We start from the raw sequence: 133,069 nt of genomic DNA on the forward strand, positions 1-133,069 counted from the left end.
GAGCTTAGCACGGACAGATAAAGACCAATAAATGGAATTTATTGGATGTAAAAGTAACATCTGGTTGACAATGCATATAATCAAAACCCCAACACAATGGGTTCTTATTATGGGGTCCCAATGTCTCTTATTTTCTCTTATATTTGTATATATTTCTCTTGTTTGCTATTTATTACTGCTGTCTACTATTTATATTTTATTCTAGCACAGCTGGTGTCGAGCACCCACAATTTGTTGTACGTGTACAACGACAATAAAGGGCTATTCTATTCTATTCTACTTATGCCAGTGTGCCATGTGACACACTCACATTATTGGGTACACTTGTTCGGCTGCTTGTTAATGCAAAAATCTAGTCAGCCAATCACACCGCAGCAAGTCAGTGCATTCAGGCATGTAAACACAGTCAAGATGATCTGCTGAAGTTCACATCGACCATCAGAATGAAGAAGAAGAGTGATTTAAGTGACTTTGAGTATTTCAGAGACTGCTGATGTACTGGGTCTTCTCCCACACAGCTATCTCTGGTGTTTACAGAGAATAGCAGTTCTCTAGGTGAAAATGCCCTGTTGATGTAAGAGGAGAATAGATTTGAGCTGATAGAAAGGCAACAGGAACTTAAATAACCACTTGTTGCAACCAAGGTATGCAGAAGAGCATCTCTGAAAGCACAACCTGTCAGACCTTGAAGGAGATGTGCTACAGCAGCAGAAGACCGGGTGTTATTCCTGTCCCCCATGAACAGAAAGTGAAGCTGCTGTTCACTCGGCATCACCTGCTGTCAGGTCGTCTAATTTCTTGGCATACTTTGGGCCCATTAGTACCAGCTGAGCATCATTTAAACACCACAGCCTGCCTGAGCATTGTTGCTGACCATGTCCAAACCTTTGTGACCACAGTGTACTCATCTTCTGATCGCTGATTCCAGCAGGAATCGTGTCACAAGGCTCAAATCATCTCACCAGATCACAGTTCAGTGGACCACCTTTGGAAATTGGTGAAGTGGGAGATTCACATCATGGATGTGCAGCTGACACATCTGCAGTAACTGTGAGATGCTATCGTGTCAACATGGCTCAAACTCTCTGAGCACTTATTTGAATCTGTGCCATAAAGAATTAAGGCAGCTCTGAAGGAACCTGCGTGACAGTAGTAGCTCATCCAGTTTGGCTCATTTACCTATAATTATTTCCAAATAATTTTTAGTAGAAGAGCATTCTGATTCTTCCAAGCAGCACCCTCACCTAAGCCACGCTGAAGTATTTTTTAGCAGTAGCCTGCTGTGTGCTAAATATTAGAAAGTATGACTTCACAGTTCACGTGTCACAGACATGAGCCTCACCTAAGCTTCTCTCTCTTTGTTCCCTGCTGCAAGATTTCTTTTTGATGCGATGACAAAACAGCAGCTGGGTGTGAGTTTGACATCACTTTTACACCAACAAAAAGCAATTTTAACCTCACTGCTTGTCTACCATTTAGACACCTAATCACCGGGAAACTGCTCAGTGGGTCGGCCCAGGGACTTTACAAATTCTGACAAATAAATAAAAGGAACAACAAATCACCTGAGAGATGACGTGAGGAACCAGTCGCTCTGCATAACAATGAAAAATTAGGCTGTTTGTTGACTGTAAAAAGGCAACTCCCCTACAGCAACTCGTACCGTCGATCAAGCGAGCGAGCAGAGGTGCCGCAACCAGAACAGAACAATGTTACTCCTACAGCGTAATTTAGAAGGAAAGTCAGACTAAAGAGCTTTCGCTACATGTCGTCCTACCTAATCAGCATTGAAGGGCCACACTTGAAGGTGAAGTGAAAAGCTGGCCGTCATCTCAAGAGGGGAGGCACAATTACTATTAGAAATTCATATGGCTGCGCTCTGAGGGTGTCTCACCTGCACGGAGCAGGTCAATCGCTGTGTGTGAGTGAGTGTGAATGTTAAATTGTTGGTTTCAAAGTTGATGAAACTTGGATCTAAAGCTGACGTTCGTCAGACCACCAGTCGTCGATAAGCACGGTGGAAGGGGGCTGCACTGAAATGCATTCAAACATAACGTGGCAGCACGTCTCATCTGTTCAATCTGGTTTCTAATAAAGTGTCAGAACTGTTAGGTGATGCGTCAGTTCTACCTTCAGGCGGGACTGTTGTATTTACCTGAAATATTAACACAGTAAGATGCTGTGAGGACCTGCGTGCCAGGCAAACTAACTGGAAGCATGGAAATAGAAAAAAAAATACTGAACAGGATACACGTGGAAGAATCCAGATTTCAGCTGTGAACTGGCGACTGAGCGAGGAGCATCTTTTCAGGGTTTTTTTTATCATTATACACGAAGGAAAAACCCCAAAAATGCATGGGTGGATGAGGAATTTCTGTACCGTGTAGCTGCTTTGCACTTCTGCCTCTCCCTCTCTCTGGCTCTGGGTAAACAATAAACACCAGGCTGCTCAGCACCTGTAATCCTTCGACGACTCAATCAACATTTGTAAAGCTGGTCACATGGGGCTCGCGTCCAAAACTGACTCAGCCGGCTGTCTCTGAGCTCCAGCATCAACATCTCGGTGCCCGTACAGTCATGGCAGTTCACTGCTGCCACTCCGTTCACGGTTCACCGATCAAACCAAGGGCCACGCTTCCCGCCTGACAAGAGAGCCAGTGCTCAGATCCAGTAATCCTCTCTGCCCAACCCGCCCTCCGGAAAAACACGCAGCATCACAGCGGCGCAACAACAACGCACACCCCTCCAAGGCCTTGCTGCTTATGCACTCCGAGCTACATCTGTCTACAAAGCTGCCTCCTTCATCCAGTGTCAGTGAAGCTCCCTCAGGATTTGGCGCCTGCGCCTGGATCTTTGCCTGTTTTTCTTTCTTTTTCTTTTTTGTCTGCCACGCCTTAACCCCTCTCCTGCTCGCTGTCATCATAACAGAAAATCAGAGTGTTGAAATGGAAAACGAAGTTTTGATTGAAATACTGTGGGCAGGAATTTGGACACCGCGGAGCCTGAACAGCATATGTTAATAAGTGAGCAGAATACAGCCGGTACATTGTTGAAGCTGTTGTGTTTTGCGAGGGAGGGACACGCCAGCTGTCACACCTCCTCCAAGTCACGCTTCGGCAAAGACGTGCATCATAATCAGATAGTTACATCAGACTCCTGTGAGCCGGCGAGCGCAAATTAGTTCAAAGATTTGGGAGCGTAAACTGGCCTCACCCGTTGCTAAAAACCAATCCGGCCAAGAATCTAATCCGCGATGCCACCAGGAGACAAATCCTAGAGCTGCTCCGTTGGCAGGAGCTGGACGCAGTGACAGAACAAAGAATTTTGCACATATTCTGTTTCAAAACTGTCGAGGAAGACACGAACGCACTTTCCCCTGATCTAACGGTGCGCTCTGTTGCTAATGAAAGCCATGCAAATTCTCCTTTAAAGGCTGATTTTACTTGCACCCTTTGTCACCGTGCCTCTCAGACACCTCGTTCCATTGTCTTTTTGCGCCCCTCCAACTTTTAAATATGCCTTTCATCAGTCGAACTCCTGAGCAGCTGCCAGGAGCACGAGCTCAGCAATAAAATCGGCTCCAGTTTCCTCCACTCTGTTGCTTTATGCAGACACTATTGTCTAGACCTGTTTTCCCTCGTGAAGCAGCACAACTCCTCGTTTTGATGGGCTTATTGAAGCCAGTGCCTCGTTATCCCTTATCTCAACACCGAGCTCCCTCACAAAGCACCACGAGAAAGAACAAGTGACAAAAACACAAAAAAACCACACACATGCAATTTGTCCTTTTTTTTCCTTTTGCACTATAAATGTTTTTTTTCTTCTGTTTCTTGTGATTGCTCACTCTTACTGAAAATAACAAACATGGCCACAGAAAGTGACTTATCCTTTAAAACAGGAGATAAGTGCATATAACCGGCCTTTTGTTAAGCAATGTGCATGAGTAGAATTGAAGATCTATTTAAACTGCATGAAAAATGTGCCGTGTTTTATTATCAGACCATTTTTTTTAAAACTATACGGAAAAATAAATTTAGTTTGACCCGATCAAACCATGAAGGAAATCCTTCATATTTCACAAAGCAGCCATTAAGCCATTATTTCCACATCCTCTCGTAGTTTACATAACCTGAAATTATCATGAACGAGGGCAGTTTCTAAGAAGGTTAAATAAGGGTTGAGTTAATCGCAACTGCCAGATATCAGCAGTCACAGTGGTGGCAGCGTTTCAGATGTTACAGTACATGTGAAAGTTCATTAAGTTGATTAAAGTAGTAAAAGCTGTGAAATGTGAGAAAAACAAGGCAATATGATAATCAGTTTAAGTCAATTTTCAGTCAGAAATGCCACCCATTTGCAGCCTCTGAAACAGAAAGAATCTGCATTTGCATGGCTGTTAAATGTCATTTTAAATTGCAGGTCGTTTATATTTGTGTGTTTTTTATAGAGGTGTCACCTTACACTCCGCTGAGCTGCTGCGATAGAGATTTTATTCACCATTTTCTGATTGCCTGGCTTATCAAAGATTTAATTTGAGGTGAAGTTATAAGCGATGCCCATGGACACATACGCACAGCCCCAATTACTTAAATCACTGGCCTACCTTGAACATTGCCAGCCCGGATCTCCTCTCTACTCTTCAGAACTGGCATGATGGAGTGATCTGGGATTCGACTCCTCCTCTCATAGCCTCGGATGAAGGGATGGTGGACAGACGAAGGCACGCGCAGAGGGCTGAAAAGTGAGGTCTAGCAGGCTGAGGGATGAGCAGAGTTGTGCTTGATGGGTGGAGAGGGGTGACGCTTGGGCTGTTATCAGTGTGAGGGGGTAGTGGTGGTGGTGGTGGTGGGGGGAGCAGTAAGGTTTAAAAAACCAAGAACAAAAAGTCTAATCTGCAAAGAACCAGATCCAAACTGGCTGAAAAATGCTTTTCACTGAGAGTTTTAGAGGAATTTAAAAACGGATCATCAACTCAAAATGTCAGCACTCGTATGGGGAAGAAAAGCCGAATGACGGCGAACGGAGAGTGTCGAACGGGCGGACTTTCATTCGTCTTTTTCCATCTGATTGTCTTTCCTCTTCCTCCAAAGCTGGTGATGCAGGTCTCCTTCCACAAGTCTGCAAGTGTGTGAATACTGTTGCCGTGGAGATGAGGAGATGAGCAGCAGTGTGTGTATATGTGCGCGTACTCTTCGTCTTTTTCTTCTTCTCCTGCTTCCCTCTATTCCTTCTTCTGTCGCTCTGTGCCTTTGCTTAATTTAGCCAGTCATGATCCTCGGCTTGCCGGCCCGCTCCTCGTCTGAAAGAGACAAGGAAAGAGTCAGATGGCCGAGTAAGGCTGCGGATGAAGTGTTGTTGGTGAAGGCTGAAAGCCACTGTGTACACAAGTCAATTGCCTCTGAGGTCAAGGCTTAACTCAGTCAAGTCGCTGTGTCTACATGCCCCTTTCACTACAATCTGAATGTGCTGAATGTTGTTACATTGTTGTTGTTTTTTATTCACAGGAGATACTTTTGGTAGTTTTTTTTCTTCTCAGGCCTTTATAAGGTCTGCCTGTACTCAATAAACACGCTGGCTTTATGGCTCGTTATTAAATTAATTAATCAATGCAACATGTTGATTTCTTTAGGTACGATTTTTTGGAAAGATACGCTCAAAAAATTAACTTTCTTCCACCAGAATATATACCAACACAGAGCACGCTAGGAGATTATATATCCACATCCTGGTTATCATCTGTTACTGTTTCAGATTGCAATTGTTTATTTTTGATCATTTCAGAATTGCAGCCCTCACGTGCACTGTTGTCTACTTAACTGATTTACTTAAAGGTTTAAATGTGGAGTGTTTTACCTCTAGCAGCAATGGATTTGGAGCTAAGTCGCTAATTTTTCACATGTCACATGATGCACATTACACCTGTGGGGATAGGCATGAAGAAGACGGCTTAAAAAGGGTGTAGAAAATGCTGAATTTAAAATATTCAAAAACAGGAGTTGGCCAGTAGAGTGTGACCGAAATCCTCAAAACTCTAATATTTTATAGCTATAGATATTTATTCCACTACGTGCTCAGGTCAGCGCACAAAACAATTGGCTGTTGTAAAGAATTCAATGGGCTTCTGGGGGTTTAATGGGGTGGGAGCAGGAAAGTACTTTTGGCTTTAAGCTTAGGGTCCCTTAAAAAGTCTCTGGTGTGATGCCCTCCATGGTTAAAAGTGTCATTATTGATTTTTGATCAATTTATTGTTTTTCAAATGTGCAGAATCCTTAAATCTACTTTGTTTCTATCCTCTAAGTTCAGTATGCCTGTTGAATTGTTTTGAAAAATAGACCTCAGACATGCAGTATGAAAAATGTTTAAAACTTTTTATGTTGACTGTCACGTCTATTTTATTCATAGCACATTTAAACAACAGAAGCTGACCTAAAGTGCTTTAGAGACAGGGACATTTACATTCAAGGTATCCAAAAAAAAAACCAAAAAACAACCCCATTTTCAAAATACATGAAAATCTGAAAGGTGTGTTTTTAATTGTGATGTAATTTGGCACATGAACAGCTGATCAGAGGAATCATCCAGCCTGCTTCAGGAAATAAATAAATCCAAACTTTCCTACTCTCAATGATCTAAACCAGTCATAGAGCAGGGATAAAAAGCCTGCAGCTCACCCCTACTTTGTCTTTCCCATGAGTCTGAAGACATACGTCTGCAAACATTACTGAAAGATGATATCCTTTCAGGGATGACAGCTTAATTTCTCAACATCATCAGGGTCATTTAAGTTAAAAAAAAGTGTAATCTGATTGTTTGGGCTCTCTCCTCATGCCATGCAGCTCTCTGTCTCTCTCTCTGTATTACCTCCCTGTCGTTTGCATCAACGGTGAAAATAAAATTAGGGCTAAAGTTTTTTTTGAACCAGTGAGCTCTGTCTTTCTGCTTGTCCTGTCCTCCATTCAGTAAACAGCGACATTGTCCTGCAGATTATAAGCTTCAGATATTGCATGCCTTTACCTTTATCTATTTTGTTGATTTTGCTATTGTTTCTATGCATAAAAATATAAAAATTAAAAATAAAAAGCAGGATTGGCTTTGAGGTATCTAGGACAATGCTCTTTGGGCAAACTACTAGAGGCGTAACTTATTCTGCAAGTGGACTAAGAGTAGTGGCACAGAGGGGCCAAACTTTGAAAGAAAGGCCAAAGTGGCAGAGATACAATCAAGAACAAAATCAGGGAGAGAGACACAGAAGGTGGAGATTAAAGAGTCGAAGTGACAGGCTTTGTATTGAGGTTCAGCTAAATTTGGGCGCAGCATTGTGACTCAGGTTGTGGATTTTAATTCGACCCTAAATCATCGTCAGCTGATCTTTTGGACTCCTACGTGGTGTCTTAAAGGGGAGAAGAAGGTACAAGTAAAAAACAAGTGGACATCATCATCAGACAGCAGGTTGAAAAACACAGTGTATATGCAGGACTTCTAACTGGTGCAGCAGAAGTTGGATGCAGCCATGCAGATGCATTATTTAGCTTTCCGTGCTTGCTTTTTAAAACAGCAGGAACGGATAAAGCCTAGGCTGTTAGAGACATGAAACATTTATGGGAGGAAATTAACAGCACCTGTCGTTGGACATTATAGGACACTGTGCATTATTCTACGAAAGAACAAGCAGAGCAACTTATTATTATTTACACACTACAGGAACATTTTCCTTAATAAGTACAAATAACTGTGAAAGTAAGTTATTTTTTACAAGGAAGTGCTTAAGAAGTGTTAGAAATCATAGTTAAATGTTCACTGTGAGTTTTTTTTTATACAGAACTACGTAAACTTAATGTTGGCATTAATTGTACATTCATATATTAAATGAATGTTACATTTGGTTTGTAAGCTGAATTAAATGGTTTTTCCTCATTCTGGGTCGGACATTGCATAAATTTTTTTTATAAGATTCACCGGCCACCACTGACAAACTTCAAAAAACTGATTACGTTTTAACTGACTGCAATTCAAAACTGTAAAATGTTTTTTGTGTACCGTGTAAAAACCCCACTAAGGACCAGAGTTGTTGCAGCTGATCAGTTTCGTGCTCTGTAATGGCTCGGTCACATTAGATGACCACCAGCTTGTGACCTGGAAAAATCAGCGGTTCCCTGTTGCAACCAAAGGCAAGGTCACCCAAACATCGAGCACGCATCATCTGGGCGACCACTTTAGATTGAAAGGTGACTGCGGAGGCAACCTGTCTCCAAAGATTCGCAGCCCACCACAGTTTGCGGAGGAATTTTTAAATTTCTGTTTCATCTCTCTGAGGTTAGAGCTCAACTCTGAATGTAAGTAGTTAATGTGCATTACTGTGCATGCAGATAGCTGCACATTTGGGATTCATCACAGTCAACTGATCACAAACATGTTGCACATAATTCCCAATTTGACCTCACTGATTCACAAACTAATAGCAGATTAACTCCGTCTTGATGCATCGAGGACAGTAACTGGTCCCCATCTATGCATAACCATTACAAAGGCAAGAAACCTGCAAGTTCATGGTCACGGTCTCCAATCACTAAGTTCCCTTGTGGTGGTATAAAATGATATAATGATTCATCAGTATTAAAAATACCTAAGCTGTAGCCTGACTAATGTATGCTCTATCTAGTTTTTCCTCCTTTAACAGATCTTTACTGGCACACGCTCACAAGATAGGATATGCCTATTTCTGGCATCACGTGCGTATTTATTGCATCTTGAAGTAGATGCAGGATATGTAGGTACACAGAGTTTAGCCCTTAGGAAAACTGTCAGAGGATATGTGCATGTGTAGAATTTTAATCCTGTCTGGCAGTGAAATGAATTATTCATTCAACAAATTTTATTTACAAAAATCCATCTTTCTCTCTGACTCCTAATTATCTCTGACTCTCATAGTGGCATTAATATGATTCTGATGGCTTGACTCCTAGAACAATGCGGTATATCCTTACATAAACCTTTTGCATTAAACAACTGGACAAGGCTTATTTGTTTATTCATTTAGTATCCTCGCTATGAACCAACAGCTACTCAAAATATTGAATTATGCAATCCCAGAAAGCCATTTTATGGATGTAAATGTGAATGCTTTTATGGTTATGTATACATAACTCAATATTATTCAAAATGAACAGCCTCTAACTGATTACTTGTTTTATGGCATGTGAAATTAGTTTTTTTAAATGGTTATTTTGTGTTTTTCATGTATACGGTAAAGATCTCTACGATATTAAGACAGCATTAACGGACCAAAGTATTGAACCACACATCTGAATTCAGGTGTTTTCAGCCCTGTTGCCACTGATGTTTACATCAAGCACCTGGCCAGCCTGCCTGTACAAACATATGTGAAAGAAGTGGCCATTTTAAAAGAGCTCTCTGAGGTTGAGCGTGGTACTGTGATAGCATGGAAACTTTGGAACGAGTCAGTTTGTAAAATTTCAGCCCTCCTAGATATCCCACGATCAGCTGTTAGATATATTGTTGCAAAGGTGAAGCCTTTAGGACTTAGACCATGCCAGGTTACAGAGCAGGATCGCTGAGTGCGTAAAAGTCGCCAACACTCATTAACATCAGCACAAAAACTGTGCGCTGGGAGCTTCATGGCTTTGGCTTCTATGACCAAGTAGCTGGTGTAATGTGTGGCCCAGTACTTTGGTCTATAAAGAGAAAGTCCAACATCATGTATAAAGACTGCCTAAAAATCCAGAAAGCCACCACGAGACTCATGTTCTATTTTACAGCTGCTTATGAGAAATGCCTAGAAACTGTTTTCATACTGACACGAAACAGATTAAATTAATAGGAGATAATTAAAAGGTAATAAGTGTGACTCTTATTACTTAGTTATTCTGTTATCCTGTAGTTATTCTTACCTACAGACTCAGTTCACGTTTGCTCTCTTTTGTCTAATGGTGCATTTTAATCATTTTTAGGATATTTATTCTGTTTTTAGTTTTTAACAGCTAACTGGCATCAAGAATATAAACACATTACTTGAGTACTGGCAAACTCTCACTTTGTATTGATTTTAAAATCTCACTGATCATACATCTTTCATCTGAAGCACATTAAGGGCTTATTAACCTGTTACGTGGGGCAGGGCGATCTGCTGGTTATCCCAAAGTTTCTGCTAGTAGACAAAGGTCAGCAGGTGTTTGCTGTCAGAGCTCCCAAACTGTGGCACAGTCTGACCTTTGAGATCAGAAAGGGAACTTCTTTACTGTCTTTTAAATCTCTTTTTAAAACATTTTTATGGAAAAGCTTTCATGGATGTTTAAAAGGTAGCAATGTGCTTTTATTTTTCATTATTTGCCTTTCTTTTTTTTCCTAGCATTTTTTTAGAGCTTATAAATTTCTTCATGTGAAGCAATTCTTAACTTAGTTAAATATTAGTATTATTTACCTAACTATTTTAATTTGAAATGGGACTTTATAGCCTAATTCCCAGCATACAGTCTTTTGCATCGCCTTTAGTGTGCACTGTACTCAATAAAGTCCTGCTGAAGAGTCAATTAGAGCAAAGTTGGTGTATGAGTGATATTAGGTCTGTGATTTATTCACTGTCAATGATCTGTCGCAGACCCACTGGGGAGGAAACAAGAAGAAGAAATGTAACACAGGAGGAGGATGACATCAGTTTGGCACTGGCTAACACACCTCCAGCAGCTCAGGCGCACAATAAGGAATGAGAGAATAGACATGAACAGATGTAAATCCATGCACCCGCACGCTGCACTGGACTAACTGAGTGAGTCACCTGATATGAGCTTCATTCTGCGCGTTAGAAATAGTGCGTGAGTGAGGGATATTTTGTGCTCTGAAATGCAGCTGAACGTGTGAGAGTGTGAAATTCTTGGAGATGTAATCTCAATTTTATACAAATTTATAGATTTTTTTTTTTTTAAGTGGATAAACAACCAATTAGTCACAGAGCGACGACGAAAGGTGAAACTGTGCAAGCAACTCTGGTGGAAAATACAAAAACAGCCATCACCTGCAGATGAAACTTCATGCAGAATACATTTCCACCAGCTTCATGCAGACTTCCAAATGTACACAAACGCATGCACACTCTTGCTCCGTCAGCTGTGCTCTTGCACACGTATTCAGGGTACACACCTTCTTTTCATGCATGTGCATACGCTCACTTGCAAAGAAGTGAGTGCTTTATTAATTCACTACTCACCTAATTAACTCTTTTCTGTAACACATAATTTATAGACTGTAGTGGAGATGTTTTACAGAGGAGCAGAGTTGAGACACTAAAGCAAAGACAGAGCAAAACGAGCGGTCCTTCATATTCCTTCATGACGACATCCCACTCTCAGAACAATGAAGAAAGAGGGATTCATTAAGCCTCTTTATCAGTCCATAAGAAGGGGGTGGGCGGTGAGACTAAAGTAGCTGGTGTGGGCCTATGCTAGTAGGCAAAATTTTTCACCTTACGGCTGAGTGCACAGGCAATTTTCAGTTAAATGTCCATGTGTATATGGGCTAATTGAGAATAGGCTAGCAGCGGTAACGCTTTAAAGCAGCTCTCCCAAAAAAGGTGTGGCGGTGAGAAGTAGAGACGTAGCATCAAACAAAACACAGAGGGAAAGGAGAAAAATGTGACAGAGGAAAAGAGGAAGGTAGTGATGAAATGGCGCGTGAAGTTCTACCTATTTTTATCTGTCTATCAGTCTGTCTCTATCTAAAAACCTGCTGTCTATTACACCTTAAATCCACAGCGAGGAATTACCCGCTCAATCCACTGATCAACATCCAGCTAATGGTAACCGGTCTCTGTTGGCCGAAAGGGAGTGAGAATGACAAAAAATGAATAAAAGAAAATGGAGAGATTTGGGTGAAAGAAGGAGGAAAAACTGAAAACATGCTGAAGAGGGAAGGTTGTGTGTCTGTGTGCGTCGGTGTGTATTGGTGTGTGTGTGTGTGTGTGTGGGATGGGAAGGGGCAGGGAGGCAGTTAAAGTACTAATGGCTGCTGATGGACTGGCAGAATCAAAATAAGCACAAAATCAAGCATGAAATGGGATACACTATTAATGACTTGAGATGGCCATTAGCGCCAAACTTTGAATGCAGCTCAGCAGATCATGTGAAAAGAATTCCTTTTAGGACAAATATCCCAAACTTTGCCAAAATTCGGCTGTCAAAGTCAATAAAATTACACCGGTGAGACTGCAAACTCATTTTTTTCCATTTCAAATGCGTTACAAAACAAATAAATATATATAAAGATTTTTTTTATTAAATCGTAACATGTGTACAGATAAAAAAAAAAGATCTCTCAAAGACAACAATTAAAAATGGGCGCACTTGGCCATGATGATGAGGACAGATGAGGAGAAGGATGCGAGACCAGACCGATATCGACTCACTGAACGCTCATCCTTTAGGCATAGTTTAGTGTGCGAGTGCATGTGTGTGTTAATGTGTGTTTTATGTATACGTAAAGCACACACAAATACACACAGACAGACAGATAGACAGACACTAAACAATATTGAACCTACCTAGAGTAACAATTAAGAATCCCGCAAGAGTGTGATGCAAAAGAAATGGGTGTGGAGGGGACCAAAAGAGAAGGAAAAGGGGGGGAAAAATAGTCATTCATGAGGAGTTTTTTAGTTGTCTTTGAAAAAAAAATCATCCAAGATCATTAATCATCAGACTTTAGACACAGAAAGAGGCGTAGGATGGGGTATGATGACCTGATGAGCAGCATTTTGATGTGAAATGCAAAGGAGGGACTGACAGGAATGATATGGTTTGGTGAAAAGAGAAGAAGGAAGAGTGAAGAGGGAGAAAGAAAGGGCAAAAAAATTGGAAAAACAAAACTCCCTTCTTTCTCCTCTATCTCACTCATAGATATAAGAAATTGTACACCAGGTAGATGGAGAAATAGATGAGGAGGCAAATGACGGAGAGAGAGACTATATGAAAAGATGAAGCACCTCCCAGCACTGCGATGAGGAATAAGAAAAATATAAAACGAAAGAAAAAATTGAATACTCCAAAGCCTTCCGTTTTTGCTCTGTTTAGTGAGGCGAGGAGGGGGCTTTCAGTTATATCCCCCCCTCTCTCTCTCTCTCTGCAACTGGTCAGTCTTCTTTTATCTTCTGTCCTCCTCAAAGCAAGACGCTACCTTCCCTTCGGATGAGCGGTAACCCTTTGCCAACACAGCTGTTGGACATGGCACTCAGGCTGGCTGCATGGTTGGGTGCTGCTACGCAGAGATACAGAGTGTGGAGCCGAAACACACCTCTGGCTGGCGTAGAGCGGCGAGCGCAACTCAAACTGCGCTCGCTCTCCTCCCCCTCCTTCCAAGAGAGCGAGAGAGAGCAGGAAAGAGAGAGAGCGCTGTGGAGGTGGGTCTCTCTGTAGGATTGTGAATTAGAGATATGCTACAGTGAAGCCAGGCTGCTGCAACAATTGTCAAGAAAATTGTTTCCAATGCAGAAAGCAATGGCTCCCTCTGTTGTTGCTCTGTTTTAATTGGAGTTTAGACTCGGCAGCGTCTGAGGGAGACAGCAGAAGGGGCTTAAAGAACAGTGCCACACTGCGAAACGATACCCCATTACAAGTAAAACACCTGCATTTCAAAGTACACTAGGACTGCTAATGATGCTTTTTACAAAAAAGTACAAATCTAAAGTTCTGAAAAGCCGAAAGTCACAACTTAAAGCTCTATTTTGGCACTAAGACTAGTTGACTGTTATTTAAAATATAAAATAATTAAAAATAGCAAGCATATATTCTGTTAAGTACTTATTAAACTCTTTACTCTTGTAAAAGTAAAAATGTGCAAGCTCTGAAATGTACTCAAAGTAAGAAAGTAAAAGTAACACTTTGGAGGATGTTTCTACTAGCTATTTCTGTGCAAAGATAACTGCTGTATTAATGTAAAAATATTAGTAAATTGGAATAAAGACTTTGTTTCAGTCTAAATTTCAATAATAAAAAATTTACTCAGCTAGAGCATGAGCAGAGAAAAAGAAGGAAATTTTGAATGTGTATAAAGTCAAGAGTTAAAGTGGGATGGGGGGGGCTGAAATTAGTTTTAAGGGCTCAGTGTGGGGAAAAGAAGCACAACTCACAATAATTTCTAATGACAGCTCCGGTTGATTTTCTTAATGTTCAGACTGTGATAAGCTGACCTCTTGCTCTTTACAGATTTATACACCTGAATCAATCAGATGTCAGCAGATGTTTCATCAGTTGTCCTGGCTGATTTCCGTCCTCTGCACTAATACTAACTAGACAGCCACTGTGCACCAGTCCCACACTTGTTCTTTACTTTAAATCCATCACAGTACAGCAATCTAACCTGTTAATCCTGCACTAACCTGCAGAGGATTTCCATGCTTTTCATGATTTCCATCCTTAAATAACACAGTTAGTCAACCTCAGCTTGTTTAGCAGTTTCACAGTATGAAAACAGATAATTTCACATGTACAGACCAAAATATCTGATTTAAAAAAACATGAAGACTCACATGTAAACTTTAAATTTCCAGTTTATCAAATCCCACTGAGCAGTCCTTACTTTTAAATCTAACCTCTCGTCTTCCTCTCCCGTCCTGTCTTATCTTTCACCAGCTCTGAGTGAAGTTGGCTCTTTCTTTTCTCTCCCTGTGAAATACAGCAGCTGCACGTTTAGCTAGCAACAAACTGCAGACAGTTTGTGTGTTTGTTGATGTTTGTTGAGCTGAAAAAAACGTAGCATTTGAAATTGCCTGCCACTTTAAAAATGTCGCTCCAAACAACTCTGACAGGCAAAAAAAAAACAAAAAAAAAACTTGCTCCCTTCATGCTCGCTACTTTTTATAGGGCTAGCTACATGCTGAAGTACCGCCACCAAAACTTATGGATACCTGCAGTTCTTGTGATCGTGGTGTTGTGAAAATAAAAGAAAAAACACTTTTACCCTGACTGTGGCACACGATTGTGCCTCTTTGACCTCTGTTTATGCAACATCCTCTGGTGATTAATACACAAGAACAGGACTGACTTTCATGTGTTACTGTTCAGGCTCAACTCGGTTTGATGTTTGAAGGCCTGCATAGACGTTAAACAATAACTCCCTTGGTTAGACCAAAAGTGTCCAACCTGTTTTCAAAATGTAAGAAGTGGAAAGTACATGTTTTTTTTAAGTAGTAGTGAGTAAAGTAGTGATTTTAGTAGTGTAGTGAGTTTCACTTATCTTGGCCTTCCTCTTTGAGATGTAATATGGTATAATTACCCCATATCATGTGCTTCAGCTTCTGCTTGAAGTGTTATCTCAGTTGACATCTCCATCAGTGATTGATAAATTCCCTCAAGAATCCATGTTTTCAAATTTCATTTCATATATTCAAGTTTCAATCCATATATTCAGACTTTGATTGTAATATATATATAATATTTTCCATAATATGTATATATATTCTCTTCTCGCTTCTGTGGGCACTCTTTATCCTTCAAGCTCGTGTCCTCTACCAGAGGCCTGGGAGCTTGAGGGTCCTGCTGGTCCTCCTGGTCTGGACAGAGATCTCATATGTTGTTCCAGGGATCTGCTGGAGTCACTTGCCTAACTTGGGGGTCATTGCACCGAGTGCTCCGATTACCACTGAGACCAATATAACCTTCACCCTCCACATCTTCTCGAGCTCTCCTCTGAGCCCTTGGTACTTCTCCAGCTTCTCGTGTTCCTTCTTCCTGATGTTGCTATCACTACATCTATCACTACAGCCATCTTCCTCTGCTTGTTCACCACTACCATGTCCGGCTGGTTAGCCATCACCATTTGTACACTGTTAAATAAAAGGCACTTACACAGAAAGAGCATAGAAAAAAATGCTTGTATGAATGGGTGAATGAGGAAAGTTGTATAAAAAGGGCTTTGAGTGCTCAGTTAAAGTAGAAAAGCACTATATACTATACTATATACTATATAATAAGAACCAGTTCATTTACCATTTGTCAATTTAATTGACATTGTATAAGATAAAGGTCTAATCATCTCTTACTTTACTCAGATTGCACAGAGTGTATATTTGTTAATAATTTGAATTATTTTGGATAAGGATAAGTGTAAGATAATGGGTAATTTCAGTTTTTACTTTATAATTTTGTTTAGCGTAATATTTACAGTTAAACTGTATTTTCTTTCCTTATTTAATTCTTACGTACTGTTCCTTTAATACATGATAACTGGGCACGGGGGGAGCGTTCACGACGGAGAGTGTGGAGTAACGGGGCTCTAACTAGCTGTGGAGTCAAACAGTTTTCTTACCGTGTTTGCAGTGTAACTGAACATTCAAACGGATTACTGTGTTTCAAGACTGTGGAAATAAATGTTTGCCTGTTTGTTTTTCAACCACAAGCGGACTTTGTGGATTATGTTCAACTGCACAAGGACACGCTGCGACGTCCCCCGACTACCAGCTAGTGCTTCCGCGGTAATATTCGTAAGAAAACTGACTCCTCGCGGCCGCAGTCTTTGGATTGGAAATTTAACTGCAACACTTAATGATTTGGAGTTACTCCAGGGGTTTGAGGTTGAGCGATCTTTCAAGCCAGCACATTTTGGAGGCACTTCATTTGCTCAGCTTCATCATTTCTGTGATGCTAGTGAGGAGGCTTATGGTACTGTAACCTATCTAGTACAGAAAAGCTGGAATGGTCAAGTCCATTGTTCCTTTGTTATGGGGAAGGCAAGAGTTGCACCACTCAAACACACCACCATTCCACGTCTGGAATTAACAGCAGCAACTATGGCAGGACGAATGGACAGGATGTTAAGGAAAGAGCTACAAATACAGCTCGCAGAGTCGGTGTTTTGGACTGATAGTACAGCGGTGCTAAAGTACATAAACAACGAGACAACAAGGTTCCGCACCTTTGTCGCCAACCGAGTCTCTCAAATCCTAAAAGTGTCCGTGGTTTCTCAATGGCGACATATCAACTCACATCTCAATCCGGCTGATTGTGTCTCAAGAGGACAGGACGTAGGCCTTTTCCTACAGAACCATGTCTGGATTTCTGGACCGGACTTTCTCACGGCACCAAACAACAGTTGGCCAAAGAATCTTGATCATCTAGAAGCTCTTAACCCAGCAGACCCGGAGACATCGTTTTGCTCGTGGACGAAACTGCACCAAGAAACTCTTGGCTCATTGGTAGAGTCACTCAAGCCATGCCAGATGAACATGGACTTGTTCGCAGGGTTCGTGTGAAGACCAAGACCAGTGAACTGGATAGACCGATCACTAAGGTCTGTCTGCTCCTAGAAGCAGTATGAGTCAGTGGTAAAGACTGCACTCCAACGGTATGTCATGTACTGGTGACCTCTGACATCAGAAGAAAGAAGAAATTATGTTGTAAGGACTGAATGCCTATGCTGTTGAACTTGATCATTGTGCCAAATTGTTAATAATTGTTTATAAGTTCATAGAACAATTAGGGGCCGGGAATGTATAAGATAAAGGTCTAATCATCTCTTACTTTACTCAGATTGCACAGAGTGTATATTTGTTAATAATTTGAATTATTTTGGATAAGGATAAGTGTAAGATAATGGGTAATTTCAGTTTTTACTTTATAATTTTGTTTAGCGTAATATTTACAGTTAAACTGTATTTTCTTTCCTTATTTAATTTTTACGTACTGTTCCTTTAATACATGATAACTGGGCACGGGGGGAGCGTTCACGACGGCGAGTGTGGAGTAACGGGGCTCTAACTAGCTGTGGAGTCAAACAGTTTTCTTACCGTGTTTGCAGTGTAACTGAACATTCAAACGGATTACTGTGTTTCAAGACTGTGGAAATAAATGTTTGCCTGTTTGTTTTTCAACTACAAGCGGACTTTGTGGATTATGTTCAACTGCACAAGGACACGCGTACGGCCCGACTACCAGCTAGTGCTTCCGCGGTAATAGACATAAAGTAACAGCTCACTGGATATTCTCTGTTAACACTATGACCAGTGATGGGAATAACGGCGTTACTAACGGCGTTACTATTTTCAGTAACGAGTAATCTAACTAATTACTATTCCTATCGTTACAACGCCGGTATAGTTACTAAGAAGAAAATGCGGTCCGTTACTATTTTTCAACAAACAGACGGTTGAAGCTGTGTTCAGCTTACCGCATCTTATATCAGTTGCACGGAAGTAGCTGACTAGTAAGTAATCCGGACGCTACAGCTTTAAGCAGCTGCGTGCGCTCCCGCGGACGGTAATCACGATCACTGTCTAGCACAACACCTGGAGCTAAGGGGGCAAAACAATCGCATGAGTGCTGCTGTTTGACCGAGGAAGAATAAAGTAGTCGTGGTAAGCCAATCACATGACCACTTAAAGACGAAGCAACAAGGTGATATATACCAGTTTTAAAATTGTGTTGATAGGCCACGTAAAACCAGAGTCATGATAAACAATATATACGCGGCGTTTTTTCCTCAATAGTTTCGTCACGTTTACTGTCTAAGGACAGCGCTAGCGAGCACTCTCTGCTTATGACCAAAAAAACCCCAAAAAACCCCAAAAAACGGGAAGTTTTAGGAGTGACGGTGAGAGAGAGAGAGAGAGAGTAAGACAGCAGAAAAAGAGGGAGAGCGAATTTTGAAATGTGAGAGATTTGTGACGTTTAGCGTGTTTGGGGTGTGTAGTTAATGTGTTGTCTTGTGTAGTTAGTGTGTAGTGTTGTGGATAGTTTTGTGTTGTGTGTCAGAACAATGAGGCGACTGCTGTCTCCAGGTAGAAAAAGGAGTGATACACCTGCTGCTGTCAGACCTGCAGGTATCAGGCTGTGATGTTCTTCTTTATAGTGGACAGAAATTATTTTTTTGGAGTGGCACAAATAATTTGTGTGGCATCTTATTGAATGCAGAACAGCCGATTGTTCTGTAAATAGTTTGAAATGGTTGTTTAAAAAATCAAGGTAAAAGGTAAATGGATGCAAATAACTTTGTTGTTTGCAAAACTTGTGCATAGGATTTTAAAATTGACAATTTATATTTGCATTTAAAGTTATGAAATATGTTTCATTAAACATGTTTGTGGTTGTTATGGTAAAAAATATAACTTTTTCTACGCTGATTTTATGTTTTTTGTCTGATTTTAGATCAATTGTGTTAATACAGTATGTCAAAATGAAAACATGACTGTAAATTCAGACACATGAGGTTGTGCTGAAAAGGATGATACCAAACAAGACAAATAAATAGTTTTTAAAGGTAAAATGTGGAGGGAAAATCAAAAGTAGTAAAAAATGGCCAATTATACCCTGGACCCCAGAGGGTTAAACGTTTTTTTTAAAGTAACGCAATAGTTACTTTTCAAGTAATTAATTACTTTTCGAATATTGTAACTCAGTTACTAACTCAGTTACTTTTTTGAAGAAGTAACTAGTAACTATAATTAATTACTTTTTCAAAGTAACTTGCCCAACACTGACTATGACAATAGAGATTAAACAATAGAGATGATTTCTGAAATACTCAGACCAAGCTGTCTGCCACCAGCAACCATTCCACAATCAAAGTTACCTAAATTACCTTTCCTACTTATTCTAATGCTCGGTTTGAACTTCAGCAGGCCGTCTTGACCCTGTCTACATGCTTAAACCACTAAGTTGCTGTCATCTGATTGCATTAAGCAGTCGAACGGGTGTACCTAATGAAGTGAAAGGTAAGTGTATATTTGACAGTGTGTTCTGTGTTCCTGTGCTTATACATTCACCCCCATAAAAGCTCAGTAAAGGCCCAAATAAAATGTTATTGGAAAATTCTTTGGCTTACACACAGTAGGCTGCAGCTTTTTTTTTTTAAATTCTTTCAATTCTTTTTTCGTCTACTGTATTTGATGTGTGTTTACTTTTTATATTACAGCTTAATTATTTACATAAAAATATCCCACACAATCAGCCTGTGAAATAGAATTTACACATATCAGTATATAAAGAAGTTAAATTTTGCTTGAAGTCTTTATATACGTTCAGCTTATTGTACTAAATATAAGTGGTAGAACTGGGAATTTTGAGTATTAGTTACGTATATGTTAGGATTTTAATACTATTGCAGTGTGAAACTAAGTTTTTGTGAAAATATAACTAAATATAACTTACATAGGTTTGTTGTTATGACTTTTTCTTAAATTCATTTACCAAAATACTCTTTCCACCGCTGACTTGTGTTAATTCAATAGACAAACAGGTATGAATCTGTACCTTCTCCTTGGTGCAGAAAGTGTGTTATTTACAGTTTCATTCAGTGGGAAATATTATGTGAGAGACCTCTAGTGGTAGTTTGTATAGGTGTATGTATTATTCGCCTGACAACACAGAAAATGGAGCTTTCTAACATGTGGTTTTAATTCAAAACAAGCATTTTTTTTTTAACTTTATTTTATTTTTTTATTTTTTGTGCCTGAACCAAATATGTAATAAAATTGAACGGAAAGGCATCTCGCTCATGTGGCGTGTTGCCACAGAAACCTGCCAGCTTGTGAATGAAGCTGCCAACAGGTAACATTTATGGGAATGTGTGCTTGAAAAAGGGTATCCAACAACTCCTGTAGTTCATTTTAATGCATTAGAGTTCCTAGAGAAATCAAAGAGCATGATTCTGACGTTGCCTCCTCACTTGTCCATGTGGGTGTGGGTCAAAGACTGTATTTAAATGATGGATGAAGCCACACTGATATCGCCCATTTGTGTTGTGCTAAACATTTTGAATCCTTAACATTAGTGCCAACAAGTTCATTTTTTCTTCCATAGCCAGGCTCAGTAGCCCGACATTGAACCATCAGAGCCCCCACTCTTGATTGCCATACAACAAACATTGTACTCAACCCCTACAGCACCTCCTTCAGGAGGTGGGCCCACGTCATCTCTTTGGTCTCCATCGGCCCAGCCACCAGGCATGTTCCCTCAACCTCTCTCCCCAGGCTTTCTTCCAGGGTGCAACCCTGGTAACGATATCCCAGGCAGGGTGGAAGGGTCCCTTGATATCTTCTCTCTCAGAGGGATTAACAGTTCCAGGAATGTCCTAGTGTGACCCCTTGGGGCAGATAAAGAAAAGAAATTCTTGGATTGGCTGTAATTCACTGCAGGCTTTATTATTTGTCAAATAATTAGGTAAAAACTCCAGTTCGGTCGAGTTTGGGGAGGCCTAACAGATGGCAGTCAGGCTATAGCTATGTCAACTTTCTGGGAATTCTGCAAAGAGAAACTCCTCCACAGAGATGTGAAAGACTTATTGGCAGTTATTGCAAAATCTTGATTTCAGTTCTTGTTGCTGAATGTGGCACAACTAGTTATTATGTTTAGGGGGCTTTTTTTTTTATCACATAAGACCAGGTAGGTTTGCATAACTTTTTTCCTTTGATAAATGAAGTAATAATTTAAAAATTGTATCTTGAATTTACTTAAGTTATCTTTGTGTAATATTTAAATATGAAACATGTAAGTGTGACAAATATCCAAAAAAGAAAAAAAGAAAGAAAGACTTTTCCACACCACTGTATGTAGCATGACTAATAGTGCAATAAACTGGACAACCAAATTGTTCCTTCATGGTACAATGACCAGTTGGAGTAATTTGTTTTTAATAAAACCAGTGAGTCCTTCTCTTCTTTCACTGACTTGCAGTTTTTCTTCTGTCTGTCTAAAGCATCTGAAACTTCATAATGGCAGTGACAGGATCCACAATATTTTCCATGTATCTGTCAGACATAAAATTCCACTAAAGAAATCTTTTAGCATTGTGTCGTGCATTAAAATGGGAGATTAGACCACCAGTCTCTTGATTTTCCTTCTCTCTTTTGCGTGTTCTTCTCATCTGTTGTTGGTGTGGACTGTGTGGATTTGCTATTTAGCTGTAGCATATTTAAATAAAATACACAATATAACAAAAAAATGATCCTATTGTGACAGGAGAGCAGCCCATGATGCACAAAACAAAGAATAATACAGTTTGGTGAGTTACCAGTTGTTAGAATTGTAGCCATAACAGCAATAGCTGTATTAGCGGTACTTGATTTTGAAGGCTCCAGGGCTCCCCTCTGTGGCAACTGAAAGTACTGCAGGTCAGCAACGCACAATGGCCACAAACTTGACTTTTCGTTTCATATCATTACTTATTGCAGCTAGGGTTAAATAATATCACAGCAAAACCTGTCAACAGCAATGATAACCACAAACATCAGTGTGGAGATTGCAGCATTAATGTGCAGTTCTTACGTTCATGTTAACAGTAGCTCAAATGCTTAATTTAGAAAAAAAGAGTGAGCTGAATAAAAGCAAAATAATTCAAGAATCCGGGAAGATCCACCTTTAAGTCTCCGTGTCTTCTCTTTTTGTCATTACAGAGCTGTTGAATCAAAGAAGCTTACATGTAAGATCATTTTCTTTTAGGCCAGTTTAACTCTTTCACATTTTTGGCATCATTTTACTTGTGCAAGGTTGTTTTTTTTCTGTCAATGGAAACTTAAAGTTTCTTAAAGTTTCCATTAGGCATCTTCTTACTCTAGTGCCACTGATGCATGCGCTTACCTCCTGTTTTCTCTGCACTGTGGATTATGCTTTAATGCTTTTATCCTCTCCCTCCCTGCACTTTTCTGCAGTTATCAGTGGCGCCAGCAATGTGTGGTCCAGAGTTGTGGTGGTTACTGGATCTGCTCAGTGTTTATTGTCTGTTGTTTTTACAGTGCTCAGTTTTCTTCACTCTGCAGTCTGTTGAGGTAGAATGCTGCCAGAGGTTTTTTTTTTTTTTTTCTTTTTGCTAAGTGCTTCCTAAATGGGAAATGTTGGGTTGTCTATGTCAAACTGTAAGGTCTCTGTTGAAGTCAAATATGGCACTTCAGAATGTTTTTAACCCAAACTGACCAGATGTTATTTAGCTCAAGGAGAATATAAACTGAATTTCACTTCAGTGCTTAATGTCATGTGTTCATCTTTTAAATTCTCACTAGAAAGGCATAAACGAAACATACAAAGCAGCTCAGCTACTGAGAGCCTTGGTCTGACTATGGTCACATTAAAGCAGCGGTCCCAAACCTTTTTTGCTCCACGGACCGGTTTATGTCCGACAATATTTTCACGCACCGGCTTTTACGGTGTCGATAAATACAACAAAATAAAACCAGTACCGGTACCAAAAAAGAAAATTTATTCTAGCGCTGTCAGTGTTAATCTCGTTAAAATGATGTTAACGCCATAACCACATTAACACGGCAAATCTCCGTTAGCGATTTAGCGCGGATCGCCCCGTGTGTGGGGCTGCACGGTGCTAACGCATTGACGCCATGCAGCCACACGCACGGGGCGATCCGCGCTAACGGAGATAGAATAGAAGAATAGAATAGAATAGAATAATCCTTTAATTGTCCCACAAGGGGAAATTTGGATGTAACAGCAGCAAGAAAGACACATATACAAACAAACAGTACACAAGACACAGAACAGAAACATACACAATTTTTACATATTTACATCAAGGACAATGGTTACCAAAAACAGAGTACTGCACCGTTTTAAATAAAATAAAATAAAATACAGATAAGAGGCAAACCCTGGCTGTAGTGTGAATCGGTTGATAAAATAGTGCAAGTTACAGCGCTGATGTAAACCTCTATGTTTGTTTGGAGCAGTTTTGATTGTACAGCCTAACAGCTGCAGAGAGGAAGGACCTGCGGAAACGCTTCTTCATGCATGTAGGATGCAGGAGTCTGTCACTGAAGGAGCTCTGCAGTTCAGCAACATTTACATGCATGGGGTGGAAAACTGTCCATCAGAGATGTTATTTTGGCCAGAGTCCTTCTGTCTCCCACCACCTGCACTGGGTCCAGGGTGCATCCCAGAACAGAGCTGGCCTTCCTAATGAGTTTATCCAATGTAGTGGGATTTCTCTTTAACCCTAGAACACTATCGCTATAAATAGTAACACAATCACTAATGCCAGGTGATTTTTACCCGATATAATATAACCAATAAAAAGTAATCAAATATATCAAAATATGACAACACATGACAAATTAGAGTGGTCGTCTTTTACTTTCAACTGTGCCATGTCTAACAAAATGAAAAAAAAACCTCCTAAAACAAAATAATGACTCTGTAAAGCTGGTCTTTGGTCCACCCATTCCTGGGAAATTTGAGACTTCCCTGGTGAAGGCACAGGCTCCTCGACACGCAAACAGCTGCAGGAGAGAGAAATCATGTAAATGTATTTGCTCGGGTGTAAATCACCCTGCGATAGTGTTCTAGGGTTAATGTATTGTCTTGATGAAATGCTTTGATGTTACTTAGTTTTAGTGTGTCTGGTTCACACCTCATTCACGCTGGGAAACAGATGGTGGGAGCCTGGTGAGTGTCTCCCAGGAAATGGAAGCTCCCTTCCTGTGTGAGCTTCCATTTCCTGACCCCAGAGTGGGGGAGATTCTCACAGGTGATAGAGGGTTTTCTGTTTAGAGCCAAGGTGTGAACTGCAACTGTAAAAGCCTTTTGTTCTGTGACTGTGTTTAAAAGGGACCTGAACTGTTCATTGTCAGAGACAACTCTCAGTGCCCCCTGACTGACGTCTCTCCTCATGCATGGGAAATAAAGTGTTGGGTTTTAACTGCTCATCGTGTCTGCAGGCTTTGTTAATAAATTTCCACAACACCAACCTCTTCCTCTCAGCTGCCGATAAACTGCTACTCCAACATACAACACTGTAAAAAATGACAGATGCCACCACAGAGTCACAGAAGGTCTTTAAAAGCACTCTCTAGACTCTAAATGACCTCAGCCGCCTCAGCAGGTAGAGTATGCTCTGACCCTTCCTGTAATGAGCATCAGTGTTGTGGCTCCAGTCTAGTTTATTATTCAGGTGAACACCCAGGTACCTATACGAGCCCACTATCTCAATGTCCAGATTTGCCGCGTTAATGTGGTTATGGCATTAACATCATTTTAACGAGATTAACGCTGACAGCACTAATTTATTCATAACACATGGGAAAAGGCCCAGGGAAACCGAGCTAATGATAAAAACGATTAAAAAAAATAACGATAAAAACTGATGAAAACCCTGAAAACAATAAATTTCACACCCGAGCCTCAACTCTCATGGACCGGTACCGGTGTGTGGCCTGGGGGTTGGGGACTGCTGCATTAAATGACAGGATTAAGATGACCCCACTTAGGCTTCCTACCAATAACTCCCAGCGGCTACTCTGTATCATAAAAACAGAGTTCTCTCCAACTGACAAAGCATTTTCTCCATGTATAAAAAATGTAACCTGTAAGACTGGACTAACATCCACATCTACCTGATCCTGCAGAGAAAACTCATAATTCTTCTTGGCACAGAGTCAACAAGGTGATGGAATCATTCCTCTGATATTTTGGTCCACGTTGACATGATAGCGTCACAGATTTGTTGGCTGCACATCCATTATTTGAATCTCCCATGCTGCCACATCCCTGGAATGCCCTATTGGAGTGAGATCTGCTGACTATGAACGTTATTTGAGTACACGATTTGAGCTTTGTGACATGGTGTGTTATCCTGCTTTAAACAGCTATCAGAAGATGATTACCCTGTGGTCATAAAGGGATGCTCATGGTCAGCAACAATACTCAGGTAGGCTGTTGTGTTTAAAGACTCAAAAACAGCTTCCTGACCAGATAACTGACATGGAGAAAAATCACCCAGGTTCCCTCATCATTATTATAGAGGACCTTAACAGTGTAAACCTCACCCACAAACTTCCAAAATGCAGACAGAACATTAAGTTAATCAGAACTGAACTTGTAATTTGGCATACTTGGGCTGACACAATTACTGTACTGTACTGTACTGACTCTCGGATCACTTTCTGCTTCACATCATACCTACCTACAGACAGAAATAAAACATTTCTAAGTTTAAAGTTAAAACTGTGAGGAAGTGGACCAAGGAGTCGAAGAAGGATTTACAAGCCTGCTTCGACTACACAGACTGGAAAGTTTTTGAAGCTGCAACCACTGACATAAATGAACTCACTGACACCATAACATTATACATCTGTTTTTGTGAGGACTTGTGTGTGTAAACTGAGACCTTTTGAACATACAATAATAACAAACCATGGTTTAGTCCAAATCTGAGGAAGCTGTGCCAGACCAAGGAGGAGGCCTACAGCAGCGGGAACCGGGCCCTGTACAAGCAGGCCACAAACAAGCTGAGCAAGGAGATCAGGGTCGCTAAGAGGAGTTACAATGAGAGGTCAAAAAAAAGAAAACTACTTCTCAGCCAATGACCCCGCTTCAGTTTGGAGAGACCTGCAGCACATTCCAGTAACAGGAGTCCATCCCCCGTCTGTGAAGAGGATCCTCAACTGACTGACAATCTTAACACCTTCTACTGCAGATGTGAAAGACAACTATTCACACCTCCCTTATGCTCACTCTCACATCCACACAAAAAGAACCTGCAGCCCTCCCTCCCCTCTGACCCCCTGCCTACATTAAAGATCTGTGAAGAGGATGTTTGTCTGCTCTAGCAGAGACAGAACACCAGGAAGGCTCCAGGACAGTTTGCCCCCCATGTATCTGAGACTCTGTGCTGACCTATTGCCCCCCATCTTCACTCTGGTCTAAAATCACTAGAATTACTGAGCCTTTTTTCCCTGGTGCAAGTCCCTACTACTAGATTTACTAGCCTGCGCAAATTTGCGTAAATTCCCCCCGACCTTAACACCTCTTGGCACCCCGCTGAGATTTTCACAGGTCTTCAGCTCCATTGTTCTCCTGCTTTTGTTGTGCAAACACACCCTCCCCCAACCCCTAACCATGAGAGATTCAAGTCTTTCCTTCCCTGCAAGGCTACTTTCCTTCCTTACCTGCAGCGTACAATACACCATGGTAGTTTCTATGTGCAATATTTCTCATATGCAATATTAGTTCTTGTCAATCCTTGTCACTACATTGCATGCCTGTCCATAAACATATATACACAGAGTTGTACATATATTTATATATTTATATAGCCACACCTTATATAATATGCATAAAGTCTAGTTATACACACAGACACATCTATATCATATATATATATATATATATATATATATATATATATTTGAATATATTTGAATATATTCAAATATATTTGAATACATACATGCACACACACATAGATAGATAGATAGATAGATAGATAGATAGATAGATAGATAGATAGATAGATAGATAGATAGATAGATAGATAGATAGATAGATAGATAGATAGATAGATAGATAGATAGAGTGTATACATACACCAATATTTTTGAATACACGTGTCCATATTTATGTTTCCAGATTGTTTCTGTGTGTGTGTGGTGCAAGTCCCTACTACTAGATTTACTAGCCTGCGCAAATTTGCGTAAATTCCCCCCGACCTTAACACCTCTTGGCACCCCGCTGAGATTTTCACAGGTCTTCAGCTCCATTGTTCTCCTGCTTTTGTTGTGCAAACACACCTCCCCCAACCCCTAACCATGAGAGATTCAAGTCTTTCCTTCCCTGCAAGGCTACTTTCCTTCCTTACCTGCAGCGTACAATACACCATGGTAGTTTCTATGTGCAATATTTCTCATATGCAATATTAGTTCTTGTCAATCCTTGTCACTACATTGCATGCCTGTCCATAAACATATATACACAGAGTTGTACATATATTTATATATTTATATAGCCACACCTTATATAATATGCATAAAGTCTAGTTATACACACAGACACATCTATATATATATATATATATATATATATATATATATATATATATATTTGAATATATTTGAATATATTCAAATATATTTGAATACATACATGCACACACACATAGATAGATAGATAGATAGATAGATAGATAGATAGATAGATAGATAGATAGATAGATAGATAGATAGATAGATAGATAGATAGATAGAGTGTATACATACACCAATATTTTTGAATACACGTGTCCATATTTATGTTTCCAGATTGTTTCTGTGTGTGTGTGTGTGTGTGTGTGTGTGTGTGTGTGTGTGTGTGTGTGTGTGTGTTTGTGCAACATTGGCATTTGTTTACTCAGATCCAAGGCAGGCCAAACCTGTGTTACAACCTACATACAAAAGACACACATTCACAATATATGGGTACACAAGTCTGTTTTATTTCAAAGTGTTTCAAACTTTACAGAGTTTGGTGTCCAAATCCGTGGCCATCCAGAACTTGATCCCAAATTTGTCTGGCTTGGTTGCAATATACTGTGTGAATGGACAACGAACCTTGGTAGGGAACAGCTGTTCATCTATGGTCATGTGTTCCCCTGGAGTGAAACTCTTAGCACAGTCTGCTTTTATGCACAGCACTATGCTGTAGTCAAGGAATGCCACTTCCTCACATACACAGTCACAATGGAACAATGGAAGATCTGTGCTGAGAGTCAAGGAAGGTGTGAATGTGTGTCTTTTATATTTGCAGGTCAGTCAATGTGTGGGATATTTTGTATAGGTACGGCAGGCATTTCTGAAAGTTGTAACACAGAGGTTTGGCCTGCCTTGGATCTGAGCAACTCTGAGTGAGCAAATGCAAATGTGCCAGGCCTCAAGGATAATGGGTGGTTTGCACAACAAAAGCTGAAGGAGAAACAAGCTGACGACCTGTGAAAATCTCAGCAGGGGTGATTAACACCTCAGGACTTGCACCAGAAAATAAAAAAGCCAGTAATTCTAGGGGGTGTTGGGTTTAGGGAAGTTACGCAAATTTGCGCAGGATAGTAAACCTAGTGTTAACAGATCTCCACCATCATCCTGCCGCCATGATGTCTGTGGTCATTAAGTCCTTTGAAAGACCATTGTTAAACCTCCTGAAAGACATCAAAGAAATCCCGCTAGACCCCCTGCAGTTTGCCTACTGGGCAAACAGGTGAGCCAAGGATGCAGTCAATAGGGCTTTGGAGCATGATGTCACGGGAGGGGGCGTGGCCAGGATTTTTGGTTTTCGCTAGCGAAAGAGGAGCGAAAGCACACGGAGAACATCAGCTTTGGCTCGTACTTGCTGTGTGATCGGTTGTAACGTTAGATCGCGCGACCGGAAAGGGAACAAGCCTGAAAATGGTTTATCTTTTCATTCTTTCCCCACCTGGAAGCAACATGAGGGAGCTCGTGTTGCGGATGTAACCAAAAGACGGCGTCTAGCCTGGATAGCAGCTGTGAGAAGACCTGGTATCAAGTTCTCTTCCATCTCCAAACATCTGTTGGTGTGCTCGAGACATTTTCATTCTGGTAAGTTCTAAATATGTACATATCAAGCTTTATAGCCTATTAGTTTTAATGTTGATGCGCTCAAAGGTCAAACATCCTACCGAGTGAATTCGCAGACATACATTCTATGTATAGATTCGCTAATTATTTCGCGTAATTGTAGGTAAACCAGCCTATGTAATGGATGAGACAAATCCTGACTGGGTTCCAACGCTGCATATGGGGCACTCCGGAATCCTAACATCTAATTCTGACCGTCGCAGGCGGCGAACGCAACGACAGAAACAAAGAGCGCCAGTCCGAGGTAAACACCACCACCCACAAATCCCAAAATTAAAAGTGCTCTCACTGTCCGGCAATCATCACATAGCCCTTATTTGGAATACTGCTGAACATTTCCCTTTTGTGTGTGTACTCTTTGTATCTAACAGAGGTAGTAGAGTGTGAAGGTGAGGCCTGTGCAGAAGTTACACATGAAGAGCAGCCCGAGTTGGACACGACAGAAGACCAACACCATGATCACCTTGCCAAGGAGGCTGCGGGCCAGAGTTGTGTTGGACAAGTGGAGGCCGAGTTAGCAGCTGCAAATGTAGAAAATCTTGATCTGACAGTAAGACACACAGAAGCTACAAGACAGACAAAGGATTGTGTGTGCTGTGAACAGAGCAGAAGTAAACCGGCTGTTGGAGGAGAACAGGAAGCTTCAATCACAACTGAAAAAGACAGAGCTGAATGAAAATTTTTTAAAGGATGACACGGAAAAAGTAAGATATTACACTGGACTACCTTGTTTTGTAATTTTACTGGCCGTGTTCAACAATGTAAAAGCTTTCCTGCCAGCGTCACAGAAACTGTCGCATTTCCAAATGCTATTACTCACACTCATGCGTCTCAGACTTGATCTTCCTGTCCAGCATCTTTGTCATCTATTCAACATTTCCCACAAAACTCTGTCTTCTGTCTTTACCGATACCATTGATGTTTTGTATGCCCGCTTAAGAGCCCTGGTGCACTGGCCAGAGAGGCACTGTTTACAGGCTACAATGCCCCCTCAATTTATTGAAATTTTTGGAAAACGGGTAGCCATCATTGTAGATTGTTTTGAAATTTGTATAGAAAGACCATCAAATTTAAAGGCACGTGCACAAACATACTCTCACTGTAAGGGTACACACACCATGAAATACCTCATTGGGATTACACCTCTAGGTGCAATTTCATTCATTTCCAAGGGGTGGGGGGGATGTGCATCATACAGACATATCACAGAGAGATGTGGTATTCTTCAAAGGCTGTTACCAGGGGATGTAGTTTTGGCTGACAGAGGCTTTAACATCACAGATGCTGTGGGAACGATGTGTGCAGAGGTTAAGACTCCTGCATTTACAAAGGGCTTCTGTCAACTCGATGCCAGGGACATAGAAGATACGAGAGCTACTGCCCACCTAAGAATTCATGTTGAGCGAGTAATAGGTATTTTGCGCAATAAGTTCAAAATGCTACATACCACCATGCCAATCGATCTACTTCTTCCATGTGAGGGTGAAGATTTGACCCTTCTTGATAAAATAGTGAAGGTTTGCTGTGTTTTGGTGAACATGTGGCCCAGTGTGGTTGTAAAACCAGAGACAACTGAAACTTGCTCTTGTTAAATATTCGTAAACAACGTGTGCTTTGTGTTGTGATTATTTCTCTTAAGACATAGTAATTTCAAGACAGTTGGTAGTGGGTTATGTTATAAAAACGTTGTCATTACATTATGTAATCATTATTGTATTTGTAAACTGTAACTGACACTTACTCTTCACTCTAACTACTTTGATCGCCTTTGAAGTTGTTGTAATAAAGTAATGAAAGTCGGAAAAAAATTCTTTTGTTTCTTTATTTAAATTTTGTAAAGTGGTACTTTATTAGTACAAAAGTAGTGAAAGCAAATTGTGAACATGTCTAGGAACATCAGGCATAAAACTAGACCCCAGAAAGAAAAAATTAGGAGATATTCAGAGCTGCACTACACATAGAGAAACATTTTCGAAGAAGTTCAGGAAGGCACACTTTTTTGAAGAACTCCTGTGCTTTCTTCAGTCATGGTTCCCAGAAGTCCACATCAGGGAAGATGCTAACCACTTCCAAAATGAGGATAAATCCATGTATAGTTAGGGAAGTAGATAAACTGGTCCACTGGTGCAGTTAGAACCACCTGAAGCTGAAACCTGCTAAAAACTGTGGAGATGACGGTGGACTTTTGAAGAACCGAACAAACCTTCCCACCTTTTGCCATCCTCAACAATACAGTAGTTACTGTGGATCACTTCAGATTCCTACGATCTACCACTTCACGCGATCTAAAGTGGTCCTCACATATAGAATTTGTCTGGAAGAAGGCCCAGCAGAAGTTGTACTTCTTGCGGCAAGTCAGAAACTTAACCCTGTCATAGGAGCTGCTGGCCATCTTCTTCACTGCCTTCATCCAGACAGTCCTGTGCAGATCTATCGCTCTCTGGTTCGGCTCAGCCACGAAGCAGGACAGGGCCAGACAACAGGCAACAGACAATCAGGTCTGCAGACAGGATCATCGCTGTGGGTTTTCCCTCCAGAAGGACAGAAAACATCTCTGCAGACCCCTCACATAATTTTGATGAGCCCATGTAAATTTTAGCCTCGGTTTCCTGTTCTTAGCTAACAGGTATGGCACCAGGTCTGGTCTTCTGCTGCTGTAGGCCCATCTGCTTCAAGCCTCGACAAATGTTGTGTTCAGATACGCTCTTTTGTATACTTTGCTTGTAACAAGTGGACATTTGAGTTATTGTTGCCTTCCAACCATGACACATTGCTGCTTGCCATCTTGCTGTTTTTATTTTTCTAGCTCTCATGGCAAAACCTTAACTTCAACCAAGGATCTGACTTAAGGCCTAAGCACTAAATCTTTTAAGGCAGCAAATGATACTGCCTCAGTAGTATTTGAGTGTGAATTAATAAGGGCTCAGAATGATATGAATCTTGACAACCCCAATAGTTTCTTGATACTTGCAGTTGGATTGGAAGTTAAGATTGTTTACTTTCTTTATGGTGAAAGAATTTAATGGTTCCATTTGAACCCTTGCCTTGCTTACATGATAGACAAATAAATGTCAAACATCAATGTACTTGTTTTTGTCAAAACAAAGAAAAAAGGTAAACAAACTCTAAATGTAATGAAGAGCATGCTACAGTCATCTGTAGTCTCTTTCTATGTGATTTGTTTACATGGTAATTTTCTAAGACATCCACTCATCCCTGTATGGCATAACATGTGGGCAATGACTTTAGGCAAAGTTTGCAGAAAAACTCATTCAACCCTCAGCCTTCATGGACTGAGAGGACTCAAAGGCCAATTATACCTGTACGCTTCTTGTCTGGGTGGCGACACCTATCATTTGTAGAAGAATACTTCAGCAAATTCTCATGCCCTCAGTTCTCAAATGGTGATGGGCTGTAGTGACATGATTGTTTGTGAGTGGTAGAACCAATGCAGCAACCGTAAAAAGCTGAGTCAAAGTCTGTAAGCGTGGACATTCAATCAAGCCTCTGTATGACCTGGAAGAACCAAAGCCATCACTAAGGTCGGACCTAATTAAATGTTTCCATGAAGGCTGGTACCCATCCTAGGTAAAGCCAGTGAATGTGATGTTATAGCCTGTACAGCTCAAAATTCCAACACTGGCTCATACAGACCATCGAGAAGACTCCACAAAATTCCAATTTCAATTTTCTCACTGTTCCCTTCAAGGTACTTTTCTTGAGCAGTGCTGCGCCACTTCCAGCAACCTTGCTACTTCCATTTTTTTTTCTATGGATGTTCCGTACTGACCAACTGCATGTTCACTTTTGCAGTGCACATTGTATCATATCCATCAAAACAGTGGGCCTCAAACCTGAATCTGAGCGAGGAAGGTGGTTCTGTGATGAATGTGCACAACTGTACAATGGGAAAGTGCCACAGTTCAGATCCTTTGTCCCAAATTTTCTCTCTCGGACCTTTCATTATGTTACAATCTAGAGATATCTTCAGGGTCTAGTTTCATCTCTTGATGCAATACCCTCAAAATTCCACTCATCCAGTGAGGACTGTCTGTCTCTTGACTGTACCTGGAGGTACAGCTTATCACCAGTGATGATCCTCAACATGAAGACTTGACACACAAGTCTATTTTGCTCACTGTGCAAATTTGAGGTCCATGAATAAGTCAGAAATGCAATGGTGCAAAAGACTTTGACACAGTGATTTAAAAAATTTCAGGTGTCATCTTCCAAGGCTTATATTGATGCAGCACTCTTGGATCTAGGCATGTCTTGTCACAGCCTAATCTGGTGAACCGGTCTCTCCCTCTGCCAATCACTTCCAGAGGACCACTTAGCTTATCTGTCTTGATTTACCATAGTTGATTTTACCATATTGCAGTGAGCTTAGTCTATTGTACTGGACTGTACTGGACTATTTCTGGACTGAGTTCCTCCATCCTTCATCAGAGCAGTGCCCCATGCCCTGTCAGCATTTTCATCTAATCTTACCAGGGAAGTGCACTGCCATATACCATCCCTGAAGCCAGGACTTTTTAGTAGATTAGCAGGACACTAATCAGAAGGTTGGTGGTTTGATCCCTGGCTGCTCAAGTCTGCATGCCAACTACTGAACCCTGATGTATTCATTGGAGTGTGAATATTATGTAGAAAACAGTGCTTGCATGAATGGATGAATGAGGATTTTAGTATGTAGTGCTTTGAGTGCTCGGAGTAGAAAAGCATTTTTATAAGAACCAGTCCATTTACCATATCTGCTAGGGTACACTCACTGGCAAATTTCTGTGTCAGTGAGCACAAGTATCCTTCTGGATGTCTGACTGGTTTTTGTGATAACGTAGACTTGTCTATAGAAAACTTAGAATACAGTGCACCGAAATAGGCATGCACTCGAGGTGACGGACTGCCCAGTGAACATCAAAAAAGTATAACAGAAGCCTACTCAGCCATCAGGTCTCTAGCCATTTGAGTTTGTCCACAATGGAGTAAAATCAAAGCAAGAGACAGCTCCTGCTTTTCTGCCTATCCCAAATACCTCTGTTAGACTGCACCTCTTCCACCTAGTCTGTTTATATTTCTTCATCTGAGACATGCCAACGTTAGTCAGAGCTCATGGCCAAATTCCAGCCAGTGTACACAGTTTGTCTCAGTCCGAGCTAGTTTCTGCTTGCCTTTCTTCCAGACTTTGCATTGCCGGTTTCCTGGAGACATGGGACTGTCTTGTTGTTAAGATTCCAAACCAGATCATCTGCCAGCTTGGCAATTTTTTTACCAGACGGGTTTGTTTCAGTTCCTCTTTCCGCTAAGACTAAAATCACATCTGTGGTTTGCTGTGCAAGTTTCCCCCAAGGTACCACAGGAAAGCCTGCTTTTGTCCAAGTGTATTCTTCTTTTGACCAGCTTCCACAGGTCATGGCCCAAGAACTCAGTGTGAGAACCAATTTCTGCTTTGATTTTAATGGGGCTGTGCAGCTAGTCCCACTAGAGAAGGATAGGTAGCACATTTAAGCAGTGGTTAGCACTGTCACCTCACAGAAACAAGGTTCTCCGCTTGAACATTATGGTCAGCCGGTGCAACTCTGCATGTTCTCTATGTGGTTCATTGAGTTTCCACTTGCAGTCCAGAGACCGCTTTCTTAAGGTTAACTAGCATCTCCAAATTATCTGTAAGACTTGACATTATCTGTCGCTCTGTTCATCTTAGAGAGGGCTCCAGCCCAGTTGTTTAAAATAAATGGACTTGTGGATGGCTTCAGGGACCCATCTTCAAACCATCCAGCCAGCCTTGTGCCAAAATAATGGAGTGGTTACAGCTGTTTAAAGCATTTCAATAATCCTCTTGATGCCTTCACAAGGATTTATCCAAATAGTTGTTCTGATCTTGTTCTGGCATTTGAAGAACACCAGTACACCAGTATAAGGAATCTACTGAGTCACAGGACTGTCATCTGCCAAGGTTTATCGGGCACATTCAGACACGATAACATAACCTTTTTGATTTTGGTCCCCACATAACTATATTTTCTGTATCCTGTTACCAAAGTCCATGTCTTTATTAGGCATTGATTTTCTGCTTTGTGGTTTCTGTATGGTCCGAGCCACACAGGCTTAATGACCACTCGGTAATCATCCGGCAACCACTGGTAATGAGGTTAAAAATAAATATATATTCACGTTTCCTGAACCCCTGACCAGTTGGGAGCTGGTGTTGACAGTTGCTTTGAGATTGATTGCTGAAGCCTCATTCACACAGGCCTAGGGATCAGTCAGTGACCCACTGGCAACCCCAGGTTGTTTAGGAAAAGTATGTATCCCCCAACCAGCTGGTGAGTAGTTGCTGACAGTTGCCAGTGTGACAGTGGTTTGCATAGAGGGTGACGACTTGTCTGCACAAATCGGGCAATCACAAGAACGTTGTGGATGCAGCACTCTTGGAGACAGATTTCACCTAGCATCACCCAGAAACCTCCAGGAACAACTTGCCAATCCTTTGGGAACTGCAAAGGATAACTACAAAGGAGTCACCCAGGCTCTCTAGGCCTAGGTGACTAAACTGCAGAGTTCTATAGCATTAAATACAGAATATTTAATCTGTCGCTGACTTTAATAAAACTTCTTTATTATGCTTGTGAAAGTCTGGTTGCCAGACAAAACTTACAAAAGTTATCATTCCGTTTCTACCACACATTTATACATTTCTGTGCAATTTAGTTTACATGGAAAAAAAAAGTCCTGTCAAGTAAAAGAGGAAAAGAAAAACATCTGGGTCTGAAGAGCAGGAGCGAACAACACAAATACCTGATCTGGCAGGAGGGGTGAACTTTTTAAACTTATATACACAACAGCTTAAGTCACAAAAAACACATTACATATGATGAGTCAGACAAAACCAACGGTTTGCCACTTGAACTCTCCAAGTCAGTTTGTTGCCCAGTTGTTATATGGAAAGACATTTACAGGTGTTTGTTTGTGTCCAGCGCACAATGTTTCAGTTCCTAACACAAAACAGCTGAAAGAAGTCATAAACTATCAAAGGCAAAACACTATGTCTTTTCCGTAACAGTTCAACTAGAGCTGGAACTGATGACATTTGTGCACTGAGGTTCGCAGAAAGAGCCAAAGCGCCCATATACATCTTTGGCTCGAACAGCAAAGTGATACGTGGAGCCAGACTGGAACTGGGTCAGCGTACAGGCCATAGGCAGTGGAAGGGCCTTCACCTCCCCAATTTTCTTCCAGTGCTGCTGAGATGCATTGCTGTTAGAGTTGTCTTGATGAAAGGCATAAAGGTGATAGCTTTCTACAGCTGCGCAGGTCCGATCAACTTCTCCAACACACCAGGAGAGCACTATACCAGTCTGACTCTGCACCAGCTTTAGCTGAGGTTGTTGAGGAGGTGAGGTCCGTTCAGCCTCTGGGGGTAAGCGTGATGGTGCGGGTGCAGGAGGGAGTGGTGGAAGCGCCATGCTGGAGCCTCGAGTCGGTGTAGTGGTTACACTGCGGGATTTTAATGTAGCATCCTGCAAAAAAAAAAGAAATCTGGTGTCACAGCTTGTTCTTCTTTTTTAGTTGTGGCAAAAGGATCATTTGTGCTTTGAAAAGCTAACAGCTGTAGTTTTTACAGAAAAAAAAAAATCTATTAATAGCTTTAGAAACCAAGCATCAGCAAATCATGTGCAAATAACAATTCACCAAGACTTAAACATGGAAGTTACAGAACAAAAAAGTAGGGAAGTGCATGTGTGAGAAATATTTGGAATGCAGTTCTAAAAGCTCACCACTGGGGGGCGGTGATGTACTGTCAACTGAGGATTGCCAGAACTGTTCTGATTGCTTAGAGGGGATGCTCTTGCTCCTGTATCTGAAGATAAAAGCACACAAAACAAGAAACTTAGAGTGTATGTATAATTTAGAATTAAAGCACAGGATACATATGCATAGGCATCTGCCTAAATTACTAGATACTTTGTAATTTGCCAGAGTCATAAAATTATTTGTTTAGTGTAATTTGGTGCTCTTACTGTTGTGGATGCTGATGACTGGGTTAGTGCGTGGGCTTGGTGAGGGAGTTGTAACAGTAGCATTCTTCACTCCAGTCACTGAAAACCATAAAACATAACATAATTAGCCTTAATAACATATATTAGGGGAAGTAAAAACACAAAACAAAAAGAAGTTCGCCAACTCTTCTAACCTTGGACATCATCATCGTCTTCGGTGAGGTCAATTACGGAGCCTTTGGGTCGTGTCGCTGGTGCAGCTGCTTTAGATGTAGCGGTTCCTGTAACTTGGTTGTCTGAGAAATACAAAATCTAAGTTTAGTACCAAGTTAATGAAAATGAAATGTCAGCAGCAGCTCCGTGCGCTTCAGTCATCCTCACCTGTCTTTGATGTCAGAGACATCCCCTGTGGAGGTCCTGGAGCAGTGGATCCAGTTGCAGCCGGCCCAGATGCTGTAGGTGAAGAGACTGAAGACATGGCCCCGACTACAGAGACAGACTGAGCTGGTGTCCGGGCCGTGGTCACAGATACCCCAGCATGGGGTGTAGTTATTGCCCCTGCACCCCCTTGATACACAGCACGAGCAAGAGAGATCTGGCCAGAGGACATCTGGGCACTGGAGCCATGGAGGGCTGGGACAGTGGCCACGGCTGGTGCTGAGGCTGTGGTCGTCGCAGGTGCAGGCTTGAGTATAAACGTGGCGGTAGAAGCAGTGGTTTTGGACTTGTTCAGTGAGCTGGCTGCAGACAAAGAGGAGACGGGGATGTTGACCAGTGTCCCTGCCTGGCCGTTCACTGATAAAGGCAACTGGATGAGAAGCGGCTGGCCTGGAGCCATCATGCTACTCCCAGGGGCAGTCTTCAGGAGGAGGGTGCCCGTTTGACTCTGGGTGGTACTGCCAGTGGCCAAGGTGGAGGCGGGGTTAGAGTTGGATGTGATCAGCTGCAGGATAGGGGTCTGCTGAACCATGGCAGTTGAAGTGGAGGTGGGAGTTGGAGCCGAAGCTGCAGCAGGGGCTGAAGCTGCGGCAGGGGTTGCGGTAGGAACTGGAACTACTGGGGAAAAAAAAAAAAAAAAAAAAAAAAAGACTTGTTAGAAGAGACTTGGAAATATCTGCACAGTGCACAGGGTACACTTTTGCTCAAAAGAGACTGTCAATCATTTGTTAATTGCTAATAAAGGTGATGGCAGTTAAAAACCCATCCCAGCATGATGTGGACAAAAGATTTTGAGACATCTATGCAAAAATACAACATGCAGAAAAATTCAATGACACTTTTCCACACTGCTCCTGGAAAACTTGAAAGGTAAGATGACCCATCTTCTGTAATTCTGTCATGGTCAATAAACTTCAAATTACAAACATGGCTTCTTAACAGGAATAAACATTAAAGAGCAGCCAGAGGTTTGATACGCTCACTTTCACGGTGTTTGTGTAACCAACTCAATTAACATTGCTGACAATTAAAACTAGGCAATATTTTTTCGTATATGTAATTGGCTACATTGTAAGCACTTGCTAATAAGTTGACTGTTTTCTTTTTTCTGAATGTTTCGGTGTATTGTGAAAACTAGATGTGATAAAAACAATTCTGGTAACTAAAATAAAATTAAAACAAGACTTTTCAAAAAAATTGTGAAAACTAATTTTTTAAAAAAGAGTGTAGGAGAAAGTTTAGTATTTATAATGTTTGGTAAAAAATGTATCAATTTTCAGAAAGTTCAGTGTTTTTATTCTAACTGTTGTACTGATTTTCTTAAATCTTGTCTCGGACATATGCCCTCCATACATGAATAACTATAAAGATCAAAACTAAGTGTGAAACGAATAAATACTAAAACAAAACTAAACATTTTAAACAATGAACACTAAACAGAAACAAGAAAATTCCTTCTGGAAACTAACTAAACAGAATTTTAAACAAAAGGTTCAAATGAAATAAAAATAAAAACGAATTAGAAAATACAGAACTATAACAACTATAACAATTTCCTGAAAAAACAAAAAACAAAAAATAAAGAACAAAAAAGAGGGTTTGACTCTGCTGTTTACAAAAGTCTCACCACTATTTGCAGCACATGCAGCAGAGTATGCATCAGAACTGAGCAAACTATGGTGCAGAGTTGAGCCATGTCTTCACAATAAAACAACAGCTAGGTTTGTGAAGTAAACTAGCAGGAAGCAGATCTGCCATAAAGAAATCTGCCAAATCAAACATGCAGAGCTCTGCTGTGGAAACCGCTCATAAATAAGGAAGCAGACAAAAGCAACTTTCTGTTGCTAGAAAGTAAATAGATAAAGATGCAAGTCTAATGTGCCACTTGTTTAACTGTGTAAGTATGCATTGGGGATATAGTATACTTTGGCTATTATTTGAAGATCACTCTAAACTGTTTTGAAATGACTGCATTGTTGTGTCAAATCCTAGCTTTATCTGTCACAGCTTGCAATGGATCCCATTTTCATTTATTATTTAGCCGATACACCAATACCTGAATTTGTACTACCTAAAACCTGGAATAGGCCCCAAATACCCAATACTGGTCAGGCTTCAAGAACACACAAAGAATGAACAACATGCAAACCCACATGAAGAAAAAAGTTTAAGATTCAAAACTCCCACAAGAAGCAATTAATTCTGTCGAAGAACAAACAAACAAAACGCGCACAACATTTACCATAAAAAAAGACAAAAAAAGATCTTTGTTACTCACCTGCTGTGCTGGATGAAGAAACAGTTGTGGATGTCTGCTTTACCTCCATGGAAGTCCAGACTGGCCTGTTTAGAAAGATTGCTGATACTTAGAGTTGTTGACACTTGAAGTTGCTTATGTCCTTTACAGGATGAAGACTGAATGAGGTAAAGTGCTGACATTTAGTTTTATTCCATGTAACACAGTCATCTTTGTGGTAGGACCGCAAGTCAAACTTAAAGCGTGTGTCCAAGTTTTCACAAAATCATTCATCGGTATTTAACTGCAGTTCGCTCTCTTCAAGCATGGCGCCAACTTCACAAAGTCTGTCAGCAGAGATTAATATCCTTTTCAACATGATCATTTTTAAGAACACCTACAAAGATCTAAGTGACTGGAGGGTGATATTTAGACAAAATGTTTATATATGTTCTACCACGAATAATGACAATTGTCCCAGTATGCTTCAGTTCCTGTAGTGTTTAAGCGTCAAAACGACATGCCAGTTCTTTCCTCGTACTCTCGAAAAAACTCCGGCCTTCTCTTTACTCGCAGTATTTCATTGATAACGTCTCGAATTTCTCTCCACTTCTCACAAGACAGCACAGGAAATCGACGCTCAATGTACATCCTCATCGCCCTCCTCAAGTTTATGGGCAGGGCCTCTTTGCCCAATAATCCAACGTAGTTGACCTTTGCAACCCAGTCACAGTAGACATCGTATGGCACTAAGTAGCGGAAAATGTACGAGGCGTAGCGGTCAGGTCTGGGGTTCCCTGAGCTTCTCTTGCAGTTGTGGTAGAGCACGTTTTCCAAGTGCGAGGGAATCGTACGGAGTTTAATGTCTGCTCTGCATTTCCCTTCATTGTACTCTGCCAGCTTTCTCGCCATGGCAACATGGCGGGACATATCTGCTTCCTCTTCCTCCTCCATTTCCTCGTCTTCTCCCTCCATCTTGACAGACAGTGCCGGAGTCTTATCAACAGAGGGCACCAATCCCTCTCTGGGCACCTCAGGCTGCGGCTCTATTGTCTGTCGACGGAGCACGCTGTTGGGAGGAGAGGTGCAGTTTTAACTACACTCTGCACTGCCTGAAGAAACGCTCAGGCTTCATATTGTAGAACGTCACAAGACTCAGGACCTGGACCCATGTGGGGTTACTTTGCAGGTGCAAAACACACACTGGGGCATGTGTTTGTTTATTCCAAACAAGTCTTTAGAAATATTTGGAGCGAAATTAAGACTTTCAAAAAGATGGTCCTGACAAACCGAACAAGGGACATAGATTCTTGTTTCCAAAAAAGTATGGATTTAGAGGACGTAAGGATTGATATTCTGTCCATTTGTTTGTAATCTAGTGATTACACTTAGCAACCCGGGACAATGTCAACTATTCACAGTGTAACGGTTTCGTGTGTACTAAGTACTTGCTTTAGTCCGGTATTGTCACGTTCATACAAAAGCAAAATTATATTCACACAAAATATCATCGTGCACAAACTGCTATATGATTCAAAGATTACATGTTTAAATACACTGATGCTGTCAGTTTTGAAACCTCAAAATTAGACTGACAAGTGGACTGTCAAAGGTGTGAACTTCCACTGAAGGGACTAAAATGTCTTTAAAAAGCCATGGAGATTTGCTTCTCAAATACATGACTTAACATACAAAGCATAGCTTACAGGGATCTAGACTGAAAATGAGTCCTGAACACTTACCGCTGAGCTTGAGGGTTATTCGTAACCGCTGCAGTCTTGGCAGCAGTAGCAGCAGCAGCAGCAGCAGCAAGTGCCTGTAGAAAACAAATAAGAAGTTTAAACGTTTTTCAGGACATCACCTGCATGCCAAATGGAAACATTTTAACAAGTTACAAAAAAACATCTTACCTCTTGTTTCCTTTTATTCTCTGATACCTGATTGGCCTCTCCAAACTTTTTTGATAGTCGGGCAATCTTGGCCTGAAGAGAAACACCAAGTAGACTTTAGATACTTGTCAAATGAAAGCAGAGCATCTTCCAATGCCCAACATGTTCTCCTTATAGAACAAATTTAATTTCACATAAAAGGTCAACCTGCACTCACTTGGAGTGTGTTAATGGCAGCTTGGTGTTTAGTGGCACAGTCAATTTTGTCTACTCTGTCCTTCAGCTCTTGGAAATGTTTGTCGAAAATGGTGAGCTCCAACACCTTCAATCGCTCCTCCACTAACTGCTGCACAATCTGAGAAGAAGAATAAGGTGAAAGGGATGAAATGTTAAGAAAATGGGTGAAGAGAAACTTTTATTTATCCAAGTTCAGCTAGATCAGTCAAAATGATTATAATTAAGGCCGCATAGCACTGTGAAAAAAATGAAGTCGGCATCAATTATGCTGTATCTGTGAACGGCTAGGATGGGTGAGTCCGAAATATATTTTAAATCATAAAAAAACCTCACCCGGATTTTATGCAACCAGTGTTTAAGACCTATTAGAGTTCAAGCATATCTGAATAGTCGAATACAAACCTTCCCGAGTTTATGATGACTGCCAGCTTTTGTAGTAATTTTAAGTTCCAGTTGGGCCTCCAACTCCTCACGGTCCATCTTGGGCCTCTTGCCCTCTATTTTTACAGTTTGCCCATCTTTTTCAGAGCCCTCCGATAAAGTGCGTTTCAGTCCCGAGGTTGAGCTCCTCTCCTCTTTCACTGCTTAGCAAACAAAGACAAACACCAAAATATTTAAACTTTAAACAGAACCAGTAACAGTGACTTTCAATAAGAACATTTGTTGGGTCTCCCTTTCAGTGGCCTGGGGCCCTCAAAAAGAACTGCATACCTCCGAAGGCTTTATTTTCTGTTTCTATTGACACTGCCAGTATGAATGCCAAAGTTATGTAAAAGCTGGTCGGAGGTTAGTTAGCAATTGAGTCAAAGGCATGTCCTAATATAAGCTCAGTCCATATTTATATGGACTTTACCAGTGGTTCCTTAGTCTGTGACGCTGTTTTCTTTTTTACAAGCTAGCATTAAGAGCCGTTGTTTACATGATTAACATTTTTCCAGTGTTTACACCTGGTGTTTTTTCTTCTTCTTCTGTTTGTTTGACCAATCAGCATATGAACTGAAGTCTAAACGAATCCCTGTAAACTTACAAAGGGTCCTCTTGTGCTGGATGAGTCCCTAGCCTGAAGTAAAAACAACACCAAATATAGAGTACTAACTGCAATCTTTTCCTACTCCTGCAGTCACACACTTCCTCCAACTCCAAGAACTGCAAAAAAGTTCCATGTATCAAACTGCAATATCATCCAGGAAATTTATTACAGTAAAATGACATTCAAATGATACATTTCCTGTGACAAAAAAACCTTTCCCTTCAGGATCAGGGGAAGCTGATTATCCCAATGTAAAGTATGCAAGGATTCTGCATTCTGACTTGAAATCTTACCAAATCATTCATGATTTGAGTACAGTGTTACATTATCTTATTAACATGTCATGTAGTATATAATTGCTTTTTGCGTAGCAACATCCACCATCTCATACCTGTATCAGATGGTGGAGTGGACGATGGTCGAGATGGCTTTGAGGCTTGTCCCACATTCGTTTTTTCCTTTTTGGGCTCCACTTTTACAGAGTCCACCTCCATCTTTTCCTCACACGTCGAGCCTTTCTTCACATCCGCTTTGTCAGTCTCTACTTCTTTTATGTCATCATCTTTGATTTCCGCTGATTGTTTTTGGTCCGTACAAGAAGAAGCTGGATTGGGTATAGAGGAAGAAGAAGAGGAAGAGTCGGAAGTGGTACATTTAGGAGAAGAAGGCTTTTCATCTGGTACTTTGGCTGTGGAAGCCTCAGTTTCCATTTCCTTTGTAGTGTCACTATCTGTTTCCATTGGTTCTGTGAAGTCAGATACTGCAGGTGGCACAGGTGTAACCGAACCTTTCAGTGGCTCCACTGCCAAATCTACAACTGGGTCCTCTTCCGCAGTGTGGTCCTCCTGAGGAAAATTAAAAAAGATAACCAATTAAACATTTTTCGGGCTCTCCACTTTCAATACGAACTACAGTATAAACTCATAACATTTTTTAAAATAAATACAAAGGTATCTGACAGTTTTGTTCAGGTTTCCATGCATTTACCTTCTTCTTTTCCTCAGCTGGGATCACCTCAGTGCCTTTTTCCTGTTGTCCCTTACAATCTGTTCTAGCTGGTGTGACAGGTTCACTTGATGATGATGGTGTACCATCTTTCTTCTCATCCTCTTCTACCTTTTTTAGGTTAAAATTTAGAGGATCCACTGGTGATCTCGGAGCAGTCATTTCTTCGAGTCCTTTTGGACTTGAGGAGGGAGGGGAAGGTGACAAATTTAGGGACAGGGACGGTGTGGGAGAGCTCAGAGCGGTCGGAGAGACGGGTGGTGTAGTTTGGGGAGTGTTCAAGTCCAGGATGTTGTTTTGCTCTTTGTCGCCCACTTTTTGCCCGTCCTCTTTATGTGTTCCATTCATCAGAGGTGGTGGAGATGGGTTGGACAAACTTGTACCCACAGTGAGCAAAGTGCCATGCAGGTTCTCCAGCTGTTGTCGATCACTGATCTTCATGGTTTTCCTGGCGCGGAAAATCTTCTTCTTCTCTTCTGTCACAATAACTTCCATCTTTGCCTGTGGAGTGGAGATAAGAGATAACATGCATTCAGAAGGGATTAATGAGAACAGACAACACCTACTGTAAAAGTTAATGGCACAGTGTCTTCCGCTAATTAACCTTTCCTGATCCTGATCTTTACGCATTGCACAGTATTGGGTGCACCGTTTCCGAGAAAACACTAGAGGACACTGCAGAGCTCTTTGGCATTAGCTTTTTCTTTCTAGAAGGTTCTTCTCTCACAGCTGTCTGTGCACCAAACTGATGGTTCCTTAGCTGCCCGTTCCTTTGCTACAAATTTAACTCAGCATCCAAGCCAAATCAGACTCATCCATCTGATTACACATTGCTTCATCTGTCCTACAGTGACTTAAGTCAACAAGCAGCTCAGTAAGCCAGGAAACCTTTTTTCATGGTAGTCAGAAAAGCTAAACTTGCTTCTGCAAATCCCCTCTACCTCACTTTTGTGAATAACTACGGATTTCATGTTTACCTAAGCCCCAATCCTGAGAACAGAAGTGGCAGGAGTTAACAACAGCAGCAGCCCAACCTTCCTCCCATCCCCCCATCCTCCTATTGGTCCTCTCCTCAGCAAATCAGAACGGACCCATTCAGGCTGTGCTGGCAGCAGCAAAAGGGTTATGCAAAACATGAAGGACTTTCCGTATATAGTTGTGATTGTTGTGCACAATTTACTGTTAAGGCTAGTTGTCACATTCTACAAGGATTCATTTCATGTCTACTTATTTTATATGCATGGAAGCATGTGTTGATTTTAACTTCATTTTATGGGTGTCAGCAGTAAAAATGAACCTGAGCCGTGTGCAGGAGATACTTTACTTGTAGTAATTTTCTTCTTTAGCACTCATATGTGTTATAATGTTAATTAGCAGAGAAAAAGTATTTATAACTCACCTTCAAGCCAAAGGGTCCCTGACAATGGATTTAATACAGGACTTGTCGACAACCTGAGGGACAAATGAGAATAATTTCTTAGCAAATTTCATAGAAACTTGAGCTCCAACTGTCTCTTTGGCTTCAAAATGACATGTTTTTCCAGGTCAATATGAATTGCATCAAACTAAAAGAGCAATTATGTCGATTACTGGATATAAACACACTTATTTATATCCAGATTTAAAATACCATACAGTGAAACTGACTAAGGATACTAAATCCTGAATTTCGATTAGACTGATGCTTCATCCTTACATTTGTTTCTGCAGTGTAAAATTATCGGTCGTGACCAGGTTTCGCTAACTCATGCTGGTAAAGTATATGAAACTGACTTAATTTGGAATTTTTTGGGAATAGTATTTATAACGTGACAAAAGTCGATACTATTTTTTTTCCCCAAAATTCAGTGACTCATAAAGACAAAAATTACTCAAAGGTAAAACAATAACGTAACATCACAATTATATTTTGGGTGATTATTCAGCTATTTGATAGCAAGAGGATTAAGACGAACACCAATAGAGTGGTGACAAACTGCTGAACGTCGCCAGAGTGGTGACAAACACACAAACGGTTAACACAAAAGGACTCAAAACAGGAAACTGGTTTGCCAGAATGATGGACACAAAAAGATCTTTTACTGAAGAAAGGTGGGGCTTCATTAAAAAAACAAAACATAATTATGTACATGTAAGAAACCCCCCCCGCCCCAAAAACAACATATAGTCACTGACAGTTTTGTTATATTTTTGGTCTTGTTTTCCCCCAGCTGCCAACATGAGACTATATTGCTAAGATCAGATTGTCGCTTCTAGTGGCAAAAAAAGTTAAAAGCAAAAACAGACATTCAAAACCTCAAACAGACAAGTCTTTATACTGGTTTCGGTGCAAAAACACAACATAAAAAGTGGTTACTACATGAGAAACCTTTAGGAGGAGCTGTACGCCGTGTCAGTTTCACACTGTAAACTTGGTTAGCTTTGCTGCTGCTGCAGTACTCACATGCTGCAGAGAGAACCGAGGGAAAACAGCCTCAACCTGCAAAAACCTCTCATTTAGCCTTGTGTATTTTGAAGAATAGCAGGCTGCCACATGTAAATGGAAAAACACAAAGGCTAATGTGGACTGAGCGTATAGCTCCAGCTGTAAAGCTGAGCAGCACAGTGAGATGCTGGCGCACACGTTCAATATCTTAGGCCTTCCCTACTCTGTTTTTACATGAGCATGCATGTTTCCTGCTGTTTTCCTTCCTATTGTTCTAAAAATAAGTAAGGCAGCATTTCAATACAATTGCCTAAAAAAATCTGACCTGAAAAACAAGAAGAAAAAAAACTCCTAAAAAAAAATAAAAAATCAGCGTGCACAAATATGTGGAGCAGTGAAAACTCCAAGCACGATTATTGGTTTACTTCACATTCCAGTGTTACTGCACACTGCGCAGAGCCGACTAACCCCCTCCCCCATCCCACGGCCTCATTTACTGCTCCTGGATTTAGTGCAGGAACTCAAAATGGCCGCTGGATCTGTTGTTTGATGTCAGCCCGAGCTCTCAGTAGCTAGCTGAGAAGGATTCTCATTCAGGTGTATCAGGTTGCAGCACAACTCTGCTTAGCAAGAGTTTTCTAGTCAGCCTGACACTTCAGCAAGCTGTCACATTGTGAACAAATTGTAGAACATTTAAAGAAAATGCTAATTAAGCCAAACATAACCTTAGTTATTTGCTCATAAAATTATAAAGTGATCTTTAAATCCAACCTTTTTATTCCTATAAAACAAGCAGAAAAAGTATCGAGTCGATTTTGTCAGATTTTATTACTAATCATTATTATGGTCTTTAAAAATGTACACAGACTGTAAAAAGCGCTGTTCTGTATATAAACGCTGAATCTATATATTTTTTAATAGTTGCTTGCAGCTATGAGAACTAGTGCAGAAAGCAGTCATAACATGTATGAGCATGCATCAGGGTATGGCATTTAATCTTCACTACAAATTAGGCCAAAAAAGGTAACTAAATTAAAAAAAAAAAAATTATCCTAAATCGGCACAAACAGCATAAACTTAATCAACCTTCACACGCCCCTAGGAAAGCCAACACATGAAAGTTTATAGACTAGAATTCAACCCACTAGATGACGATTCACACAAGTTGTGAATGTTTCCCAAGAGAGAATCCACTGACTACTGAAACCGCACACACCCATTGTTTCTGTCCTTAAAAGCACAACTATGTGATTAAACTGGGTTCAACAATCTTACGAGCACCGATTTCTATCCTCACATGCACTTTTTATTTTACACTTGCGTTTTGTTTTTGCAATGTTTTCTAAGCCAGCTTACTAAATATGAACAGCAACTGTTTCATTTGTTTTAAGGTACAGTGGAGTACAGCCAAAGGAAAAAGACATGGAGAGATGTTCAGACTCCATCCTTGGACTTTAACAAATCTTTACTCCAAGTTACAAAATAGCTGCTCATTTCTTTAGAAGTATTCCTCGAAACTCACTGTGTCAGCCCCAGATAAGCGGTCATTAAACTGCTGATTACAAACTCTGTCAATCTAGACTGCAAGCATAACTACTCCCAAATAAAGCAGAAGCAAGGTCACCTGCTTTGAGAGACAGGAGAGGTGGTGGAAAAAAAGAAAAAAAAAATCAACCTTCTTCAGTCTCTTAGCAACCAAGCAAACAATCAAGACCTGAGATTCATACTTTGTGGTTACATGCAACATCAAAACCTTCTCCTTTGGAACATGGAAGAACATCACTGGTACAGATGGAAGACACAGTCATACTTAATGACATCTTGATCATAAGTTTTCAAGACAACATGTTGGCCTTTCCACCAACACACGCAGTGATGCATGTTTGTGACGAAGCGGCAAACTATTAATCGGCACATCTCTGGCTGTCCTACAGATATCAGTTAATGTTAAATCCCTTGTTCCTTTGTTTGTTTGTCCATTGTGCACCATTAAACACTAGAAAACATATGTGAGTGTACCACAGGCCAGCATGAACAAATAAACCCGTGAGTTCAAAGAAAACACACGTGTTCATCAGCAACTTGAGCCAAGAAAGCCCGCTTTGGACTAAGAAAACACAGTTGGGCAGAAGTATTATGACAGTAATTTGTTATTTGAGATTTACAACTTACATGATGACAGACTGTCGAAATGCTACCTTTTTGAGTGAAGTAAAGAATCTTTCTTCATAATAAAATAAAACACAAAGTAAAAACATCTGTAGGAAAAGCTAACTTGAGATCTCTTAAGATGACGTCCACCTAAATCACAGAGAGACTATGACTGTGGAAATACTTTAAAAACTAATTTTTAAACCCACTATTTAAAAGCAGGTTATATAGGATTGGGGCCCTTTTGACTGTGAAGCAGGCACCGGCTAAGAGGCCAACACCAGACTACAAAAGAGAGGAGGGGCTCAGTTAGGACCAGTCCTTCAAGCACATTGTAGTCATATGGTCTATAAAGTCTGTACTAGGTATTAATTAAACCATTTTTAAATGAAAAGCCTGTTGAGCACTCCTGACACAGCAACGTGTCTTGTTGCATAACATGAGCCGCTAAATTTTTTCCTCCCTTCCTGCTGTCACAGGAGCAAGATTTATTTACAGCTTGCCATAAATACATGTAAGTTTAAACCTTTTATCATTTTTAAATGTAGCGTGGTGATTATCAATGACAACACTAGCTAGCAGCGCACAGACAGAGGGAAAGTACCCTGCACAGACTGTTGCATGGCAACACCCATCCCCCAACTCTAGCACAAACTAGTCCACTGTATGGAAATCTACAGCCAGCACGGGACAAACCATTTTAACAAAGGGCAGAGGGGGATCCGTCCTTTTAGTAAAAACATCATAGGCAGAGGACATTTATGATGAAAAGGTCAAGGGCATTATGTTTATATGAAAGCACAGTACTTTGTGCCGTTCTGTGCTTGCAGTGTTAAAAATATTAAACTGTGTTTCAATCCACTGTTTTTATTCAATTAAAAATATTAAGCCCTTTCAGGGAAAATTTTACTGCTCCCTCTCGGCTCTCTGCTAAATCTTTGATAGATTTAATCTGAACTGCATACATATATGATCAGCTAAGGTTTACTCCAATAACCTGAGGACTTGCTGTTCTTGAGCTGAGCACCGTGTTAGCCACAGTTTTCAACGCTCTCTAATGACTCCTGAGGACCTGAGTCAGACTGTAACATAATCTCACAGGACTCTTCTTTGCAATGCTAAATGCCATACACACAAAATGTTGAATTTATTAGAAACCAGAGAGGGGGGACAATAGCTGTTTTAAATTCTTTCCATCACTTAAGTATTAACAGGCGGTGCAGTAGTACCTTAGGGAAAGGTCTCACAGAAAGCAGTAATTTTCCCTCAAGACAAAATGTGCAAAAAATAAACCTCTGAAAAAAACTTAAATAAACATGAATTCATATTGTTCAGATATAAACTATTTAAGCCATATATAATGTAGACACTGCGCACATGCTAATCAGGATCACATTTCCTTTCTGTTCAGTGATAAGATGACCATATTGCAGGATGTGTTGAGACCTGATGAAAGGTAGAGGCACCAAAAGGTTTACTGATTTTTGTAATTTGTTAAAATATTTCAAAACCTAGAGCCCTGCACCATCTCCACAGACATCTTTGGCTTAGTCTTCACTGTATTCACACTTTCAAAACAGAACTGGAAAAAACCCTAAACCTTTAGACTGTTAAGGCTGAAACTGAAAATCAAACTGAGTGGACCAAACAATACCCAAACAGCTCAATGCGCCAAATCTCAAAAAAAAAAAAAAAAAAAAAAAAAAAAAAAAAAAAACACCATTAAACAAAAGCCTTAATACTAAACAAATGATGGAAAAGAATTTTTTTGTATGTGTTCGCCTTTATCAGGAGGACTCTAGAAAATATGGCATCCACTGAAGGTCAGATAAATTATTTAGGAGAGGACGATCAAAGGTAAAGGGGAGGAGTCTATTTTTTTTTTTTTCTAAAGCTACTATGCAGTCTGTGCTAAAGACAAACCAAACAGTAAAAAAAAGAAAAAAAGAAGTGACATTACATTATATATACACAACCAAATGAAAAGCAACACCGCAGAAAACAAATAAAGTCACTAACATAACAAAAAGAAGCACAATGTGCACTTTAGTCTCAGCTTAGCTAGCAGTGTACAACCAGCGCTAAATTGCACTTTCGACACTCAACCTAGAACAAGCTGCAGCCACCCTCCCCCTCTCTCCATCTGTCTCTCTCACACAGACAGACAGACAGACAGACAGACACACACACACACACACACACACACACACACACACACACACACACACACACACACAGAAAGGCGCTCTCTCTGGAACAGCCTCTCCCTCTCGCTCATGGGCTGAACCATTCTGCTGTAGGGAGGAAGTGGGGGTGGGGCATTCAAACAAAGAAAATTTTACTTTATTTCTTTTTGAAGTAATACTGTACTTTCAGAATTACTAAGGAACAGCCAGAAGCTTCTTTTTTTTAAAATCTAAAATACTACCGCTAGAATGTTCCAGACCCGCTGAAACTTCTTTAATGTCTTCTTAACACATATCAAACAAGCCAGTTAAGCAATTTTGTACCGAAATGTGTATACAGCCTATTGTGTTTATTGAATGTTAAAAGATTATCTCAGCAAAAAAAGTAAAGAAAATAATCCAAAAAGTATTTATATATATATATATATATATTTATCTTTTATTAAGAATAAGTGGTGCTTTTTTAGCCCCAAAGTATCATGCTAGCTGCACCCAGTAAAAAAAAAAAAAAAAAAAAAAAAAAAGAGAGAGAGCAGACTCTGACACAATGAGCAGCCTCCACCCGCCCAGCCTCTCCCTCTGCAGGGAGGACTGCTGTTAAATGAGACTAAACCATTCCTATGCGGGGGTGGTTCCTCTACTCAAGAGGAACAAAGAACACACACCTAAAAATCTAAAATCAAAAGCATACATGGTTCATTTTGTTTGACCACTTCTTCTAATTAGGTTTGCTTTGAATGATTCATCAAATTAAAATTAAAAAGAACTATTTATGGTAATTTCCTGATTTGACACAAAAACCACAAAACCAAGCTGAAGTAGGATAGATATACAATTTTATTTAAATTGTCATTCATCTTCAACCTGCACCTGTCTTCATCAACAGCCCTCTTGCCAGAGTCAATAAAAGCTTGCTGTGCACTCTTTGCCTAACCCTCCTTTCTTCCATGACAGAAACACAAAATGGCCACCAGCGCTGCTGCGAGGAGCATGCCGAGTACAAGCTGGAGCAGATCACATAACAAGCCCCACCCACAAAAAAAAGAAGGGGGAAAAAAAGCAATGTGTATCTGCAGAAATCTTGATGTGCATACGTAAATCTTGAGGAAACAGCGAATTTAACAACTGAGTGCTATCTCTGCATGTTAGTGATCTACTGTAAATCCTGGTTTAGCTTATTTTTGTTACAAGAGACCAGAAGTCTTGTGCTCACTTGATCACTACCACCCTAAGCTATGACTGAAGAATTAAGAAAATCACGACAACCTCAAATATTGCTAAATATTTTATAAGTCTGAAGAACTGGGTAATAAAATAACGCTTTTTCTCTTTCAGACTGGCGTATGTCCTTCAACCAGTAAACCTGATACTTCGCTGTCTAAGGCTGTCAGACACTCTAGATGCTGTTGGCTTTATTTTCTGATTAACTATACACTGAAAAAGCAATTAACTGCTATCTGATATTAGACATTTTTATGAAGGCTAAATAGTGTGGGGGGGAAAAAAAAGATGTCAGCCAGTGAGAGCAGAGGCTGCATTCCTACATTACTGCGCAGAATGCGCAGTCTTCCCTTCCCCCACCCTCTCTGCCTGCATCTGGATTCAATGAAACCTAAAATGGCCACACTGATCTTCTGTGCGCAGGCACACTGAGCTCTTACTGCCTGCTACATTGGCAACAAGATCTCATGTTTAGTAGGAACCACAACAACAACAACAAAAAAATCCTATGTGGTAAAATCTAACCAAAACATTTAATGTTAGCTGAAGTGATTTTGTATTCTTAAACACAGGCAATTTTTTTCAAAATTCCCCAAAACAGGTAGCAGCCTTGGGTCTATGGCTGTCACAGAATCTAAAATATTCTTATACAAATTCAATCAAAGCTTTCCTAATATTGTAATACTAGGACTCAGGTATTGGTTTAGAAATATCAGACTTGTAAAAAAAAACTTTGCCATATGCTGTGACTGTATGATCAATGATTAAGACTATCAGGAAAGAGGGTTTTTTTAACTTTAGAACAGGGTAAAGATAATATAATGAAAACAGCGCAAACATTAATAGCCTGTTTGCATAGTCTTTTAATGGGTAATAAAGCTTTAAGCTTTTTGAAGCTCCAGTTTCCAACCACAGTGGATGGAAAAGTCAGGTGAACTGGAAAATCTGAATCACCCAGAGGTTTGAGAAAAAGTGTGCGGATGTTTGCTCTGAGATAGTGTGTGCATGCCAGGAGAGGCTCCAGTCTGCCAAGACCTGGAACAGGGTGAGATGTATAGAAAACATTCAGATGGATACATTCACACGTGGACACTTTAGAAGGGAAGTGCATGTCTGATACCAAAACTGTTAAAAGGAAAAAATGTGTTCACGTACACATGATGGTCCTGACAGTACTTTCCAGAGAAACAGGTGCAAATACAGGACTTTATCCTTGAACACGTTCTAGATATGCTGTCAAATTCATAATTCATCTATAAGTGGATGCAGTCGCAGTTTCTCGCCTGAACTCACTCAGCGCCTGAACACAGCCCATCAGGTACAGTCTGCCACCTGCCACAGTCATTTTTTATGCTTTCCCTATGGATTTACACAATTTAGTTTTCACTGTTGTTCAGCAGGCATGTGGACAGATCAACTTAGGCACCAAGCTATCGACACTGTATCTGATCATTCCTCTTTCCAGTGGGATTCCTTTATCTACATATATCCAGCTACTTGCCATCAATTTAAATGTTCCCTTAGCTGAAAACCCCAAAGCGCAAAGTAATAAAACCAACCAGTAAAATACTAAGAAAATTACAGTAGAAAATATAAATAAATTTTAGAAACTAAATCTCTGAAAAGTAGTCAAAAGAAAGGACATTTATTTTGACACATAAACTGTTGCATTTAAAAGCACTGACTTTTAGCCTACCCATGCTCAAACATTGTACGCGTGATTGTGCCTCCCCCCCTTCTTGTAACAAATTGGACTCCAGCGAGAGCAGGGTAGAAGGAAAAAAGGGAAGAAAACTAGGAAAAGGGTGGGGGCGGGAGAACCAGGAGATCCATGTGAATCAGGCAAGCTGAGCGGGGTTTGTGTAATGACTACAGAAAAATGCTATGGATGGTTACAAATACAAAATGAAGTACACCATCCAACAAAATGAAGTACACCATCCAACAAAATAAAGTTGACCTAAATTTAATTTTAAGGCATTAAATAAACCAAAAAACAAACAAAAACAAAATTCCCACACTTTTGGCTAACTGCAAAACCAAAACATCTGCATGTAGTTGCTCCATTTTGTTTTTTCAAGAGTCTGAAGGCTATGTGTGGAATAACTTGAGTTTAGGTCACATTGTATGAAATGGCTACAGCTAGCACACAAAGTCAGATCCACAGCCTGACAACAGAGCACGGAACCCCTCCCCCACACCTGCAGTCTCCTCTCTGGAGGTTTACAGCCAGGCATGGACTAAACCATTTCAGGAGTAGGGGGGTTCTCATAAAAAGGGAGGGAACTATAAAGATAAATTACTATTTCAAAGCTACCTAAATGATTCAGACTATATAGTTACATATTCAGATCTAAATAAGCCTATGCTGATCAGGAAACGATTCGTTGTGTCTTCTAGTTCTCTTGTGGAGGCAGATATTTTACCCTTGGCTTTGAAAGACCTGTTCATTCTCCTTAAGCTTTTTGATCAAATTTTACTTCTGTCTGTGTTGCAATAACTCGTCCTTGTTTATGTCTAAAGATGGGTTTTCTCAGTGTGGTAATAAAGTCCAAAATTAAGGACTCACAAATCCAGTGCTATTAACAGCTTCCTCCTCTCTGTCTAAAAACAGACATTCAAGCATAAAGAGGCCATGGAACTCACACACTGTTTTCTGTGAAAAACTTTGCAGGACACAGCTAAAATTTCCTGACTCGATAATTTAGATAAGTCAACAAGCTAGCAACTTTGACACTTTCACATCCCCCACTCTATTCCTTTGATGGGCTGCAGTGAATGCTAGAGCACAAAATGGCTGAATGCCTGAGAATGCCTTTTGTAATGAATATAGCTACCCTTTCCTTTCTCCACATACGCTTGTCTAATACCACTCTATTTTAAAAAGAACTATATTTGTTTCTCCCCTCCCTGCTGGTTTATATAAACAGAAGACTCTTTTTAAATATAAAAGGAGTAGACATATTCTAAATAACATTCATTCAACCTACAGCAGTAAATGGTCATTTCAACTGAATCTGTTGACACGTTGTAAGGGTTAACATACATTAGACAGCTTCATAATTTGACAGTATTTATAGCGAATGTATTTGTTAGCAATGTCTCAAAGTGTTCCCACTTGGCTAGGCTACAATAAAATAATAGTATTTGTAAAGTACTAGTAATTTTTTCCATATATTTCTCTCTATAACTTCTGAAAAATATATTTGTGAAATATTGGTACTTTGTGGGTGACATGAAGCAATGCACAAGCACACCGAGTATAAAAATGGGAACTGTAAGGTAAGAGAGCTAATCCTGCTTTTGCTACTAACTTTCAACAGAATGCGTTTTCTCATGTTTAAATTGATGGATTAATCTAAATCTAAAGCTTGACTGATAAGAAATTAATAACTGGGAACAACCCTACCTTGCTCCAGATTCTTGCTGGAAGACCCGATGACACTTGGCAGACACTGATACAGATTCAGTGGACTGAATGAAATGATGTGTGGATGGTGGCACAATCCTAGGCTTAGCCTATTTAGTAAATGTAGCAAAGGCTAGCTCACCTTTATGAACGTGGCTAAAGTCCAAGTGCTCCAAATTAAAGGCAGAGACATTTTTCCTTTTTACTAGTTCTACTTCTTATTTAGAACCAAACCTAGCTGGGTCAAACATACCCATTTCACATTCACATATCAAATATCACATAATTAAATGCTGAAACTATGATGGCAAGACCTCTTCCCAGTTGAAAAAGCACCAAACCCCTACGCTCCCTTCTGTGATGGGCCCACGTATAGCTTTTAAGTTACCCTGCAAGAACAGGTGACTGGCCTGTCCCTTAATTCATGATTATACTGAAGCGAACATCGACAGCTGGAGACCTGACAGTCAAGAAGTCATTCCTGTTATACTTCTTGGACATCAGCTAGAATTCTGCTGCCTGAGGAGCATATGTAGTTGGTGCATTTTAATGTAAATTCTCCATGGACGTGAAACAGGAAAGCACACGAACCCTCATGCTAAACATGTGACTTCAAAATTTATGTAATTGGAATCCGAGCGGACACACTGACAAGGAAAGTATAATTCCTGATTTAGAGACAGGATGAGGAGCTCAGTCATTCAGGAGTGGTTCAGGGTAGGGACAGTACTCCTCCATACAAAAGGGGCCCATTGAGATGGTTTGGATGGTTATTCCGACACATCCTAGATGAGGGTTATCAGGTGTTCCGAGAAGTCCCTGAGATAGACCAAGGACACACCTTTAGGTGGCTTGGGAACAGAATCAGCTGGAGGAAGTGGCAGAGAACAGTGGGATCTGGGTGATTCTGCCTACACAAGTGCTGGTAACGTTGTAAGTTACGACATAACCAGAAACTCCTTTTAATGCTACACTGTAACCTTGCACACAACCTGACATGCACCTCCTGAGAAATATAACTAACTAGGCTGACAGAGCGAGCAACAACTTCAGTGGCATGGAAGGCTATGGTGATCTTTCACAGCATCTTGGCCAAAAGCCTTCCATCACAGTTACCAATTCTGCAGTAGAATCACGTTTGATAGCGAATTTGTTGTGACTGGAGAAAACAGATTAATGCTCTTAGCAATCGTTGCAGCAGTGGCCTGATGTTTTAGGTTACTTCCTGGTGTAATAAAGAGAATTTGGCTCCCTTTACAACAGATGCAGCCTAGGTGCTCACAAGTGTTTTAGTTTATACTTGGCTCCTGAACCAACAATAGGAACCTGGGTCAGGCAAAAGGTGTAACATTTACAGGAATAACCCAATAACTGCCTTGAAAAACTTTCAAAGACAGTGACAGGGGTCACTTTGGTTGTCTCTGTGCTAGCCCTGGGGCAGCCTGGTGTACCCCGTCTTTCACCCAATGACAGACGGGTAGGTACCAGCCTCCTTGAAACCAACCAACTGAAGCCTCCATGTAACAACAGTTATTTGCCCAACAGAGGTGTTATGTGAGAATGCAAATATCTGAAACCGGTCATTAAACAATCTTTGCCCTACCAGCCCTATCCTATAAGTACACATAAATGGCAGGTAAAATTATAGAGATATTATAGCAACTGCTTTGTTAATGTAGCTAGTTTACTCTGACAAAAGAAACACGGTCACTAATTTTCTAGTGCTGCAGAATTACACTGGTTTGTACACCTGTCATCTATTGACTTTCAGGGATGTTTTAAAGTATAACAGAATTCAAGCCTGAAGTCCACTGCCTGTGGTCCATGTGTTGTTGTTGCATCGTAATGTAATTTGTCCATGGACAAATGCACAACATGGAGATTATGCAGACATATGTACCAACCTTTATGTTCACTCACTGAAGATGAAATTCTCAGGCATCAACAGATGGAAAAGGTTATCCAGGCTTTAATCATGATTATACTCCGTTGCGGAGCTGAAGACCGGACAGCTAAGTAGCCATTCCTGTTATATTTCTTTGAAATCCGCAGCCTGGGCAGCATGTGTTATTAGTACACTGTGAAGTAAGTTCTCTGCAGATGAGTCCCTATGGTCACAAACAACAGGAAGGCACATGGACGTCCAAATGGATCCTCGAGGCAACTGCCTTACGACAAAATTTCCCTCAGTAGATATATAGTAGTGGTTAGGGATGTGTATGACTAGTCGACTAATAATCGCCGTTTTCACTACTCTCTATCAGCGTTACTAGTCGTTTAAATAAATTGTTACAATTTTAATAGATTCCAAATCCCAGGAAATGATTGTGTCCTAAATGTAATGCAGTCACCTGCCACCAGATGGTGCATCGTTGTCGAGAAACACCATACATCTGTTAATCTAGGCCTGATCTTTTTGTTAACAATCGCAGATACAGGCGGTGGAAATTAGCTTTCTGCGAAGCATGGATAAGCGTTCCCTTGGTGATCGGGTGAGGAGTTCGTCATCTGGGAGGGGTTCAGAGTAGCGCCCCTACAACTCCACATTGAGACGTCTGTCGTCTCCTGGGTAAGGTATTCCGGCCAGGCACCTGCCGGGAGAAGGCACAGGCGTAGACCCAAGATATGCTGGAGAGATTACGTCTATTGGATGGCCTGGGAAAGGCTTGATGTTTCCCTGAATAAGCTGGAGGAGGTGGTTAGAGGGAGGTCTGGGGTTCCCTCCTGCTCCCCCCGCGACTTCAGAAAAGCGTAAGAAAATGGTTGGACGATTTTATTGTTTTCATGAATTTTCGAACAGCTTGTATCATTTATAATGCACGGCACATGCGTCACACTTTCCAGTCGCAATTTATTATTTTTTCGGATGTTAATTTGTCATAATAGGCGAAAATTGTTTGCAGTAACATGTTTTCATATCATAATTAACATGGGTTTTTCAGTGTTCTTCTTCTTTGCTGTCTGTTTTGAGTATAACATGTAATGTTGATAATGCACAATTCAAGGTGCTGCACAGTTAAGCATTATGTTTAATTATTGAAGAATGTGATAAATGGTTTCAAATGCCTTTGCTAGTTTTTGACATTTTCCATTAAACGTTTCTCAAACTTAATGTCTGAGCGTTTCTTAGTTTTAGACTGGTCAAACATTCTAATGTTTTTACTCATTTAGTCTACTAAGAAATTAGTCACCAGGAACATCCTTAGTACTGGTTTACATAATTGCCTAACAAGTGAAAGACTTGGGCTACGTCAACACTAATCCTGATAAATTTGAAAACGGTATTTTGGTCTAAAAACGCTCAGCGTCCACACTATCGTTTTCAATCGTTTTCATCCACACTGAAAATGCTACGTTCCTGTACTGTGCATGCGTGAAACGTAAGACGATTCGACCTGCATCATTTCTGTTTGCCGTTTGTTTACTTTCCAACTCTTTGAAACGTTGCGGCAAAATGTCGAGGAAAAGTGCCGAGTTTCATCCGGAGCCATCTGGAGCGTGTACAAACTGATATTAATCTTTAATAGGCCTGTCAAAATTGAGAGCAAACAAAACAAGTGCTGTACAATGCCGTCCGCCACCTTAGTTGAACTGGTCACATGACGGCATAATATGACTAAAATGTGTCATCGTTTTTGAAAGACCCCATTTTCGCAATCCATACTGCGATGCGAAAACATCGTTTTCAAATTTATCCACTTTGGAGAGCGTTTTCAAAAAGCTCTGTTTTCCTTGAACAAAAACACCGTCTCAGTGTGGACGGAAGGCCAAAACGGAGAGAAAAAGATGCATTTTCAAACGACAACGTATTAGTGTCGACATGACCTTGGGAGGAGAGACAAATCTTTCTGAGACTGCATCAGGAAGGGTATTCACTAAAAATATGCACAATAAAACATCGGGAGTTACTTAATGCGCCAACTATTTGTGAAAAGAACAGCTGAACACGGATAACAGGTTTTACAGGGGGTTTTTTAACATTTCGGTCTGCTTCATAATCTGGCTGTACTTGACAGTGTGTTCTTCTTTAAGTGGTGAAACAAGTTTCTTGTTTCCATTTTCAGTGGAAACAACATTCTTACATAGGGCTGTACGATATGACCAAAATCTCCTATCCCGATATAAGACATCTATCATCCCGATAACGATATAAATCACAAAAATGTAACATTTTCTGTAAATTCTGTGAATCTCGGGCAGCTCGACTTGCGTGAAGTGTTTCCAGCTGGGCGTCGTGTACCTCGAGTCGAGTGCTTTAACCGATGCATGAAATTATACATTTTTAGACATAAGTTGTAATGGCCGCCGTTTTCTTTGTGAGTATTTATTACACAGCGTGCTGCGGGGAAAAGCCTGTCCTAACGTTTGAGTCAAAGGTTTATTTTTTAGCACCTGACGGCTCTTTTTTGCTTCTCATCCGTAAATACTCTGCATACTATTTCATGTGATTCAGTTTATTTTGAAAAGTCTCAACAGGATCTTGAGCTTTATTGTGAAAGGTTTATGTGGAAAATAAACAAGGGGACGCAATGGTTTTACCGTCGTTGTTGCTAACAACGCATAAAAACAGGCGCTTGTCCGTCTGTAGTGTGGTTATATTAAATATAAGAGAAAGAGAGAACTTTAAGAAATTAATATAGCCACTACAGTGGCCATCAAAACCATGAAAAAATATTGCCGTAAACTGTTTATTTTGCGACACCACGAAACAAACGATAGCATAAAATGAAACTATAGACGTTTTTATATCGCCATCCGATATATATCGTTATATCGAACAGCCCTATTGTTACGGCTGTTGCCGTAATTATAACATGCAAATTTGAGTGTGCAGGTGCTCCTCCATGATTGGTGCATCCAGGGCGGATGGATCGTACCGATTGGCTCACGACCGGGAGGCAGCGCATAAGAAGCCACCGCCAGGGACTGCCAGGTCATTCATCCTCCGCCCAACCCAGCCGGCAGACCGTTCACTGTGTCACTATGTTTGTGGAATGTAAGAGCATGTAGGGTGGACCGCTTTTTGTTTGATTAGTTTTCTCCTGTTTTTGCTAGTCAGGAGGAAAGTACTTGTCATTTGGTTTGGTTCTTTTGACTAGGTAAGTTGTACTTATTCCTGAGTTAGGCTACCTTTTGTTTGTTGTTTTGGCCTTGGGTTCACCCTGAAGTTATAATTTGCTCCCTTCCTTTGTTCAAATGCACTTATTGTAAATAAATCAGTGTCACAAAGTATTAAGTGTGTGACGTGCTGCTTGGGGTTGGACGGGGATGGATCACCCTTTGGGGTTGCTGAAGTAGCTCCCTTTTTAAGTATTAAATCATCACCTGAGACTGGCAGGCAGCTCTTGCCATCAGACATGCCTGGGATTATCTCTTTGTTGCATGTATAACCATATACAATGTATAACCATAGCTTTGCTACAGCAATGATATTTAGATATGACACTTATCATGTAATATTTATTCTGGTATTGCAGACAATATGACATTACACAACCCTACAGACCACCAAACCCTGACTAGATGACTAGATGTTTATCTATTCTGTTAAGAAACCGAATGGAAAGCCAACGAGTCATTAAGGCTGCACTTCTGTGGAAAAAAACCCAAACTGGGAGACAGTGTAGCTGCTCCTGTTTAATGGTTTACTATCGCATTTCACTTATTAGCCAACAAAACTAAAATGGTGTTCGCTTAGCAAGCATTGTCATAACATTATAAAATTAAGTATCAACGCAACACACTAACTTAAATCTATAAAACTGACCCATTCAGATTTGACATCACAGATCAAATCTGGGGATTTAAATATTTATGAACTGCAGTTTATGAGCATTTAAACTACTGCTGTCACTTTGCACAGCCTGCATTTAATGTTGTTTTCTGTGAAATGCTTTCGCATTTTTTAAAATCTCAGTTTCCATACACATACCACGCGTCAACAATAAAATGATGGACTAACCACTTTTTAAAAGTCGACGTCATAGATTATGTCAACAAATTGTTGAAGCCCTACTAGCCAACTAGTGTTTCTGATGTCTACTAGCAAGGGGAGTAACATCTACACATCTAGTTAACTAGTCACGCATATCCCTACGTAGCAGCAACTTTCTAAATAACTGAAATATAGCTAGGAAGCCTGTACAGGTAACTTGAATACACGAGAAAGACTATAGTCACCTAGTCTGAAAACTATTGTAAGATTCACTGCTTTAGGTAATGTTAAAAGATCAATTTTTTCTGTAATTTTACAAATAACTTTTCTGATATTTCAGTCTTTATTTGCCACATCACTGCTCTTCTGTGTAACATCCCCTTAGTACTCATATTTCTACCAGACAGCTACCAGGATTAAATAATTAAAAACAGCCACAACAAAATATGAAGCTGGAAAGTACGCAAGTGTAGCATGTCTTAAGCACAAACATGCTCATTTTAATAGGATAAAAATCTGTGTAAAACCTGACCACTTTATTATCATTGTTATTATTATGTGTGAAGTACAACATTACATCTGAAACAACCAAGATTTCTAATCAGCAGCATAACAAGACATCAATGACGAATAACCAGCACACAGTATTTTGAACCTAGATCACATTTCTCATCTCTCTCATTTTCAGCCCAAAGCAAAGGAACCGGCTCCAACTGGCTGAAACCGGTTCTCATAGACTTGGCATGCTTTCAAAATCTCACAAACAAGGGCAAATTTTTTCCTATTTAAAGTTAAAAATACAGTACTGGAAGCCAGCATCACACCTGACCGAACTTCCATAAGAAAGATTTCATAACATAACATGTAAATGTCAGAATCTGTAATTAAATGAGAAACACACAAACTGATTTGCCTTTTCATTGTGGACAAATCAGTTATATCTCTATATTTACATTTGATTTATTTGATCAATCTATTAAGAATTAGCTTAAATTTCAATAAATAACCATGGTGACATGGTTTTAACCATAACTACTATGATATACCAACATGAATACCGTTTCATGTTGAAGTGCACCGCTCTGTAAGAATTTAAGATACATAACAAATAATGTCACACAACAGCAGTGGCACGTATTGAGAGTATTGAGAATTGAGAGTCAATATGTATTTTGTCACTTGACCAGTTATATAATGTGATATATCATTTTCAATTATTTCTCTGCAGAAAATCCTGCAAGATACAAGTATGCTCTGTGCGACGTGGTACACTGATGTGGGCTACCTGAATGGCACTTTACACCCTTTTAAAAATGTCTAATATACACATTAAAATTTCAGATGAATCTCAGTTATGTCATCCAATTCTGCTCATGTTTATCACTGAGGCCAAAAACTCTTGGCGTATAGTTGTCATGAGCCAACAGCTGCACAGTGCCGACTTACATCTGGTAACAAACATGTATAAACCAGGACTGCTGTCACACTAACTCCTCCTTTTCTCCACATGGAGCTCCCCAGAAGGTCTCGATTTTAATGACAGAAAACTAAACAAAATAATTTTTTATTTACAATCTTAAAATCTTAATGAAGCTAGCTCTACAAATTGCTGATTTATAAAAATCAATAAAGACAATCTTACACAGGATAAGAAGTTAAATAATTTCAGCAAAGTCAAATATAACATCTACAAGAAAGCTTTTGAAAAATGTAGGTGGCGCCTTTAAGGGCTGCTTCCTCTTCTGCAGATAAAAAAAAAGACTGTAATGAATTACAAGTGCACCATGTGAGCACTGCCGCTGGGTGAAGTGGGGGAGGTGAATCCAAAAGGCCATACCATGTTCTAAAAAGGTAAAACCAAATATTAAACTGTTAATTTTCCATGTCTCTATGGACACAGTTATCAAAAACATTATAATGGGGAGTTGGAAAATATGAACGACTCCAAATCTGAAGACAGATAAATTGCCCAAACCACTTGGTACCTGATCTTTTATGCAGTTCAGAAACCACTCAGCTGGCCTTATATCTATCTGCACATCATTTCACCAAAACCAAAACAAAGTGAGATTTCTCCTTTTTAGTAAATTTGTGTGGTAGGTCAAAGACAAAACCTGCTTAACTCTTGTCAGATGAGATCGACTTTAGGCCACACCCACATCCTAGGACAGTGAAATGGAAAATTACTGGACTGTACCACTTTAAACCATAAGGGGAGGGGTGCAGCTGCCTCTTACCCACATTAGCCATTATATTTTTCTATTCTATCACATTGAAGGCTCTATCTAGATTGCAGTTTGATAAGATACAATGATTCCTGCAAGTGTAATTTTTAAATCGCTAACTCTTCAGTAAAAGCTGCCAATCCAAGGACACAAAATAGAGTGACATAGTCTGTTTATTACTTTTGCACTTTCTTCATTAGTTTCTATCTCAAGATAAACAACTACACTGTGATTCTTTTTGTCCCTCGCCCAAATTACCACCTTTGCAGCACACTGATTATGTCTGCAGCTTCCTAGCATCAACACGGCACAGTCGTTACACTGATGTTGTAGGACTGGCCTTTAATGTCTTGAAGTGAGGTACGAACATACCCAAGACACAAATGTACCTTTCCAATTGCGAAACTTGGGAGAAAATTCATTATTAACAGATTTTTGATTCAGTGTGGCAGATAACTGTGCACAGGGAGAGATGTGAGGACAACTCTTTCTTGTCCTTTTTCCAATGTATCCTTGTGAATAACAAGGTAGTTTTTCCCATCTGAAACAGTTCGTTATGAACAAAAACAGTAACAATGTTTAAGTAGCTTTTTGTTGTTTGCTTTAACATTTGATGTCATATTAATCAGAATTTTAAAAAACTACCGGTGTAATATGATCAATTCTATGGTATTAGAAGGCAATTAATTTATCATTGGCCACTGCCACTGCTAGCTGACATTTTTTGTTTTACGCATTTCTAACATATACGAAGCCAATCTGGAAGCGGCTTCTATCTGACAGCTACCAGAGGGTGACAGTTGTGGCTGCAAAAAGAACCTCTGGTTCTACAGAGATCTATGTGGGGGGAAAAAAACGTTTGTTTTGACCACTAAACATTTTCGTGCAGAGTTTAGGGCTTAATCATTAATTCTGGTTTTTTGCAACCAAAAGGGCACCGGTTGAAACACACATCCAAACTAAATACAATCTTAAAGCGAACACAGGTAAAACTACAAACTGTAGCATATTACTGTTACAGTAATTGCAAAAACCTGGATTACAGGAAAAGCAGAATAAATAGCTACAGCAAAGTCAAATATAACTTTACGTAAAATCGAAAGAAAAGCTTAAAAACAAAAAAAACAGGTTGTGCCTTTAAGGGCTGCTTCCTGTTCTGTAGGGAAACAACTGTCTCTGTAATGAATTACAAGTGCACCATGTGAGCACTGCAGAAGTGAAGAGGGGGAGGTGAAACCAGAAACAAGACATGATTCAAAAAATTAAAAGCAAATATGAAACTCTGGACTTTATATGAACTGATTTTTTTTTTTAAATATGTAAGATGTTGGAAAATATGATGAAAGACTACAACACTGAAAACTGAGAAATTGCCCAAGACATTTGGTGTCTGATCTTTAGTGCAGTGTAGTGATCATGTACATCTTTCCATCTTTCCACTAAAACCATAAAAGGTGGAGATTTCAGTTTTTAAGTAAACTCACTGGCAGGTAAAAAACAAAACCTGCTCAACTCTTTTCTGATCATTGACTTTAGGCCACACCCACATCCTAGGAGAGTGAAATGGAAAATTACTGGATTGTACCACTTTAAACCAAGAGGGGGAGGGGGCGGGTTCAGCTGCTCAATATGAGGAATGCAGCTTTCTCCTACTCACTTCTAGTCACTTTAGACAGCTAAGTTAAAAAGATTATACTGTAGCAGTGAATTCAGGGATACCATCTAGTAAGAGCTAAAAAACTTTTGTGTATTTTATAAAAAACACCAAATGTTCATTTAGCATCCACAGAAGATCAATAATGGACGCCACAAAGTTTTTTGTTATTTCAACATGCAGCATGCTGATCATATTCGCTGCTTCCTAGCACCAACATGGCGCAGTTGCTACATTGACTTTGTAGAACTTTCCCTAAAAAGTCATAAAATGAGGTACGAACACATCAGAGACACAAGTGTGCATTTCCACATTCTGAACTGGGAAGCAAACTTAAAGTATTTGATTACTTGAGAGATGTAAGAACTCTTTCTTGAATCAGCAGATAGTAAAGTGACTGTTATTCATATAACTAAAGATAAAGACGACTTGTTTCATAACGTTCATCAGAAATCAAAGAATAGACACGTAAATTTTTTAAGGCTCAAAAGTTCTAAAGTATATGCTGTATGCAATAAAAAAACTAAAAAAAAACTACCTGAATAACCAATGTAAGATTTATCAGCATTCATTTCAATTTACAGTTTAATGCTAGCATACATGGATGTTATGATTCCGGACTGGTTATGCGAACGACTTTTCTAACACGCACACAAAAAAAACTAATCGAATATAACCCATTACCGAAAAAAATAAAAATAAAAAAATGTCTGTAAATAAAAGCTGCAAATAAAATGTTTTCACTCTGTGATATCGATAGAAAGAAAAAAACAGTTTCAATATACCATTATTCATTTAGCGAACATTGACACTGCTAGCTAACAGGGTTTTCATTATGCATGTCTGCTGTAATCCCGGTCTGTAGGGGTCACTGTTGCATTGTATGCAGCCAACTACCATTAACAGATTTTTTTTTTCCTAATTCATATCAAATATTTCTATTCAGAACCACAAGTTCCATAAAGGATGGCATTCACTGCTATTAAATAAAAGTACAAATAAGCTGTTTGGGTAGCATGCTAACTGCAGTACCTCGACTCACCGAATTTCTCTACGCTGTCCGCCGATGTTCCCGCGATTTTAAGCTTCGTTCCGTACGGTCTCCTCCTCACCCGCTGGTGTCCAAACCAACTCTTACGGACCCCCTGTGTGAAGCACCGGTGCTCTCGGGATGCGTTATCAGTGCTGCATCAAGTCCACGTTCTCAAGATGAACCGGGGAAACTAGTGAACTGTGCCACAACAACAACTGTTGTGTTCGCGGATTCAACCGACTGCTCCGAGCACCCTCTGACTCGCGAACAGACTCCTCCTCCTTTCGCGCACGCACAAAAAAACTCCAACGGCTGACGTTGCGAGCGGGAGGGGGGTTGGTCGTTAAACGACTAACGGTCGCGCAGTCCAGAGATGCAGTCTGAGTGGTTCACTCGGGTTTTTTTAAAGCATCCTGCTGTTCACCGTGCTGAAGTCGGTAGATAAAAGCAGGCAAGGTATGTATATGAATCGCTGTAGGATGTTTTAGGTCGGTTAGTACGGAGGATATGCAGGACTCAAAGAAAATGTGCTGCAGCTTGTAGTTACCCTGCAGCAGCAGGAGCAGGTTTGAGACAGACACAGAGCCAATGAGTGGTAGAGAACAGGCAGCTGAACATTGGCGTGGAGGGGGAGGGGTGTCCAGACAGAGCCCAGAGACATTATAATGCTAAGGGGGAGGGGTTATAGGGAGGGGGAGGAGCCTTCTGCCAAACAACAGCCTGAAAATTTGTCTGTAACCTAACTACAGACAGTGGTGTGATTGTAGTTTTGTAAACCTACACTTACAGTTACACATGACCTGCTGCATCCGCAAGCATGGTGGTTATGCAGGGTGTTAGGCACCTTGAAGTGTTGCACTTTCTACACGAAAGTGCACACATGAGAAGAGTCCACCTGAAGGTCCCAGCGAGTAGTTATGTTATGTTATGTTATTTATTAGAAACAACAGCCTTTTTACAGTCATTTCCTTCTGAGATCACAAAGCATTAATTCAGGTCAGCCATTTTGTGCACTCACTTGTGCTTGAGGAACTTGCTGTTCCCTAAGAGGCCAGCAGGGGGTGAGTTATAGTGTTCGTATATTCTCATGTTTGTTGGTATTCCAGAAAAGGAATAGCTTAAACCTTTGCACCGCGTGTTGTCTGAGTCCCTTTGCAGCAGAATCCATGTGTTTGGGAGCAGGGGAGCTGGTATCTGTGCTCCCCAAGAGCCTGCTTGTCTCTCTCTTTTTCACACCCTTTTGCACACCAGACATGTCTGCAGTGCTGAAGAAAGCAGCCTTGAGCTTAGACAAGTCACCCCCTGTGGTCATATCAGCTAGGCTACACTGTAGCTTAGTCCTCATACATTGATATTGGGGCATAAATTGAACACACAGCAATAAAAAGCATTTAGATTTCCCTTCGCTTAGGCAGCACAGGCAGCCTGAAAATAGCGTGCATAGCTGAAGCTCTCAGAGTTTCGTGAATCACCGTTTAGAGTCCTCAATAAATCATAACACGCTGCTTTGATGGTAGAAGTATTTTTGCATAGTTACCTGTGCAAGTGAGGAATAAATCCTTTTAAAATTAGAGTACTTTTCAATATTTTTGTCAGGATTTTTTAAAGTTCCTAATGCTGGAAATCTCACTATATCGGCAGGTGAGCTTGTATGTTTCGGCAGAGTTATAAAGCTGTCTGTACACATGCCTCTTTATTTAAAAAAATAAATCTCAATAAGCGCATTTGTTTCTCTCTGTCTTTACACACTCATCTGTAGCCACAAATTTGCTTATTAAAACCCACAGCAGGCTTGACTTCCTGCAGTAATAAAAAACTACATTTGTATGCATTAGTTTGAAGTACGCACACTTTCACATAATTCTCCTTGTTGATAATTGTGAGTTCTTGAGTGGTGTTTTTTGTGTATACATGTATTTATAACAGGGTCCATTCTTCTCCAGCCTGAAAGCAGAATTTTTCCATGTTCCTATTTCCTCCAAATATACCTTTGCTAAGATTTGCAAGGTTGCAGTCTCAGCTGAGGACCTTAATTGAGCTTTCAGGAAGGCGTTGGCTTATCCAGAGGTCGTCTGTGCGTAGGTAAGGTCTCCCTTTACCGATGCTGATCCGGGTCCCTTGTCATCATATGGAGTTTTCAATCGGCCTTTCTGCCCAGCACTTCTACAGTGTTCCTGTAAATTACCATTCTTAATGATATTATAATAGTCTTTTAAGTGTCAGTTAGCTTAACTCGAGATTTCCTAAGTAGGAGAGCAAAGTTTGAGTGGTCAGAAAATTTGTCGGTACAAGTCCATTCACCCACTTTCTTCAGGGACGCCAGGGAACGCTGGAGCCTATCCCAGCTATCATAGGGTGACAGGCGGGATGCATACTTGAACTGTATGAGACCTAATGAGTTAATCAATGCTGACCTCTGAGAGTTTCCTTGAATGTTTGGGTGTGTCAGTTAAATATATAATTAAATGACACATTTAGTTTCCGCGAAGGGCTTTATTCATCTTTTTATTTTGAAATTTAATAAACGTTTAATTTGCCTTGAGGTGTCCAAACTTCTGCATGTATTGTAGTGCTTGTTTATAGCAGAGGGAGATTTTGGGTAGGCATGAGGAACAGACACTTGTTTTCAGTATAATTTTATTGACTTTGTGAAGCTAACCTTAAACTAACAAGCTAAATAAACCTCCACAAAAACTATGTTGTCTGTTTCAAATAGAAACAATTCTGGAACGAACAAACAATTCTGGATGATCATTTTTAATATCATTATCTTAAAAATATTAGTTTAATACCAAAGCCCACATGAAATTTAGCTTTAACCACCATCCGCACACACTGTTTTTAACCTTAGCTGAACATGAGAAGTCAGCTACAAAGCCAATGATAAAGGTACACCACAGAAACTGTAGCTCACGGTAAACCACATTCACGATCTGCCAGCCAATGTGTCTACATGGTGTGCCATGTCCTTTAGAGTCTCAGCGTAAACAAGAGAACGCCAGAAAATCATATTAAAAATTAACTAAAGTTCTTTATCAGCACAACAAAGGGTGCAAAGTTTCGAATCGAACTTTAGTCAGTCTTTAATTTGCCGTCTTCCCAATACAAAGTCCACATAAGGTCAGTTTACGCTAATGCGTGTTGGTAATAGTCTGGTTGTCATGTGCTTCCTGCATTCAGTCAGCTCCCTTCCCTAACCATGCGGTATTTACAGTAGTGCATGTGGGAAGAGGACTGTTTCCTGCCATGTGCCTCATGTTGGAGAAGTGTAAATAGCATCCCAAACTGATTATTCCAGATGGATTTGTGAAAACAGCTTATGTAAAACACTGAATCTGTTAGTGAAATGGACCTTTATAAGAGTGGAGAACATACCTCTACATTTGTGCAAAAATAAAATACAATAACACAAAGTTTCCAAACCACACCCACCGTTGAGCCGCCTTCTTTTGATCTCATAGGTAAAGTTTTTAAGTTATTTCAAGGTTGCAGTGCTGTTCTGTTGACAAAATCTGGTCACCGGTGCTGAGGCAGACATAAAAACACTGTTGGGATTGTAAATCAAAAAGTGACCTATTGTAAGTTACTTGTTTCTTTAAAATAAACACAGTTTTACTCCCATTAGTAACTAATTGTACGACCTGTTCCTCCTAAGCATTGCCTGAAAGCCATTGTCTTATAATTACTAGTTATCAATACAATATTAAAACTTACCCAGACCCACGTACCTGCACACATGCGTAAAATCTTTACATGTAAACATGATTTACACCCACTTAATATTTTATCCACATTTTCACACAGAATTTCAACACGTTGAACAGTGTTAGTTCATAAGTTAACGTAGCAAAATATTTTGATCACTATATAAAAATAAGGTTTGAAACTGAAGCTAGAGACTAGTATTAGCAAAAATGTCCAGATGTTGTTGGTCTAGTGACATCTAGAGGAAGGGTTTACATTTTATATACATAAAATTGATTTTCATGCTTTCCAGCAGTAGAAGAAGAAAAAAAAACATCTCCTTGCCTGTATTGTCGCTAAAATCGTAAAGTTTTCTATGAAGACCTTGAGGTAGCAATACAGGAAGCTGAGTCATGTGAAAAAGGGCGTCCCTCCTTGGATAACGAGCCTGCTCATTTACAGCCATGGTTCCAGATACTTTGTGTTTAAATGTTTAGCCTGAAGATGAAACAAGCTTTATTAATTGTTTAAAAATAATGAAAAAAATGTTCTTGGGTACATCAGTCTGTTTAGTAAATTTCATCCTAATTGCTGGTAGAAAAATAAAAACAACAGGACTGTGGCAAAAAACAATCACCATGATTTACTAATTAATATCTGCTAAGACTGTGGTTGTATAGATGTAACCCTGTGCATGTGTATAGACATAAACAAATATGAAACATTACAGTTTTACTGCTTTTAAGTCAGTAATGGGTCATCGCGGTCTCTGTGTCTTTTCTCATTGCTAGACCTGATTATCCTGTTCTTCCTGCTCTTTCTTGGGAATTATTTCTCCGTCAGTGTCATCTTTTGTCTAGCATGCTTATGAGTTAGCATTTCTTAAACTAAAAAGTTCAGAGAACATATGGTACTATTGTAAACAATGCTAGGACCTTTCCAATAATGTTCCAGCGTAGTAGGTGGCGTTTTCGCAGCTTATCGCTGCTTAATACCTGCCATAAAATGAAAGAACAACAAAAAGACAGACAGTAACTAGCTAGCAAATAGACACCAAACACAGAGGCTCTAAAACAGTCACAGTAAATCAAACAGGCTCATCATCACTCTTTCCTTAAACACACACACATTCACAAGTAATTTTGATTCAGTTGGCATTGTATCAGTGGCAGATGTTTGGCTCTGTCAGTCTTTTATCAGTTCTTCTGGTTGCATTTTCACTATCTGTTAAGTGTAATTGTTTGTTTTCCCACAGCCATGGCTTAAATGTTCTCTCTGCAGCTCTTTCCACTCGTATTTGGAGTGAAATTGGTTTGCCAAGAGGAGGTGAAAAACACTTTAAAAAGTTCAAATTTTCCACGGATACTGCAGTTGTTGTGTTGAATTATTTTGTCGCAATGATCATGTAGTGAAAATCAGGTATTCCAAATACTATGTGTTTCGAGCTGCAGAAAAGCTGTAAGAAGAAGAAAATTGACTGAAAGTAATTTAAATACATTTTCTATTTGATAAGTCCTGACTCTTAACACTAATCCATTTTAGACCTTACCTGAATCTAGAGCTACCTGTTATAGTGCCATCATCTGACAAGTAAGTGTTATTACAAAAGTTTTTTAACCTCATCTTTTAAAAGAAACCCATGTTAAGTTGATAGCTGGACTTCAAGAAGTAGAAATACACATTTTTTTTAACCCTAAAATTTGCACAATTTATTCATCAGATGAGGAAACTGCTTAAAACAGGCCTCTGGTGATTTATTAGTCTGTTTGTAACCTGCTAGTACTCTGGGGATTTTTAAAGATAAATTCATTGGTGTACATGAAATAGATTTTGCTGTTTAGATATTGAATTTATATATATGTTGTAAAGTTTTCCACATTTTTTAACACTCAAGAGTTAGGCCTCTAACCCGGAACTTATATTTCTTAACACTTTGATTCTCTATTGCCCAAGGAAGCTTATTAGTTACCTTTTTAACAACCAATTCTTTCTGAAGCTCCCAATTGATGCAACAGTGTCATCATGTGGGATCCTCTTATTTATTGGGATCGTGTCCTCTCACCAGTCTAGCACCTCACTGTAGGAGGAGAAGCTGTCACTAAATAAAGGTCAGACTGAACAGATGGCGGTAACCACATAAGGTGTCTCAGCTACATCTAGAGATTTCTGATTCCTGGCATAGTAGAGATAACACTTTGTATATAGCAATGCCATTATCAGTTCTGTTTATAGATGAAAAATTATTAGATCAGATCAACCTTTATGTGTGTGGATAAAAAAGTAAGCCTACATGGGTTTTTCAGCATTCGAACAGCTGTTTCTGGAATCTGAATGCTGTGTAGAAACAAATTTGAGAACCAGCTTCCATATGGTTCAAATGTAGGACTTTCATGACATTACTGTTTAGAAATTCACAAATGTCAGGACGTCACTATACTTGGAAGTATCCAATTGTTACGTTCCCCCCGAAGGGGTCTAGGCGTGCGAGTGAGGGGACCAGTAACAAATGGGTCCGGAAACAGAATGAAAAGGAAAACACACAGAGTTGTTCTATAATAATATAGTTTTATTACAAATAATATAGTTTTATCACAAACGACATTAACTTAAAGAGCCGGCAACGCCGTTTTACCAATAATGCCAAAGAAACAACAGAATCACTCGCAGCAACAAAAGACAAAAAACTACTAAACAATAAAGGGAGGCACTTCCCACACTTCTTACTTTACTCCTCACCACGGGGAGACACTCTCAGGGCCCACAAGCCCGTCTACTGACTACTCAGAAGGAGGCTGTCTGTCCAAGACCTAGCACAAAAACCGTGTAGAGCCACCGAGGGAAAAACCACCCTGCTCACAGCTCATCCCCAGCTTAAATAGCCTCAGAGGCGGTGTTGGGTAAGTTACTTTAAATTAGTAACTTAGTTACATTACTAGTTACTTCTCTAAAAAAAGTAACTCAGTTACTTCAAGTTACTCGTTACTTTCAAAGTAACTAGTTACTAGGGAAAGTAACTTTGGTTTTACTCAGAATTCTCTTGTTAATGTGTTGCTTCCGTAACTGGATACCCAGCCAGATTGCCAGTCTTCTAGCTTGCTTACTTGCCACAAGTGCGCTGTGCCACCTACCAACAGAAAGGAAAAAATAATGTGCACATTTCCACGAGAGAAATCCCACGCCTGGACCGTCGTTGACCGCCGCCATGATTCTAGCCTGCTTTTTACATCCAACACAAAAACTGCAGTCGTGGTGCTTTTGATTGTACTCAGAACTTGGAAATTCTGCCTTCTGAATAGGAAGATGTAGGTAACACCAGACTGCAGATGAGCTGCATACAGAGCTGGACTGGGACAAAAAAAAATCGTCCCGGCATTTTGACTAGAGACCGCCCACCATTATAGGAAAAATCATAAAGCTTTTGAATGAAAATAAACACTGTTGTGACAGTGATGTGCACTGTTCTGATGGTATGTATCAATCTATCAATTGTTTGTTGTAAGACTCAGATAATTATTTTTTTAAAAGCGAGACATTTTAAATGAGAATAATAAAGAAAAGTATTTCCTTGTGCCCCCTTTCCCTGTTAATGCCCTACCTGCCCCCTGGCAACACTTTGCTTGACCCGCCCCTGCACAGTTACCAGCTGTCAGCTACGTAGAAAAGGATCCTGGTGTTATTTGTCTCTCAGAAACAGTTCATAACTTCCCTTCAACTCATCCATGTCACCTAAAAGGTAAACCTGTTTCTACATCACCTGTTCAGCTCTGATGATTCAGTAAGGACATCTCCTGGTTTCATCTTCATGTTTCCTCTCACCAGATGACCAAACCGATATCATGACCAGCAGCTTTACAGCTGTGGCTCCAGCAAACATCAGCTGATACTAGAAATTAATATTAAATAAATTCTAACAACAGCTGATCAAGCTTAAACGTGCTGCTGTTGTTTAACGCGACATCCGCTGGTTTCCTCTTTCTGGCGCAAAGTGGGCGATAAATAAACAAGAGAGAAAAGCCGATCAGCTGATCATTGATCAGTTTCGTGATTGAAGTAGAAACAGGAGAGGAGAGAATGAGAGAAGAAGAGGCAGCTGTGCAGCTTCAGCTTTGTGTCCTTTTCATTGTAGCTGAAGTCCGGGACAAACTGTGTTCCTTTTCACCTCAGTACGAAACGCGTAATATTTTCTCTGAATACCAGACGATTCTGTTTTTACGGACGGTTGGCAACTCTAATAATTAACCGTATGAACAAAATAAAGTTCAACATCAGTAACATAGCACCCACCCAGCTGTATAGAAACTCCGTCATGCTAGCTAGCACGCAGTACGAAAATAAACTCCACCTAAACTTGGTTTATATCTGACTCCGATAGACTGCAGGTCATAACTTCTTACCTGAAGTTCAGTTCACCTGACGCCGGACCCGGCGCTTCGGGTCTCTCCTCTTGCCTCCTTTTCCTTCATCCACCTGCTGGCTTCCACCACTTGCTAATGTTATTGAATCTGTGGAAGCTCCGCGATATCCACCACACGAAGTAACGAGCCTATCTAAATCCCAGTAACGAGTAACGCGTTCCTGGTTTTGGCATAATAACTAGTTACCGTGCTCGTTACCACAATAATAACGTAGTTACTGTAACGCGTTACTTAATAACGCGTTAGTCCCAACACTGCTCAGAGGTGATTGCTGACTGGAGTCAGGTGGGAAACGAGGCTAATCAAGAGCAGCTGTGTCCTGGGGAGAGAGGAGAGTGAGAGAGACAGAGGGGGTAGGCGTGGCAAGAGGGGAGGAGGCGGGGTGAACGGGCAAACACCCCACCCACACACTCCCACAGCCTCACAGGATGTAACACCAATCACAATAGATTGGACAGTTTAGCAACCATTCACACCCATAGGAGTGGAGCAATTTAGAGTTGCCAGTTAACCTAACTTCACGTCTTTGGACTGTGGGAGGAAGCCGGCGTACCTGGAGAGAACATGTAAACTTTACACAGAAAGACCCCTAATGGTGGAACTGAATTCAGGACCTTCTTCCTGTAAAGCAACAGTGCTAACCACCATGCCACTGTGCTGCCTTTAACCAGACCCATTTCATTGATTTAGAGCTCATGTCCAACTCCTAAATTTTATTCTTGGACTCAAAGTTTTTATGATTCACTGTTCAAAATAATCTTTATGAGCCTGGGTGGAACCCCTCATCTCAGCGCTTGTATAACAAGACCTTTCAGCTCCCATCCCCCTCCTTTTTCAAGTCAGCATTCCTCTCTTGGCTAGTGCTTGTAAACAAAAGATTTGAACAGCAGGTAGGTGGGGGTTCTCTGCTCACATCTCCCACTGCGTGCCAGAGATGGCCAAATTGAGGATATCTGCTATCACTGACATCATGTCAGACCAAGAAAATAAAAAACAAACTGAACGTTTAGAGCAATCTGAAGTTTGTGAATTGGGCTAGTAGGGGTTACTTGTAACTTGTACTTGTACTTGTTGACCTCATTATTTGAAATCCTAGCATGTTTAGCACGTGCTTCCATGACTGTAACATGTGCAAATATATAGCATAAAATAAGAAACAAACTTAAGCTGAAGGGAGCAGGTTTGTAAAGATGTTTCACTTCTTACTCAAGAGGCTTCTTCATTTCTAGAAGCTGATGGGGAGTCCCATATCTTTAATGCTGTCTTCCTCTTACCACAGAAGTTGGAGCTGGAAGTCACATTTCTCAGACCATGTTACAGTTGTAGTCGGAAAAGCAAGGAAAAACAGCGGTAGAGCCAAGGATGCTCAAAAACACCGCTGCAACACGTCCACGGATAGTCGGCTCAATGCTCTACAGTGGCATCGCAGATTACAGGATTTTACCGCCTTCCTACTGTTTTTCTGCACCGCTGCCATCTTGGATTATAAATGGGGTTGGTGTGTCTTCTCCCAACTTTCTGTTTGGAAATCTGGAGAAGGCATTCCAGCTAACAATTCAAAATGCAGGATTTCTGATGCTGGAACCCAGCATAACCCCTAGTGAGGTGGTCCCCTTGGATGTGGTCCTGAGAGTCGTTGACCCAACCTGTCATTATCTGAATTATGGGAATTTATGGTCCAGAAACTGCTGTAAGTCTAAGGATAGCCCGTATACCTGCAGAGAGCTCTGTTGTCAGATGGAGGCAGTGTACAAAGTATGCAGTTCAGCCAGTCATCACAGGAAGGGTGCTCAACTCTCAGGACCACCTCCAAGGAGAAGACCCATTAAGACTAATATGAGCTGGATGACTGAGAACATGCTCAGATAAGAAGAAGTATAACTGATTTTCTTTTAATAAAATTCCTGTTTTTATTTTTATGCAAACAGGAACAAATAAGAACAAATAAGCTTAATGTTCAACTGAAGCACTGTTTGTCAACTCTTGCACAATGCACCATTTGCCAAGTTGCATAACAAATCATTGAGAAACAATACTGGTAGACCAGAAAACCAAAACAACAACTCAACTGTGCTGTTCCCTAATAGAATGGGGAAATTTGCAAAACCTGTCACGTTGCCTCATCTAACATGTTAAATATTGGTTCAGTTGGAAGCCTAGTGCTGAATATGGGCCACATTATCCATTTATTCACAGGCATCTGGATGACCTCTGCATCCGTCAATGGAGGGATTAGAAAACTGCAGTGGTTCAAAGTGGATTCAAACAGCAATGGCAGTGATGCTCCTTCACAGTTTTATGTCCAGGATGTCCCTACTTTCAGCCATAACCAGTACAGTCTACTTACTGCTCAGATTAACTGCCCACCTCCTGGAGCTAGGTACAGTTAAATAACTGTGGCAACATCTCACTGCAACACATCAAACTACACTCATGATGTTCCGTTTGGGCTCACTGACTTCACAAATATTATTGTGCAAACACCTCACATTCCCATGATGATACCTGGAACAGTTAAAGAAAAAAAAAACTTTCAGATTTTAAGAAGGTTGCCATAAATTGTGAGGTAGACAAAGCTGTTTGAATTTAGCTGAAGTTTAGCAGACGTAATCAATAACCACGTGACATTAATTTCACTATTTTTGACACATGACAATTATGTTGACAATGTAGGTTCCAGTCACACAGAGACCTGTCCATGACCATCTGGCAACCATCAGTTGTGCAGGAAAAATATGTATCTTCCAATCGGTTGTTAGTGGTTGCTGGAGATTGACGCCAGTTGCTAATCCAAGTCACACAGGCTTTCAGACCTGTCAGTGACGCCCTGGTGAGCACCTGCTGCTAAGGAAAATGTATATTCTCTAACCAGTTGGCAAAAACCTTCTCGTGATTGCTCTGGTTACTAGCAAATTGTTGTAGTCATGGTTTTAATTGAATGACAGACTTATAGAGAAGTCCATTAAACTGAGTTTAGCTTTAGCGAAACTGAAAAATGGGATTGTTCACTTTAGTGCTTTTACTTTGAAGATGAAACCTTCTATATTTCCCATTTGCATTCCACTTATCAAGTTGTTCTACCACTGAGCTTATAATTAAAAAGTATTTGCAAACAAGCATGAAAAACTACAGAAACCATGCCAATCTGCTAGCAACCAAAACAATAACTAGGAAGTTTTTGATGGAGTGCCTTCTTTGCAACTGATTTTTACCCAGCGACAGCCAGCAACATTCAAAAATCATTGTTAAACAGTTGGGGAATACACATTTTCCCAGAGCAACCGCTGGTTTTTATCAAGTCAAGTCATGTCAAGTCAATTGGCTTTATTGTCCAAACATGTGCAGTGGTACAGTACACATTGAAATGAGACAACGTTCCTCCAAAACCATTGTGCTACATATGACATAAAACAGACATTTAACACAGCACTACATAAAGAGCAATATACAAAAATTGAAAAGACACAAGACAGTGGAGACACAACAGTGCAATAGAAATGTGCAAAAGACTGAACATTGTGCTAAAAGTAATTTGGTATATGAAGGTATATGTGTGTGTGTGTGTGTATGAGATTGTGCAGATAAGTACTTGGTAGTGACGTGTATGAAGGTAAGTGTGTGTGTGTGTGTCAGTCCAGTCACTGGGTGTTCAGGAGTCAAACAGCTTGGGGGAAAAAACTGTTTCGCAGCTGCTCAGGACGCTCTTGATTGTCCCTCTGTAGAAGGTGAGGAGACTGGATGGTGGGAGATGGGCTTTTCTTAGCTTCCGTAGAAAGTAGAGACGCTGTTGGGCCTTCTTAGTTATGGAGCTGGTGTTAAGGGACCAGGAGAAGTTTTCTGTCAGGTAGACACCAAGGAATCTGGTGCTCTTGATGACCTCCACAGAGGATCTGTCAATGTTAAGTGGACAGTGATCTCTCCGTGCTCTCCTGAAGTCAACAACCGTCTTTTATGTTTTGTCCACATTCAGAGACAGGTTGTTGACTCTACACCAATCCATTAGCTGTTGCACCTTCTCTCTCTATGCTTTTCGTCATTCTTGCTAATGAGACCCACCACAGTCATGTCATCGGCAAACTTGATGATGTGGTTCGAACTGTGCAGCCCAGCAGGCCGTTTTCCAATCGGGTGCTAAGGAATCACACCCGATGTCTCAGGCAGCTCTTAATCAATGTGCATTGCAATGTCATGTGAGAAACCATAGTAGTGTAAGTAAAATTTAGGTTTTTCAAACCGTTAGACTAGCTAGCTTAAGACTGGGTAAAATAAGCCCAGTCAACTGCTTCCTGCCTGTGGAAAATGGTGAAAATGCTTATAAGGAAAAAGTTTGGTACTGCCACTAATGTCATCACAAAAATATTTCTATGAGCAAACTAATAAAAGTAGGAAGCTAAAATTTGTCTGTTTTTCTAATGAAAAATGGGTCATTACCCTGGATTTTTTTTCAGGAATTTTCATTTATTTTGAATTTTCTGCAAAGATCGAAAAATCACTCGATCTTTGCAGGATGACTCACTCAATGCCTGCCAGGTGTTCTAGAAAAACTGTGTCAGTTCTCAGTTTTATAGCTCTAAAAGCAGATTTACAGTGAGCAAAGGATTGCCGTTTGTGAACTAGTATTGATGCTACTGGCTTACCAGTTGAGAAATTGCATGAGTCATAGAGATCATAGAGAGCCCTGTCAGATTGTTGAATGAGGTCTGCAGGACAGCAGAACCTATCCTCTTGCGTTTTAATACTGCATATCTAGCCTCGGGGAAAGGCATGGCCACTGACTCGGTGACACCCGTGACTCACACTGACTTCCATGAAGATCAGTATTTCAGGTTTCTCTGCCAAGCTCTTAATACCTCTGGTATTGTTTAGTGAATATTCAGACCTCTTGTGGTTACAGGAAAATGAAGGAGAAAGCCCTGCAACTGAGCACGGGCAACACCTGAGAGACACATGTTTTTATTTTCCCACTTGCTGAAATCATGAAGATGAGACACTGGAGGCCAAAGATAAAGTATTCCACATGGTTCATGCATTTCTTTGAACATAAACAAGCTGGGGCTCCTGCAATCTCCAGCAGGGAAAGAGAAGAGCCAGGTGTTTACCTTACTATGCAGAAGTAAGTAGTAAGTAAGTAAGTAAAATTTATTTATATAGCACATTTCACAGATAAAAATCACAAAGTGATTTTGTGTGGGAGACCCCCTGGGGAAACCTTTGTCCCCGACACATGGAACTCATGGCTTCTTGGTGTCTCTACTCACACAGAGAGAGCAGGAATAGCCTCTAGTCCCCCTTGCTGCACCCCTGGAGTGGATAAGTGGTAATGGATAGATGAATGGTATGATCAAAAAGTTGCCTAACTGCATTCAGATTTACGTCAATTTAAATTTACCCACTCTGTTGTTCATAATGATGTCCTTGTGCAGTTTTTCCTCTTCATTGGAAATAATTCTTTGATTGTCTGTATATATTTGCTCTCAACTGTATTAAAGGTGCAACCCTTTAACTTGACTTTAATCTTGGGGAAAATTGCAGGGAGCCAAGTGGTGTGGGCAGTAAAGGACAAAACAACCCCCCCCCCCCCAACCTCCTGCCTTTTCAATTAATTGCTGTAAAGTTGTTGAGTCATAGCTGGAAACCCAACAGTTGTCACATGTAACTGTCCTCCATGTAAAGCTTTAACCCACAAGTTAAGGTCTGCTGTCTACATGACTGAGGTCACTGTTAAATGTACACCTGTGCAAGTGGTCAGAAGAGGACTTCCATCGACTTGTGTTGTCCACATTTATCTGCAGAATGATTCACTTTTGTGTGTCTTTTATAGCTCTTCCTGCTTCTGCAAGCTATTCGCACATATATACTGACTGTAAAATAGAAGTGAAACAGAAAAGACCACATGTTTGTACGGTGTGGTAAAGAACTCTCAAAGCAGCTTCTTTCTCACTTGCATAAGGGAGGTTTGTTTTGTTTTTGTTTTTTTTAATTAGCATGCTTGCAGGAGTGAAGAAATGCTCAGCACTTTATTTGGTGTATGGCCATGCCTTTTTTACAGGTGTCTTAGTGGAACACAAATGCTCTAAAACCAATTGGGCTTCTCCACAAACATTAATGCTGTGACATTACTGATACAAGGTGACTCAGCACATTTTTTTGTGAAAAAGTGATGTCAATGCTGTCCCTGTGGCTGTAATGCTATAACTGCAAGTTGTGCACAAACCTCAGCATAATCAATGTTACTGAAAGGAGGAAACAAGGACAAACAGGTGAACTTCTTAAGACCTCACTGAGGTTTAATGTGGGCTGAGGCGTATTTTGAAATCCCCCTGGAAGGTAGGGTTGTATCAAAACATTTTTGGTACCATTTGTTTCTTATTGTTTACAGATATTCTCACTGCCATTTAGATTTTGCTTTGTAAGTGATAATCTTCTTGATAATCTCAGAGATGAATAATAATTAATGAAAAAAGGTGAGTTAAGAAGAAAAAATCTGTGCTTCATGGGAAACCCTGAGTAGCCTAGCCCTATTGCAACATAACTAAGGGAGGATTCAGGGTACCTGATCCAGCACTAACTATAAGCTCTGTCAAAAAAAAAAAAAAGTTTTAAGGCTAATCCTAAAAATAGAGATGTGTCTGTCTTCCAAATCCAAACTGGGATCAGATTCCACAGAAGAGGCTGAAGGCTTCAACTTCTAATTTTAGAGATATTGCGCAAAATGCATGAAAGAAGCCATTCATATTTGTTTAACATACGCATTGAATGACATATCCTGATCAATCCCTTGGAGTGTTACTGGAGGCCAAGGTAATGCAACCCAGGTAAGCATCTAGTTAGAAACTATATTTCTAAGATCTATAATCTAGAATTTAGAAGCAGGAAATTAGAGGTCTTTATGTCTTTAAGAAATTCCTGCAGTTTAATTGGTGTGTCTTATCTAGATTTATGGAAAGATAAAGCTGGGTGTCATCTGCATAGCAGTAAAAATGTATGCTATGCCTTTTAATGATAGTGACTTAGGGAAGCATGCATAATGTGAACAGAAGGGATCGTAGCATGGAACCCTATGGAACTCTATAATTAACTTGTAGTATGTGAAGAGGACTCTCTGATGAGATAACCAAAAATTGGAGTCTGTTAGATAGACATGATTCAAACCACGGCAGTGCAGTACCTTTAAAACCTACAGCATGCTCTAATCGCTGTAATAAAATATTATGGTCAACATCAAACGCTGAACTGAGGGCTATCACGACAAGCAGAGATAAGAGTCCACTGTCAGCGACCATAAGAATATAATTTGCAACTTTCACTAAAGCTCCCAAAATGTTGATTCTGTTCGTCTGAACGTAGCGTTTTCAGTGGGAGAAATGTTTCGTCATCCATCAACAGGACTTCTTCACCTTATAAACAGTACATTTGCATAATGAGCAGAACTAGCACCACTGACTAACAATGGGCTGTAAGGTCAGTTTTAGCCCATTGTTAGTCAATTAGTCAGTTTCAATTTGCATGAGTCAATTTGCATTTGTCATGAGTACCAATCACAGCAGCGTATGATGGTGTAAGATGTACCCTTCCTCAATTCAGAGATCGTCTTGGCCTTTTCACAAATCCCTGCTCAAACCAACATTCGTTCCTTTCCAGGATGTGTACATTCCCAACATAAAAGAGTAGCCACTGGTCTGTAGATGTTAATAGGCTGCGAAGTCCTGGCCTGACAAGTTAGCTCTCTGTGCTGTACCATCCGCTTAGCCAGAGGTTGTTGGGTTGCCCTGATGTATAAATGTGGTGGGGCGTGGTCTGCGGTGCCGTGCAGGGAGGGCGGACGCACCTGCATGGCATCCTTAATCACGCCTGCCGAGTTAAAAACACGGGGACTCAGGGGTTGGTGTGTGTTGTGGTGTGATGTGATTTAAATAAAATGGCTCAAAACTGTGACCCGTGGACTCGCCGTGCCGTATTCATACCACACTGGTGCTGAAACCCAGGAGGCGGCACGCGGGTCCTTACCGGAGCCAGGGAAGAGAGGAGCTAGCCCAGAGGGTGGCCGAAATGGCGGCCGCCCAGTGGGAGCAAGCGGCGGAGGTGCGTCGCCAGCAGGAAGAGCTGCGGGACCAGACCGAGCGCAACCTGTAGAGGATTGGGGATCTGGTGGTGCTGCTCTGGGCCTGGGCGCCACCCCCACAGGTGTGTCCCGACAGCAGTGAAGTGGTGGAGGAGCCGCGTGAGGCACCTCAGCAGCCGGAGGTGGCAGATGAGGCGCGCGAGGATCTGCGCCTGCTGGAGGAGGGGGAACAGCCAGGTGAAGGGCTGCTCCTGCCGGGAGCGGTGGAGGAGCCGCTCTAACCGGAGGCGGTGGACGAGGTACGCGAGGGTCTGCGCCGGCTGGAGGAAGAGGAGCAGCGTGAGGGGCTGCTTGAGCCAGGAGCGGCAGCGGCGGTGACGGAGGAGCCACGCGAGGGGCTGCTCGAGCCGGGAGTCTCGAAGTCTTCTCTTCACAGTTGAAACTGAGACTTGCTTACTATGACCACTATTAAGTGGTGCATGAAACTGTTGTACTGTGAGCCCCCTGTCACGCAAGCTGTTAACTCAGAAACTTGTCCTCTGATTCAGTTGTAGCTTTGGGTCTACCAGACCTCTTCCTGTCAGAGTTTGCCCCAGTTTCTGAGTACCTTTTGGTGGTGAGGGAAGTTGTAGTCACTGACACTGACTTTCTTTGTAATTTCTCTGTAGTAAAGATCTACATTGTGATGCGATGGTCCGTCTCGCTTCCATTGTTACTTGCCTTTTTCCCGCCATTTTTGTAGGAACACACTACTTTCTGCAGCCTAAGGAGCTTGGAAAGAAAAGCGTCTGGACTTCTTTAAGTTGCTTGAAGACGTTTCACCTCTCATCCGAGAAGCTTCTTCAGTTCTAGGGTCAAGTCCCAGATTTAAGCCTGTGGGAGTATCCCCCCGAGAGGGACAAAAGGACCCCCTAATGATCCTCTACCTAAAGATGGCCGCTCACAGTGAACATAAATGGCTTCTTTTACTCCTCTTTTACTGTTCAACTGATGCTCACAAGGGTATGGTACCACAGTGTATTCCAACACTGCTTTTATTCAGACAGAGGGGTTTGTTAGTAATCCAGAAAAGTTGGAACACCTGTAGGAATTAGTAGCACCATCTTTCAAGGCTTGATCAACCTCCATTCCTGCAGAACAGCTTTAAATTGTTAACACATTTTGAGTTCCCTGAAAAAGGCCTTTTTGTTTAATTCTGAAATGTACATTTTTTTCTGTTTTGGGTAACCTTACCTTTTTTTTAAACCTCCGGCAGTTTGTACCACTTTGTACCATTTCAAGCTGGTCTGGACTTGTTTAAGTTTCTTGAAGACATTTCACCTCTCATCTGAGAAGCTTCTTCAGTTCTAACAGCAAATGGTGGAGAGTCCCAGATTTTTGGATGGGACTATGGGAGTGTCCCCCAAGGGGGTCATGGACCCCCTTTTGATCCTTTACATAATCACCAAGCCAAGGTGTGAAAACGGGTGTGGGTCACAATCAGCCAAGGTTTCGGGTGAAACCATTGTGAAACCTAGCCCCACCCTATCACGTGATTTCCTGAGGTCAAATAGCCCAGGATGTGAGTGGGCGTTAAGGCGTCTGGGAAGGGATCTCAAAACGGGATTATAGATGGCAGACAGTTGGTGTTGTAAGCCACCCCCTCTGTTCAAAGATTAGTGAAAGATGGCTTCTTTCACTCCTGTTTTAAACCATCTGTCTTCTCTGTCCAAAATGTGAACATTGGCATCCTCGAAAGAGTGATCTTTGTACTTTAGATGCAGATGGACAGCCGAGTCTTGTCCGATCGAGATGGCTCTTCTATGTTGTGCCAGGTGAAACATCTTCAAGAAACTTAAAGTGCTTGGACTTTTCTTTCCAAGCTCCCTGGACCAAGACCATGCTTTGTTTGGTTGAGATCAGATCAGGTGACTTAATTGGCCATTGAAGAATATCCTTTTTTTTTTTTTGCCTGGAGAAACTTTCGGGTTTGTACCATAAAGCTCTGTACATTCAGTTTTGCAGCATTTGGTTGAATCAGCAAAGAGTATGGTCCTTTCTTTTTCTATTGGCAGTCACATGATCAATAACTAATAGTGATCAATAATTGGAAGCCACAAATGACTGCGCCACCACACTGCCTCGACCATGTTTGACAGATGATGTAATATGCTTCATTAAGAACTGTTTCTCTCATTGTGCATGCTTTTGTCTTTGCATCATTCTGGTACAAGTTCATCTTGGTTTCTGTCCAAAGATTTTTTTTACATTTTTATTGTGCAGGTTTTTGTGTTTTTTGGGAAATTCTAATCTGACCTTCCTGCTGCTGAGTATAACCAGTGGTTTGCACCTTGCTGTAAACCCCCTTTATTTTAAGGTGTTTGTTAATATTAGACTTTGACAATGACACCTCCTTAAGTTTTTGATTTGATTATATGATTTTTTTTTAAATAGTGCAAATACTTTTGGCACCATGCACGTACTGCTGACCTGTTCAGTACATTCAGTTTTTTAAGAACATACCAGATTGTTGTCTTGATGCTCAATCATCCAGTTAAGGAAATCTTAGACAGTTGAGTCTCTTCATTTGAACGTTGTGTTTTTTAGTAGGAGAAATGTGTCGTCACTCATTCAAGTGAAGAAGTGACGACAACTTTCCAGGGCACCAGTTTGCCTCTCCTATGGTTGTGCTCTCTCTTTGACTGGTTTATTATTTCAGTCTAATGATGACCTTCTTCGCTTGCACTTGAGATTTTTTTTTTTTTTATTTAATATTTAAAATTGCAATGAAAAGCTATGAAATAAAAATTCATCACTTTGAATAGACATCGATTATCATGTCTACTTCATTTCTTACGAAACAAACAACAAGGGAGCAGGCCTCGCCTGGCCTTAAACTGCTTGTGAGTCAATTGTCCCATTAATTTTTAACCTCTGAAATTGTAAAACCTCTCAAATTAAAGCTGAAAGTCTGCACGTCAATCGCATATTGATTGATTTACAATCCACAGTGGTGGTGTACACTAAAACTATAAAAAGAGCATCTTTTTCCAAAAATTATAGTCTTCACTGACACAGTATGTAATTATAAACAATTATAAACAACAAGAATACAACAAAGACAACAACACACAGGTGATTATGTGAACATTCAGAAGAGAAATCATGACAAAATTCTAAGAACTTGATCATGTGTTTTTATTAAATAAAGAATAAGTTACAATAATAAGACATAATGTAAAAATAACTCCATACAACACTGGAAATCATACATCAGTGTGTCACAGCAACTTTGTGAGAAGTCGTTAAATAAATTTACATTGCGAGGTTTCACTGAGTGACAGGGCTGGGTGATACGTGTGTGCGTGGGGGCCATCAGCTTAGTTTTGGGAGTTAAGACATCAGCGCTTTACCTTATGACGTATCAATTCAATTTACACATCACACATTCAGGAACACAGTAACTGTGAGTGGATGTGAAGTTGCAGTAATGAGTGAACCGACTGGCTGTAATCAGACAGGCAATATTAACACAAGCATGCACACAAACATAGTAGGAAGAATGGGTCATTAACACTGTTTCAGATTTCTGCTCGAAAAGCTCTGACTGCACTAAAATCACACACAACTACCACCATACTGTTGCACACACTTGATTTCAAAATCATACAAATATGTACGATTGATTAAAAAGGCTGAAAATGGAGTTAAAAAAAGATTGAGAGATGTTAAAAGATTTGTAGTTTGTGCTCTACTGCAGACAGCATGTGGCAGAATATCATATTTAGTTCCTGAAGAAAACCTGGTAAACACCTTGGCAATGTTATAATATTATGAAAAGGGTGATATTATCAAAGTTTTTTGTAAACCCAATGTGGTTGCTGCTGACAGCAGAAGAGTAAACTTCATCAGAACTGGATGTGACATATTTGAGAAAAAAATCTCAGCAGTCAGAACATCTGGGGCAGACGGCACTGCTCCAAAGCCCCTAAACTGCTTTAACGTGGCAGCGTGCTGCCACCAAGTGGTGCACAGCAGGAATTGAATATTAATACAAATATATCAAAAATATTTCAATTCTCCTGCTCTCCTATGTGCAGAAAAGATGCGATGACCACACCAGTGACTGGATTTCTTTTGGGTTTAATATAATATTTTATTGAATGGCTACTTGCCATGAATGCTAATGATAAAGAAAAAAACAACAACCAAAAATATTTAAACAAAACAACGTTAGCACTGACAGTAGTGGCTCTCAAAGACCAAAAACAAGTCATTCCAGCTGAGAAAGCTTGTAAATGCAATTTGTTATAAATCCTGCATCTATTGCCTGTCAACTATTTAGACAGGAAACATCTAACAAAAATCAGTCTGAACCTTGATAAAATGTGCATGGTGGCACTGCAAGAGCACAGCTCACTGCTGCAAGTGAGCAAAAATGCAGTTTCCTGCATGGGCACTGTGCTGAAACAAAGCACGGTGAGCTGCATCTGCATGAACAGCTAAATTTGTGTTTGTTACTGTGAATCACTGAATCGGCAGCGAGCAGTCACTCCCCATGTGGACTCCTTATGAACTGCAGTTTACATGTAACTAATGCTGCAGCTCTCCAGTCTTAGTATGCAGGTCTGTGTGAGTAAACTCTTTGAAAATTTTGAAATCAAACTTCAACAGGGCAAAGGAATATCAGAGAAAGTTCATTAGTTTCCTTCGTGGACTCGGTTATTAAAGGAGGCAGCACAGCTTGTAATGTTCGTTAAACCCTCTTGACAGTAAAGCCGCTGGGATTCTTCCTTTAAATGAACAGCTGCTGCTGAGAATTTAAAATCGGCAATTTCAACAGAGCCAGCCGCAGAGCCGGCTAATGCACCGTTGCTACACAGGAATTATGATTTTAATATTTAGAGCAAATCACTTTATTTGTCTAAACTCGGCTGTCAGTTGCTACACAACACACAGGCTTAAAAATCAGCCTCCCGTACACGAGAGACACGAGCACTTTCCATGTACACTCTGAACAATGAGAAAAGGCGCTGGCAGTGGAAAAAAACGTTACTTCTATAATGGCACTAAGTCTCCGGCCGTCCTCCAAACACTCACTGGGATGAATGGAAAATGGTAACAGACGGGTTTGATATGCTTGGTGGGGAAGAATGTGAAGAAAAGGACGGGTGGAGTTTGGGGATTAAATGACAACAATTCTTAACACATTGATTTTCATTTTCCACGCATGCAGCAATGCTGTGGTGATAAGGATTATAGTATTTTGTAGATTCATCTATTGGACTCATTGTTTTCACTCTCTCTCTGACTACAGGTTGCTCTCCTGGGTCTCAGCGGACGATATGGGGTGCAGACCTCCGTTCTCATTCAGTCTCTTGGCACGGTACGTTTCATAGTGAATGTTATGAGTGACTTCCTTCAGATCCTGCAGGTGAGACCTGCAAAAGATGAATGTAAATACAGAGAGTAGGTGAGTTATTAGTTAAGGACATCCATTTGACAGAGGAAGGGACAAGAGTTACGGTGTTTTGAAATACAGTATTGTTGTTCTTGTGTTGTGGTAATAAAACAGTAAAATCCTCCACAACTGCAAACACAAGAAACAAACGTTTTCTCACAATCAAAGAAATTTGCAGCCTTATATTCAAAAACCTCTCTGAAAACATTGCACATTTATTATAATAAAAGTGCTTTAAAATTTTTTAGAGAGGAAATAACTTTAACCGCTTTATCAAATAGTTGATCAGGACCCGTCTTCATAAAACTATAATTAATTAATGTAATTTATTTTAAATGTGAATATTTGCTGTTTCTGTGATGTTAAACTATCCCAGTTTATCAGAACAAAAATCCACCCTATGATTTTTAACTGTTTTTCTGACATTTCAGAGACCAAATGGTCACTTAAATAAAATTTATACTCACTGGCCACGTTGTTAGGTACACCTGGTCAACTGCTTGTTAACACAAATATCTAATTAGCTAATCACATGGCAGCAACTCAAGGCACGTAGAAGTTCAAATTGAGGATCAGAAAAGGGAAGAAAGGGGATTTAAGTGACTCTACATTTCACAAACTGCTGAGCTGCTGGGATTCTACCACACAATCATAACTAGAGTTTACAGAGAATAGTCTGAAAGCAAGAAAATATCCAGTGAGTGGAAATTCTCTTAGAGAAAATGGTTTGTTGATGTCAGAGATCGTGGAGAGTGGCCAGACTGCTTCAAGCTGGTAGGTATCCAACATTAACTCAATTAAATACTTGTTACAACCCAGGTATGCAGAAGACCATCTCTTAATGCACAGCACACTGAATCTTGAAGCAGATGGGGTACAGCAGCAGAAGAGCACACTCTGTGTCACTTCAGCAATGCTAGAAACAGGAAACTGATGCTACAGTTTGCAGGGGCTTACAAAACAATGGAAAATTAGAAAAATGTCATCTGGTCTTAAGAGGGCTGATTTCTGCTGCGACATTCAGATGCTAGGGTCAGAATTTTGGCCTAAACATCCTGAAAGCATGGATACACTCTGCCTTGTATCATCAGTTCAGTCTGGCACTACTGGGCAACCCAATACTAGCACTGTGTATCTAATTAAGTGACCAGTTACTTGAGATCAATACATTTCTGTTACTGTTAAAATGCTGAGAAAGTTTACTAATAGAGAAAAGTCATTTTTTTTCTTTGTTTTATTCCATTTCTTTATCCCACGTTTTTGCATTATTATTTAAAACCATGCTTTAAAAGAAAGTTTTACCTGATCAGAAAATCTCTCAGCTGAGCAAACTCACAATGGTTTGGATTTTCAACTGCACAAAGCAGAAAAACAGAGACAGAAATCCATCAACATCAGTCCTGTGTAAAAAAACAAACAGAGAAAGTCGTTCACGGAGAGCGTTTGACTCACCCTCCACAATTCCCCACGCCGTCTTCCTCCCCAGAACCCGTTTGCCGTTCACTTGATATTCTTTGTCACTCCCCACCACAGCAAAGGGCATCGCCTCCTGCGTACAGAGACATTTGAACATGGTTCAGTGTACCGAAGAGAGCTACGCGAGGTTTATGGGATGAAACAAATGCACAACATGCCCAAGTGCCCTGGCATTCTGCTCAGAGGACTCGCTGCATGTTTGTGAAAGAGGCTGGGTTAAAGCTGGGTGTGAAAGATTAATTCTAAAGTCAAGGAAGAAAATCGCTCGACAAATATCGTGTGAGACAAAGAACACAGCGACTTACTCTGATCTTATCGTTGTCACTCTTGTCTTCCATGTCATCATCAAACTCTTTTTGTGGGTAAAATTCAATCCCGCTCATCTCCAGCTCCTTCCTTACCTGGAGTGCAGACAAAAGCAAGGAAAAATGAATTAAAAAAAAACATTAGTCACACAGGTACCCAACACTGCACAAAGAACCAAATGTCTTTTTTCATTAATTAATTTTTTCTCTACTGGGAAACAGCCAGGCCAGACTTTTACCAGCCCCTTGTGTATTTTTACTGGCCTACAACCAGGAAAATTACGTTATATATTGCTACCTTAATTTCTAAACCTAGCATAGATTAACAATCTATTAGTAGATTTATATTTAATATTATAAATCTATGCCAGAAATGTAATTAGTAACTGAAACTTTAAAATAAATGTAGTGGAGTAAACACCAAGTCCTGGGGTGGATAACTACTATCAGCAAAACATACAAGAAATCTGGGAAATTTAATTTAATTTAATTTCTTATCTTTTAGCTCCTTCTTAATTCTGTTGCGTTGGATGGACAGGAACAGGTAAAAAATACTGCATTTCTTCACATTTAAAACTATCTGAACAGTCGGTTTGATCACTGACTTTTGTTGGTATTTTCAGGTGTATGACTTGACAGGTAAATCCACTGGTGAAAACACTGTCTCTGGGCCAAATTGCTAGTGGCTGGCAAACAGTTTGCCCACCATACTGTTTTTACTGGCCTTGGGATCATTGAACAAGACTTAAAAATTAGCGCCTGAGACCATGAAGTGATCAGAAAAAGGTTTACTGAAGTTTACAGAGGTTCTGGATGAGAAGTCAAATCACTGACAAAATGGACTTCTTTTTGCAACCAAAGGAGTCGCCCTCTGCTGGCAATTACCCAGTATGCAGGTGTAATACACTTTTTTAGCGGTAGAGTTTAGTAACTTGGATCCACTGCTGGTATAAAAATGTTTATTAAAGCAGTTTTGCACACTCATCAGTAAATATCTATGAAGAAAGACATTTTGAAGTCAGATTATTGGTGAAACTCACCCTCTGCTTGAACTCCTGTCTCTCCTCAATGGTCAGCGTATCTGCTTTGGCAATGACGGGAATAATGTTGACCGAGTGACTCAAGCGCTTCATGAACTCAGTATCTAGCTGTCGAAGACTGAAGCAGAAGGACAAATAATTACAGTGAGTCACGAGGGCACAAATAGGAGATGTGGAAGCTCATAAACACTGAATAAAAGAAGGAGGCGTCTGGAATTCATTTGTCATTTCTCATACGTGTCATTACCTTTCCTTGGCCTTGCAGCGATTACAAAAGACTTACAGTGAGAATCTTTTTTTTTTTTCAAGTGGGCTTATCATTGAACAAAGGTTGTGTCCCAGCTCTTGTTTGCCTGCACATAAGACATCCTGTCGGTCTCAATTACCCTGGCTAAGAAAGATGAGATACGCTGGCAGTAATACACAAAAGACTGTATCCACTTATCCATTAGAGAGCAATTTCACACTTGTCAGCAGGAGCTAATTGTGAAAAGGAGAGAGAGGTGTGTGCTGTCTGCAATATAAAGTAGCACACTCAATTTAGGGCTTTGATAATGTGAAATTAAATGTTTTTTGAATAAAGAGACATTAACACTATGAGCTTTGTGTGTGTGTCTCACCAGCATACAGATTACTTAAAAAAACCCCACATCCCTTAAAGAATCAGATACTTAAAGATGGTCTGAGTGATTTACTTCCATACAGCCAAAGCTTAACTCACGAGTGTCCAGTTGGGGAGATGAAATAAAGACAGCAGTGCACCCTGGTGTCCGGGATTCGCTTCTTTCTGGTGATGTTGACCTCCTCCTTCAGGAACTTCTCATACTGCTCATTGATGTATTTGGAGATGGGCTCCCAGCTGTGGATAGAACAGAAGAAAAACATCACCGAGGCAGGAAAAAACAAGTTTGAGGGAGCACTGATTCACACCTAAACTTTGAATACAGTTTTCAAGGATGAAAGGTGGAGATTTTTCCTCGGTGATATAAGGCAGTTATTATGACATTTATGATGCTTTAACAGTGCCGGAGCTGGAAATCTCACCAGTTGTCGTTATTGATTTGGTCTCCGAAGCCCGGAGTGTCGACAACTGTCAGCTTCATCTTCACACCACCCTCTTCAATAACTAAAAAGAAAAAAAAAAATGCAAAAACCCCCCAAAAACATGCACACACAGAGAAATCAGCAGAATAAATAATAGCAGCTTCAAGTCTTCTGGGAAGGTTTTGCACAAGGTATAGGAGTTTGTTTATGCGAAGCACAGAAAGACATTTGTGAGGCAGTGCACTTGACATGCAAATCTTTCTCTTCTTTTTTGAACAATGGCCATAGATACAAGTGATACAGTGAGATATGAACATCATATTTAGAAGTCATTTTAAAACTTAATTATATAATAAACAAATTATTTGGTAAAATAAGGTACATGATTTTCACCTTGAAAATTTCTAGATTATGTACCAAGTAGTGGAACTAAACCTCAGAGATTTAGGATGTTCTACTATAAAAATAAAAAATCTACAAGTGGCTACAAGAAATTAGTTTGTCCAGGATCAATCAATCTATCGCTTGAAGCCAGAGTCAAAAACCGACCCAAAAACTCCACATGCAGAGGCCCCAGCCAACCAGTGAGATGATTTCACTAACCACTATGCTGCCCATGATTTAAAATCTCACAGAGCTGCAAAATTTCATCACAGGATTTGCAGGTAAGGTAGTGCATGCACCTCCATGAAATGCCTGCCAGGAAATGGCTTCTGCTTTTCAAAGAGAGCATCAGAGAAAACTGACTGTTTCCTAGTGGCAATAAAGGCAAAGACCAGCTCTTTTAGATAAACAAGACAGTTGCAAAAGCAGTTCAGGAGATGTCCAGAGTCTGGGCAGCGTCTGCATCATTTCAAAGTGTTCTCGAGGATAATGTGACGCAGTCTGTGCAACTACCAATTCCTGCACAGCCAACATCCTCCAACATCCAGTAACTGAAGGAATTTCACATAGAAAGTTGCAGAACGCTGATCCCAGAGTCTCTTGGGCAATTACACACCTACAAGAAGTTATTTATGCTGAAGGGGGCAAAGGTAGTGTCTAAACCAAGGATGTACTTACTGTTTCCACAGAAGAAGAACACATTTAATAATGTTTTTATTTAAAAAAAAATAAAAACGTGAATATTCAACATAATGACTGAATGTTCGTGCTGTTTGTGTGCCATAATCACACAAACAGCAAATACAATATTAATAGTCTGGCCAGAATTTTTTAGCATCGGCATGTGAAGCATGCTTCGTCTCCTGGCATAATGATATCAGGTCACTGTCCTCCGCAGGCGATGGGAGCATGATCACGTAAACTGTAGCAGCCCACGGGCTTGACATATCCCTACAGTTTCCTCGGGAGCTCGTAAGTCGTCAAGGACATGTGTAAATGGCAGTTAGGCTGCTTTGCCAGTCCCAGAAGGCATAATGAGCACAGGCCTGCATGCTACATACTGAGCTGTCTGCCACAGTGAGGATTTGATACTAATACTGGGGGAGGGGCACCAAAATACCACATTTTCAAATGTTATACAGAGTAGCTGTAAACAGTGATTCGTTTGGGCTGCACTGTGGATAATTTAAAACTTTATTCAAATCAAGCACACGGCTGACTGTCGCTGCTTGCCCCTGTTACCTGAGTGGAAAGCTTCTCAGTTACACGGATGTTCTACAAGAACAGCTTTCTGATTCCTCATCCTGTAACTTTGAAAGTGAGCCACAAATTGAGCTATGTTTACATCTTTGCATCAGCTGTCAGGCTGATCTACGGTTGTTACCATGGAGACATAAATCTGAGCTCTGAGGTTGTCTTGCATTGTACTCACAAATGCTTTGGGCTTTAAATTGGGTCATTGGGTTTGGTCCTAGCTTTTATCAGGCTCGACAAACTGAGCTCAGCGATGTGGTGCTGTGTGTGACTCCTGTGAAATATGACTGACTGACTGCACTCTCAGAAACTTCACTGAGATTAAGTGAGACCATTTTAAACCCTCAGTCAGTCAAACAACAGTGAAATGAAAGTACACGCAGCACGGCAGCAGATCTTAAAATGATAGTGAGCAACACCCCGCAATATGTTGGCCCTGAGAGGTCAAATGCACTGGAGCTTAAAAAAACACTGTTATCACTCATCTGCCTGCTATCCTGGGTGTTCAGCTGCTATGGTCTATACTTTTCAACACATCCACTTTTCCATGCTGTCAAACTCAATAGTGACATCATTGCTCTTGCCCAATCATCTTCTTGCTTGCTTTCAGCGAACCAATAAGCCTGCATTCTGCGTACTTTAAATCTCTGCAACCCACTTCCTCACCATCTCAGAGCTCCATCCAAGCCTTCATCTTCATCCTCACCACCACCAGTGTCTGGACTCTGGATGCTGGCATTCTGTCCTGCTATGATGGGTCTAATTGCCAAATATTATAACTGATTCTGTATCTCAAAAAATCATGTTTAATTCTTCCAAAAGATTTCTTCTTAATGAATCTGTGTATTGGAGAAACAATTACAGACAGAAAGACAGAATAAACTATATGCAACAGCAGACCAAACAAATCTGCCATACAATCTAAACGTTGGATAAGAAAATAACACAAAAAAGTTTTTATACAAAATTGAAGCTCCTTTTTAATCTGTCAAACTCCAAACAGCTTGAGCATCAGTTCCAACATCACAGCACATGTTCATCAGTGCCAGTCTACTCAGTCCCTTGTCATGCGTTCGACCTCATATATGTATTCACTGACAGTAGATATGTTCAACAGCAGCTCTCATTGTTCACACTCCACATCAGCAGCTTTGTATTTACTTGATAACTCATCAAACAAGTGAAATCTAACAGTGTCATATTTTTCTTAAATTTAGCACTAAAAATGCAAACCACAACACGAGTTATAGCCAGCAATGATAACGCCAATTATTGTCCTTCAAATGTATTTGCAGCATAACATTACTGAGACGAGGTGGCCAAAAATGCATCTCAAGCACATTAACCAATTATGAATGCAAATATAGGCTCTGCTGTTCTTAAAAAACAAAACAAAAAAACAAACCTATACGAGACTGCTGCTGGTGGTGCCTCTGCTTACAGTATATACATGAAAAAATATCTACACTAGAGATCAACAGGTCTGTCCACAAGCCTGTGAGAGGAAAACTCCTTTCCTCCATTTTGAAAAGCCCTGCAGTCATAGCCATCACGCCTGAGACTGATCAACACGAAGCCGTCAGCAACCTAGTGCAAATCCGGAGGTCAAGGGGTTGAAGAGGAATGTGCACGGGCTGAGACTAAATGCCATTCATCATGAATTAGTCAGAGACGTCCATCATAAACGAGACATAAAAATGAGGTCATGTTGTTCACTACGGCAGTGTAGAAATATCAGAAGCCTATTTTACTTGATGTTGTGTTATAAAACATGATGACCCAGTCTTAAAAGGTAAGCTCACAACTTCCCAAGTCTATCCTAAAACACTGTAGCTGTTTTGTTTTGCTGAAATTATTCCACCACTATCACCGTACTTTCAAAGTAAACAGGGCGGCAGCAGAAATCTGCAGTCTTTAGTATATGCAAAAACATATTCAAAGGATTATCTTAAGTCTGCCTGAAACTCTGCCTGAGATTGACAAATCCAGTGGATATCCACAAGGCAAAGTATTTTCTTTTTTTGCAACAGAGCACAAAATATCCAAACAAACAGTTTTAGTTTTGTTTGGCTTGAACATCTAAGTTAACCACAAACAGGAGAGGAAGCATAAAATAACAATAAAGATAAACCAGTTTGTTTTGTATATTCTTACTATTGTCTTCGTTGCAGAGGCTAAGCTAAAGGACAAACAAGCACAAACAGCAGTGACCACATTAGAGGTTCTTCCACATGCTTTTAACACTGCCTCCTGGTGACAGCATGCAGCAACAACATGTAGACATGTGTGCAAATCCCTGCACTGAACCTCGACTACTTAAGTACCATGCCAGGATCATTCAGCACCACCTGACCTCTACACCTCTGCTGCCAATCCACTACTATCAGATCTTTAGCCTTGGTTTTCCATCATATTTCTTGTTACATGTTCCCATCAGCTTGTTTTTTAAATTTTATTATTATCTATTTATTTTTGGATATTGTACCTTTATAATAATGTATATTTTATTAATCCCATAGGGGATTGCTTAGTCCTCTGCACTTAACCCATTCATTCAGTGAAGCAGTACGCAACTACCAACCCACCGCCCAGGAAGCAGTGTGTAGATACAGTACCTTGCTCAAGGGTACCTCAGGGTAGCCGTTCGGTGGATTTGAACCCCTGACCTTCCGATCTACCTACTGAGCAATCCCTGCCCTTGATGTTGTGCCTGTCTTTAATGAAAAACTTTTCTACATTGTAAACATTGCCTGGAAACCCACAGTGTACCCAACTGTGCACTGGCACATGACAGCAGAAAACTGAGCAGAGATCTGTTTGCTGTTTTTCAGCCATCTCTGAACTGAATTTCAGCATCTGTTCATTTTTAGAGATTTCGCCAACAGACAGCGATGAAAACCTAACCTTCTTTCGACTTTGTCTGTACAGCTACAAAACGCAAATAAGGCAGGTCCCAGCATTGATTTATTTATACATAAGAGAGTTATTACAGAGCAGCTTGAAAAATTAATTCATGACAATTAAATTCCCAGCACACGGACAGTCGAAAACAACAAGTGATGAAAAGTGCCTGCAGGACAGGCAGAAGTGGGCCCATCCTTCAGCTGCTTAGCTTTCTTGGCAGCTTCCAGGGTGCACTGATGAACTATAAGTAGGCTATGTGGGACTTTTAAGAACATGGCCAAAGATTGTTAATTTTCTCTCTTTAATTAAATGCTATATAAATGCCTGGCTCTAAAGAAAGAGCAGCATCTCTGTCCTTGCACTCACCGTGAGACACTGCCTTGATCTCCACAGTTTTGGGGATCTTCTCATCACGAGCCCATCCTGCACTCCTCCTGCTCACTTGGGACTTGAATAAGGTGTTCACCAGGGTTGATTTTCCCAGACCACTGTGACCTGAAGTGAAAGGGAGAAGAATTAAGGTTGGAGCACCATAGAGGCAGAAAGTGTCCAGGCATAAAGCAAGTCTACTGTGACGTACCTACTACCATGATATTGAAGTCAAAACCCGTCTTCATGGTCTTCTTCCTCATCTGCTCAATGATGGTGTCGATACCAATGTATCCCAGCAGAGTGGATCCCCCGCTGGAGCTGTGGGAGCCACTGTGACTGTGACCGCCGCTGTGTGGTGCAGTGTGACTTCCAGCGTGACTAACGCTATGTCCTATGCCATGACCCACGCTGTGACTGCCACCGTGGATCGGACCATGACTTCCAGTGGGAACTGGAATGGCGCTCGGTGGGGGAGCAGAGATGCCGCCTCCTCCGACACCCAGGCCCTGGGGTGGGAAGGGGCTAGAAGGAGAAGGAGCCCCCACGTTTGGGGGTTTGGCAGGGACAGCTGGTTTGGGTCTAACCTCTGGAGGAACTATGTCTGACATGTCTATGGAAAAGGAAGGTAGATGAAAATAAGTCACACTGAAAAAATGACGAGGAAGTAGGCCAGTGGATCAGCCGAGGCCTCTCCTCTAGTTACTCGTTCTACATTGAAGAAATGGGTTATTGCAGCAGGCTTCGATTACCCAAACAACAGAAAAATCCTCACATTCATCTAGTCAGGCAACCACTGCTTTGTATAATTTGTGTAGTTGTATAATTTGCTTCCCAGATTTCGATGGTTATGATGAAAGGTGCTTGTAAAACAAACATTTTATCTGTTTATTTTAAAAATATGAAGCTGGAGCTATACAAACATTATGAGGTGAGCAAAATCAGATGTTTAAAATAAAGTTTTCCCTTGAAGAGGGCCTACTGTGCTCATTTCCAACTCCATGCTGTTATTCTTAGACTCTACTAGAGTAGCTTTGCATAATTCACAGTTCAGAATAATGTTTCTTTACTTTAAAGTGAGTCTCAGTTACCTCTTATTTCACCCACTGTCTGAAATACTATTTTAGCCCTATTCTCTCCCATCAAGTCTTCTTCTCATTGGCTGCCCCTTGTAAACAAAAGGGATTTCTGTTCTCATGTCTGAGATGAGCATATTAGGAACATCTTCTGTTTTTGACATTATACATACGTTATGATCACAGTTTATGAACTCCTTCCCTTTCTCCTTCCTAAAAAAATCTGGTACTCACTAGAGCTGTGGTAGTCAACACTAGAAGAAACATGGAGTTTAGGTATGAAAACTTAAAGAAAGAAAAATACATAAATGTCACTTTCAAATTTTATAACCATGTGAACTGTATTAATGAATGAATTAACTAGCTGATTAAAATAAAAGTAAACAGAAGTTGAAGAGACTTAAATGTGGCTAACATTTTTTCTTAGTTAGTTATGTAATAAAGTAAATACCTTTGATTTTTCAATCAAACAAATCAAGACATCTGAAGGTCTCAACATGGACACAGATGTACATTTCAGGAGGGATGCAGTCCATTGCCTCACTCGACCCAAACCCCACACAACAAAAGCACAAAAGAAAGCTGATGACTGAGAAGAAAAACTGGTATAACATCATTTGTTTCTTTTTTACCAACAGCTAGATGTTATGTCTGAGCTCATATTTCACACACATCCATATACAAAAAAAAAGCTGAAGAATATGATGGAGATGGAAGGAAAAGGGAAAGGGAGGTCCAAGTTTGAAAGCAAAATTAGCTCTGAGACACAGTATTTGAGTTTAGCAGCATAGTTTCGAGTTTAAAAATAAGATTCATCTTCAGATTAATGCTGCCTGTCCTTTTTGAGTTTGATTCACAGGCTGAGATAAACCTTATTCCTAAAAGTGTGCAGAATGTTTTGAACATAAGTAGAAATCTTGATGAAACACAGATCAGCTGTTAAAGTCCAGGGGTTAATAAATCAGTTTATAAAAAGATGACTCATGCACAGTTTGAGCTTGAACATAAGATATGAGACAGAACTGAATCAACTCATTATGCTCACATCTAACCACAAGATTCCACACGACCTTAAGCATTTAACTCAGCAGGTAGGAAATTAAATGAGAAAAGCTGAGAATAATGACTGGAGAGTTAAGCAGTTATTATTTTATTAAGTTATCACATATTACACAGAAAGTGTAAACAGTAAAATCCACTATGAGTGTACAGAAGTGCCTGACAGAACCTGAATTTAAGGCACTGTGAATAATTTAATTGATTCCTGGAAATCTAGCATTTATAATCGGGGAAGTTCTTGCACCAATGAGTAAAAACTACCCCGAAGCACTGCAGAGGTGGGGCAGCATCTGACCTGACCTGAGTTACAAAAACACTGCTCTAACCTCCAGCCTTCATCACACCCAGGTTGCCCATCTATTATTTCTATCTGCTCAACACAGCAGAGTATGTCTCAGCCCTGATCACCCCCAAAGTGTAGAAATCAATTCCTGACTGAACAAACTCAGGTCTTCTTAATAAAGGTATCCTCCACTCCAAAAAAGAAAAGAAAAGTCAAAACAATGAAAAATCATTTACATTTCATTTTAACCCCCAAAACTGAACGAGCTCTTCTTTTCTTTCACTTTTTCAATTTTTATACAGTGGAATTACAAATACCTCTGAGAGCAACTCTGATGTTGATTTGAAGATTATTTTCTTTTTTTAAATAAAAGAAATTATTATATTTTACAGTGTGATACTTAATAAATAGTTGATACTATAAGGGCAAAGATAATAGCCAGCATTTTTAATATTACGTTTTTTTTTCAATAAAACTACCGAATTTACAGCAATACAGAACGCCTGAAAGTGTAGAAATCTAACATAAAACAGAAACATATATAGAAATTTCCCTGTCTGAAGAGACTTTATTTATTAGTTAGCCTAGCAAACTTGCATTTAACCAAAAATCCATCCAACAATGGACACACTTTGCTTGACAAAGCTACCCCCTAATTCAGAGGAAGCTAAAGGCTCAGTCACATAAGTAAAAACAGGACGACAACCTCCTTGTATAAATTCTGAAAGCTTGAGCCTGTTGTACATTCACAACTATTTTTGATCTCAAGGCAACTGCACAGATTGCCTGATAGGAGGCAAACTTTCTGCAAACAGTCTGACTGCAGTCACTCTTAAAGACACTGTCAAAGGTTTGCTGTCTAATTTACAAATGCAAATACATTGCCAACATGTTATTATCGGTCTGAATGAGTCAATGTCAATCTGCACAACTCAAGGGGACTCGACTTAGCTGGCTGTCAGCTGATTGTATTCTGGTTATATTCCTATAGACCTGGAAGGTTGTTGAGCATAAATGTAAGAGTTAAATGTGAATTTCTGCCCATGTTGACAACAGTTAAATGATGTATTATTACAGATCGCATGTAACTGCCAACTTCACTCCATTCAATCCCAGACTAAACCCAGACTGATAGCAGACTGACTCTGTCTGATATTGACAAAGTTTAACTTTGAGGGCATAATTGGCAATTTTTGTTATTGCAATACTCAGCATAGATGTTAAAAATCGCAATGATACTGTATCGTGAGTTGAGTATTGTAATTATATCATCTGGTGAGTCCCACCTCAAGTTTTAATCATTAAAAACTAATGAAAACGAAACTAAAATTTGCACTATGGAAACTCTACTGAAAAAAAAGCAAAACAGAAAACTAATTGGAAAAAACAGATATAATAATTCTGGCAGAGAACCACAGATGAAATTACAATCAGCTGTCTTGTCTTTGGGTTGGCAGCAGACATGTCAGACATGGGACACAAAAATCTCAAAAGCCTGGCCAGAAATGCAAAAAAACCTCTGCGAGCAAGGCTTTGACACCACTCGGGTCTAAGCGAGAAAAGATGTTTTTCTGAGCTCAGCCTTTAAGTGAAGCAAGCAGTGCAGGCAGATGGTAACAGTAACAGGCAGCAGGCCGAGCCAAGATGTTGATGAGCTTAGTCCTTCAGGGTGTACAGCCTGCTGCCACGCTTTAAGTCACAGTCCTAGATACATGAGTCCTGATCATACATACAGGTCACTGAGGCAGAGGCTGTCACTTTGATTCACTCACTGGCCATGCAGCTCTGCCCCCTCCCTGCCTGCCCTCACAAGCTCACACTGCAATGCAATTATTTCGAGCTACACACTACAGCAAATGTAGGAAAACTGAAGCGTACGATATCTGAGGATGCTCTGGCTACATGAAGGCTAAAACTGCCCTTTTTAAATCCCTGTTTGAAAAAATAATAAAATGGCCAAGCTCATGAAAGTTCAGAGCCAACGTGCTTTAGCATATAACATGAATAAAAGCGCTCTTTTCTGCGTGTTTTAAGTGACTACCCAACGTTAGCTCTACTAAAGCCTGTCGCCCTCATTGTTTCTCTCACCAGTCACGCTGGATAATAACGTTAACGGCTAGCTGCTAGCGTACACCCGCTAACGGTCGTCACACTCACCAGCTCCCGTTCAACTGACCTGCAAACGAGCTCGTGGAGACAGCGGGCGACCTACAGGCGCTCTGAATTCGAGAAGCAGTAATATCTATCCACCACACTGATAACAATAACAGGAACGCTCATGTAAAGAGGAGTCCGGGTACCTCTCCTTCCCTCTGGCCGTGATCCCCCTCCTTTTCCGTTACCAAGGCGACAAGAGGACAGGGAGTGGGGAGATGCAGCGCACATGCGCAGTATGACTTTATCTCAAAGGGACATTTTTTTGGGTACAGTGTCTTCTGTCAGAGCTAGAGTATTTATAGCCAGCACTTTGAATTGTGTTATAATCAGTGTCAAGTCCAGGCATTGGGAGATGATCTTTAACAGTGTTGGTGGAAGAAGAAGATGGATCCTTTACTAACAGTGTTGTGAAAAAGTACTTGCCCCATTCCTGATTTATTTTCTCTCTTTTTAATATGTGTAACATTTGTCACACTTGTATGTTAAATCGTGAATTATCTGTTTTTAATTCTGTGGCCTGATTACTGCCAGACCTGTTGAATCGAGAAATCACTTAAACAGAACCTGCCTGACAAAGTGATGTAGGCTAAAATATTTCAAAAAGAAACACGCAATGCAACAGTCTACAGAAACAGATGTGAAACAAAGTCACTGACATCTATCAGTCTGGAAAAGGTTACAGAGCCATTTCTAAGGATTTGGGACTCCAGCAAATGATGGTGAGAGCTATAATCCACGAACCTTCCCAGGAGTAACTGGACAACCAACTGGACAACCAAAATTACTCCAAGAGTGCCATCAAGATCACAAAAGAACCTAGAACAACATCTAAAGACCTGCAGGGCTCACTTGTCTCAGTTTAGATCAGTGTTCGTGCTTCAACAATAAGACAGAGACTGCTGACCAAAAGATCGCACAGGCTCATCTCACATTTGCTTAAAAAACATCTTGATGATTCCCAAACCTTTTGGCAAAATATTCTCTGAACTGATGAAATAAAAGCGGAAGGTTTTGGAGGGTCTGAGCTCCAACCACATGTCAATAGTAATACATGGTGGTGGTAGTGTGATGTTCTGGGGCTACTTTACTGATTCAGGACCTGTACGACTTACAGTAATGATGCAAACATGAATTCTCTCTTCTTCTTTTTTTTGTCTTTACAATTCTCAACTTTAGGAAAAGTAATCAGATGTCAAGCTAAAAAAAAGAAATTTAAGATGTTTTTGCTGCGGTCAAATATTAAAATGAGTCAAATTTGACCCAAACAGTGCGTACGGGTTAATGTAGATGCAAAGCTTAACAAAAACATTAGTGGTATATGGGACATTATTACTGCTGCATTATCGTTCAAGCAGAAAGAGCTTATAGCTTTAATGTCTTTGCACTGGTACATAAACAGGCTCCTAAAGTTTAATGTCTTATCTGCAAAGTAACAACTGCATGTCTGCTAAATGCACTGTTTAAAATGGAGAAAGACGTGCAATATAGAGAGGTTTTCCCCCAAAGGCATTTTGTCACAGCAGGAAAACTACAGTGCTGAATAATTAAAATAATGATGGCTGAATATGTAGATGTTGTCTGTACGTGCCGCGCTTCCTTTCTGTGAAGAGACACAGTATCAGCTGTGACATGCCGTGAATTAAAGCACTTCAAATTTAATGCAAATGTCCTCTGATGTATCCTGCCACCGGTGGAAGCTCAGTGTGTAATCATTAACAGCGAGTGTAACAGGGCTTTCTGAGGACTGCGATCCCACAAGAGACCCTGAATCTGAGGCTCTTGTAAGACAGAAAATATATTAACAGATCTAACTGCAAGAAATCCACTAATGAAGGCTCCAGATGAAGCTGTTAGTTAAAATTTTCTTTGCTCTGTCAAATACGTCTGGTAGTTTTTCCCCTTGTTGGGCCTCAGAAGCTCTCATTTTAACTCATAGGCATATAACATCCAGGCAGTGCTGAGGTACTATGTGTGCTTTGTTTTTCTGCTTAATCTCTACCCTGCTATGTTATGACATGATAAGTTTGACACATCAGTTAGTCTGTACTTCCCAGTGTTTGTGTGATATTGTGTTGTTATTACTCTTTAGGTGTTAGAGGAAGAAAAATATAGCTGCAGCACCGTACTCACACTTTATCTCCGAGCTGCTCTCCTTTTGTCCCGCCTTCCTTTCTGCATGTTTTCGGCGCGTTTTTGTGTAAAACTGCTTTGGCACGTCTTCCTGTGCTATTCACTTTGAAACAGTCTGCTAACCAACTTTGTCACATCTCTCCTCGCCACGTCTGTTACTTTACTGATAAGAAGCGTTGCCTTTAGTCCCTCTGCTATCCTCTTTAACCACCCCCTCATCAGAGTTCCCACCCCCCCTAGAAGTTAGAAAATTATTCAACTCCCACTCCAAATAAAAGCAGGGGCATCAAAGAGGCGCTATCGCTGGGTTTGTTCTGTTAAAATCTTGCAGGTGACTTGAATATATTTGTACTTACCCACATAAATTGAGCCTGGGTAATACATCGTGACGTAATAGGGGTCTTCTGATTCCTCTGAGAAAAATACTTTGCCTATTTCAGAGTCATTCAGCTGATTTAGTAGACTGGAAGCTGTTGTTGCTGTTGTTGTCTTTTCCAGGCTCTGGTATACTCTGTCAAAGACCCCCTTTGAGCTTAGGCCAAAACTGTCTGTGCTGAATGGGCAGTGCGCTACAGACGGGGGCCAGCTTGCAGCATATTTCTCTGAGGGACGTTCTGGTAGCTTTGCTGGCACCCCACGGTGGTCAGGTGGTGCTAACATGTCTGTTTGATTCAGTGCTGTGCTGCTGACCTTCATCTCTTTGTGAGGAGGAGACTGTTCCTGATCTAAGCCACGTCTGTGTGACTGAAGGTCAGGTTTCAAAAAGGATCCCCTTTGTGAGGTGGTGCACACACCAGAGGGAGGGTGGGAGGCCTCCTGGGTCTGAGGTGCCACCTGACATGTCTTAAGCTGATTTAACGTGTGTGTGCAGTGGGAAGCCTCCATTTTCTGATGAGCTTCTCTTGACTGGCAGCTGTAATCCTTTGATAAATAGTGAGACTGACTCACTGCACACCTTACATCCACAGTTTGACTCTGTGCCTTCGACGGGAACCTGAGGGGTCTCTGTGGGGACTTGATGTTTTGAGATGCACCAGTTTCATGAAAGATTTTATGAGAGTTTCCTGTAATTGTCTGATTATTGTTTTCTTCCTGCTGTTTCCTGGGACGAGAAGCTGATAGAAATGCTGCTTCTGATCTTGTTTCACTGTGCAGGTCGAACCGTCTCCTCCTTGCCTCGATGCTTGGCGAAACGCCTGACTGATTAAAAAGAGGCTCAGTGGAAAAGGATGTTTGAGGAGTCACGGGTAAAGCTGCTTTTTTCTCAGAATATAGTTGCTCATATGGTGGGTGAGCTGAGGTAAAATGTAAGGTCTGAGAGTAATTGCTCTTCTGAGAGTAGTCTTTATATTTTCTTTGAGGACCTGACAGAGTGGCCGGTCCATCAAACACTGACAGAGACTCCCGGTGAGCAACGTTAGCAGACTTAATGCCTTTAGAGTTAGTGGATATTTGTGTACCTGTCACTCTACTGGGTTGAAATTCCTGGTGCTGATTGATGTTCCACTTTGGTTTAGGTAATGCAGTAATGTCTGTACTCCTTTGCAGAGCCTTTGCTTCATCTTTGGCAGTAGTTTCGTTTTTACTTAGTCCAAGTTTGCTTTGCAGAAAGCAAAGATCCGAAGATGTGACCAGGCGTCTGTGGGATTCTGAGTAAGTCTGATGTTGAGACTCTCTGTTCATAATGGCACGACCTCTTCTCATCTCAGGGTGAGTAAAGTCCAGTAAAGCATCCTGGTCAAGAATTTCATGCTTTATCTCATTCGATGTCTCCGCTTTGACATTACAGATGGGAATAGATTTAGCGCGTCTTTCTTTTGCAATAGGAGAAGGCTGTTTTACTGGTTGACCGTCTGAGCTCGTCCCTTGGCAAAGGGACATTGGAGATGGGCTTAGCCTGGGTGTTGGGACTGTCAGAGTTGGAGATACACTTGGCTTTGGTGCTGGCTGGTGCAGTAATGGAGAAAGATCACTCGCCTGTGAGGCGGGAAGATGAAGAGAATCACTTGGCTTTGGTTTGACAGCGGGAAGAGTGGGAGAGGAATTTGGCTTAGGAGAAGGAGAAATGGAGGTGCTGGGCTTTGCAGAGAGATACTGAGAGTTGCATGTTTTAGGCTTGGTCCTTGGGAGGGTTGAAGCTCTTTCTCCATGGTTTCTCTGTGAATGCTGACATGATTTATTCCTCGAGGGTGGGCTGGGTGTCTTGGATGTCCAAATTGAATCAAAGGATCTGGAAAGAAAAAAATGTACCAATAATTACTAGATTATGTAGCACATAAATCCAAGACAGAAAAACAAACTTCGCATTAATTTACCTGTCCGCCGTGTATGGCTTTGTGTTGTGTTTTTCAAAGATAAGTCCCTTCTCATCAAATGATGGGATTTGAATGGCTTTCTTCTTAATGATGGGAGAAGAAAGAGGCAGAGGAGGTGACAAACACACTTTTGGATGCTCCTTTGTTTGTCTGCTGGAGTCAGGTACTTGTGGGATCAAAGGTGCCAGACGGTTAAAAACACTCATTCTGTTTTAGCAAGACAAAGATGCAAAGAAAGACTAATCACATGATGAGAATGAAGAAACTAAGAAAAAAATAACTTTTTTTATATGAATAGAATAGAATAGAATTCAACTTTATGCTAAACATCATCTCTATAAACACTGTCCAAATGAATAGAAAATGTGGGAATAACATTCTTAAAAATATTCAGTTTAACTGAAGTGCAAGCTTCAATTTGATTTTTTCGTATTGAATTTTATTTAACAAGCAGCACTTCACAATATTAGACCATACAGTGTTAGGGGTAGGACCCAAAAATCAGATAATCAATGTAGAGAGAAACACGGCAACTGTGGGGAGGAAGAACTCTCCACTTAAGGAGAAGGGGGGAAAGAGGAGCATAGAGAGACTGCAAATGACAAACAGGACAGATAACAAACTACATGGGACAGCAGACGATACATCTGCATTTCAAATTAGATTTAAACCCTTGATGCCAAGTGTGTCATATGTGATACATCAGGTTTTGTGAATTTTAGAGACTTCTATATCATCACTGTAATTTTCTCACCTTAAAAAACCCTAAATAAATGCAAATAATGTTTAATTCATTTAAAAATTATCAAATGGTTCAATAAACTTTCAATAAATATTAAAGGGGTAAGATAAAGAACAGAAATATCTGCAAACTACACTTATCAAAAGTTTGAAAATCCCACTGTAGCTCCAAAGGAGTGTTAGATTTTTTTTACTTTAATGGTTTAATGTCATCGATAAGTGCAGGTGAAGTGAAGCCAGTGTTAATCTGTTTAAAAAAAACCTTCTAGGAAGCCAATACACCACATTTTATCAACCGACTATGTTTTTTTTAATATATATTGAAATATTAAATAAGCACTTATGTCTGTACAGAAAATATGTAGTAGGGCTTAAGTATCACATAATTGCATAAAATCGTAGCACTCAAGTTATGTAAAAGTGCAGCGCTTTTGTGAATGCATTAAAATACTTTTAAACACTGCAGTCTGAGGCAGCATGGCTGGTATGCACCAACACTGAAAATACCAGCACAAAACAGTGTTTACTATGAAAAAAACAACTGGTTTTTTTTTAGTTAGAGCTGCAGAAAAAGACACTGACCTGACGTGTGGCGATGATGCCCCGTGTCTGCTGCTGACAGACTGAGAGAGTAAACAAGGCACAGTGTGTGAGACTCGGAGCAGAGCAGTAGGAAGTAGTGGGCACACGAGTGCCATTCTCTCCATACCTCGACACTGAGGCTTCACTGTTGCACTCCCACGCTGGTGTCTCATTTGATTTGGTTCGTGGGACACTGTGAAGCTTGTTTGATTATAGAGCAAAATATGAGTGACAGAATCACTCAGATCATTAACTTATGTTTGATGCTTTTATAGAGCCCGGTCACAAGAACATTAATGTCACAGGTGAAATGATGCATCGTACTTCAAACCAGATTTAGCTACTACATCGTCTTCAGCTGCAGAGTCTTGGCAGAATAGTAACAAGGTACTATAGACAAACAACCCCACACCTACAAATGCATTCACATTATAATGTGAATGCACCTCCTCTGACTCTGCTGACAACTACACTGTCAGAGTTTGTTTTTTCTGCATTACAAGAGAAAATATGAATATCTAAGCATGATTTCAAACTGTTGCAGAGCTAGTTTTATCCTCGAACTGTCTTAAATGAAAAAGCCTCTTCTTTACAGACTCTACGCACTCCATGAGTGAGTGACCTTCAAACTCGAAGCATCTACTCTGAGCAGAGTTTAAAGGGCTTTTCAAAAGTGTAGGTGTAGTATTGTAAGCTTTTTTTTTGTTTTTGTTTTAAAGCTGAAGGTATATATATAGAAAGACTGCACTGTAAATGAAAGTCCTGCATTGAAAGTACAAATTTACTTACAAAAATACAGAAAACATGCATTTCAATCTTTGACTGAAGCTCAGATGATATCATAGTTTTGATATTGCTGAATCAAAGCATAAAGAGTATTTTACTGCTCTGGGCTGTCATATTATTTGACTTCAAAGGCTTTCCAAACCAGGGGTTCAACCTACAAAAGAGCCAGGTTGAGATGACTAAGGAGGGCAGAAAATCCAAAGCCCTTTGCTTTTGTGAATATTTTATCTTGTCAGGGCTTAAAAAGTCAGGTAACTTAAAACAATTTGAGAAATTTTGACGGAGCTGCTGACAGTTTATAGATAAAAGGATATCAAGTGACTACTTTAATGTAAGCTTAATGTAAATCCTTAATGGGAAATATTAAGCAAGCCCAGCTGCTGGAGTACAAGCTAAAATATTACAATATATATATACATGAATTATTTAGAAGCACATAAATCTTTAGACTATATATTTAGGGTGGATATTCATGCATAGAAACAGCAAATACAAAGAAGCGAGGACTGAGCAGTTTTATTTTTGTATGAACAAAGGAAGCATATGATTCTTAAAAGAGGGTCGTTACACACCCACAGTTTCTCACCATGCTGTCAAGTAAAAACAATGAAAACAAAGAAAGCAAAAAAATAAAAAATACACTTTACCAAATACTAGGCTATTTGTCAGTCGTCTTGGTCCATCTAGGATAATCTTGGCACCTTAAATGAATCAGTTGCATTTATTGGGTACATAACAGTTTAAAGTAAGTCACTAATAACACACCGTTTTGGCACAGCGGCACTAAACAATCCACATGCGTCTGAGCAGCTGCCACGCCGACATCAGAGAGAGGATTAAAAACCCTCCCCGCTGGCAGCAAAGTCATTGCACTTATGTCGCTCACTTCAGCTAATTAAATGCACAATGTAAGTAAACTTTATGAGATATGCAAAGTGATTGTCAAAATTACAAAATGCGTGTAAAACTTGGCACAAGTATAGGATGGCGTGAAATTTACAAACACATTTCTAAAGGGCAACACTTCCTCCAATCACCCCACAATCTCTATCTGGATACAGTCTTCTCTGCATTGTGCATTTGGCTTTTTAATTTTTCTTCTTCTTTTTTTATTTTTATTTTTAAGAATGTTAAAAACGTCTCTGCTTTACTTTTCTCTCACCTCTACAACGAAAATCAGCAGAGATCAGAGAAAAGTTGGAATGATATAGAACAAGGTTTGCATTATCAGACACAACAGATAATCTCCCCCTCCTTTCTCTCCCATTTTTCTTCCACGGTCGTTTGGGTGTTGGCTCCCATCCCACGGGTGTCCCGGCGGCAGCACCCCTGTCCAGATGGTCAGCCGCCCTCCCGCTTCGCCTCGCCCTCTTGATCATATCAGGGCATTGCTATCGTCATCTCTGCAGTTCACACTGGCCACCAGCGGGTGATGCCGGACTGTTTTGTTGCTCCACTTGTGGGCATCCTGCAACCCGGGCTCTAAGAAGTACAGGCACGCTCCGAAGCCTGCCAGCACCAACACCGACACCAGCAAGTAGAGTGGGACGAACCAGTCCAAGAACAACCACGACATACCGGCTGTCAGGGCAAAAAGAATGGGAAGGGTGGAGGAGAAGGAGGGTGAGGAGGAGAGGACAGGGAGAGAAGCAAAAGAGACGAGATCGTGGGAAAGGGTGGATGAGCAGAGTTGTTTAAACCTTCCAAATACGCACCGCTAACTGCATCTCCGCGAAAGCCTTCCCGCTCCTTTCTCATGACAGAAAAAAAACACTACAGCGACTAAACAGGCAGCGGGGCTTTCCATCATTACTCCTCTCAGTTTCACAATCATTAGCTGGCACAGGTGTTATTTCTAAAAATAGCGCACGGGAGTAAATAGAGGCACCGCGCTTTTACCTGCGGACGCTGCTCGATCGGTGGCGATTTTTTAAGCGACGAAGAGCAGCCCAGAGTCCGAACCTCTCATTAGATGATCTCCGTCGCTGCAGCAGCTGCTCCTCCTCTGCAAAATAATCACAGGTGCTCTCTGAGAGGCACGAGATGCTGAAGCTGCATGCGGCTTCATCCTCCAGCTCCTGGCTCTGACGTTCAAAAAGGAGGGGTGGGGGTTGCCATGACGACGGCGGGAGTGGGAGGGAAACTTATATAACTATAATCATTTTTGAGGAGGGTGGGTAGGTGTGGGGGGGGTTGCTGGTGGTGGTGGAGGGGGACAAGCCCTTCAGATGTCTGTGGATGCTCGCTGCCTTGCTACGCGCTGCGTAAAATCAATTCCACTCCATTTAACACCAAGGCCATCACACAGTTTATGTGACATTGAGAGAGAGGGAGCCATCTCTGTGTGAGGGACTCCTTTCATATCTGCTCTGACTGACAGCAGCTGCAGTGTTTAAGACAGTCAGATTTTATTTTTTTTTATTTTTTTTTATTTTTTTAAAGTCAAAAATCTGAGCAGAGGGAGGAGGGTGGCCTACATATCCAGAAGTAGTCAGAGGATGTCATCTTTTTTAATGACTGCCATTTTTAGCATCACTCAGCGCCGCTACCAGATTCATGAAAAGCAGCAGTTAAACAGATGCATAAGTTACACGCAGAGGATTTTTATTCAGTTCAGGGCTTTTTACACACATGCGACTGCACTGAAAACTCAAGCAGACTGCCACAAAACCACAATGCATGGCAATATGTTAAAATGTCTAAATGGCTTTTTGTTCCCGGCCCCATGTTTTCACAGTCGGCTGATGCTCATCAAGTTGGAGATGGCCTTCAGTGCCTGACAGAAGCAATATGACAACAGAACAAACTACTGCCGAAGTATTTACATGAAACAGAAAATTAAATCAGAAGATGCCTTTATATGACAACAACTAATCACAGTCAAAAAAAGGTTGACATGAGGAGGTGTTACATGACTTTACAAAGCATTGGTGTCACCTGTACTGGCACATTTTAGGATCCAGTCCAGCCTAGCCACTGCATGGCTTTGTAAAGTGCGACAATCACAGAGGAGGAGGGCATCCTCTTTGGATTTTTCACTGCACCAGGAAGAGTTATGTTGCAGGAATAATGGGTCACATCATGAGAGGGTTAGGTCTGAATCACCATCAGATTTAGAGCCTTCTTGCAGACAATGGCATTAGTCACAGGCTGAGTTCCACTCCAAACTTAAGGTGGTTAAGCCAAAGAGCCGAGCTGCATCTTTTCTTTGTAATGACAGTTGACGGGCTGAATGAGAGAAAACTGATATATTTTGCTGAAATTGCTGTTATTTTTCTGAAGACATCGCAGGCTGTTCTTCATCTGTCTTGTAAATGGATGGATTAATGAATGGAAACATTTCAGGAGTGCTTCTTTACAGCGACACAGAGAGAAACATTTTTGTCCTGGTCCTTTATATAACTAATGAGCTAAAATGAATGAGATGCACCATTTCTACAAAAATTGTAAAAGATTGAAAAGTTTAGTTTCATAAATCATGCTTTTTTTTTATTATTATTCAGTATTATTATTCCAAATGACTCTCCAGTTGGGTTTGTACAGAACAGAACAAATTACTGGAACAATTTTATGGTAATGCGAGCTCTAAGAGAGACGTGCACTGAGACTTTTGAAGTGTGAAACTTCACATGGAGAATGTGAGTGCGTGATGGTTACATTTTGTCCACTAGGCTTTCACCTGCTGTGAGAGCACTTTGGTCTGCAGGAAGTCACAAATAAATGGAGCGACGACTTCAGGATTATCAAGATGGACGTGATGACTGCCAGGTACTCTCACCACAGTGTCCTGAGAGAGACAGACAGACAAACAGGGTAAGAGGATTTACTAGTAAAAGACAACAGTGTTGAACTGTGAAAAAGAAAGTTTTCACCGAACTCTGTGCAGGTCGGTAAAACACTACACCCTTACAGCTTCCACAGGAATTAAGAGGATATGACGCAGCCAGGTACCAATAATCAAATGTAGTTGATCAACCGATAACCAGCAAGTTTGATCTCCTCTTTGAAAGCACAGCATTTGGCAGTTTGCTGGTCGGGAACATTCAGGTGTGTGTTAACACAAACCCACAATCTTCCCAGGAGTGGATGCCCCAGAAAATTCACTTTCAAAGATCATACCATGCAATTCTCAGAGAAACTGCAAAACCCCAGAGCTACAGCTACAGGGCTCAGTTAGCATGTTACGGTGAACATTCATGACAATACATTTAGAGAAAGACTGAACAAATATGGATTGTTTGGCAACAGAAGTCTCCACCAAAGTGGAGATGTGTGGCCACAATGCAAAGTGTCACATTCAGCACATACACCTCATGCAAGCTGTCAAACATAGTGATGGAGGGTTGATTATTGGGCTTGTTTTGCAGCAACAGCGCCTGCCATTGAGTGAGCCTGGAAATCTCGTATGCCAAAGTATTCTGGAGCCAATAGCTCGGCTTGGCCCAGATTGAATTATGCAATAGGACAATGATCCCGAGCACAGCAGAATGACTAAAAAACAAGAAAATTCAAGGTGTAGCAATGCTCCTGTCAAAGTCCAAACCACAAACTTCAGAGAGCTCAGCATAGACAAATGTATGCTGATGGACATTATGAAGAAGAGTGGACCTAAATAATGATGTGAGATTATAATAAAGTCACATACAACATGATTATTTCTTCAAGCTATTAAAATCTTTCTTTTTTGCTCGACTCCAAGTCCGCAGTTGCATTTGAAGATGGCTGCTGACCAAGGTTATAATAGTGAACTAAGTGTTTTTTTAATCCAGTTTTAGTTAAATACAATAAAAAGCGTGCAGCTTTCACAGGCTGTCATTTGTATTTGTTTAATGCTTTGATGGGACCCTTCTGTGTTTTTATTGCTGCTAATCTTTATAAATCCTGCACATGTTGTATTTTAAAACTATAATATAGATTCAGTCATGATTGGAGGCATCTGACTGCTGCAGATTCTCTGTTTTGGGATTTCAGCAGGTCAGATCCACGTGTACACTTTTTAATAACGTTGTAAAACATTTCTAACTAACGCGACTTAATGCATGAATTAACATGCAGGGTGTGTCACGGATCCTGTTAAGAAATAATCAATTGGCTTTATGTGGATAGTTAACGCCTCATAAATAATCATTTAATGAATATTAATTGGGTTACTTACTATTAGCTGATATGCGATCCAATTAGCTGGATTCCAATTACAGCGATAGAGCATCTGCTCTTTGAAAGCAGAAAATGATTGTTTCTCGTACAGATCAGCCTGCTGTCATTTTTAATCAAACCGTTTGTCTGCAGGACCCAGCGCTTCATATCAGTTACACTCAGTTTCTTATTTTTTTCTAACATAACAATAAAAGCAACAAAAACATTTGTAAATATGACACAAGGATCATTTGTTGCACCCTGACATTTTGATGTTTGCATCTGAAATAAATACTCCCTCCATGTTTTTATGTATTTTGATGTTTCTAGGTTTTATTTTATTTTAAGGTCCTTTGCGGTCTCGCTTTGTGGTCGGGCGTCTTGGTCCAGCAGCTCAGGAGCCACACGCGTTTCTTCTGCCCATCCCTGGTGGCTTCCTGTGGCTCTGATAAAAAAAAAAAAAAACTAGATTCCTGTGAATAGTGTCCTCTTAATTTTGCTGAATCTCAGTAGTGGTGATTAGTATGGAGGCATAAACATGAATCTCTTATCCTAATAAGAGAAATCAAAGTCAAATTTTACAGTGCGTGGGCATATTTGACTGCGTGTGCGGACCTTTTTTTAACCACTTGTAAAGCCATTAGGCTTATAAATGTTTTATTTATCACCAAACTAGGCTTCTTTATTTTGATTTATTTGCTCAAACCTAAAGAGATTTATTTATTTATTTTTTACTTCCACTTCACAGTTGTTCTGTTTCCTTAGTGAGAAAAATACATAGTTTTCATTTTGTTAGTTCTCTAATTTTACAAATGCAACAACAACAACAAAAAAAAAAGGGTCTTAACTATCCATCCAGTTTCTTCTGCTTTACCAATTGAGGTCGTGGAGGAGCTGGACTCTATCCCAGCTGCCACAGGGCAAGAAGCATAGTAGACCTTGCACAGGTCATCGATCTGCCATAGGTCTAACACACAGACAACCTTTACACCTATGGGCAATTTAGAATCACCAGTTAACCTAATCCCACTAACTGCACGTCCTTGGACTGTGGGAGAAAGCTGAAGTAGCTGGACCGAACCCACAGGGACACAAGGAGAAGAGGAAAACTCCACACAGGAACGCTGTCTTACTAATTTATACATCAGTACAGATCCTCATGCAAAGGTCTTTTGCAGTTAGCCTCTGCAACAATGTGCCTGAGGAAATCAGGTTGGCATCCATCACTTCCTTTAACTACCTGAGACCCTGAATCCTCATACAGGGACATTAAAGTTTGGCTTTTCTGCACTTCATGCTTCATTTTCCTCAGTAAAATGATTTACACTTGATCAAATAATGGTGGCTTTAGTTTATTTTACAGCATAACTAAATAACTGCTTCCGTATGAGGACAATGAGGATGACTTTTTGTTCAACATGTCTGACTCATGGGAGAAATTAAAAGTGGATCCTCAGCAATAGCTCAGATCTGAGGAGGTTAAAACAAACTTTCATGGGAAAGCCTTTCCTGACTTTCGGTTTTATTTTCTCATTTTACTACAGTTTACTGGTAGTGGATTTTGAAAAAAGTGCTACATAAATAGCATTTTAAATATTTGATCTAATTTGGCTCCGGCTAATTAGGCTGCACAGAAAATTCAATAACTGATGATGCATCAGGAGGTAAGTGTGTCCAGACAGTGTGTCCTGTCTCCTCCCCTCACCCACAAGGTTTCTTCCTGTTAAGAGGGAGTTTGTCCTTCCCACTGTTGCCAAGTCTTTGCTCACAGGGACTCACCTGATTGTTGAGGTTTGATCATTTCTCTGTGTTATTGTAGGGCTTTTAAAATGAAACTCAGATTTTTTTTAATCATACAGATGTTAGAGAGTGATTTACTCTCACGTAAAATTAAACTCACATTTCTTTCCTGATAGACTTGGAGGAGTTTCGAAGTGAGTTTCTGGCTCGATTCCCTAGATGCCGGACCAAAACCTTTGTCAGCTCTAGAAAAACACAGATTGGTGTTACATGTGTTTTTTTTGACATGCTTTATTTTAAAGGGCAGAAATAATTTAAACAGCAAACAGGGACATGTGCACCCTGTAAAATAACGTATACTGTAATATCAGATTAGTGTTAAAAATCTTACAGGATAAGTAAAACAGGAGCTTGAATCATCGACTGCATCTCCAGGCTCTGCTCCAAAGTGATCCGCTCTATGTTTTTCTGCATAAAGCACATCAAACGTATGTGAACTGAATGCCAAACCTCTGTTGGAGGAGAAACAAAGTGGGATGTGGTGAAGTTTGGGGAGGTTAAAAGTGACTCACAAAATTAACTCGGAGGTCTCTGGAGAACACAAATCCTGATGAGGAGAAACACATTCAGCTGCCAGCAAATGAGAGAAAGCAAAGTGAGATTATTCCTCGCTGACAGGAGGAGAAGCGATAAAGACATACCTCCTTCAACTCGAGTCAGACCTCGCTCTAAAAGCATTTGAACAGACCGTTCAGACAGAGTCGGGTTTGCAGCCAACAGCCTGAAGGAAACAAAACAATTTAGCCAAAACTGGGAGTCAGTTTTATTTTCTTCTGTTATATCCCTCTCTGCAGTTTATTATTATTCCACAGAGCGAGGACTTCTGTTTGAAACAAAACTAAATTGATGCGGCAGAACAAGAGGTGCTTTCTTTTTCCCTTTTTTGTTTTTTTTTTAGAAAACAAACTAACAACAAAATGCAGTTCACTCTGGCAAGACTTGATGCCAACATTACCCACGGTGATTGCCAGCAGTTCAGTTGTATGAAGAAAGCAGCAGAGCTTCACTTCACTTCAGCACAAACACATAAACAAAAGGCTTACTCCACTTGAATTGGCCATAAAATAAAGCGATACCTCTCCACCGCCTTCTCATACGTGTAAACCCTCTTCTTCTCCTCTTCTGCCTTTTTTTCATACTTGAGCATCTCATCCATCCCCTGCCTCATGATTCGGGGGATTTCTTTCTGCAAAAAAATGAGAGGTGAGAAAATCAGAAACGCAGACATGAGTGGCTCATAAAGATAATTTAATAAAGTAGTTCTGCATCTTTCCAACTATTAGATTGTTGGTGTTTTTTTCCAGCAGTTATGAAAAGTACCGGATCTGTAGGTACAAATCCAAAAACGTCCAGCACTATGATGCCATCCACCATATCAGGATACAATGCGCTGAACTGTAGGAAACACAGTGAAGTTCCTGCTGTGATCACCTTGAAAATGCAGTTTATGACACATATTTCATAAAAGCTGTGATTAGATGAACGTGATGCGTTTAATTTACCATGACGGCGATGTTGCCACCTGTAAGGGAGTGAGCACATCGTCAAATTAACACCATCATTTTTCTGACACATAGAATTTAAAACAGACTCTGGCTGAAAACAAGTATTTTTCTCTTTCTTTGTTTATTTTGCTCAAAATGTCAGAAAAAAAGCAAAAGCGATGCAGTTCATTAGGATTCCCATTAGCTGAGCACTGCAGCAGCTAGGTTTTTTTCTTTTTTCCAGTAAAAACTTTACAGCATCAATTTTACTAGATTACAGCCCTCACCAGCCACTTTATTTGGTACACCTTTCTAGCACCGGGATGGTTTGTGGGGAATTGCAAGCAGATCAGCAGTTTCTGAAATAGACCAGCCCATTCGGCTTTTAGTGTTTACTTAAATCAACTTTCTTCTCCATTCTGATGGTCAGTTTGAACTTTAGCAGATTGGCTTGACCATGTGTATGTGCCTAAATGTTCTGAATCGCTGCCATGTGATTGGCTGATTAGATACTTGCAGAAATATGCAAATTGTTCACATTATTTTGTTTATTGGAAACAGTATTGATAAAGCCATTTATAAATGTTTAAAGTATCATTTTATTATACTTCTGTCTACTATTTCAATATCTGTATGCATGTCTGAAACATTAGGGTATGCAGTGATGGATTGTGGGAAAGGATCCCACTAGTTTATGTGAGCACTGTCACTATTATGCATAAAAATAAAACAAATATGCTTGGCATGATCAACTTGTTTAGGTTTAAGCACAGATCAATTGCCAGAAGATTTGGAGTTCTCTTTTCCTTTGATGAGTTGATTAAATCACTAATTGTTGCAGCATCACTTTGGTGGCTCCACACACAGCACAGCAGCACATTTAATCAGTTAGACCTGAGTTTAGATAGTCGGTGTATTTCTATAAAAGTTCTTTTAAATTCAGACTTTCCAGAAGAATAAATGGACGACACACAGCGCAGTGTTAGTGTTCATGCCTGTGACTCACCCATGCTGTGACCCATGATGGAGAACTTTGTCCAGCTGAGACCTGCACGGGGTATGACACAGAAAACTCATCTGATGAAATCTAGCTGACCACAGCGCTGTTTTAACCAAGAGATTGAAAGTGCAGCCCAGCTACTGAGAGCCGAACAGGTTCCACTCACTTTCAGTAACTCTACGTACATCTGCTGCATACTCAGGAAATGAATAGAAGACTCCAGGAGGCCGGTGAGATGACAGACCGTGACCTGGCATGTCCACTGCCACGTATCTGCACTCTAAGAAGCAGAGAGAGAGAGAGACAGAATGCTTATCCTGGGCTGGATCATGGGGGCAGCAGCCTAAGCAGAGAAGCTCAGACCTCCCTATCCCTGGCCTCTTCCTCCAGCTTGTCTGGGGGAAGGCAAAGGTGTTCCCAGGCCGCCTGAGAGATCAACGTGTCCTGGGTCCGCCCCGGGGCCTCCTCCCGGTGGGACATGCCTGGAACACCACGACCAGTAGGGCACCCAGGAGGCATCCTTGTCATCTGCCCAAACACCTCAACTGGCTCCTTTCGATGTGGAGGAGCAGCGGCTCTACTCTGAACCCCTCCTGGATGGCCAAATTGCTTGACCTGTATCTAAGGGAGAGGCCAGCCACCCTTCGGAGGAAGCTTATTTCTGCCGCTTGTATCTGCGATCTCGTTCTTTTGGTCACTACCCACAGCTCGTGACCATAGGCGAGAGCGGCGACCGGTAAAATGAGAACTTTTACGCTTTTACTCTCAGCTTTCTCCTCACCACAACAGACCGGCAGCATCAATAATATTTAAAATGTTTAAATATTTAATAAATCATAAATATTAAGTAAATAATAAAAAACTGAAAAAAATAAAATGAAACAAATGAAACTGAAAAAAAAATTCTAAATATAAAAATGTTAAAATGAAATTTTTTAAATACTTAACAAATTGAAATAAATGTTATAAAATAAAATAACACAAATAAAAAGCAATAAAATAAACACAAGCATTAAAAAAACATATCTGGAGTGGAGACGGTCACAGCAGTGTTCATCTGCCTGTTTGGTTCAGACTGAAGCAGCTCGATAATGGCTATTAACTTCTTAACCCTAAACCTGACAAGCGTTTGGATTGGGTTTTGTTTTAGCTGAATATTAAATATGCTAGTCCAATAAAAAAGCAATGCAAGTCATAAAATACATTTTCTGTCAGCAGTTTCCAGTTTCAGGTAAATCCCTGATGATGTTATTGAGCCGTGTTAAGTATCCTGCATGTTCGGTTTGTTTCTGTTTAAAGCTTTGGAGACGTTTAAAGCAGAGAGAAATTCTATAAAAAGGGATGAAAAATAACCAAATCCAAACCTGAGCTGTTGATGGGTCAGCAGGAACCTGCTGGACATGCATGGAGTGACAGAGACTGAATGAACTGCATTTGCAGTGAATTAATGCAATTGTAGGAGAGAGTTTTGACTGAGCTACCAGAACGTTTTCTGTCATTTATTTACACATTTTCATTTTACACCTTTTTTTTTTAATCATACAAAAAAAACGATGTGTATTATTGTAACTGCACTTTTTTTCTCTTATATCTAATGGCATTAAATGTTTAGTTAAACATATTTACAGTGATAGCAAGGGGAGTTTCACTGGCTTGGCCCAGTTAAGATAAGGCGAGCTGTATGTACCCCCTGGTGTAAAATGCCCTTCCTGGCAGTTTTTGACTGATGTTCTGCTTTTGGATTTTCACTTGTGGTTTTAAATAAAGTGGCTTAACATCCCCTGACCTCTTCCCGGCATTGTGACCGTTATCATTTAATAATGTTTGTGGTTTATGACCACAAGCCTACAAAACTAAAGTTATTATGATTTAGCAGCAGATATAAAACACTGGTGGATAGTTTAAACCCCCCTCCGCTAGAGGCATTTAATTAATAACTGATGATTGCCACTTGATTGTTTATATAATGTCCGAGGTCAGGATTACTGTTGTGATGTTGCACTTGCCTTGGTGTACTGGGAGTACAGAGTAGGGGGCAATAAGGCACAGAAGATAATGAGTCACACAGAGCTGACAGCCACTTACCCACAGCTACAACAGCCCACAGGTGACAGTTTTTCTCACCCTTGTCCTGTCTGTGGTGAATTACCTTTAGGTAAGAAGGGAATGAGCGTGTTGAATGAACCGCAGTTATCTGCCCAGCCATGCAGGCACAGCACCGGGTGGCCGTGTTCAGGACCCCAGGCTTTGCCTCTGATCTCTCCCCATGGGACCGGTATAGAGAGCTCTGAAACTAGAGACAACACAGCACAGCTTCAGTCAGTCGCCAGTACAAACACAACAATCTGTCAGACATTTGATGATCAGTCAAAGGATTTCACAACAGCAATGAGGGCTGAAAGTGATAAAAAAACCCCAAACAAACCACCATCTGGTCTCGTTTTTTTGTGCAGATATACTACCTTCTTGTTTCACTGATGACATTTCAGTGTTGGACGATGTTCAGTTTTTGTCTCAGGGAAACAAATGTGCAAAGTTCAGTAAAGTAAACAAATCACACAAACTCTAAAGCTTCCATTTTTTTTTAAAAAAAAGCAGGAAGTTCCTGACCTTTGGCCAGCGATTTTATTGGATGTTCAGAATGACATGCTGCAGCTATGGCCAATCATACACCGCAGGGGTGTGTTTCACCTTTACACACAGTGGGTAAAAGCATGCTACTTTTGTTCCCATCAGTGAGGCCTGCCGGAGTGCCCTCTACAAGGACAGTGTGACCTATCAGCCGAGAGCACCTTCTGTTTGTTCCACTGTGAGGTCAGATAAGGTGAAGCCATCAGAAGTTTAGGAAGCTAGAAACAATTAAGTCGTAAACACAGGAATAAATCTGGCCAGTGGCCTGTTTTGTCTTACAGACTCATTTAAAGTAAACAGCCTGTTTGGTGTCCGGAGTGTCAAGTGAAAGATCACATGTGCATCACAGGCTGCAGGGCCAAAAACTGCAGGTCCTTTAGCGGCTCTAAAAATGTGACTCAGTCCTAGTGACAGACTCCCATATCTTAAAAATGCTTTTTTTTTTTAACATATATGAGCGTTAAAAAGCATCTTTACCAAACAAAATAAATAAACAATATATTAGAGGCCACTGAATCCTCCAAAATCAGTATAAAGTCTCTGCCATCACATTGTGGACATGAAAAATTAACTTAACACATCTCTTAACCATTTCCAGCTGTTATGACACCGCTCCCTATCACCATTTCTCACAGTCTGCTGAGTGTGAAACGTTCAGCAAAAAGGGTGTCTGCTACCTAAAATGGTTTTGTCTCTTAATAGCATCAAATTTAGTGGAGCTGCAGCTGAATTTGGGGAACGAGTGCAATAAAACGACACCGCCGAGTCGTTATTCTGAGCCTCTAAGTGCAAACATATTTTTTTCTAGATTTCTTTTTTTTAGCTCTCACTCTGGCCTGACGACAAGAATAGAAATTTCGTATTCAAGGTTGTTTTGTGTGTTCAGTAACAGTCACTGACTTTGTTTTCTTAGACGAGCATTACTTAAAAAAAGAGAGATTAAATATTTAAACATCAGTGTATTAACTTTTAAATATTAACAACTGTTTTAAAACCCACCATACTTATCATAGCAACAAATCATTTACTCAGCATCGTTTACACAAATGAACCATTCGAGCACAATCAGACATGAATACGACTGGATTTAATGAACCGGCGTCGCTTTCACTCCGTCCCATTTGCAGTCCTTGGAAAATGAAAATACAGCCACTATGAATTTCAAGTTTTTATGTATTGTGCCATAATAAAAATAATGTGGTCAATGCTTCTATGGGATTTTAAAGGGGAAGCAGTAGCCAGGCATTAATAATCAAATGTAGCTGATTAACTGATCATCGGCAAGTGTGACCAAGCGAGTGTTTATTAACACAACACCACAATTTTCCTAGGAGTGGATGTCTGAGCAATATTGCAAAAAACTGTAAAAAAAAATCAAAGAGATCAAAGAAATCTCAGAAGTAGTTTCTACCTTACTTGACTTTTTGGTTTTTTGTATTTCTGTGTTTCTAAGTAACAACAATAAAACTGCCTCTTTTAGTTAATCTCTTGTCTCCACGTCCTACAGTTGGGTCCTACTCTTACTGCCACACGGCAAACCTGACATCCTGTTGATTTTTGATACTCTGCTATCACATGTACATTGTATTTAATTTTGATTCCCATTCCAAGTTTTCCCGATTAGTTCCAGCTGTGTTTCCTGGTGTTTCCCATCTACCTAATTACCTTGTATGTGTTTATAGCCCTTATTTCCCTTTAGTTTTTTGTCGTATCATCCTGTTCCTGTACTGTTACTGCTCCCGTCGTCTCGTTTCATAGCTCTCTGTGTGTCTGTCTAGAGTTCCTGTGATTTCTCATGGGCCAGGTTTCCATCAATAACATTTGACACCAGCCTATGAGTCTGCATGTGGGGTCCTCCATCACTAAACCTGACATGCAGTTGCTTTTTTGCAGACATATTCACACAAACATGCAAACACATGTTTCTGCAACTTCTCTTCTTCCGTTTCTTTTTTAAATTCTAACTTTAAATTCATAAATAAGTTTGAAATTTCAGGCTCAACAAAGATGATATTCTCTCTCTCTCTCTCTCTCTATATATATATATACATATATATATATATATATTACATATTTATTATTTCAATGGGATGACGCAGAGTAAAGGCTTAATGAAGACAAAAATTTAGAGATTAATCCCAGCTTCTAACAGGTTACAGATTTTTTGCAGGTTAGTTTTGTTGTATTAAAGCTGATCATGCTGTCAGATTTCTCTGTGAACATTAAAACAGCTGGAATAGTTTCCTCTTTTATAAAAGCATTTTTAAGTTATTCTTTAATTGCTTCACAACAGAAGCTTTTCCTTCCTTCATCTAATTATTGATGGAAGTCTTATTTGAAATCTAGTTTCCTGTTTTTGGCACGTTGTTTCTCTTACTCGATTGCACTTTGTAGCCTTGTTCTGAAAAATGTGGCACAAATTTGATAATTTATCATCACTATTGTTTGACATTATTCTGGATTATTCCTCCTCTGTAACACTACAGAATTGCATTATCAGTCACATCATGTTTCTACGGCAACTTCGTCCTGTTTCCATCCTCGATTCAATGTTTCTGCACGACTCTGTTGCTGTAAATGAAGACTGCATCCACTTCAAACAGCAGAGTTCACACTGGATAATCGTTTCAAATTAAAAACACAGCGGCGATTCTTCAGACCAACATTTGCTTCTTTTACACATGAACATATTGCAGTGCTGCATCTGCTCTGATAGCACAAGATAATCTGGATAAAAATAAGGAGGTATCAACTGCATCAAAGGCTTCTGACAGACTGATGAGAAACCATCACATCAGGATGTGGTGCAACGTCCAAAGCAGACAGCGAGTAATTTACAGGCAGTGATGTGATAAGCCTCCTAAGCCCGAGTGAAAAGAGCCTCACACAAAAAACTGGAAATGGATACGTTAGTTGGTGATGTGAGATGTTTCCAGCAAACGACAGGCTTCAGAGACGACGCTGCAGTCATTCATTACCGAGTCTGCACTTTGGCGTGACAGAGTACGGGCGGATTTTCACACCTGGGAAGATGGAAAAAGGAAGATGGACGTGTCTGAGATTGCATAAAAGGAATTCAGTGTTCTTTAAATTCAATTTATTTTAGAAGGTGTGGGGAAATTGAAAGTAGTTATTCATATTTGACATAGAAAGAAAATTGGGGGGTAAAAAACATCTATCCTACTTCTCTGGACCATGCTTTGGAAAAAAGAAACACAGGAAATATAACATTAGGTGCAGATTAGTAAGACAGCTTCAGAGGTTGTAGGCAGAAGCAGCCTACAGATGTACGCATGTAGATGCTGCATGTTAGATGCATCTCTGCAGCTTTCATCTTCCTTAAAAGGTAGTCTTTGTTTTAAGCTGATTTAATGATATTCTGACATAAAATGAAGCCACCACTGGCTGAACACACTGCCTGCTTTTGTAGCAGGAAGTGATTTTGATACTATTGATAGTGATTTTTGTTAGTCTGAGACAGTAATCATCGATATATTTCAATAAGCCTTATTAATATCCTCAAATAATTCACAGTTCAAAATAATCCTTATTTATCGTCTTGATGCATTCTCAATCATCCAGGAAAGTAAATCTCCAAAAGTTGAATCTGTTCATCTGGACGTAGCGTTTTGTGGGAGAAACCCAAGTCTGTATGGTTTACCGAAAATACATAAGCAGGGTGCACCTTTAAGACCAATTGTCTGCATGATCAACTCGGTCACCTATAACATCTCCAAGTTTCTGGCTTCGATCCTCAACCCGCTGGTGGGCAGCTCTGAACACCACATCCAGAACACCCTGGATTTTGTTGAGAAGGTGAGAGATGTCATTATGGAGGCAGATGAAACCATGGTCTCGTACGACGTTACATCTCTCTTCACTTGCATCCCAGTCACGGAAGCGTTGCTTTTGGAACTGTGTCTTCATTCCACCTACTTCACATAGTAGTTCTACAGGCAGAAACATGGGTGTGCCATGGGCTCCCCAGTTTCACCCATCGTGGCCAATTTGTACATGGAAGAAGTGGAAAAGAGGGCGTTGCTATCCTACCCTGGAACACCACCAAGCCATTGGTTCAGATATGTGAATGACACCTGGGTGAAAATCAAATCTCAGGACGTACTACATTTCACGGATCACATTAACTCAGTGGACTGACACATCAAATTCTCCAGGGAGGATATGAAAAGTGGCAGGTTAGCCTTCTTAGACTGAGATTTCCATCAGTAATGGGGGACATCTAAAAGCTGATGTGTACGGTAAACCTACACATACGGATCAGTATCTAAGGTTTGACTCTCATCATCCACTGGAGCATAAATTGGGTGTCATCAGGACGCTACAACACAGAGCGAACACCATCCCCACTGACACAGCGGCCAGGGAGGCAGAAGAACATCACATCAAGAAGGCCCTGAGTAAATGTGGTTATCCCAGCTGGACATTTGTCAAAGCTGGGAAGGCACCTAAAGAAAGCTCCAGCCGATCCAGGAGAGGAGGACAACCGCTGCCCAGGCGAAAACCTGTAGTGATCCCATATGTGTCAGGAGTATCGGAACAGTTGAGACGCATTTTTTTCTAAACACCGGGTCTCTGTGGCTTTTAAACCCCAAAATACGCTGCGCCAAAAACTGGTCCAACCCAAGGATCGGGTCCCCCAACATAAACAGAGTAACATAGTGTACGCTGTTAAGTGCCAGGAGGATTGCCAGGATTTATACATCGGGGAAACCAAACAACCTCTAGCGAAGCGGATGGCACAACACAGAAGAGCTACCTCGTCAGGCCAGGACTCTGCAGTTTATTTACACCTACAGGCCAGTGGACACTCTTTCAACGATGAGGATGTACACATCCTGGACAGGGAAGAACGCTGGTTTGAGCGCGGAGTCAAGGAGGCCATTTACGTGAAAAGAGAAAGACCATCTCTGAATCGAGGAGGGGGCCTAAGGGTACATCTTTCGCCATCTTACAATGCTGTGATTGCAGCCATTCCCCAACTCTCTGTGAATGGTACTCATGGCCATTGATCAGTGTTCTTTGATCAGTGGGTTTTGGTCAGTGATTGTTGATCAATGGTCATGGGAATTTGCATAATTATGATTAAGGAACTGACCTCACAGCCCATTGTTCCTTCAGTGGGCTGGTTTCAGTCATTATGCAAATGTACTGTTTATAAGGTTTGGGGAAACCTGCAGTCAGCTGAGACTGAAGAAGTCACTTGGATGAGTGACGAAACGTTTCTCCCACAAAATCCTTATTTATCTTATACTGAGCCTTGGTGACAAGAGCAGATTTAGCTCTTCTACCTTTTATCCCATGAAACCTAAAATATGGAGAAATTAAATATCAATTTGCATGCATGAGTTTTAATCTATAGCATTTTTTGCTAAACAAACAAAAACAAAAAAGAGGGTTAAGAATGAAAAAACACTCATGGCAACACCCCCCTTTAGCCAGTCTTCTTCTGATTGGCTGCTACTTGCAAACAAAAAGGTGGGAGGGAGAGAGCTGTATGCCTGAGATGAGTACATGAAAGACGTCTGCTCTCACTCACATCATACAGAGCCAAGGGTAAAAGGAACAGAGTCTCTAAAGCAGTCTGAAGTCAGAGCTGACGACTCACAGGATTACTTGTATGTACAGTGACGTCATTATTTAATGCCGTTATAAATATATGACAGAAACTTGGGAAAAGCACAGGTCCCCTTTAACTTTTGAAAAAGCTGAGGTGCTGCCGTCGTTTTTGACTCAGCTCCTGGGAGAAATGAGGCTTTAACTCTTGTTTATTCCCAGTGTTGTTAATGTGGGCAAGCCAGTTTGGAAACAAGTAAATTAAATGTCACCACAAAGGTACAAGTTTTTCTTTTCCCATCCAGTTTGTGAAAGAACCCATAAGGTTCAGCGTTACTGTTGCCCCAAACAAAAATCCCCTCCATTAACGTCCTTCAAAGTGACGTGTCGTTAATGATGTAAAACATTAACCTTTAGGCTAAAGAAGCAGCTCCTCGTTCACTCACCGCAGGAAAATGATGTTTTTCACCACTGAGGCTCATTACTATAAAATTATGCAAAAACACTGCAGTACAAACGCTGTGTTTGAAAATCCTCGTGAAGTGCCAGCGCATTAGTCTGTAGTCCCATTAGAGTGTTTTTTCTGCATATTTAATGCTGTAGCTCTTTAAGGTGAAGTTGTTTTACCTGTTTTACTACCTGCTCAGTACCTTTTATATTATTTGTGAGCTAAAGGAGTTTATTTGAATACACGCCGCAGTCGAATCAAAAGGCACCTGAACTGTGAGGAGAAGCAGGAGGCTTACACGATAACCGATTTCATAAAAGCTTCATGTTTAATGTATTGAATCATATAAATTGATGTGTTGTTTATCTGTAAAACTTGGTGTGAATTGGCTAAAGTTGTGATAAAAGTTGTCTCTAAGATGTGAAATATCACTAAAAGTAATATATGAGAGAGATTGGTGTGTTAGATAGTGATAAAAGGATCTTAATAACTTCATTACAAGATAATCTGTACAGCATTGCTCATACAAACTTTTTTATGTGTATATTAACAAGAGATCAACTTAGAAGATGAGATGAAAGCAGGAGGAGAAGAGACTAAAAGACATAATGATTTTGGATTTTTGGATACTGTTTTATACAAACAGGGGTGAAGAATGCCAAACTTGTCATTCAGTCGTCTCAGATGTTATTTCGAGCTTTCTGGAAACAGAAACCTTTGGGTCAACAAAGGCTCATTCCATCTCAATTAATCAGATTAAAACAAATCTGGCTGTCACAGATTTACCTGAAAAAGGGGAGAAACTAGCATCAGGAGAAAAATGCACTCCCCACTGTCATTGTTTTCATTTACCTTCGTGTTTGATGGGTCATTTTAAAATTCCATTATCTACAAATCTACCTGAGCTAGATTTCTGATGTTTGAGGATGAATATCTGGTACTATGACTAGATGAATACTGACTGTGGCCTCAGGTTAAAGTCTTGAAATCTGTAGAATATTTGGATGTCCGATCTCAGCAGGTTTGGAGGCCTATAGAAATCCCAGCTTCACGGGTAAGAGGCTGATATTTTATTTGCAGTTTCTCACATACAAGGCAGGTCAGGTGGATGATTTCACAGATATTAAAGCTTGAATATTAAGAAAAGAAAAATACATTTTCAGCCAAATTCAGTGTGATTTTCCAATGATATGACACAATGCACCTAATCCAAATGAACTTTTTCAGAAAGAGCAAGCTCCTGTTAATATTACATCCAAAATTCATGATGGAGTTCTCTCACATTTTATCAATGTGAATTTCTGAAGCAGTCATTCATGTACAGGAGCCAAAGATTGTTTGAGAAGCAGAGCAAGATGTTTTAATTCAATTTATGCACCGTCATCATCCAGGATGATCGAGCTTTGAGCCTGAGCAGATATTTTCCCTAAATGGTAAATGGCCTGTATTTGTATAGCGCTTTACTCAGTCCCTAAGGACCCCAAAGCGCTTTACACTACATTCAGTCATTCACCCATTCACACACACATTCACATACTGGTGATGGCAAGCTACATTGTAGCCACAGCTGCCCTGGGGCGCACTGACAGAGGCGAGGCTGCCAGACACTGGTGCCACCGGGCCCTCTGACCACCACCAGTAGGCAAACATGGGGTTAGTATCTTACCCAAGGATATTTGGCATGCAGCCAGGAGGCAGCCTGGGATCGAACCACCAACCTTCTGAAGGATCTTCTGAGGCTCAAGCTTTCCAGATAAAGGAAAATATTAAATGGCCCTTCAAAAATATGATGCTAGAAAAACTTCTAAAAACACCCTGACTTTCAACCCTTGGAATACTTTTTTGAGAAAATGAAGGAGATCACTAACCATCTGTGGTGACACACTGACAGCCCACTCCGACCTCTGACCTTTCTTTGTTCCCTCCACCCTTCTGTACCTGAACTGTGAGCGGTCATTTTGGATCATGTGGCAAAATTTTAATTACCCCTTGTGGATAAATAAAGTGTTTTTTTGAATTTTCAACCAGTTACATGAACAGATTTTGACCTGCAAGAGCTGGAAAAAACACCAAACATTTGTCACGTTCACAGAAAAAGAGCTTTATGTTGGACTTTTATTGCTTTGTCCTGCATCAACACTGTGCCCAGAAACAGGCGGCGACAACAGCAGCGAAAGCATCTGACTTGACGGTTAAATGGCTCGATTAAGGAGGCGGTGTTTCGTGGTAATTTGTAACAGGAACACATCTTTTATCAGCTCCAAATGTGTCGCAGGCAGAAGCACAAACAGACAAAGGCTGTTTAATTCTGCTGCAGATGCAAGCTCACACAGCGCAATTCAAGGAGACGTGGAAGTGTTGTCACAGCTCGGCTCCCGAGCCCAGGCAAAAATAGAAAGAGCACGACAGCTGACGGTTATTACTGACTTTTATTGTAGCTAATTAACTGAAAGAAAGAGAGCCAACTGAACCATGAAGTGCGCTCATCAGTGGTGTTGGATGCAGGTGTGTGTGAAAAGTGAGGAGCATTGCCAGATCTTCACCAAACTCACAAAGAGGAGGCTCTTTTCTCGCTCTAATTTGTGCCTCTTCGTCTCCTCCGTCCTCCTGGCTGAGACCCGGAAATCAATTTCAATGCACCATCTTGGAGGGTGGCTTAACTCCTAAAAGGCATCGTGATGAGACTGGAGGCTTTTTTGGGAGACACATGACAGCTGGAATTCACCATTTGTTCATACTTTTACTTTTTTAACATGATCGAGCTTTTCTGTTCTCAGGTGTTTCTGTGTTTTTGAAACACTGGAGGTCTTGTCTCATCTCGTGACAATGCAAAAACATCACGAGCATCTGAGGTCATGAGCTCAGACGCTCAAAATTCACGGTGCAGCTGTGTCATTCTTTCCTCGTATCCCTTCCTCACTTGCATTCCTGGTGGGATGGACTGAGAATTCATTTGTAATCTTGGAAATGAGAACGGGGGAGAGAGCGAGGCCGAGCTCTAAGCTCAGGTGCTTTTATCCTGGTTCACAGACCAGGTGTGCCACATCCAAATCAGCTGATAACCATGGCTTCGCTTAGAGAGACAGAGCTGTAATTCACTTCTGTCTGCAGACTCTGTTAGAAAGCAGTCATCTTAGAGTGTTTATTAAAATTTCCTCGTTTGCTTTGGGGTTATTTTTTACCGATATGTTTTCTGTAAAGAAGAAACAAAACATTTTATTTTGTATTTTTACTTCGCCCTCTGATGGCTCTCAAATTTGCCATGCAAAGCCATATATTTATAAAAACAGAGATAGATTTTCAGTTCATTTCACTTCATTGGGTACATCTTGCTTGTGCCAGGTTGAATCCCCTTTTGCCTTCAGTGCTGCTTTAAATCTTCACACATTCAACGAGTTTCTGGAAACATTCCTCAGAGATTTTAGTTCATGTTGATATAACATATTAGGGATGGAGTGATCAGATACAATACTCAGTCTGTGGTTTAGTAGGTGGGGCCCAAAGAGTGCCAAAAACATGTCACCCACACCATTACACCGCTGGCAGCCTGAACTGCTGATACAAGGCTGGATGGATCGATGTTTTCATGTTGTTTGCGCTAAATTCTGATCTTACCATCCAAATGTTGAAACACGTTGTTTTTCTGATCTTCTGATGTCCAGGTGTGGTGAGCCTTGTTGAACTGCAGCCTCACTTTTATGTTATTAGCTGACAGAAGTGGCACCACAAGGCATTTTCACCCAGAAAGCTGCTGCTCACTGGATGGTTTCTCTTTTTTTAGACCATTCTCCGTAAACCCGAGAGATGCCTGTGTGGGAAAATCGCAGTAGATCAGCAGTTTCTGCAATTCCAGCCCTTCTTCACCAACAATCACACCATGTTAAAGGTCATTGAAATCCCCTTTCTCATGCATTCTGATGCCCTGTTTGAACTTCAGTAGGTCGTCTTGATTATGTCGACATGCCTGAGGTCCTGCCAGGTGATTAGCTGGTTAGATATTTGTATTAATGAGCAGCCGAATAGGTGTGCCATTAGTTACAGTACAGAGATCTTGCAAAAACAACTAAACAGTAACTTGTAGCCTCAGCTGCATATGTTTGTGTTGCTCCACCATCTCAACAAAGGAAATAAGTACATTAAGAGAGAGGAGGTGGTGGATATGTTGAATTGTTTGAAAAAGTTAGAAGCAACTTAGAAAATTAATTTATGCAGCTCTGGCTAACATAAATCCTGCTCAGGAGAAACACATTCGGCAGAGAGATTATTTCTCAGTGACAGGAAAAGAGGAGCTAAAGACAAACCTCATATAACCCGAATTAGACCTCACTTTAAAACAACAGCCTGAAGAGAAATAAAGCATTTGGGTCAAAGGCCAACCATGTAGACCTCTTTATGATTCTCCTATATGTAAACTGTATTCTGCCTCATCACTTTGGATAGTTTTTTTAATGCCAGATAAGAAAATGAAATGATGAAACAAAAACGTCTGACAGTATTGGAAAGTAAAGCAGATTTTTTTTATAATATGCCACATTTTAATTGATAAAAATTCACACTATTGGAGCACAAACACTATAAGACTCATCTTTATTACTGGATGAAGTGATAGATTAGTCATTAAGATGCAGACACATTAAAAAGAGTAATTTTATAAGCATGAACATTTAACCAGAGCTGCAGCCAAACTAAAAGACCTCACATTAGTTCCATGCCGTGATCACAACCCCTGTCCTTCCAATAAATCATCATTTAGCCATTCGGGCCCTTCATTTTGAGAGTTGTGAATCATTTAATAGAAATATTGAGATTTTTTTTGTTTTAGCAGCCTTGGTGTGATGCACTAGGAGGAAGGAGCATCCTACTGCCCTCCACTGAACACCACAAACCCTCAAAGCTCCAAAGATTGTTTTTGAGGCTTATTTTAGCATTTTGCATGACTATGCCCTTTTTTATCACGAGCCTCCGCACCACACATCTTGTCCTAAATAACCGAGATCACGTCTCAAAGACACAAAGTACTACTTAGAGGGTCATTAGGATTTTATTTGACTCCTCTCATGTGCTGAACTGTGCACAAGAAACAGGCTCCCATTGTGTGAGCACAGTAAAAATGAAGGACATGCACGCATACATACAGATGCAAATTAATCTTTGGTCAAAGTATTTTCCTGCACTTTTTTTCGTGCTCCAATCTCCTCTGAAAAGTCTGTTATCCCACGCTGTGAAAATGCCTTTCATTCACGGCTCTAACATCACCACATCAGACTAAAGATGCTCTGCAGATGATGCTCTTCAGATATCTCTTTAAGAGCTGTAACCGTGTGACCCACAGCCTCTCCTTTTCTATTCAGCCCAGTGTTCATATCCAAACATGTAGCCCAACAGCGATGAGTGTGCTTTAAAGTTGATTTCGCCACAGAAAGGAAGGGGAGGTTTAAAAAAAAAAAAAAAAAAAAAAAATCACAACAGATTTTCAAAAAAAACAAAAAAAACAGCACAAATGGAAAGCACAGACGACAGTTCCAGTGGACAGTTTATTTTTTCTTTTCTTTTTTAAACTTCACTACAAAGAAGTTCTTTGTCTGTTTGGACTTTTGTTTCTTTTCCAGCAGGGACTAGGCTAAAGGACCATCAGCACAACAAACAATAGGCCAAATTACTGGCTGTTCCACATATTTCAACCCCACTAACTACAGCATGTAGCTGTGGGTGTGCAAATCTCTGCAGACCCATCTGCAGTCCCAGCACCAAACTGGGACCTTCTGTGTGATCTGAGAGATCCACTCGAGAGGTTTTTATCTGCCAGCCTCTGACTTTTCTCTATCATTAACTGGCACAGAGAATTCTAGCTTTACTGCCTGTATGCTCAATGAAGATGCATCGCATCTGTGGAGTCTAACGTCCTTCTGGTTGTTATACACAATTTTTATATGTTTTTCTTTGACTTATTGTGTGTTCTTGTTCTCAGATGTTGTTGGAAATGTGGTGGGGAGAGGTTTTCCCTCATGATAACAAGGAGAATATGAGAGACCGCATGTGTGTACAAGTCTTGTTATTGCTTCTGTTCTGAAGGCTGTCGTCTCACAGGGAGTATTTACACTATTCAGCAGTTTGTTTCCTTCAGACTTCAACACATTTGAATAGATCCCAGATCAAAGACTCTAAAGTAGAAGCCTCGAGGTCACCCAAAGAGTCAGGTTGTCAAGTTAACAGAAAAGAGGTCTTCTGTATTTGACCTCTTAAGCCTTGAACAAATAAGGGGCAATCTATGATAAAAATGTGTGCATATGCTGCTAAACTTTTTCTGACTGCAAAGGTCGACAGGGACTAAGTTTTTGGGGGGGTTAAATTATGGTTCACATGGTTCTTATATTAAATGTTAGATGTACTTATATTTGATTACATTCACTACAACTTTAAATGGCCTGTATTTTTTGTATAGCGCTTTTCTAGTCCCTAAGGACCCCAAAGTGCTTTACACAACCAGTCATCCACCCATTCACACACACACATTCACACACTGGTGATGGTAAGCTACATTGTAGCCACAGCCACCCTGGGGCGCACTTAAAACAAATATGGCCTGTTCTGATGAATCCTGGTTGGTGGAGCGTCAATGACTGGTTACTTACTTCAGGTAGAGCCACTGTTAATTATTTTGGTGTTGGTTACTTAAGTAAAATGAGCTCATTTAAAAAAAAAAAAGGTTCAAGTTATCAAATAGACCTGTTCGCTCAAAGATGGCAGCTTGTGACTGTGAACCAAATGCTCACAGACAGACCCTGAAAGACCAGCAGCAGACTGGACTGCATCACTGTGAGTAAAATAAAAAACAGGCGAGAAGCAGGAAGGACGACTGTTTCAGAGATCAGTGAGAATGACCAGATGCGAGTGAGCTCACAGGCAATTTGAAATCGGATCAGCAGGTATGGGTACGGATGATGACTGATAACAGAGGAAACCATTCACATGCTTGACGACAAAGACAGGCAGGATTAAATTTGCAGAGGAAGACAGGGGAAGTCCAGGATAACAAGCCAATAAAGCAAATGTCAAAGTCTGGGGCTTTTTGGGA

At 40.5% G+C, this 133,069-nt stretch overlaps 3 protein-coding genes and 3 long non-coding RNA genes across 17 annotated transcripts; 2 read left to right on the forward strand and 4 right to left on the reverse strand.

Annotated features, from left to right (window-relative positions):
* The first annotated feature begins 18,306 nt into the window (after positions 1-18,306).
* LOC120440479 lies at positions 18,307-21,528 on the forward strand. The gene is made up of 3 exons (XR_005613279.1): positions 18,307-18,355; positions 19,616-19,711; positions 20,799-21,528. It is a non-coding gene; the product is annotated as an uncharacterized LOC120440479 (long non-coding RNA).
* A 7,483-nt stretch (positions 21,529-29,011) lies between these two features.
* On the forward strand, positions 29,012-31,149 carry LOC120440523. The gene is made up of 3 exons (XR_005613321.1): positions 29,012-29,302; positions 29,445-29,585; positions 29,713-31,149. It is a non-coding gene; the product is annotated as an uncharacterized LOC120440523 (long non-coding RNA).
* Positions 31,150-35,938: 4,789 nt separating this feature from the next.
* On the reverse strand, positions 35,939-67,005 carry LOC116321353 (activating transcription factor 7 interacting protein). 5 transcript variants are annotated; one of them, XM_031741172.2, is made up of 15 exons: positions 66,425-67,004; positions 45,576-45,628; positions 44,159-44,677; positions 43,959-44,016; positions 43,563-43,775; positions 42,544-42,725; positions 42,122-42,259; positions 41,926-41,997; positions 41,758-41,831; positions 40,058-40,122; positions 37,723-38,397; positions 37,536-37,637; positions 37,363-37,440; positions 37,120-37,202; positions 35,939-36,861 (listed from the first exon to the last, which is right to left on the reverse strand). In XM_031741172.2, the coding sequence occupies exons 3-15, from the start codon at positions 44,669-44,671 to the stop codon at positions 36,406-36,408; spliced, it is 2,709 nt and encodes a 902-aa protein (XP_031597032.1). In that variant the 5' UTR covers positions 44,672-44,677; positions 45,576-45,628; positions 66,425-67,004; the 3' UTR covers positions 35,939-36,405. The 5 variants fall into 5 exon arrangements, with proteins under 5 accessions (XP_031597032.1, XP_031597031.1, XP_031597028.1 ...); XM_031741171.2 differs by having other exon boundaries at positions 37,723-38,394; positions 43,563-44,016; positions 66,425-67,005; XM_031741168.2 differs by having other exon boundaries at positions 43,563-44,016; positions 66,425-67,005.
* An 18,731-nt stretch (positions 67,006-85,736) lies between these two features.
* Positions 85,737-103,646, reverse strand: sept3 (septin 3). 6 transcript variants are annotated; one of them, XM_031741208.2, is made up of 10 exons: positions 103,498-103,646; positions 97,004-97,405; positions 96,790-96,918; positions 91,882-91,963; positions 91,559-91,696; positions 90,838-90,955; positions 89,798-89,893; positions 89,469-89,565; positions 89,319-89,370; positions 85,737-87,996 (listed from the first exon to the last, which is right to left on the reverse strand). In XM_031741208.2, exons 2-10 carry the CDS (start codon positions 97,401-97,403, stop codon positions 87,867-87,869), a joined length of 1,242 nt encoding a protein of 413 aa, XP_031597068.1. In that variant the 5' UTR covers positions 97,404-97,405; positions 103,498-103,646; the 3' UTR covers positions 85,737-87,866. The 6 variants fall into 6 exon arrangements, with proteins under 6 accessions (XP_031597068.1, XP_031597070.1, XP_031597066.1 ...); XM_031741210.2 differs by lacking the exon at positions 103,498-103,646 and adding an exon at positions 101,511-101,578; XM_031741206.2 differs by lacking the exon at positions 103,498-103,646 and adding an exon at positions 101,387-101,570.
* Positions 103,647-108,421: 4,775 nt separating this feature from the next.
* LOC120440740 lies at positions 108,422-110,495 on the reverse strand. Its single transcript, XR_005613487.1, has 2 exons — positions 109,821-110,495; positions 108,422-109,502 (listed from the first exon to the last, which is right to left on the reverse strand). It is a non-coding gene; the product is annotated as an uncharacterized LOC120440740 (long non-coding RNA).
* An 888-nt stretch (positions 110,496-111,383) lies between these two features.
* LOC116321372 (serine hydrolase-like protein) lies at positions 111,384-119,927 on the reverse strand. 3 transcript variants are annotated; one of them, XM_031741202.2, is made up of 12 exons: positions 119,804-119,927; positions 119,491-119,634; positions 117,508-117,621; positions 117,348-117,389; positions 116,360-116,379; positions 116,178-116,252; positions 115,934-116,043; positions 115,499-115,578; positions 115,370-115,404; positions 115,189-115,265; positions 114,958-115,042; positions 111,384-111,708 (listed from the first exon to the last, which is right to left on the reverse strand). In XM_031741202.2, the coding sequence occupies exons 1-12, from the start codon at positions 119,823-119,825 to the stop codon at positions 111,589-111,591; spliced, it is 924 nt and encodes a 307-aa protein (XP_031597062.1). In that variant the 5' UTR covers positions 119,826-119,927; the 3' UTR covers positions 111,384-111,588. The 3 variants fall into 3 exon arrangements, with proteins under 3 accessions (XP_031597062.1, XP_039469865.1, XP_039469866.1); XM_039613931.1 differs by lacking the exon at positions 115,370-115,404 and having other exon boundaries at positions 115,189-115,309; XM_039613932.1 differs by lacking the exons at positions 111,384-111,708; positions 115,370-115,404 and adding an exon at positions 113,352-113,502 and having other exon boundaries at positions 115,189-115,309.
* Positions 119,928-133,069: the final 13,142 nt, after the last annotated feature.

This window comes from Oreochromis aureus, linkage group 6 (genome assembly GCF_013358895.1).
Source record: "Oreochromis aureus strain Israel breed Guangdong linkage group 6, ZZ_aureus, whole genome shotgun sequence".
NCBI lineage: Eukaryota > Metazoa > Chordata > Actinopteri > Cichliformes > Cichlidae > Oreochromis > Oreochromis aureus.

Coding starts and splice junctions, on each gene's coding strand:
- LOC116321353 (XM_031741168.2), bottom strand. CDS start 44,671: ATGGAAGTTATTGTGACAGAAGAGAAGAAGAAGATTTTCCGCGCCAGG. Junction 37,441..37,535: donor AGACGATGATGATGTCCAAG/GTTAGAAGAGTT, acceptor TATGGTTTTCAG/TGACTGGAGTGAAGAATGCT. Junction 37,203..37,362: donor AGTCATCAGCATCCACAACA/GTAAGAGCACCA, acceptor TTTTATCTTCAG/ATACAGGAGCAAGAGCATCC.
- LOC116321372 (XM_039613931.1), bottom strand. CDS start 119,825: ATGTCATCAGTGAAACAAGAAG. Junction 115,579..115,933: donor TATGAGAAGGCGGTGGAGAG/GTATCGCTTTAT, acceptor TGTTTCCTTCAG/GCTGTTGGCTGCAAACCCGA. Junction 115,043..115,188: donor GCTCCTGTTTTACTTATCCT/GTAAGATTTTTA, acceptor GTGTTTTTCTAG/AGCTGACAAAGGTTTTGGTC.
- sept3 (XM_031741208.2), bottom strand. CDS start 97,403: ATGTCAGACATAGTTCCTCCAGAGGTTAGACCCAAACCAGCTGTCCCT. Junction 96,919..97,003: donor CTTCAATATCATGGTAGTAG/GTACGTCACAGT, acceptor CTTTCACTTCAG/GTCACAGTGGTCTGGGAAAA. Junction 89,894..90,837: donor GACAGGAGTTCAAGCAGAGG/GTGAGTTTCACC, acceptor TCTGCACTCCAG/GTAAGGAAGGAGCTGGAGAT.